The 144,179-nt window shown below is 42.4% G+C and overlaps 3 protein-coding genes across 9 annotated transcripts in view; all 3 read right to left on the bottom strand.

The window, feature by feature from the left end:
- Positions 1-3,284: 3,284 nt before the first annotated feature.
- FAM98B (family with sequence similarity 98 member B) lies at positions 3,285-59,172 on the bottom strand. Its single transcript, XM_033950868.1, has 8 exons — positions 58,892-59,172; positions 41,240-41,382; positions 37,695-37,829; positions 32,004-32,182; positions 13,677-13,757; positions 10,325-10,441; positions 5,522-5,689; positions 3,285-4,629 (listed from the first exon to the last, which is right to left on the bottom strand). Exons 1-8 carry the CDS (start codon positions 58,927-58,929, stop codon positions 4,285-4,287), a joined length of 1,206 nt encoding a protein of 401 aa, XP_033806759.1. The 5' UTR covers positions 58,930-59,172; the 3' UTR covers positions 3,285-4,284.
- Positions 59,173-74,211: 15,039 nt separating this feature from the next.
- Positions 74,212-93,334, bottom strand: ZNF770 (zinc finger protein 770). 2 transcript variants are annotated; one of them, XM_033952874.1, is made up of 2 exons: positions 92,944-93,334; positions 74,212-78,489 (listed from the first exon to the last, which is right to left on the bottom strand). In XM_033952874.1, exon 2 carries the CDS (start codon positions 78,319-78,321, stop codon positions 76,246-76,248), a length of 2,076 nt encoding a protein of 691 aa, XP_033808765.1. In that variant the 5' UTR covers positions 78,322-78,489; positions 92,944-93,334; the 3' UTR covers positions 74,212-76,245. The 2 variants fall into 2 exon arrangements, with proteins under 2 accessions (XP_033808765.1, XP_033808764.1); XM_033952873.1 differs by having other exon boundaries at positions 92,765-93,334.
- An 18,850-nt stretch (positions 93,335-112,184) lies between these two features.
- Positions 112,185-144,179, bottom strand: part of DPH6 (diphthamine biosynthesis 6) — a 370,732-nt gene continuing 338,737 nt past the window's right edge. For 5 of the 6 annotated variants that reach the window (XM_033952068.1, XM_033952065.1, XM_033952066.1 and 2 more), the window contains 2 exons: positions 122,189-122,594; positions 112,185-114,100 (listed from right to left, as the gene is read on the bottom strand). In XM_033952068.1, the coding sequence (XP_033807959.1) occupies positions 113,982-114,100; positions 122,189-122,594 (525 nt within the window). In that variant the 3' untranslated portion in view covers positions 112,185-113,981. Of the gene's footprint in view, positions 114,101-122,188; positions 122,595-142,958; positions 143,043-144,179 lie in introns of those variants that run through there. The other variant, XM_033952071.1, reaches the window with a different exon arrangement.

Here is a 144,179-nt window from a genome sequence, read left to right on the forward strand (position 1 = left end):
GACTCCATGTATAATCATTGTGCTGAGGAAGAAAAAGTATTGAAATGTTCAAAGGCAATGGAGATAAAAGAAGCCATCTGCACCTGTTCTGTGCCAGAGGAGTGTCTGCACCAATATGTATAGAACATTCTATCAAAATCAGCCAAAAAAACCAAACAAACAATCCGTGCACAAAAATAAGCCCAAGAGTCACTGAGTGATGAGATCTTCTGTGCTAAGAAAATGGCTCTTGGGTACCTTCTGGGAACTACCTGCTTTAGAGTAATATATCTGGTCAAACTGGTGTGGCAGTGCTGAGAACCATGCACTTTCAGTTGAAAAGTCTCAACGCAATGTTCCAAAGAGATTTGGTGTTTCCCTTTCTTCACAAAAGAACTCTTTGGCCACTGTGTACTGGGATAAAGCCAAGATCAAAGGAAGAGAATATGCTGGAATGTATAAAGCTGGTTACCCTTTGGTGCAAATATTTTCTCATTTTCTGGTGCTTCTCAACCTCATGTTTGCAGAGCCAAAAGGTACTGTTTCCTGAACCTAGGGGTCATTTTTTCACACTCATAGCAGTTAAATTGCTGAATTAACCCCAAGCAGATGACAGATCTTTTCATTATCACTGCTTGCCATTCTCCTATTGTAGGTGGGGCAGGGATGGAACGATAGTTTAGTCCCAGCCATGGCACTCCATGTTAAGAAAACCAGAATTAAACCCTAAATAATTGTATTTGGGGGGAAACGAAGACTAATAAAGAAAAAATGATTAAGATAGGAGTCATCGTTAAAAACTTTTAAAAAGCAATTTAAGGCTTTCTACTTTCAAAAGGCTTTCTTTTGAGAATTTAAAGGGACTGGACACTGCAGTCAATATTTAATGTAGTATATGTGTGAATGGTTCTATCTTCTTGTGTGAAATGTAAGGACCTTTCCTATTTTAATGGAGTTCTTTTACAATTTTCATTTTTATTGTTTAGATTTTGTGTGTAAACTGCTTTGATCTTTTAATTTTAGCTAAGTAGTATCTAAAATGTTTTAATAAACATTAACAAGAAAGAGAATTCTCTTTAAAAATTGCATCTATTTGGAAAAGTAGAAAACCAAAACAGATACAATTCAGGGAACTTGCTATATGCCAGAATGGCTGCATGCCAAAATGGCTGCACTTGCTCACAACTTTACATTAGTACTGAGCTTTGGGAGACCTGTTCCATCCCATCACTGCTGTTTCATATCGCCAATTTGTGTGGCAAATTCAATTCTGCTTGCAATAGAGAAAATCTGAGAAATCGGGACCTTTGTTCCTCCAGTTCTCTCATTCTGTCTGCAATTCAAACACAGTTCTACCAAGTCTGCCACAAAATGAAATCAATTGCATCGTGTGTGAATTCATCAGCACCCAAATGGATACCTTGCTGTCTCACTCAGAGATCTCTAAATGTAAAACCCCTCCTGAGCTGCTCCTTGTTACTCCTCAACCTTCATAAACCGCTTTGATCTGGGTTTCACTGTCTGCTCAGAGGAAATGTGATGGTGGGGACCTATGAACCTTGGTGGTGGAGACTGATAGAAAAAGCCAGAATCTGCATATATCTGTAGGAATGGGAAATTGGGTAAGAAAACAAGGCAGCTGGTCTACAAGATCCAACATAGAAAGAATACAAGCAGCAGACCATATGAAGAAGAAGAATTTTAATCAGTATACTCACAGGACGTGGTGCCCGACAGGGCTGCGTCTTACCAGACTTGGCTGAGAAAGTACATAATAACAACTTGCACCAGTATTGAAAGAAAGAACTGTGAAAGAAATGATCAGTACTCATGGAAGTAGTTGTTTGTCACCAGTGGTTATTATGCCCTTGACGCAGCCAAGTTTGGCGAAACACAGTCATGTCAGGCACCACTTTCTGGGAGTATACTGATGAAAGTTATTCTTCTTCATACAGACTGCTTCTTGTGTTCTTTCCTGGAAGGGGGAATGGGCAAACTAGATGAAACTTATGAACTTTGGAGACAATTCTGTAACTGTGCCCTAATTCTATAATGGTACCTAAAGAATACTAAGTCAGCATCCATATGGCTACATTTTGGTGTGCCCAAATGTGACATTTTAGTAAATAACTTGCAGTATTCTATAAGTTATGTGCGCAAATACTGAACATGCCCAGTGCTAGTCCCCATGTAAACAGCTCTTTGCATTTATGTGCTGGCAACTGTGAGTGTAGGGCTAACACTTATATGCGTAACTAACAGGCATGCAGACAACTGGTAGCATTCTAAACTAGTGCCTAACTGTGGGTGACCTGTTACAGAATGAAGGGGCTATTTTACTGTTATAGTCTGTCACGTATTATTGCTCACACACACGCTAACGTTTGGATTCCAATTGACCAGTTAATTTGTTTTACTCGTAGGACTAGATTCAGTAAATGGTGCTCAAAAAACAGTGCTGAAAAAAAAATCTGGGCAGAGTGCTATTCTATAGACAGTGCTGTGTTTTGCACCATTTATAGAATAGCACTTTAGAGACAATTTCTGCACCAAACTTTGGGCGCGAGGATTTACAACAGAAACCTGGTGTACCTCCTGGCGCAAATCTTAACATGTAAGTTAGGTGCAGATCCCTAATAATATGTAATAGAGAATGACACGGGGAAAAAATTTGTCCCCGTCATCGCCCCTTCCCTGCGACCACCATCCCTGTCGCTGCCCCATCACCGCGCCCACTGTGCCCGCCCCGTCCCCGCGACTACTGTCCACTCCCTCCTTCCTAGTGTGAGGGAACATGCGAGATCACAGATCATGCGGTCCAGAAGCCACCTCCCGCCCGATTGCCGTGTCCTGCCATCTCCCTCCCTCCACCTCACCTTAGGTGCCTGCCGAGTCCGACTTTAATTCATCTCCCAGTCGCAAGCTTTCGATAAGCCACACGTACGGCTGCTTGAGCTGTTGTATCTTCTCCTCTGACCCAATTCCTGTTTCCGGTTGTGTCAGAGGAGGAGATTCAACAATTCTAGCAGCTGCGCACGCGCGGCTTATTGAAAGTGTGTGGCTGGGAGAAGAATTAAAGTCGGACTCGGCAGGCACCTGAGGTGGAGGGAGGGAGATGGCAGGACGTGGGATGCGGCGATCGGGTGGGGATGCTGGTCTGCGAGATCCGTGCTGGCTTCACTGCAGAGACAAGACCATTTACCGCTCCACGGGGCGGTGAATGGCCTCGTCCCCGCAGCGACCATTAATTTTTCTCTCCCCGTTTTGGCGGGTTACCTGCGGGTAACAACCACTGTGTCATTCTCTGTTCAGTAATACTGCACATATCTTTAGTAAATTTACCTGACCCATCCATGTCCATGCCCTCTTCTGAGCTGCAATCTATAAGATCTGTGCGCAGATCTTTATAGAATACCACTTATTCTTTGTGACTCTGTGCAGCGCTGTGTGCATCTGGTAGCGCTATAGAAATAATTAATAATAGTAGCAGCAGCAGCAAGATGTGTGTGTAAATCCAAATTGATGTCAATTAACACCAATAGCTGATTATTAGTACCTAATTATTGGTGCTAATTGGCTCATTAACCCTTTAGCTGCGTGCACATCTCAGGATAACGCACAATTTTGCACATATAAATTTGGCACCATTTATAGAATCTGGGAGATAATGGGCAACTACTCAAGGATTAAAAACGTTGATCAGTTGGCAAAATTACTGAAGCCAATTCCAAATGTCCATTCACTTGTAGATATTTGGTATTAGTTACTACCATGACTGTTACTCCAAGAGTGAAACTATTGGTGGGGTTATTCATAGAGTTCTTACTAATGAGAATACCTAAATCAAATGTATATTCAGTACCATACTTACAGGTGTGTGAAAACAATAATGGCTCAATCTAGAAAAACTGGTTTTTTGTTGTGTTGTTTTTTAACATTGGCTGCGCTTCTTAAAATTAGGCATGTATATTCATCATTGCTGTCCTGACAGTGAGCTGTGCAACGAGTGCTGCCATACTATGGATGGTGGTGATTTTCAGTTTGCTATCTGTATAAGTTTAGAATTGCCTTTTTGCTACATCTATAACTACCCAGATATCACCACTATTTGTATATCTTCTTGGAACAACCATGCTCCTCCCCACACTAAGTAGATAGTGCCAGAGCCGTCTGTAAAGATTTTCAGCAGCATTATCTATACAGTGTTGCGGAAAATCCATGGATACCTAGGGCACTTCCAGATAGTGGCTGCAGAGGAGTGCCTTTGAAGATTGGGGCCTAAGATTTCAATATTAGAAAACCAATTTAATATCTCCTGTATCCTCCCCCACCTCCTCCTCCATATGGATCTCCATATCCACCTCTGCCACCAAATCCTCCTCTCCCCTGGAAGCCGCTACTCCCTTCTCGATTACCACCCCCTCTACCAAAACTACCACCTCTGCCTCCCCATCCACCTCTTCCACCTCCTGCCCCATCACCTCCCCACCCTCCTCTTCCTCCCCCTCCTCTTCCTCCTCTTCCTCCCCCACCACCCCAACCTCCCCTTCCACCCCCGTCTTGTCTCTTCTGCCATGGAGGCATTTCAGGAGGGGGAGGATCAATCTCAGATGGTCTTCCTCCTCTGTCTGGCACCCTGCCCATCAGAATCTGTGAAGAGAAGCATAAGAGGATACCAATATAGTTATGTTTAACACACCAATAATAATGGAAGCAAGAGGAAAAAAAAAATTTATAGCTAAGAGCTTCAGTTCACATCTCATGTCACAGAATTAATCTCCCAGGTCTCAAAGGGGAAAGAGACCCCCATCTTCATACAAATGACAAATATTTCAATATTGAAAACAACTTCTCTTTCCTTCCCTCAACTATCAATAAAATTGAATCACTCAATTATTTTGGAAAAGGTCCAATGTATGCGTCTGTGTAAGATGTAACCAAAACATAGGCTTAAGATAAATTACGACTATATATGTTCACAAGATGTGGCATTTGAGGAAGTGAAAAAATAGCTGTCCACAAGAGTTGTTGATAGTGATATATATTTCTCTGGACAGCAGACAAAAAGACAAAGAACTTGTCTGATTATACATTAGAGTTGGGTTTGGTTTTTTTAAAACCAGAAAAAGTTAACAGGGGTTGCTCTTCTAAGTTACTGTATGTCCCTTAAGTACGCTGGGTTCAATATTACATAGAAACATAGGGGCCACGGCCCAACAAGTCTGCCCACTCTAAAGACTCACCCCCCTAATTTCTTCCTTGAAGTGATCCCACATGCTTATCCCATTTTTTTCTTAAAATCTAGGAGCAGAAAATTGCGATTGGCATCCTTCTGCAACGGTTTGCAACCAGAGGATATTCATCTAGTACAGACTCCTATGTTTATTTAACAGAATTTCAAATATTCAATGAGAGATAGCCAGTTATCTCCCACTGAAGACATCTGCAGTTAGGCACTACAGTGCTATTTAAGCAGCCAGGAGCTGTTCCTGGCCAGTTCAATAGCTTTGAATATTGGCCTGTCTGACTGTTCTGACTTTACCTTATTGATGGCACACGCAGTCTTTTCTCGAATAGATCCACTGCTGGTTCGGGTAATTTTTGACAAGTCCTCACGAGCAGCCAGAAGTTGAGCCAATGTAATGGTGGATTTATGGGACAGTGCTCGCCGCCTGGGATAATAAACTCGGGCAATCTCATCTGTTTTCACCTAGGCAAAAATGTTAAAGTTACCCTCAGTGACACAAATGCATCAATATATATTGGTCTATTGGCTGCAGAGATTTTACCACTTCCTAAAAAAAGAAACCACACACAATTTTTTTTTAAAACTCAAATATGTTGCATGTCCTATACTTTAAATGAGACGAGGATTCCTATAAATTCCTTATATTTACAATGTGCTCTCTGAAGAGAGGCAAATCATTATTGCTCAACACAAACTGGACTTATTTTCCAGGGCTAGGAAATCTGCTTTGGCATATACAATACTTCCCACATTCATGGCACAGATATTATGAACTCCGCTATGTCCTCCAGTCTGAAACTATGGGCTCCTTTTACTAAGCTGCGTTAGGGCTTTAACACGCAGAATAGCGCGCGCTACATTGCCGCACGCTAGACCTTAACGCCAACATTGAGCTGGCGTTAGTCCTAGAAGCATAGCGCGCAGTAATTTCCTGCATGCACTAAAAACGCTAGAGCACCTTAGTAAAAGGAGCCCTAAGTGAAGATTATGCAATCCCAAGCTTGTTGGATATAAAGAAACCAAATGCTAAGTCACAATCTACAATATTTAATCTGCTCCAGACGATAGCTTGTTCACTTTTTTTTTTTTTAATTAATGTTGTCCTTGGAATAATATTGGAAAGAGGACTGACTACAATGGAACTTGGTTAGACTTTTGCAAAAAATTAGAATGTGTATATATAATGGGCCTTGACTTCATTAACTTTTAATAAGAAAGCATAATCAACCCAAAAAGCAGTTGGTTACTTTAACCCATCATAAGAGACCAGATGCTATATTAAGACCAGATTGACACTATTAGTGGTTTGATGGAAGACTTCAAATAAAGCAAGCCTTATAACTTATATAGATGGGTTTCTTCTACATAATGGTATGCAATAATATATTACAGAGTTGGTTTTGAGAGGACCCAAAGACCTCAAATACTGTCATTGCTCCAGTCCCCTCTGCTCGCAACCTTAGAGTGGTCTTTGATTCCGACCTCTCATTTTATATGCACATCCAACTTGTCGCTTCTATCTCTTCAATATCACCGAAATTCGCCCCTTCCTCTCTGAGCATACTACCCAGACCCTTGTCCATGCTCTCATAACCTCATGCTTAGATTACTACAATCTACTTCTAACTGCTCTCCTGCAGTATCACCTCTCCCCCTTGCAATCTGTGCAAAACTCTGCTGCATGACTCATCTTCTACCAACCTTGCAACGCTCATGTCACCCCTCTCCTTAAGTCACTTCACTGGCTCCCTATCCGGCATCGAATACAGTTTAAGATCTTATTGCTGACCTACAAGAGTCTTCATTCTGCTGCCCCTCAATATCTCTCTTTGCTTCTCTCTCTCCTTATACACTTCCCTGGGCAATTCACTTAATCATGATTAAAAAGCACCCCTTGCACAGTGCAATATAGAGAAAGCATCTCTCCCTTTTTCCTCCTCCCGCCACCCCCAGGTCCACCATCTCTTCCTTTCGCTTCCTAACTACCCTCCCATCCAGCATCTCTTCCTTCTTCCTCCCTCCCCACCACCCCTGGGTTCACTACTACTATTATTATTACTTATCACTTAAATAGCACTGAAAGGCATATGCAGTGCTGTACATTTTGAAGAGCTTCCAATCTAACTTGGACAGACAAGATATGACATAGAGGGTAGGGCAGCTCCCAAGATGCAGAACCCAAGGTGAGAGGAGTTAGGAATCAAAAGCACTCTTAAAGAGGTGGGCTTTTAAACGGGCCTCCCTCCCTTCCCAGTCCCCCGGCCTATCTTTCCCCTCTTTCTCCACCTCCCCCAGCCCATGCAGCTTCTCTCTTTCCTTCCCTTCCAATCCCAGCCAGTGCAGCATTTGTTTCTCTTTAGGTTGCCAGCAGTGATTCCCACATGCTGCCAACGGCCGACTCAGAAGCCCTCCCTCTGATGCACAAACACATCAGAGGGAAGACTTCTAGATCAGCTGCCAGCAGCATGTAGGAACCGCTGCCAGCAGCCTGTGGCTACTGGGTGGGCGGGCCTGAGTCCAAACTGGTTGGGCCAGACCTGCTCATGCCTGCCCCATGGCTATACCCCTGAAAAGCATCCCATCACATATCAGAAAGAATAGAGAAGGCATGGAAATGAAATTACTACATATTCTATATAACATTTCTAGCCCGTTCTAATATATATCTATATATCGATATAGATTAATTTTTACCCCTTTTCAATCTTTCTTTTTAATGCAATGGCATTCTTTTCCTTCTATTGTTTTTATGTAAACCACATTGATGTTAAAACAAAATGCGATCTATATATTCCAAATAAACATAAAAAATATCAACAATCAGACTCTAGGCAGATAACATCTCTCCAATTTTCTTCCCAACTGCTCTCCCATTCAGAATAAAACCCCTCCCCACCACCCCAGGGGTCCACTATCTCTCCCTTTCTCTTCCTAACTACCCTCCCCTATCCAGCATCTCTTCCTTCCTCCTCCTCCTCCTTCCCTCCCTCCCCCCAGTTCACTCTAACTCCCTTTCTCTAAGCCTCCCCTCCACCTCTGGGTCCACCATCTCTCCTATCTAGCATCTCTCCCTTCCTCCTCCCCACCTCCATTTCTGTTTAATGGGAGGTTATGCCAGTGGGGGTGGTGCTTCAGTAGTGTGCTTTTAGCTAGGGCTGAACAATTAACATGTTAATAATGTGATTAATACAAACTTACATTAAAAAAATGTAACAAGATAAATGTGGGCCTTGGGGAGGTCAAGATGGGCAGCTCCTGGGTGGCCCCCGCGAGTGGGAAGTCCTTTCTTTTAAAATCTTTTAAAATTTAAGGGCATCTCTGGAACGGCAGTGGTTCTCAAGCACTTCCAGGTTCTCCTCAGCGTTCTTCCTCCGTCACAGCCCACTGAACCGGAAACAGGAAATTGCTCCATAGAGCGGGCCATGACAGAGGAAGAACACCGAGGAGGTCCGAGCAGCATTTGATAACTGCTGCTGCATCAGGGATACCCTTAAATTTTAAAAGGTGAGGTAGAGCCCTTCGGATCAGGGGAAGGAGGAAGAAGGAAAGGACTTCCTGCCTGCAAGGGCCCCCAGGAGCTGCCCATCTTGACCTCCCCAAGGCCCACATTAATCTTGTTACATTTTTTAATGTAAGTTTATATTAATCACATTATTAACATGTTAATTGTTCAGCCCTAGCTAAAAGTACTCATATATTATTCACAATAGCTGACTTTGCCTTTTTTTCTTCACATACTATTTGTTTAGCTCTTATCCCTGTATGGTATCTGTTAGAAGTATTTAATATACTTTTTCATTTGTCTTTTGCAATATAGTTTTGGTAGAACTGATGTATTTGAAGAAGAGACAGAGATTGGGGGAGAGTATATATTCACAGCTCTTATTTTTGGTATTTTCTTCATAAACATTCAATTTATTTATTTAAAAATCTCTCTATAAACATCTCTCTATAAACATTCAAGGTGGATTACAATATACTGTACATACCTAACAGAATAACAGACTAGCATGTAGGCTTTGAATAAAATACTGGTTGCCTGGCAAAAATCTATATCAGTCTTCCAATTTCCTAAGGTCTTCCTGCAATTTTTCACTTGATGCTCCAATTTCCAGATCATTTATAAATATGTTAAATATCACTGGCCCCAGTACAGATTCTTGTGGGACTCCACTATTCACCCTCCTCCAGTGAGAAAAATGGCCATTTTACCCTACCCTCTGAATGAGTTAAGTTCTTGTAAGACTCCATGACTGATATCTGACATTCGTTTTACAAGGTTCATGTAGGGACTTGAAAATCTGCATCACTAATTTGACTGTCATTGTAGATAGTTCCTTATATAATGAATAGTGACCAAATAAAGTTTCCAATCAGAGCTTGCCCTTTACATTCAGTTTAACTCCTGCTCATCTTAGGCAAGAACCCCTTCCCTGACCCCTTTCCCCCCACCCAACCTTAAGAGCAGCACACCATCCCTCCTAACCCCTTTAAGCTGAACACGAGTCCTCCACCTACAGTCCTGCCAGCGGGAGGTGCTGTTTCACTGTCACATTTTCAATAGTGAGGGACAGACAAGCTCTGCAGGACTCCAGGGTACCCACCTGTCCCTAGCAATTGAAAGCACACTACTGAAGCACCACCCCCACTGGCAGCAAGTGAATTGGAGGATTCCTGCTCAGCTTAGAAAAACAGTGCTCCAAACCCACAGAAGTTTAGGATAAAGTAACTGTTTTCTCTAAAGTAAGAGGTGTCAGGGCAGAAGACTAGTCTACCTATCTACCTCTATCCTGGTGTGAAGTCTGGGCAGCAGTATTTTTCTTCCCTCAGGAAGATTGGGACAGTAGATCCTCTTTCTGTTCTGGGGTTTGTGTGGGGTGGGGGAGGAGAAAAGATTCATTTTAGGATAGTATCCTTGACTCTCAGCCTGCAAAAGGTGTAATTTGAAAATGATAGCCAAGTGCTTACTAAAATGGGGAACCTTGGGTAGCATTCAGTTAATTTTTCTCCTTTGGAATTTTATTTTGTGAGGTAGTTTCCAATAAACAGAAATGATAGAAAAGACCAGACCAACAGTATTCTATTTTATGTACCTACTTTTGCTCTGTCCGACCAGCCAAAGGACTGTACAGTCACATCCAAGCGCTTCATTAACATGCGCCTCCGACACTCATATTCTTTGGAAAGGGCAGCATTAACTTTGCTGAGTTTTTCCTACAAAGAAAGGGAAGTGGCCATCAGTGAACCTCAAGTATATGCCATGGAAATGGAAGGCAATCAGCAGGAATAATAATAATAATAATTTATTCTTATATACCACCAAACCATTAGTTCAAGGCAGTTTATAGCAAGAAAGAACTCAGAAAATACAAAATGGCAATTAAGTCACATATTTATCAAACAGGTAAGTTTTAAGAATTTTTCTAAATAAATAATAAGACTGAGCTTGGGGAATAAGCATATTCCAACATGAATTAATTGCACTAGCCTGAAATGCAAAAGTTTTTCCTAAGAATCTCTTTTAATGACATGCTTTTACCAACGGAAACATAAACCAGTAAGTTTTTCTTATTTGAATTTAAAAAATTCAAAGTGGGAAGAGTGGTAGGTTGGAAACTCTGCCACTCTCCTGTGTACGCCAGCCCAAGAACAGTCCGCTGCTTAAAAAGAACCACAAGATCCGTTTCCGGGAGCAGTGGGCTGTTCTTGGGCCGGTGTGCATGGGAGAGTGGCAGAGTTTCCAGCAGAACTATATTCTCTGAGGAAACCTTTGAGAGGTGAAACAAGGCACTTGTTGGATGGATTTGGGCATGGGTTCTGGACTTTTCATCTGGTAGCCGCCGTGGTGTTTCATCAGTCTAGCCAGACGTTTACAGCAATGGCGATTTCAGACCATGGTTCCCAGCTAAGTAAACTTTTTGTTTTCCTTGTGCACAGTGATAGGTATAGTACCTAACTGATAATTACATTTTGTGGCGGTGGAGTTTTTTTTGCCAATGATATGAAATTAAGCAGCTTTAAATCATTATTGATATGTGACTGCTGAATATTAATGCAAATTTGAAGCTTTTTCTCCACCTTTCTTGCATTAAATGTTTATCGTGGGACCACAGCCCATCTCTAGCGAGTAATATATATTATTTATTGAGTTTTATGAGTGTTACTCTTTATATTTTTCTTGAAAGGAGTCAGTTTGTCAGTGTAAGTTGAACAGAAAAGGAGAGTCTTCACTGCTCTTTGGAAGGCCATCAGTGAGTCTAGTCTCCTAGTTTGTGTAGGGAGCTGGTTCCATAGTCAAAGGATGAAGTGACTGTAAGAGCATTTGCACGCAGTTTCCAGTAGTTTGATAGCTGTTGGGGGGAGGCTAGTGCCAACAAGAATTTTATTCAAAGACATCTGGTGGAGGATCAAGTGGTTGCTAGTTTTTCAAGAAATTGGGATAAGGAGGATTGTTTTAGGAAAATAAATAAAGGGACTGCAGGAGCAACAGACAGAAGGACCTGCAAATTGCTGGGGTGGGGAGGCTATTTTGACTGTTCACTGGCCACTCTGAAAGCATTCCAGGAATGACCCTGCGAGAAGATAACACCTCTTGAAGGGGGAGTTAATATTCTATGAGTAATGCAGCTTGCCAAGATTAAGTACAAGCTGCATTATTTATTACACATAAAGAGATGCTCTGTCTGCATCTGTATGCTTCAAAGCCCCTTAATGTATTGAGGTGAAAACTTTTGTACTAAGCTGAATTACTGCCAATTAATGCAAGTTAATTGGCCAGTAATAGCTTTGTAAATAGGCCCTTTCGATTATAAATCTTGGAAATCCAAATCCAAATTCAAAAAATTATATATATATATATATCTCATCACATAAATTAATATAATACTTATGCTTAAGATGACCATATGTCCCGTTTTCAATGGGACAGTCTCATTTTCGGACTGGCCGTCCCGTTGTCCCGACCCACTGCTTCAGGACACCGAAATGTCCCAGGACACCAGGACGGGTGATCACTTTCCTTCCCTGCTGCGCCGATTCAAACCCTGGTCCACCGCCGCTGCTTCTTGCTTTCTTCCCGATGTCAATTTTGAAGTTGGAGAGGAAGTTCCGGGCCAGCCAATCACTGCCTGGCTGGCCCGGAACTTCCTCTCCGATGTCAAAATTAACATTGGGAAGAAGGCAAGAAGCAGAAGCGGTGGGCTGGGGTTTGAATCGGCACGGCAGGGAGGCAAGCTGGCAGGCAGCGGCAGTACATGGACGGACAGATGGGCGGGCGGGTTGAATCAGGCACTGGAGGGAAGGAGGTAGGCAGGCAGGCTGGCTTCGGGGGAGGGGGGTGGGACAAAGGCTGGAAGGCAAGAATAAGAAGGAGGCACTGGGGGTACTAAGGACACAAGACAGAGGCACTGGGGGCACTATGGACATGGGAAGGAGGCACTGGGGGCACTAAGGACACAGAACAGAGGCACTGGGGGCACTAAGGACACTGAACAGAGGCACTGGGGGCACTAAGGACACAGGACAGAGGCACTGGTGGCACTAAGGACATAGGACAGAGGCACTGGGGGCACTAAGGACATAGGACAGAGGCACTGGGGGCACTAAGGACACGGGAAGAAGGCACTGGGGGCACTAAGGACACGGGAAGAAGGCACTGGGGGCACTAAGGACACAGGACAGAGGAACTGGGGGCACTAAAGATACAGGACCGAGGCACTAGGGGCACTAAGGATATAGGAAGGGGCACTAAGGACATAGGAAGGAGGCACTAAAGACATAGGAAGGAAGGAGGGAGGGAATAGAAAGGGACAATTGTTGGGCCTGAGTGCAGAAAGAAAGGATACACAGACAGAAGGAAACGCAACCAGAGACTCATGAAATCACCAGACAGCAAAGATAGGAAAAATGATTTTATTTTCAATTTAGTGATCAAAACGTGTCAGTTTTGAGAATTTATATCCGCTGACTATATTTTGCACTATATTTGTCTATTTTTCTATAGTTACTGAGGTGACATTGCATATTTTAAAATCATTTGCCTTGACATCTTTCAAAACCCCCCAAATATAAATGATAATTAACATTTTCTCTGCGTATAGTGTGCTTTGTAGTTTTTTTTATTTTATGGTTACCATTATGAATAAGATATGTGTACATGAAAAATGAATGGATGAAATTGGGGGCGGGATTGAGGGGCGGGGCTAGGGTGGGGTTGGGGTAGGGCTAGGGCAAGATTGGGGCAGGGCTAGGGGGCAGGACTGACAATTAATAGATGTCACCTTTTGATGAAAAAAAATAAATAGTTACGTTAACTTATGCTTATCTATTTTTCCATAAATATAAAACAACAAATGCATATAACCAACATGTTGGCACTAAGGTTTTTGAGCCTTCTATGCCTCGTGATTGGGCAAGTTAGTCCTTGCATTATAGAACACTGTTCACTCACCATCTGCTCAGAGTTTAATTCCATTTTCAGCAGCGGCTTTCCCACATGGCTCTTCTGTACTTTATTAACAATATCTGTTACCTGAAATGGAATAAACTCATAAGCACAATCTGATGATTTACTGGGGACCCAGATCACAGCGTGACTTATCAAATAAGGTTCAATAACAATTGATGAAAACTGAATATGCAAGGAGCTATGGTGTAGTAGAAATACAGCCACAAAGAAACAGATAGTTTCCCAGCAAATTCATGAACAGTTGACTGAAGAATGGACAGCCTGACGTAGCTGGTTTCCCCTAACACAGAACCACAAGATGAAAGAAACAAAAATGAAATGTTAATGGATGGGAAAGAAAGAAGAACTGGGATTGGGATCAGAGAAAGTGGAAGCATATCCTAGATAGTAAGTGAGAGAGAAGGCTTATTTTATAATGAATTCTGCAATAGGCAGTATGCAATTGGTGAGGCTGAAAAGGTAACATGAGAAGTTCAAACCTGAAACAGCAAACACGCGGAAGCTGTAGTGAAAGTATTCTGAGAAGAGCAGATGGATAAGAGTTTATCTATGGTGGAATAGGTAATATTATTTAGGAAATATTAATTTTTTTCATCTTTTAGTGGCTAACTGTAAACATAACAAGAAATGGTCTAGACAATTTTCTCTCTTCTATGTCCAACATTTAATATTCATCTCATTGAACAATTGTCCATATGTATGTTTAGATTATTTGATTGATCGTATATAAAACCCAACATAAACAAAACAAACTTGTCAAGCTGCGTTGAAGGGATGTAGTTCTGATCCAGGGCATTCGAACACAGGCAAGGTCAGCACACAGGCAGTTCTGAATCAGGCCAGGACAGCACACTGATCTAGGCCCTGTGTAAGGCTTTGAGGCCCTATGTAGAAGTATGAATCCTTTCTCTTTCCCTCTTGAAAAAGCAAGGAAAAAGGTTTGCACCTTGAGACCGAATGCTGAGGCATTCCCCCCTACCTTTTTGACACATATTAACCTGACACAGGTTTACCCTTATCTTATCTCTTATCGTGTTTAAGCATCCCTTATATGGGCAACAATCAGACTTTGCCTACGTGCAAAAGCAGGCCCTGAGCTTAAGGCTAATCAAGAGAGCTTAAGGAGCATGCATTATAACCTTTGGACTGTCACATGCTAAAGTAAGATTTTAGACATATTAGAAATGTGTATTCAGATGTCACGTGAGATAGTAACTTTAAGAATCACATTAAATATGTAACAATGAGTTACCTTGGTATAATCCTCACTGTAAATGCATGATGAAATTATAACCTTGTAAAGCATTAGCTAAGTAATTAATGGAGCTAAGATTCTCAATAAAAGGGGGAGAGACCATCCATTAAGGTCGCCTCATCCCTCTCTGAGCTTTGTGTGTGCAGCATCATTCCTACACTGTGTCATATCTTATATTTTGGAAGCCTTTTATTGCTTCATTGTATCATTCTTTTGAAAATCTTAATAAGGAAGGATATCTGTAGCAGCTATTCTCTAAGGACAGCAGGCATATATCCTCACACGTGGGCGATATCATCCACGGAACCTGGTTTGGACACTGCCAAGTGCATTGTCTTTCTCTATCTCTACCTTTCCTATCTGAATATGATCTATGGAGTTCCTTTCTGGTTTTAATTGTTACATTGTAAATTGCCTAGGTCAGTAAAATGCAGGAGCGGTATATCAAATTTTCAATAAACAAACATATATTCTCACATGTGGGTGATATCATCCATGAAACCTGGTTTGAACACTGCCAAGTGCATTGTCGCTTTAAAATTTTTAGACAATGCTCATACCGCACACGTTAGTGCCTTCTCATCTGAAGTCAGCTCACAGGACCATCAATTCAGTAAAAGAACTAAGCTGACAACCAGGAAAGGTGGGCAGGTTGTGAGAATATACTGTATGCCTGCTGTCCTCAAACAACATCTGCTAAAGGTAAGTATCTTTGCTTTCTTTGGATGACAAGCTGGCACAATATCCTCACATATGGGACTCCCAAGCTACCAGGATCATGTCTCTGGAAGAAGTTAATTATTGAATATACATTAGCCTGGCGAAGCTCCACAGGGTTGGAGAGAAAGTTGGCTTTAAGTAGATAATAGATTCTTCAGAACTGCGTGTCCAAACCGACTATCTTTTCTGAAGTTGTGTTCTAAACAATTTGTGAAAGGTAAACATATGTATTTAATTAATTCGTTTCCTATCCCGTTCTCCCTAACGAGCTCAGAATGTTAGCCTACATAACACACAGTCAAAACTGGTAACAATTTGCCATACTTACAATACAATGTGTTCATCCTAACTCAACATATACAGAGGTCCAAGTTCTAATATACATTTTTAAAAATTAATCATATGGCAATAGGCAAGGGATTAGGTGAAGAGGTAAGTTTTTATTGCTTTTCTAAAGTTCATGAGTCCTTCGTGGGATCAAGATTAAGGACCAAGCAGCCACTTTGAAGTTGTCTTCAACAGATGTACAGCGAAAATGGGCTACTGAGGCAGCCATGGGCAATACATCGTTCAACGTGAACTCTCAGGTCTTGAGCATGCGCACATGCTCAAGGCCCGGCACAGGAAGCAGATTTTCGGACACCGGCACCAACGCACAGGACGTGCCGGTGCCCGTGCCGATGCGGAGGCTACACTGGAAGTAAGAAGAGGGTTTGGGTGGGTTGGGGGATCTCAGGTTGCGGCGGGGGGGGGGTGCTGGTTCTCGGGGGGGGGGGGGGAGCAGCGCTGCTGGCCTCGGGGGGGGAGGGAAGGTGGGAGGTGGGAACATATCAAAGCAAGTTTCCCTTACTTCCTATGGGGAAACTTGCTTTGATATACGAGCATTTTGGATTACGAGCATGCTCCTGGAATGGATTATGCTCGTAATCCAAGGTACCACTGTAGTTGAGGATAGATGAACTGGAAATGAGATGGAGTCCAGAGAATGCAATGAACACTAGAAGAAAATTGTGTCCACTTGAAGTTGTAACAGAGCCGAGAGGAAGATTTTCTAGATGTTTCAATGACAGCAGATACTGTTTCAGTGAAGAAAAAAAAATGCTGCTTGTGCTAACAAGCAGGGGTTGGGATGAAGTAGGGACTAGGACGGTCCAAAAAATCTAATTCATGGGACATTAACTCCACAAGTCTATTTTTGTTCTATGTCAAGTCATTGTTAATTGTGACAAATTATAAGCTTTTTGGTGAACATTTAGAGGTTGCTCAATGAGACAATTCACTGAAATTGTGAATTGTGGAAGCTGAAGGTTTGCCGCCATCTTGGACTTTACTTTATTGCTTAGTCTGTCATCAAAAAAGTCCAGACCAGTTAAAAAATTTCTGACAAGTACCACAGATGTCTGGTAAATGTTTTTGACACAGCCTTGGTTATGACCTTGTTCTGATATTTCTGGAGTTCTGAAAGTAGAAGCAAATCGTTGAGTAGTGCTTTTACAGAAAGAGGTGCTTCATGCCAAGCAGATGTAGATGAGGCTAACAAAGAAAACCAGTTCTTTGACACTCTGCCTTTCATTGGCAGCAAGAGAGAACTGCTGCTGGAATAGAAATATTTTAATAGTGTAGATGGCCTTCGCCATTCATTGTGCATGGTGGAAGGCACCAGGTACTCAAAATGATGGCTATGTTGTATCTGCATCTGGGCATCCACCAAGAAAAATTAAACAGAGCTCAAGAAGCTCCTTGTAGTCTTCCCTTGCATGTGATGCATTCAAGGGAAGTTGCAATTTCATTCCGAAGGAGTGATATGTCTGCATCATATATATCATCCGCAGCAACCTCATATTAATTCTGATTTACATATGTCCAATTTTGCTAAAATCCTTTGACCACCACAACATATGGTCCTCCACCAACTTCAAATAGTTGAGTGAGGATGCTTCCAAGCACCAGTTCCATCATATGATGTCGACAGGCAAGCCATGCTAACTCTTATCCTATTGATGATTCAATGAAGGTGTATACATCATTCTTCAGGCCTGTATTGCTCACAGTTGTTTTAAACACTATCCCTGCGGGTGGGAAGGCTTTAGGAGGGGGGTTCTATTAAGATATTATTGCTTTGTTCATATTGTATTTTGTAGTCTGGCTGAGCTTTATTGTACTTTTAGATGATCTGTTCTTTTGAGTGCACTGTTATTACTTTGTGTTGTGTCTTCTCAATAAAAACTGTTTGAACGTAAATACCAGTCCCTGAACTCATCTCTGAAGATGCCATTCATCCAGCACTGCGAGTCAGACTTCAGCTTGGAACTCCGAGTAACCTCTCTTCCCCATTGCCAGTGACAAGTACTGAAATTCTAGTCAACCATTTCTTCACTTCCAGTAATGTCCAGGAGGAGAGTTCCCATCTCAATGCAGCAGTAATGGAGTTTCTAATGTTTCATCAAGGAATTCAACCTTCAGAACGGCTGCCTCCTTCATGGTTCTTGCACTACAAATGTCATTTCATTTACATCATGGCCAAGTGCTTTGGCAACAGCACCAATGACAAACTTGGGATTCCTGTCTGGCAAATTAACACAATCTAACACTCCGGTAACTTCAGAATGTGCAAGGATGTTCACCTTTAGCTGTTTTGACCGAGAACTGAAACAAGGGGTTCTGCCTCTACTTTGGCTGCAAACTTACTAGATCTTTCTTCTCGTGCTCTCTTTCTATCCTCCTTCTTTGCAAGTACATGCCATGCTGTCTGACAAAACATCTTGCCTCTGTGTAATTGTCTTCTTTGATATTCATTAATGCATCATTAGAAGCAACATTGGTAGCAACATCAAAAAGATGGGCAAGACGTTCTTTGAAGGCTTCTTGATTCACTAGATCAAGTTCATTGCATCTGTGCCGGTTCTTTTTAAGCTTCTCATATTATCATAAAGCTTCATCAATATGCAAATTCCTGAGTCTATTCGCTGATGTGTTATTCTTGTATGCTGCCAAATTTTCAAGACCTTAAAAAACATGGCCAGATGAGCTGCCTTTTTCAAAGCAGCCTGTTTGTCAGTGTGTAAGTACATCATCAATCGAAGAACATCCCCATTGATTGGAAGATGTAAACTAGACAGTTCATTAATGCCCTCCCCAAGCAGCTATACTTCAGCACTGTTTCTAGTCTCTGACATTCTTACTTTTTAGGTTTTTTTTAATTTATATATTTATTCAGTTTTATAACTTTACAAGAAAGTACATTTTGCTTAAGATAATACAGCAGGAATAAATGTTCAAATGTTCAACATCACATTTTACAAAAAATAAAGAGGCAATACAGATATGCTTTCTTAGACCACAAAAACTATTGAGGAGGGTTAAGCAAGTAAATAAGTTAATTAATCATGTTGAAAAAAGGTACCATGAAAGGCTATAACATAACATTCTGCATTCTAATTCAAATTATCACCTATACAGCAGCAGCCATTTTCTTCAGCTCCAGAAAAGATCTTAACTGCTCTGGTTGAAAGAAGACATACTTAACTTGAGCATATTTAACAATACATTTACACGGATATGCAAGAAAAAAGAACGCCCTCAAAGCCCTAGTATCCTGTCGCATTGCTAAGAAAAGTTTCCTCCTTTCCTGAGTAACCTTAGTTACATCCAGGAATGCCCATATCTTTTTTCCATAGAACAGTTCTTTAGAAACAAGAAAGTAAAGTTTCATAAAGGAATCAATGTCCTGTTGGAAAATAAAAGAAGCCAAAAGTGTCATTCTCGGAGTCATATCTGTAATAGATTCCTCCAAGATGGTTGAAATATTATTTAGGTCCAACCCCCATTGTATCCCAATTTTTATGTGAAAAAGGCAAATAATAAACTTTATTCAAAGGAGAAATATTATCCAGGGAATACTTTAAGATTTCCACTAAGTATTTCTTAAACATATCATAGGCTAATATCCCGGGTACTTTGGGGAAATTCAAAATCCTAACATTCAGCCTTCGGTTAAAGTTTTTTATATTGTCAAGCTTACAATGTAGAATCGCTGAATCTTTAATTGCAGCATTTTTAAAATCTACAAGGGATTTAACTTCTGTTTTTACTTCCGTGAAGATTTTTTTTGTCTCAGAGTTTGAATGTTCCAGGGCCTTAGTTAAATAGTCCATCTTACTAGCCAGTGTTTTTACCTCTGTAGAAGTCTTCTTTGCCTCAGAGTCCATCTTCTGTAGCAGTCCCCAAATCGCTGCTAGCGTCACCTCACCGGAGGGGATAAGCTCCCCAATGTTGGTCACTGTTGGCAGAAGCTCATCTGCTCTGGGCGCTTCCCCCATAGGAGCTCCGTGTGCAACTTCAGCAACACTTTCCGTTCCTACTGCCAAAGCAGCAGAGTCAGCCGGACAGGGAGGAGGTTCGGTGAAAGGAGGCGAAAGTAAGATCTCATTTCCATGTGGGCTGGAGCCTTCTCTACTCTCCCCCACAGCCAGAGTTACTTCACTTCGCTGGATGCAGATACCAGGTAACAACTGCTCAATCATCTGCTGACGAGCTGGGGGCATCGGCGTCGAGGAAGCTGGCGCCTTAATGCTCCCTTTCCTCTTATGGGGCATTATTTTTTAGCGATTACACTTCCAAAGCAGAGAGAGCCCGATCTCAACGTCTGGTCGATGCCGCCATCTTGGCCCGCCCCCCTACTTTTTAGTTTTTATCCTAAAGTATGACATCAACTCGGTTTTCAACTGCCTATTTATCACTAAATTAACTTTCTGCTTTACAGCAGTACTAGTACTAAGTTGTTGTTATTGAAACAATAAAACTGTTGTCAATAACAACAGCTTCTAAGAATAGCTATTTAGTTATCTAACCAACTTAAAGTAACAGTTTCTAACCAAATTCCCACATTGTTAAGAATAGCTAGTCGCATTATCAGGTTATCCCAGGACAAGCAGGCAGGTATTCTCACTAGTGGGTGATGTCATCAGACAGAGCCCCGGTACGGACGTCTCACAAGCACGTGTTGCTTGTAGAAACTTAAAGTTTCTAGATGCCCGCACCGCGCATGCGCCGGTGCCTTCCTACCCGGAGATCCGGGCGTGTCTCCTCAGTTCTTTCTTTTCCGCGGAGCTGAGAAGTTCAACTTCTTCATGCGCTAGCTGAATTCAGTTAAATTTGCCTTCCTTGTCCGCGTTTTCGTTTTCTTTTAATTACAGTTAACAGTTCTTTTCTTTTCAAAAAAAAAAAAAAAAAAAAAGAAGATTATTTCCTCCGGCGGGTCGAACGGGCCGGCCACGTGGCTCAGGCCCACTGGCTTCGACCTCGCGGCGGAGATTTTCCGGCCTATGTCCCGGCCAATCACCGGGTTTAAGAAGTGCAGCAAGTGCCAACGCGCGATTTCACTCACGGACCCTCACTGGCGCTGTTTGCAGTGTTTGGGCCCTGACCACATCCCGAAATCGTGCGGGCCTTGCTCTACCCTTACGGCACGCTCATTCAAGCGGCGTTGCCTATTGTGGGAATCGATGTTCAAAATGGACGCAGCTAAGGATCCCACAGCCTCCACTTCATCTGATACCTCCCCGGTTCGGGCGAAACCGGCATCGACCACCCCTGCATCGAGTGTGGTGAAACCGGCATCGCTCACCCCGACACCATCCACGAGCTCGACGTCGGTGCCTGCCCCGGTCTCCTCGGTTCAGGTACCTCTTCCTTCCACAGTGCCACCAATGGTCATCAAAGTGCCGAAAGCTACTAAGCAGAAGCACTCGACCTCGAAGGAGCGCGATGTCCGTGCAGGAGGACCCCCTTTCGGTGCGGATCCCTCCCTATCGGCTTCGCTGCGGTCCGTGCTGGAAGCTCAATTCGTTGAGCTCATGCAGACCATCGGACCCGGGCTCATCGCTGCCATACAGGGTGACCTCCCGGCACCGATCCAAAGGGGCGGTCCGCCCCCTCCCCCTCACCGTTCGACCTCGACAACCGACGAGGACGAACGGGGGAGGGCGGCGATGCCCACGCGGCAAGCCTCGCTTACCGATATGCCGCCATTAGAACCCATTACGCCTCCGCGCCAACATGGGACCAGACCTCCGCTCGATACTCGAAGCCCTGGGCATAGTCAGGAAGAGTTCTTCCGTACTCCTTACCAGACTTGGGTAGCATCGCAAGAACCCGCATCGCAAACCCAGTTGCGATCCACCGCTTCCAGCCCTATCCACTTGGGGGCCTCGGGAGACCATGCGATGCACAGACGATCCCGATCCCCGTCCCGCCACCGAGACGGACACCGATCGAGACACTCATCCTGGCACTCCTCACGCCATTCGGAGGTGTCACCGCAGAAAAAACTGCAACGTAGGGGATACTCCTCATCAGAGGTGTCCCCTCCGAGGGGCCCGGAGTACGAGGAGACACCGGTACCCGATTCCCCTTGTCACTCCCCGATGTCCACGGACCTGGAGGCCTCATCCTCCTCCAGCCCGTCCCACAGACCGACGCTGGCGGAGCAATTGTCCTTCTCATCATTCCTCCGACAAATGGCGGATGATCTGGATGTGACCCTTGACACGGGCTCCAGATACTCCAAAGAGTATCTGGACACCATGCACTTACCTAACCCTCCAACGGAGTCGCTTCGGCTCCCCTTGCATAAATTACTGGACCAGACCTTCATGCAGTGCTTCGAAACGCCGTATTCCATACCGGCGATCCCCAGCAAACTCGATGCTCGATACCGCATCGTGCACCATAAAGGGTTCGAGGGCCCTCAACTCTCCCACCAATCCCTACTGGTCGAGTCCTCTCTTAAACGCTCTCATCCCTCCCAGGTCTACGCCTCTGTACCGCCGGGCCGAGAGGGGAGAACGATGGACAAATTTGGTAGAAAATTCTACCAAAACTCCATGATGGCGTCACGGGTGCTAAACTACAACTTCTTTTTCTCTTCCTATCTGGAGTTCTTCTTGCCGGTACTCCGCAAGTTCACTCCGTTCATAGACAACCAAGCTCGATTCGAGTTCGAGGAAGTGGTAGCCTCCCTCTCCCAATTACGACTCCAGCTGATGCAATCCTCCTTCGATGCATTCGAACTCTCGGCACGCGCCGCCGCAAGCGCGGTAGCTATGCGTCGCCTGGCATGGCTCCGTACTATCGATATGGATCCCAACCTACAGGACAGACTCGCCAACGTACCATGTGCTGGAGCTGACCTGTTCGATGAGTCTATCGAAACTGTTACCAAGAAGCTGTCGGATCATGAAAAATCCTTTCAATCCATCCTACGGCCCAAACCCAAACCTCAACAGTCTCGACCTTCCAGGCCACCCCTGATTTACCAGCGGCGTTACATGCCCAGACAAACGCCCGCTGCGAGACAGCCTGCGAAGAGACAACCCCCCCAGAAGCCTCAGCAAAAACTCCAGCCACCGGCTGTACCTAAGGCTCCCCAGCCCTTTTGACGCCCCTCCCGGGAGCATAACCTCGGCCTCTCCCATAGGGGGCCGCCTCCATCTTTTTTACCACCGATGGGAGGCCATAACCACGGACCTATGGGTCCTCTCCATCATAAGAGAAGGATACTCTGTGCAATTCCACCGGGCCCCCCCGGACCATCCTCCAAGAGAGTATCCTTCAAGCTCGACGCAGACCGCCCTTCTTCTTCAGGAAGTCCAAACCTTACTTCAGCTTCAGGCGGTCGAGACGGTCCCGTCAGACCAATTGAACCGAGGGTTTTACTCCCGGTACTTCCTCGTCCCGAAGAAAACGGGCGACCTGCGACCCATTTTAGACCTTCGGGCCCTCAACAAGTTCTTGGTCAAAGAGAAGTTTCGCATGTTGACTTTGGCTTCTCTATACCCCCTCCTCGAGCAGAACGACTGGTTATGCTCCCTGGATCTCAAGGAGGCCTACACTCACATCCCCATTCACCCGGCCTCCCGAAAGTTCCTCAGATTTCGGGTGGGAAATCTGCACCTACAGTATCGAGTGCTACCATTCGGCCTATCTTCGTCCCCCAGAGTCTTCACAAAGTGCCTGGTGGTAGTGGCCGCAGCACTCCGGGACAGGGGTCTACAGGTCTTTCCATACCTCGACGACTGGCTCATCAAGGCCCCGTCAGCCCCAGAGGTCACTTCGGCGACCTTGGCTACGACCTACTTCCTCCAGAATTTGGGCTTCGAGATCAACTTATCCAAGTCCCATCTACAACCCACCCAGTCCCTCCCCTTCATCGGAGCGGTCCTGGACACCACCCGACTCCGAGCATTCCTGCCCCGGCAACGCATGGAGTCTCTTCTTCATCTCTGCCAGTCGGTGGTCACTCACCAAACCATACCGGCGAGACAACTGATGGTGCTCCTGGGCCATATGGCCTCCACAGTACACGTGACACCCTTTGCCAGACTCCACCTCAGGATCCCCCAGTGGACCCTGGCATCACAGTGGAATCAGACATCCGATCCACTATCCAAACGCATCGTAGTCACACCTGCTCTTCGGCAGTCTCTACTTTGGTGGATGACCTCTTCGAATCTATCCAGAGGTTTGCTGATGCACTCTCCCCCCCATCAGAAAGTTCTCACAACCGATTCGTCGAATTACGCATGGGGGGCCCACCTGGAGGGTCTCCGCACCCAAGGATTCTGGACCAGTGCGGAAAGACTACACCAAATCAATCTACTGGAACTCAGAGCCATCTTCAATGCGCTCCAAGCTTTCCAACATCTACTTCACGACATGGTAATCCTCATTCGCACAGACAATCAGGCTGCCATGTATTACATCAACAAGCAAGGGGGCACGGGCTCGTCCCTCCTTTGCCAGGAAGCTCTACGAGTCTGGGACTGGGCGGTGCGCCACAACGCCCTACTCAGAGCAGTATACATCCAGGGGGAGAACAACGTCCTAGCAGACAAACTAAGCCGTCTGCTACAACCGCACGAATGGACTCTCCATTCCAACCCCCTTCACCAAATCTTCACGCAATGGGGGACGCCTCAGATAGACCTCTTTGCGGCTCCCCACAACGCCAAACTGCCTCAGTTCTGCTCCAGGATCTACACTCCTCATCGCCTCGAGGCAGATGCTTTTCTACTGAACTGGGGGAAACGATTTCTATATGCGTTCCCACCATTTCCGCTGATCCAGAAGACTCTGGTCAAGCTGAAACTCGAACGGGCCACCATGATTCTAATAGCTCCTCGGTGGCCCAGACAACCTTGGTTCTCCCTCCTACTTCAACTCAGCAGCAGGGAACCAGTACCACTTCCAGTGTTTCCTTCACTACTTACTCAACATCAAGGATCACTACTTCATCCCAACCTGCAGTCTCTCCACCTGACAGCTTGGTTCCTCTCAACGTAACCCCTCACCAATTCTCACAAGAAGTGAGGGAGGTCTTGGAAGCTTCCAGGAAGCCCGCCACTCGACAATGCTACTCCCAGAAATGGACCAGATTCTCCTCATGGTGCGTTTCTAAGTCAAAGGAACCTCAGCGAGCTTCCTTATCCTCCGTGCTGGACTATCTCCTGCACCTATCTCAATCTGGGCTCAAGTCCACATCCATACGAGTCCACCTGAGCGCTATTGCGGCGTTCCACCAGCCTCTACAAGGGAAACCCCTCTCGGCCCATCCGGTGGTCGCCAGATTTATGAAAGGACTCTTCCACGTTAACCCTCCTCTCAAACCACCCCCAGTGGTTTGGGACCTCAATGTAGTCCTTTCCCACCTCATGAAGCCCCCGTTTGAACCACTCAACAGGGCCCCTCTGAAGTATCTCACCTGGAAAGTGCTTTTCCTCGTAGCCCTTACGTCCGCTCGCAGAGTCAGCGAACTCCAGGCATTGATGGCGGACCCACCATTCACAGTATTCCACCATGATAAGGTGGTCCTCCGCACTCACCCGAAATTCCTGCCTAAGGTGGTCTCCGAATTTCATCTAAACCAATCCATCGTACTTCCAGTATTCTTCCCTAAGCCTCATTCTCACCACGGAGAATCGGCCCTTCACACTCTAGACTGTAAACGTGCCTTGGCTTTCTACCTGGATCGCACCAAGCCACACAGAACCACTCCTCAACTTTTTGTCTCCTTCGATCCTAACAAGTTGGGAAGACCCGTATCAAAGCGCACCATCTCTAACTGGATGGCGGCTTGTATCTCTTTCTGCTATGCCCAGGCTGGATTATCACTTCCTTGTAAGGTCACAGCCCATAAGGTCAGAGCAATGGCAGCCTCAGTAGCATTCCTCAGATCAACACCAATCGAGGAAATTTGCAAGGCTGCCACCTGGTCCTCGGTTCACACATTCACCTCACATTATTGTCTGGATACCCTCTCCAGACGGGATGGACAGTTTGGCCAAACAGTATTGAAAAATTTATTCTCTTAAGTCGCCAACTCCCCCTCCATCCCACTGAGGTTAGCTTGGAGGTCACCCACTAGTGAGAATACCTGCCTGCTTGTCCTGGGATAAAGCAATGTTACTTACCGTAACAGTTGTTATCCAGGGACAGCAGGCAGCTATTCTCACGTCCCACCCACCTCCCCTGGGTTGGCTTCTCAGGCTAGCTACCTGAACTGAGGAGACACGCCCGGATCTCCGGGTAGGAAGGCACCGGCGCATGCGCGGTGCGGGCATCTAGAAACTTTAAGTTTCTACAAGCAACACGTGCTTGTGAGACGTCCGTACCGGGGCTCTGTCTGATGACATCACCCACTAGTGAGAATAGCTGCCTGCTGTCCCTGGATAACAACTGTTACGGTAAGTAACATTGCTATATTGTAGGACCATGAGTAACTAAATTTGTCCTAAATAACAGTACTTGTCCCAATTTCTCTTCAGGAACTAATTCTATGGCGCAAATAGCTATGAGATGTTGCACTGTCACTGACTCTAGTCTCCATCTCTGGCCGTCCAGCAAGAAAGTCGAGGAACAGATCTGGAGGGGGCCAAGAAAACTTGAACCTGTGCCCCTTCCTGATAATACGCAGAGGCCAGACAAAATCTGTTCCCATCTTTTCCAGAATGGTGACTGCCCCCTCCCTCCCCCCCGCCCGATATAAGAACGAGTAGCTGTCATCCTGGCGTCATTGCTTCTTCTTGAAGGCTGAGCCATCGTGGGAACCCATGGGATGCTGGTGCCTGTAACTGCCAAATCTCTGTCTGGATCCCTGAAAGGGCCTCTGAGAGGAGTAACTGGAGAAAAATTGCCTCTACCGCCCCCAGCAGAACAACGACTCCTACTATCCAGGAGGGATTTGAGGCAGCAATCCGCCACACAGACCATGAGGTCGTCTAGCCCTTTGCCAAACAGCATCTGCCTCTTGAAAGGTAATCTGCTGAGAATTGTCTTGGAAGTTAAGTCACCTACCCAATGCCTGATCCAGAGCATCCGGCGGGCAGAAATGGAGAAGGCCACAACCTTACTGAGAACTCCAGTGTCATAAGGTAAAATTATGTCTTACCTGTTAATTTTCTTTCCTTTAGAAGCAGCAGATGAATCCAGAGACAAGTGGGTATAGCTCACATCGACCAGCAGGTGGAGATAGAGAAACTTGATTAACAGTTGTTCTTATAGCCTGGTGTTCCTCCTGTTGAATCAGTTATGCACTTTGCCCAAGCATCCCGAGAAATGACCATGAGCATCCCAAAAAAAAAAAACTTCATTCCAGTCTTAAACTTCCAATCAGAAATGCAAGAAAACCATCACCAGCGACCCCCTAAATGAACCTAAAAACCCAAAAGACCAACAGAGAGACCACCTGGGTGGGGCTCTGGATTCATCTGCTGCTTCTAAAGGAAAGAAAATTAACAGGTAAGACATAATTTTACCTTCCTTAGCAAAGCAGCAGATGAATCCAGAGACAAGTGGGATGTAGCAAAGCAAACTCAAACTGGGTGGGAAGCCAAGGTCGCCTCTGCAATCACCGAAGCGCCAAAACTTGCCTCCGCACAGGCCGCCACGTCCAGACGGTAATGCTTTGAAAAGGTATTCCCAGATGACCAAGTAGCCGCCCGGCAAATTTCCTCCAAAGACATACCACCAGACTCCGCCCAAGACGTCGCCAACGCACGAGTCGAATGAGCACGAAGTTGCTCCGGAACTAACTTCCCCGCCAACAAATAAGCCGAAGCAATAGTCTCTTTGACCCAACGAGCGATGGAAGCTTTAGACGCAGCCATACCCTTGTTTGTACCTGCAAATAATACGAAGAGATGATCCGACCGGCGAAAGTCGTTAGTCACCCCTAAGTAATGTAGAACCATGCGGCGTACATCCAGTAGACGCAACAACGAGAATCGCGTCCCCCAATCCTCTTTCCGAAAGGCCGGAAGGAATAAACTCTGGTTTATGTGGAACGAAGAAACAACCTTAGGAAGGAAGGAAGGAACCGTCCGCACAGATACTCCTGCATCCGAAATACGCAAAAAAGGTTCTCTGCAAGACAGGGCCTGTAGCTCCGACACTCGTCTTGCAGACGCCATAGCTACCAAAAACACTGTTTTCAACGTGACATCCTTCAAAGTTGCCGCAGACAGAGGCTCAAACGGAGCCACTTGCAACCTACTAAGGACAAGTTTAAGATTCCACGTTGGACAGGTGCGCTTTACCGGCGGGCGGATATGGTGAACCCCCTTAAGGAATTGAACCACGTCCGGGTGTGACGCGAGCGTCGAGCGAGACACCCGGCCCCTGTAACAGGCAATGGCCGCTACCTGAACTTTTAGAGAGTTATAGGCCAATCCTTTAGATACTCCCTCCTGCAGAAAAGAAAGAATGAAGAAAAAAACAAAAAACACCACAGAGAGCCAGGAAACCCCTCAATCAATCGGAGGGGAGAGTGGAGAAGGGTCCTGGGAGGGCCCAGGTGTAGCTCCTAAAGCCGGCACCACTCAGCCAGGCACCCCGGTCCTACTGAAGAGCCGTAGGCTCAACAGAGGAGTAGAAATGAACACCAGGCACAGTCAGAATCCAGGAGCTAGAAAGATAGCTCCACCCCTGCTGGGAGATAGAGCAAAACTGATTCAACAGGAGGAACACCAGGCTATAAGAACAACTGTTAATCAAGTTTCTCTATCTCCACCTGCTGGTCGATGTGAGCTATACCCACTTGTCTCTGGATTCATCTGCTGCTTTGCTAAGGAAAGAGCATTGGCCACATATTCCACACCCTCCTTAAACAAGTGTGGGGACAGGAATCTCCTAGCTCTAAGGGACTAGTCCGTAGCCTGGTATGGCAGGCCCGGGCCACAAAGGAGACAACTTCTGCAGCTTTGCTACCCAAAGCCAGCACTTCAAACTGTCAGGCTCACATCCACCTTATAGTCCTGTGCATACTTCATCGTCACTCCATCCTCGCTAGGAAGGGAGGTGCGCTTGGTCACTTGCACCACTGCATAAGTTACCTTCGACTATACAAACAGCTGCTGGAAGTCTGGTGCATTAGGACAGAGCCTAGACATAGCTTTGGCCACCTAAGGGAGCCCTCAGGTACCTCACATTGGTCAGTGACTAAGGCAGTAAGATTTGGATGAGCAGGAAAAAAGAAAATGACAGAGCACTGCGAAGTGGAGGGCTACTGGGCATCGAGCTTCAAGATAGATAGGGTGCCAGAAATGACATGGATTTCGGGGGTTCCAAGGTCTTGAAGGACAGACTGGGAGCCGAGCCTGAAGCTCCCATCCGTCCTCCTGTGACACATGAAATACAGCTGCTCCTCAACCAGTAACTGCACAAAAAACGCAGGATCCAAACTAGAAAGGCCAGGGGCATCCATTAGAGGCAGGCTCCAGCAATAACAAGTGGATATAAGGAAGAAAAAATGAAGTTAAAAATAGATCACTAAAAGTCCAAGATGGCCACTGTCAAGAAAATCATACCAAAATCAGGCAGTTGGAGCCAGAACAAAAAAAAAATAGTGATTTTAGGGTTTTGGAGGAGAGGGAAACTAATCCTGGCCTCAGAAACTCTTAAAAACCAAAATTTACAGATCCCCCCTCCCCCCCCCCCCCGTATTTTCCTCTCCACCCCACCTTTACTCCCTTTCTCCCTCCCTGCCCCTTACCTTCGTGGCGCTTTCTTCCCCACCCCACCCCCGGACAACAGGCCCGGTCCAACAAAAGTCCCTGCCCTGTGGCCGGTGACATCTAAATTGCCTTCGTACAGCAGCCGGCTGTATGGCTGCCGTAAAGGTTGCGTCTGATGCAACTTCCGGTTGCGTCAGAGATGACCTTTACGGCAGCCACACGCAACTCCAGCTGCTGTAAGAAGGTAATTTAGACTCGCGGCCACGAAGGTAAGGGGCAGGGAGGCAGAAAGGGAGGTGTTTCAAATTCACCGCTGAATTTTCCGGCCCTGGCCGGCTGTGCACCCCCCCTAAGCCTGCACCCGGGGCGGACACTCCCCCCCAACTTGGTATGCCACACGTACTCACAGATTGGCCTGGGAGCAGCAGTCCACCCAAAAAGGTGTCCTTTGAGCAACAAAGTCACAAAGAATTAAAAAAATACAACAGAAAAATAACCGAAAATAACAAAAAGAAGCAGTGCAGATCAGAACACACCTTCTGAGTTTGCTTCCAGAAGGAAAAACTGAGGATGGAGCTGTTCTCCACTGCAGAAGAGAAGGAGTTCAAGTTCTTAAAGTGATACCCTTCTGTAATTTTGCAGGAAGTGGAAATAAACAGCTAAAGTATGGACTCCCATGTATCCACAACAGAAACAGAGATTACACATTACCAACTTATACAGGTCAACTGAATAAAGATAAGAATGAAGTTTATTTATTTTTTAAATTTTATATTATGTAGAAAATGTCAGTTTCCCTTCACTTAAAGATTAATTGAAACATACCATTTTACTAGTGATGCCTAACCTTTGGACATAGTTGAATGTAGACACAGCTCACTGATTTAACACTGTAAATTAGCCATTTCCTCTAAGGGCAACAGTATGCTTATGCAGACATTGAGAAATTAAAACAACTCCAGAAAATCAAGAGGCAAAACTGGTGCCAGTGTCCTTGAGATTCCTGTCTCTTCTGTACTCTAGATACAGTAGGCAATTTGCTGATGCCACCATGGATTTGGAACTGCACTTCTGCTTCTTCCTGGGGGCTTTATTTCATCAATGAAATGTATGTACTCTCAGATTTAGAGGACATCAGTACTCCTAGAGAATTCTTCGCAACTGTGCTGTACAAAGAATTTGCACTGTTCTGCAAAATGCGCAGAATTCAGCAATTATACAGAATCCTGCTCAGTGCCAGCACTCTATCTCTCCCACCTTTCCCCTGCAGAGATCGTACAACAGGAGGTGGAGGTGAACCACTGCACACTGGGTCACTTCCTCCTCCTCTGCCAGCTTAGACCAGATTGTTTATGTGAATTCTAAGGATGCTTGGTTCATATAAAAGTAGCCGAGTCTAAGCTGGCAGAGGAGAAGGAAGTGACAATGTACAGTGTTCACTTCCTCTTCCTCCTGCTGTGTGATCTCTGCCCTTCCAACTATTGCCCCATCTCTCTCCTTCCCTTCTTATCCAAGCTACTTGAACATGCTGTTCACCATACTCTCATCACCTCTCGCCTAGCCTACTGCAACTTGCTTTTCACTGACCTTCCGCTAAACTTTCTCTTTTCGCCTTCAATCTGTTCAAACTCCTCTAACTGACCTACAAGTGTATTCACTCCGAAGCTCCTCAGTATCTCTCCTCTCACCTTATACTCCTCCCCAGAACTCAACTCATTGGGTTAGTCTCTCTTATCAGTACCCTTCTCCTCTATGGCCAGCTCCAGATGCCATCCCTTCTACTTTGCTGTACTGTATCTATGGAACAAATTGCCTGACTTGGTACATCAAGCTCTGTCTCTTGAAGTATTCAAATCCAGGCTTAAATCCCACTTCTTTGAAGCTGTTTTCAATTTCTAACCTCAACCCACCTGCAAGCACCCTTATCTGGATTAGCAATCCCTCTGTAATTCCCTCATCTAAGCACTGTGTATAGATGTACCTTTTGGTCCAGTTTGTCTGTCATAACTAGACTATAAGCTCTTTCAAGCAGGGACTGTCTCTTCCATATTTTGGTGTACAGTGCTGTGCATGCCTGGTAGCACTATAGAAATAAGTAGTAGTAGCAGTAGTAGGAAGGGTGGACAACTAATACAATGAAGGGAGGAACAGAGAAATGTAAATATGCCATTAGGGAGGGTGGGGGAGGCCAAAGCTAGAAGGAAATAGGAGGAAATTTCAGGCCTTAGAATGGGGAAATTCTGTGCAAAAACAAACAGTGCAGAATATTCAAATATTTTGCATAGAATTCCACTAGAAATAGACATAAGAAAAAAAAACTTGTACCTTTTTTTGCAAGTTATTTAGCAACACCAAGATTGAAGAATCTTCCACTTTTGGAAGGCCCAGTGAGTCACAGATAGCCTGCACTTCTTTGTATACTGCATTGTTGTCTGCCAAAGGCAAGTCTTTAGGTTTCTTGTTCTTAATGATCTGCAAGGCTTGGAGTTCAGTGCTTAAAAATACTAGAAGAAAAAAAAAGTAGAAAAAATAATGTGTAAGAATCAGTAATAAACAGAACTAGCCTACCAGTAGAAATGCAGGAAACCTGCACTGTAATAGGATTAAAATATAGTGGTAGAGGAGGATTCAGAAGTTAGGAAAAAAAAAGACATGGGTGGAGCTTGTGTGAGTGGAAGCATGTGAACTTCTATGCTTTTGCTATGGGGCTAAAGTCCCTCCTATTGGAGTGTCTGCAACCAGTGTTAATTTCCCTCATTATCTTTTTTTAAGGTAGGGTAGAAGACTGAAACCTGAGGCACTGCATAGTCCTCAATAATCAACACCAAATAACTCAAACTTGTTTTCACTCTCTTTATTTTTCCTTTGCTTCTACTCTTCTCCTATCCTTACCTGCTTTTTCCAATTCCCTTTCCCAAGACACAATTGTTTCTACTCTACTAACCCACTCCAGAGGATACTTCCATTCCTCTCCTTCAACTTACTTTACTGGAAGACCATGCAAAACCCTCAACAAGGCTTTTGGTTATTGCTCCCAATTTTTTTCATTTTAATTTCATATTATAGGAGTAGCCTAATAGAGCAGTGGACGGAGAACTCGAAGTGAGGGGTCCAACCTCACTGCCATTCTTTGGGATCCTGGATAAGCCACTTAACCTTCCACTGCCACAGGTAGAAGCTCAGATTGTAAGCCTTCTAGAGACAGGAAAATATCTACTCTACATGAATGAACCTCACCTGAGTGATGCTGCTTTGTGGGTACAACTTGATCTAAGTGCCATCTTCAATACAGTTTCTCACTCAAAACTACTCATCAACTAATGCTGGCATTAGTTCTGCTGTACTAGAATGGTTTACTTCCTACTTTTTGAACCGTACATACAGTCAATTGGAATCAAGAAGTATCTCCTCAAAAAAATATTTCTAGAAGGGTCCCTTAAGAGTCTCTTCTTTCTCCTCTGCTTTTCAAAAAAAAAAGTTTAATTTATCACTTTTACAGTTTTCAAATCAAATAATTACAAATATCCATCACCAATATAGGACATCTTCACTCAAGTCTACTCTTCTTGGATCCAAGACCTCAATGTAAGGGATATAACATAATAACTAAGGAACAAATCTCTTATTATGGGAAAATGTTATTAATCATTACAAAAATCTGCTAATGGTCTCCAAATCTTCAGAAATTTACCAAAATAACCTTTCTGTGTTGCTATTGTGCGCTCCATTTTATATATATGGCATACCGAATTCCACCAAAAGTTATAACTTAATCTGTCATAATTTTTCCAGTTACATGTTATTTGTTGAATGGGGATGTGGGTGGGTATTATTTTATTTACCTCACAATATGTATGAATGTATGAATTAATTAATGCATTTTGAAGTATTAGGTTAGATTTTCTGAAATAGGAAGGGAGGGCTTGGGGGAGCTTTTTTTATTTTATTTATATTTGTCATACATATTAAATGATTTATATATTATCTAAAGCATTATAAAAATATGAATATAAATATGATATATTGTACTTAAAGTATTCATGAAGGAAAATCAAGTGTGTGTTTATAAGATTATATGTATTTTTCTGATACACTTGTTGTAATATGAAAAAATGAATAAAGAAATTTAAATTAAAAAAAAAAAAAATAACTAAGGAAATTCTGTTACACAGCAAGAGTACAAAACTACATTAACGTAACAGCTATCAATTAAGGGTGTCCTGATTGGTCTCCCAAAATACATTTAGTTACCAGAAATGTTAAAAGATGTGACGGTTCAAATAAGATATATATAATTGACTGATATCTAATAACACATTTACAGCTTTTTCCCTCTAAGCGGAGCATGTTCATACATTCTAGGAGCATCACTTGCAGATTTTACATGGTCACTCACAAAAATTCTTACAAATCTGGAAAATTGTTGGTTTTTAAAACTTGTTCATATTAAAAGAATATTGAATGTGCCCGGCCATTCCTTAGAGGGAGCATTGAAGTGATGTCTAAGAAAAAAGTTGCACCAGTCTTAAGAACTCCTGGTTTCATCACTAGGAACTGGCTAAATTGTTTCTGGGTTTCCCTTGAAACATCTGGGAAATTTTGTACCTTTAAGTCCCATTCTCAACAACCAGCTTTTAGCCAGTTTTAATACCACTGTGGCAACTTAAAGTAGCTGGAGCAGCATACTCCGAATCTGATGACTCCAACATTTATGACACATCCAAAGGGGCTACAATCTGGTCCAAGATCTGTGACCTTCTATAGGTTTCCTAGGCAAACAACATATTAGAGAAAAAGGTAGAATTTTCTCATCCTCAATTCCCAGAATCTCCTTCCAATATCTTTTTCAACATGTCTCTGAGAAAGATAAACACCCAGTTTAAAGTTAAAAAAAAACCAGAGATGGCTGCTTCTAGCAAAATTCTCAAATGATTTAGTCTTTAGTCTTAAATTTGAAATATCTTTTATAATAGTATTTTGTATACTCTTGAGTTTCAGACAAGACCTTTTCAGTTTGTCAACTTTGCTGGATAAAGTTTAAGTCAGAGGCATTTTTGTTAATATTAACTTCAATTTTATAACTTTTTGCTCTATAAATTGAATTTGCACTGGGTTCTTATTCAACAACTAGAGATTTGGAATGCTACTACTAACAGATTTTTTTGCTTAGCTACAGCTATCTCATTATACTTGGGCTTTTTTTTTTAAGGAGAGGTTAACTTTGGGCATTAGGGAGAGATTGGGTACTTTGTTTGGAGAACAAGAAGATTGTGTTGCCTCAATTTCCATTTTTCATAAAGCACTTTTTACTATGATTTCAACACAGAACTATTCATAGCTTGCTTCCCGGTGGACAATAGATTTGGGGACTTCTATACTAGCTGCACTAATTACCCGGGCCCTTTGCAAAGGAATAACAACTACTTACAGTAGTTTATTTCGTGTGGTAACTAGGGCTTATACTTCCCAAATCCAAGCTTTTCGTATAGGTTTGGTTGCTAATGGTTATCTCCATTATGCCAGAAATGCCATAATGGAGATAACACAACACCACCAGAAAAAAAGGAAGAGTGGCTGATGTGTATGAAAATTGTAAGCTGAAGCTCCTTGAATACTTGTCAGTGTGCAATGATGTGAGAAATGCATATTATAGAGAGATTAAGAATGTATTAAATAATCAAAAGAGTTGCTTCAGACTGTGACACATTTCAATAACAGGGATATATGGGAGGGAGATTATGTAGGGCTAGGAGCAGAGGATTTTGCACAATATTTAGTAAATAAAATGGATGCTTTGGAGTTGGGTACTGAGTTGAGGTCGTAGGATGATATGGTTGTACAGTCATTTGAAGCTTATTTGACAGAGTTTCAAATAGCTCAGGATATGGAAGTAGACATGATTTAGTCGGTGTTAGTGCCTGCACAATCGGTGGTGGATCCTTGCTCTTCTCATTAGAAAACTTGCAGTCTATTGCTCCACCCTCGATATTTATTGTTAATGTGTCCTTATCCTAAGGGATTTCCTACAATATTAAAAATAGTGAGTGAAAGCTTTGTTGAAAAGTGATACATTGGATCCATTGGTAGCAAGTAGTTATAGACCAATTTCAGTATTACCAATGGTTGGAAAAGTGATTAAGAAAGTAGTTTCTACAATCTGTAGAAACGCTAGAATCACCAGGACAGGAGCCTTTTCAGATTCCACCAGTGCCTTGGTGCACCACAACGGAAAGACTTCAGGACATCGCATAAGCCACAGGCATATTCACTCTACGGAGAGTTGTTAACCACCTCCAAGTAGCCTTTCTGAATCAGGGGCCATGCACTCAAGAGCCATGCTGCAAGTCCAAAGTGCTCTGGATTCTCCATAGGAACTGTGCTTTGACTGAGGAGCCCTGGAAGCACCAGTTGTTTGAGATACCTGTCCCTTTGCAGACATACCAGAGTCGCATACCAAGGCCAGTGGGACCAGTCTGGAGATACCAGAAACACCAGCCCATGATTGTTGCTATTCTGTGGACGATCCAGTACACCAGGGCCCACGGTGGAAAAACAAAGAGCAGAAGTTCAGTGGACCAGGGTTGAATGAGGACATCAAGTCCTGCTCTTCTCGGTTCAGTACCTCAACTGTAGAAGTGATATTTCGCATTCTTGGCAGTGGCCATTAGATCCATGTCCAGTCTTCCCCAGCGCTACACAATGAAGGCAAACGCCTGCTGAGACAGAGACAACTCTCCCAGATCCAGAGTTGTCTCGGATGTTCTCTATTCCTGCCACGTGTGCAGCCGAGAAGACTGGTAGAGCTTCTACCCACAGGAACAACATCTGTGCCTCCAGGCGTACGGGAGTGCTGCTCGTGCCTCCTTGACTGTCTACATAAGCTACCACTGTAGCATTGTCCGAAAATACTCCGACTGCCTTCCCTGTCAAGAAACAAAACACTTCTTCAGCGTCAAATGAATGGCTCTCAGTTACAGATAATCCATGGACCACTTGCTTTCTGATGGGGTACACTTTCCCTGGAGTGGGTGACCACTCAAACTGGCATCACACGTGGAGGTCACTCATGAGTTGAATTTAAGAGCAATGTCCCTCAATAAGGCATCCCCTTGGAGCCACCAAATGCCAGGGGAGCTATATCTGCAGGGAGTGGCATGGCGGTGACCACCTGGAAAGAAGAGAGGCCTGGTGCGGCTGCATATGTGCTCCTGCCCAGGGGGCAACTTCAAGAGAAGCATCGAGCCCAGCACCTGAAGGTAATGCAAGGCCGTCATGATTCGGTAGATCCTGGATCTCTAAGATTTGCTTCTTGAGCTTTTGGGCTCGGGAAGAAAAAACACAGCCCTGCACCTTGTTGAAGCGGACTCCCAGATATTCCAAGCATTGACTCAACTGAAAGTGGACTTTTTCGGAATTTGATTATCTCACCAAGGCTCTGGAGAAGATCCACTACCTGTTGCACCACGTGCTCACCTTCCCATTGAGAGGGGGCTTTAATAAGCCAATCATCCAGGAAAGGGATACACTTGGATGCCCATTCAGTGTAGGTGAGCTGCTACAACCACCATCACCTTGGTAAAGGAGCATAGAGCTGTGGACAACCCAAAAGGAAGCGCTACGATCTGGAAGTTTCGCTGAAGAATGTGGAATCTCAGCTATCTCCTGCACTTTTCGGTTGGTGACTGAGCACTTTAATAGCACTTGTTGCACTTTATATATACACCTTTAATTGTTTGTTTTAAAAGTATTACACAATTTTATTTTAACACAAGTATTATATCAAATAACTCCTTAGTGTACTGAGTCACTTTTATCCTTAACAGAACACTTATCAAATGGAGTTTGCTGTACGGTACCTTGAAGATACTAATGTACTGATCTATTCATCCTATCTATATCCAGCTTTTTAGTGGTCACTCTGGCCTTAAGGGAATAGATTTTCTCTTAAGGCTAGAACCTGCATGTACATGTTACCTCCCCACTACAATAGGTGCTGCCATTAGCAGTAGAACTTACAGAGAAGTTTTAGACAATCTTCCTTCTTCTTCAACCTATCGTTAATGTCTCCAGATATGAGTGCCGAATACGGGCAGGACAGTTCCTTCAGGAAGCCGCTGATTTCCAGCTGTAAGCTCTCAATGTCATCATCACCTTACAAAAGTAACAAGAACAGAAACACTTAAAATCATTACTTAGTTTCCATCCCCACCACTGCATCTGCTCCTATCACAAATTAGTCTGTCTCCAGAACATGGAGATTCATTTTTTTGCCAGAAGCATGAACAAGGTTAAGAGTACATTTCTCTTAAAATATGTGTACCATATTTCCTCAATTCTAACACATACAATTTTACTCATTTTAGCTTAAGAGTGTACATTTCTCTTAAAATGTGTTTACCATGTTTCCTCAATTCATATTTTTACTTATTTTAACGCACGTAAAAGGTAGATATGTTTTACATTCAATGGCAACAAACTTGAGGACAAAAATTACAAGTCATGCAACCTTGGGGTGCCTAATGGAAATCAATTTGCCCCCATAGAGTACTGGTACATGCACACAGTTATACCCTTTTCAAAGCACATATAAACATACACATCAACATTTGGAAACCAAGTGCCTGAAAAGAGTAGTCAGGAGACTGAGCAAAAATGAAGGCAAGTAGAGTCAATAAAATTAATCTACTCTGCCCTGTGTACCTCATGTTACAGTGCCATAAACCTCACTTCTTCATACTCATACGGTAAACATCTTCTATATCTGCCCTGTTCTTTCTGAAGCCCTTCACTCACTAGGAACCACTTCCAAACATACATCAACTTTGAGAGAAAAATACTAGTACTTTCTTCTGGTACTGCTAAGTCCTTATTCTCAAAAACTAGAACACTCATGTAGCCACTGGGGAGGGGGGGTGCTTGGTGGCCTAGGCCCCCCAGTTTGGGCTCAGGTCCCTTCCACAACCAAAGTATAGTACCTGCCGAAAGGCTGGCAGGTATGCCCAACCCCTGCCAGCCGATGAAATCTGTTGCCCGGAACTGTTTTGGTGAAGCCTCAGCAGCAAAGAAGAAATCGGTGGACTCTTTTGCAGCCACTTATGCTGGTCCTCCTTGTGCATGCTCAGTTCATGCATGAAATGAGCATGGACAAGGAGTGCCAGCGTTATGTAAGAATAGCTATACTGGATCAGACCAATGGTCCATCTAACCCAGCATCCTGTTTCTACAGTGGCCAATCCAAGTCACAAGTACCTGGCAGAAACCAAATAGTAGAAACATTACATGCTACCAATCCCAGGGCAAGCAGTGGCTTCCTCCCTATCTATCTCAACAGCAGACTATGGACTTTTACTCCAAGAATTGTCCAAACCTTTTCTGAACCCAGACATGCTAACTGCTGTTACCACATCCTCCAGCAACAAGTTCCAGAACTTAATATTTGTTGAGTGAAAAAAATATTTCCTCCCATTTGTTATAAAAGTATTTTCAGGTAACTTCATCGAGAGTCCCCTAGTCTTTGTACTTGAAAGAGTGGGGAAAAAAATCAATTCACTTTTACCTGTTCTACACAATTCAGGATTTTGTAGATCTCGGTCATCTCTCTCCTCAGCATTTCTTTTACAAGCTGAAGAACCCTAACCACTTTAGCTTTTCTTCACATGAGGAGGTACATCTCCTTTACCATTTTGCAGGGTAGATAAAATCAATGATTTATAAAATAAATTAAAAGAAAATTAGATTTTTTAAAAATAAAATGCTTTGAGGAAAAATCTTCTAAAGAGTTTTCTGTTAAAGATACACTATAGTTCAAAAGTTATTCATCATGAAAAAGAGATAAGGGTTCTTATCTTGATAATATCTTTTCCTGTAGATAGGAATGGTATGCTGAACCTTATGGTACTCTGTCCATTCTCGCCAGCATACTACAGAAAGATGTCAATCACAGCTTTTGAAACCTCCTCCTTCTCCCAGGAGTCTGCTGCCTCCTTCAGTTCATTCCAAAGCATGCAAGAGCTCTAGAATAAAAGACAGAAGACAGGAAATGGAGAGCTACCTAAAACAAAGGTTATGATCTGCTCATATAATGTTATAACAATCAACAATGAAACTGTAATGTATAAACGAACAAACATTACCATTCAACAGTAAAACAGACCAAATAAAAGCAACAACTTGAATGTTAGTGGAGTTCAATTATTTATTGAGATTCTACGAGTATTTACAAACTGATACTGAATCCATAGTTCAACTGGCAGAGATGTTTTAGCTAAGGAGAGGACCATAAAGCATAAGGCAGCAACACGTGCATCAGAAATTATCAGGCGGGAGGGGGGGGTTCAGTATATCATGCCTATCTACTGGAAAACATATTATCAACATTGGAACCTAATCACTTTTTCCAGTTCAATAGGAATGGTATGCTGAACCTTAAGGACGTACCTAAGCAATCCCGAATGGGAGAAGTAGCCTGCTTTCAATACTGAGGATCCAAAAGTGGAATCCTTGTGCACTGCCACATCCACCTTATAGAATTTAGCGAAAGTGTGTAGGGAAGACCATGTCACAGATCTACATCTCCTTTAGAGGTATTGTCCTTGATTCTGCCCAGGAGGAGACTACTTCTCTGGTTGAATGTGCTTTCAACAATACCAACATAAACATAAAAATCGCCATACTGGGACAGACCGAAGGTCCATCAAGCCCAGTATCCTGTTTCCAACAGTGGCCAACCCAGGTTCCAAGTAGCAAAACAGATTCTATGCTGCTTACCTAGGAATAAGCAATAGATTTCCCCAAGCCATCTCAATAATGACTTCTCTTTTTAGTAAATTCTGCAAACCTTTTTTAAACCCTGCTAAGCTAACTGATTTCACCACATTCTCTGGCAATGAATTCCAGAGTTTAATTACACTTTGTGTGAAGAAATATTTTCTCTGGTTTGTTTTAAATCTACTTAGTAGCTTCACTGCATGTCCCCTAGTCCTAGCAATTTTGGAAAGCGTGAACAAGCGATTCACATCTACCCTGTCCATTCCATTCATTATTTTATATACCTCTACCATATCAGCCCTGAGCTGTCTCTTCTCCAAGCTGAAGAGCCCTAGCTGCTTTAGCCTTTCCTCAAAGGAAGTCGTTCCATCCCTTTTATCATTTTTGTTGCCCTTCTCTTTACCTTTTCTAATTCCTCTATATCTTTCAGATATGACGACCAGAACTGCACACAGTATTCAGGGTGTGGCTCTAGCATAGAGCCTCGTCCCTCCTGCCGCCACCCCCCCCCAATGCCCAATGCCCCCTTTCTGAAGTAAGGCCTGCAGGAGGGATGTCTACTCCCTCCAGCTAGCAAGCCCGCCTCTTCAAAATGGTGGATCTTCCCCTTCCCAGTGCATCCAGCTCATTTTCAAACTTGATTTGTCTTTTTACCAAGCTTCATCCCATTCTGTTGAATGTTGTAAAGTAATTTTGCCTCCCAAATGAACAGACATACAGAACCAAAGACATTCTCAACCCTTTTTGTACAATTCTTTCCATCTTTTATTGTGCTGGAAGGATTAAAAAGATACCTGATGCGATACATTCTTCCATATTGCCCAGTGTTTTGATTTGATCACTCAACCAGGTGCAGACTTCTGAGAACTCAGGTGAAGAGAGGCCACTTTCTGCTGCCTTTAGGAGTGCCTCCTCATCCAACAGGGGGCCAGTGTATCTGTGGGGGGAAAAAACAAAACAAAGAGATTAAGTTACACAAAATATTCTGGAGAATACTCTTTCTCATCCATAGTAGCAGATGTTTTCCTTAGACAGCAGGACTGATCAAGCAAACAAGTGACAGTTGTTATCTGTCAATGCTAGGATGGAACAGTTTTCCCACAGTTCAGAATTAAGGGCAAAGTTCTAAGCATGCGAGAACCTGCCTAGAAAAAGTCAATGCGTATTCCTGAGATTAAGTAACATGTAATATTGCTACTTTATGAGACTCTGCCAGATACTTATGACCTGGACTGATCACTGTTAGAACAGGATACTGGGCTAGAAAGACCTTTGGTCCGATTCAGTTGAGCAATTCATAGTCTTCTCAATTAGTTCCATAGCTTAGAAAGAAATGTGAAATTCAGGGTGGTAGGAGGGTTTGTGGGCTTTATTTATCACTTCTGTCATCCACAGCAAACACTTGTTCCAGGTGAGAAAATACTTTTTTCACCAAAAAAAGGAGGCAAAACAGCTGCATTGACTTTTATGATCAATTCAGTTATTTTAAGTACATAACTACACAAGCATTGTCGTTCTGGGACAAACCAAAAGGTCCATCAAGCCCAATATCCTGTTTCCAACAGTGGCCAATCCAGTTCACAAGTACCTGTCAGGATTCCAAAAGAGTAAACAGATTCCATGCTGATTATTCCAGGAATAAGAAGTAGATTTTCCCCAAGCCTATCTTAATACTGGTTTACGGAATTTTCTTCCAAGAAATTGTCCAAGGGTTGTTTTTTTTTAATCCTGCAATGCTAACAGCTTTTACCACATTCTCTGGCAACAAATTCCAGAGCTTAATTGTACATTGAGAGAAGAAATAAATATTTTCTTCAATTTGGTTTACAAATACTACTTAGTAATTCTAATGCATGTCCCCTAGTCCCTGTACTTTCCGAAAGAGTGAACAAACAATTCACATCCACTCGTCCCATTACACACATTATTTATATCTTCACTAAGCCATCTACTCTTTAAACTGAAAAACTATTTTTGTCCACTAAATTTGAAAATTTACTATATAAAATGGACAACCTAGTGTTCAAAGTAAGACTCTCTAATTTAGAGGGATAGCCAAGGTGAGGGAACCAGGACAACATCCTCTCTTAGTACACTCTCTTTGTATGCAACTTATTACCGGTAGATGTGAGACTGAATACCCACCCAACAAAATGTTAAAAGTACATTAGGCATCACAATGTTTTGGGACTTATGTTACATAAATGCAAAGTGCTGACACATGCCTTGGGTATTCTCTACAACAGGGGTGTCAAAGTCCCTCCTTGAGGGCCACAATCCAGTCGGGTTTTCAGGATTTCCCCAATGACTATGCATGAGATCTATTAGCATACAATGAAAGCAGTGGATGCAAATGGATCTCATGCATATTCATTGGGGAAATCCTGAAAACCCGACTAGATTGTGGCCCTCGAGGAGGGACTCTGACATCCCTGCTCTACAAGGAGAGGCTTCCATTTGCCTTGTGTGCTTTGCAGTTGCAGGAAAAATGCAGAGGGACAGAACCCTGGATAAGCTATGGAAGTTATATAAAGGGTGGGCCCAAATGTGACACTTCAGATTCAGGAAAGCCAAAGAAACACAATGTTACAGCAAGAAAGACTGTGATGTCTTTACCTAGATCTCTCCTATTGCATTTGTCATACAACTACATGTAAACTACTTAACCTATAGCAGCTCCATGTGTAAGAAATTTTTGTGTGGACCTTAAGAATGCAGATGGGCACTGAATACTTCCAACAGCTGAAATCTTCATCAGTCCAACTTTTATTGAAATTGTCTATAAATTAATTTCTTCATCTTTGTATTTAAAAATTTTTCATTGTAGAACTACTAATAAAAAATCAATTTGAATCACTAAGCTTCCTACCAAGGAAATAAGTACATTTTTTTTTAATCCACCTAATTGGATTTCTTCTTGGAAGGTAAAGGTGTATCTATCGTGGCCCAGGGTGAACTACTGTAATGTGTGGCTGGGAATAATTAGAAATGATGTATATTTGTTTGTCTTTCTTTTGAAATTTAACCAGTAATTTAACCTCGTTTCCCCAAAGGTTGTTTCTTAAAAACTTTTTCTCTCCCCCCCCAGTAGACTATGTAAAAAAATTGATTTCCTTTTTTCTTTTGTTAGTATTCAATTGGCAATGGACTAATTGATATTTGTATTTCAGTATTTCCTGTACAGCGGTGTATTAAAATAATTGAAATGATAAATTTAAAAATTTAAAAAAAAGACTTCAAACACCTTTAAAAGCCACAATGCTGCTTAGCAAGTAAAGCAGGTCATGTCAATCACTGGTCAAAACCCCCAAGTATTTAAAGCGTAAAGTGCAATAGTGAAAAAACCATTTAAATAAACACTTAATGCAAAAAAAGATAGCACTTAATATTTTAGAAAACAGCACTTATCTTATAGACGCAACAAAGAAACAGCAACACTGCTCATTTAAGGAGAACTGTCTTGCAGTCTCTTGGGATGGCAACTCTGATAGTCTAGCAAAGCATTTCTATCCATAGGTTTAGTGAATACATCTGTAATGAATTGATTGGTCTCTTGTATGATCCTCACATCTAAATAACTGATGTCTGTATGAGAGTAAAACATAGTAAACCTAAGATGTTCATCACAGGAATTTAACCAATTTTTAAAAACCATAAGTTGTTCTGACGATCCTTTCAATAGAAGAAGATTATCATCTACTGTATTTTCACGTAGATAACGCACACCCGTGTAAAACGCGCACACGGGTAAAGCACGCGAAAAACACAAATTTATGTACAGAAATTTTTATATACTGCGCACACCCGTATACCGAGCATGCTGCCCGACTCTCCTTTCGTCCGCCCCGACTCTCCTCTGGCCACTCCGACTCTCCTTTCGCCCGCCCCGACTCTCCTCTCCCCCTTGAAACCTGTACCCACCCTGAAAGCCTGATGCCCCCCCGACGTCCGATTCACCCCCCCCCCGCAGGACCACTCGCACGCATCCGCACCCCCACCCCGAAAGACCGCTCGCACGCACTCCCACCCGCACCCCCACCCTGAAGGACCGCTCGTACCCCCACAGCCTCCCGACCCTCCCATCATGTAGAAGCTCCTACCGGTGTCCTGCTGCTTCCTCTTGGCGGTCCCGACTCCCCGACACGATCGGGGCAAGAGGGAGCTCATGGTCGGGTTGGGCCCATGTGCCTCAGGCCCCGCCCCCAGGTGGGACCTAAGGCTCCCTGGCCTATTCTGATTGGCCCAGGCGCCTTAGGCCCCACCAGTAGGTGGAGCTTTGGGACGGATGGGCCAATCCGGCCTCATTCCGTCGTTGGCTGCCTGCCGGACAGGCGAGTTTGACTCCCGTCTGTCCGGCCAACTACACAAAGGTACGGGGAAGGGGGGTGGGGGTATCGTGGGGGTCGGCCAGGGGGGTCGTGGATCGGCTGGGGGAGCGGTCGGAGGTTCTTGGGGGGGGCGGTCGTTGGGGGGAAGGGGTTTGCGTCGAGGGCAGGAGGGCCTGGGATCCCTCCTGCCCGTAATGTAGTACTGGGGTGGGGGTAGGGGGTCGCCGTGGCCAGGAGGGTTTGGGCTCCCTCCTGGCCCGAACAACTAGCGGGGGGGGGGGGAGTCGCCAGGGCCAGGAGGACTTGGGCTCCCTCCTGGCCCGATATTGTCGGGGAGTTGGGGAGTCGGCGGGGCAAGAGGGCTTGGGCTCCCTTTTGCCCCGATTGTGTCGGGGAGTCGGGGGGGCAAGAGGGCTTGAGCTCCCTCTTTCCCCGATCGTTTCGGGAGTGCCGCAGTTGGCTGGGGCAAGAGGGCTTGAGCTCCCTCTTTCCCCGATCGTGTCGGGGGTGCCGCGGTTGGCTGGGGCAAGAGGGCTTGAGCTCCCTCTTGCCCCGATCATGTCGGGTGTCGGGACCGCCAAGAGGAAGCAGCAGGACACCGGTAGGAGCTTTTACATGATGGGGGGGGGTCGGGAGGCTGTGGGGGTGCGAGCGGTCCTTCAGGGTGGGGGTGCGGGTGGGAGTGCGTGCGAGCGGTCCTTCGGGGTGGGGTTGCAGGTGCGTGCGAGCGGTCCTTCGGGGTGGGGGTGCAAGCGGTCCTGCGGGGGGGGGGGGGTGAATCGGACGTCGGGGGGGGAACTATGTAAAAAAAAATTTGTACAATGCGCTCATGCGTATAACACGCAAGGGTATGCGCGGTACGTAAAAACCACATATAACGCGCGCGTTATATGCGAGAAAATACGGTATATACCTTAATCATTTGTAAATGAATGAGATAAAAGGAGAAGAATACAACCAAGTCACTTCAAAATTCACCATATAAAGATTGGCCACCGACAGGGCAAAAGTTGCCTCCATAGCCACCCCAGAAATCTGATGATAAAATTCATTATCGAATGCAAAAACATTTTCTTTTGTGGCTATCTTTGCCAATTCCATCAAAAATTCATATGTGGTGCAGACCTGTTATTTAATGTATTCTTTGATATCAAGGGCATCATCCTGAGGGATGGAGGTATAGAGAGATGCTACATCCAAGGTGGCTAATATAAATGGAAAATCTTCCTGTGGAATTTTGTCAACAAATTTATCAAATGTCCTGAGTCTCATCATATATGAATCAGATTTTATCACCTCGGGCCTCAAACACTGATCAACAAACCTTGAAAGAGGCTCCAAGAGGGAATTCTGTGATGACATAATTGGGCGTCCAGGGGGATTGGTCAAATCTTTATGAATTTTTGGAAGTATATACAACACCAGAATAATGGGATGCGAGTTGTTAAAAAAATAATAATCCCTATATGTTAAAACCCCAGAATCTAAGCCCATTTTGGTGAGTGTTAAAATCTTCTTCTGTAAATGTCAAATGATATTTGGTCACATTGAGTCAGCTTCAATTTAATTGATGACCTATTGTGATTAGGATGATAATTAGAATGAACAATCATAAGAACAGCCTCACTGGGTCAGACCAATGGTCCATCAAGCCCAGTAGCCTGTTCCCACGGTAGCCAATAGAGGTCACCAGTACCTGGCCAAAACCCAAGATGTAGCAATATTCCATGCTATCGATACAGGGCAAGCAGTGGCTTCTCCCGTGTCTTTCTCAATAATAGACTATGGACTGTGGGGGTTTTAACTTTTATGAACATTACTCACGATGTATGTAAATGTCTCTTATTATTGTGTATTTTGACATTGATGATTCCGGAACTTGGAGCCGAGTAGATGGCAGGCTAATGGCTGAGCTCCCTCCCATGAGCAATTTTTATTTGAATTAATTAACAGATATTTCTTCTAATTTAACTCAAACAAGAGAAAATGTCTTCAAGTAAACAGAAGATACCAGAATCTCATTCTAAGTCAACAGGAAAAACAAAAAGACTAAAAGAAGATCTACTGTCCAGTGAGATACCTCTGCCTATGGATGCCTTGGATATAATTGAGGTACTGGAAGAAATGAGGAAGATAAATTTGAATATGATAGAAATGAAACAAGAAATGAACATTATGAACAGCAAATTTGATATATTAACTAATAAAATGGATAAGATAGAAAATAGAATAGAAAAAATTGAGCACATACAACAAAGTAATAAAGAAGATCATAATATCTTAATGGACTTAAATAAAAAAAATGATTGATATGGAGAACAGATCTAGAAATCAAAATTTAAGAATACTTGGATTAAAGGAAGGTGCTGAAGGGAAGGATATGATTGCCTTTTTGGAAGAAGTAATTCCAAAAATTCTACCACTTAAAATAAAAGTTCCATTAGAAATAGAAAAAGCACATAGGATTGGAATGAGAAGAAGTCAAAATAATGATAAGCCAAGAATTGTGATTTTTAAGGTATTAAGATTCCAACATGTACTGGAAATTTTAAGAGCATCAAAAGAAGTTAAAGAAGTAAAATATAAAGATTCCAAAATTATCATTCTACAGGACTTTGCAAAAGAGACTGTTCAAATTAGGAAAACGTTCTTACAATATAGACAACCTTTGAAGGATATGGGAGCTAAATGTGGACTGTATTACCCTGCAGTAATGAGAGTTACTTACAAGGAGAAATTTTATCAATTTGATGACCCAGAGAAGCTTAAGGAATTTTTATCATCACAAGAAACACCTATGATTTAGAGTTTAATTTATTTATGGAAGTAAATATTTAGGAAATTGATAGGGTTTTTTTTTTTTTTTAGTTGTTTATACGAGAGTGAAAAGTTTGGATTTAAAGGAAATATAGGAAATTTCTTTTCTTCATATACTTTAGTGGATACTAAGATGGCTATTGTAATTGAGGGAATAACTGTATTGGAATGATTAGAATAGTTTAAAATTAAACTGATATGGATTCTAATACAGAATGGTGAAGGAAAATAAATAAAAATAATTTTGCTGGCATTCAAGTTTCCCTGACGCCAAAAGGATTCTAAGAAGTAAGGGGAGGAGTTTCAAATGAGGCCTTGAGAAGGTTCTAAGACTTTATCATCCAGGAAGTTTCCTAGTGCTGAAGAGGAGAGACATTGTGACATTATATGGAGTGAAACTAGAGATTGGCACTTGGAATAAACATCGGAACACTAGAGCAGTGCTCCGCCTCCTCCCTCCCCCCGAACCTTGTGCTCTGCTCCGTTAAAATTTACTGTCTTTTGAGTCGGTGAGGGGGTGTTTCCGTTTGTTGAGCACGTCCCGATCCTGTCTTGGTCTGAGAGCTATGGCGCCGCTGGAAAGGAGTGCACATTTTTGACATAACTAGATGGAAATTACCAATTACATTAGTTGTGGAAGCTCTGATATAGTATTGTTTTACCGTGCAGGAGGAGAACAGGCTGTGTGCTTAACCCGGACATTTTTGGGTCCTTCATGTGATTGCCTGTGTGTAATTGACCCCGGAAGAACTTGTTGAAGTGCCTGGAGCGCGCTGCACTTTCAGACTTTTGGCGCGGGTCCGGGCTGCTGAGTAGGTGAGGAGGGGCTCAAGTGGTGTATAATCAGCCTGTGATGCATTCTGGTATATTTGTTTGTACACGGGGCAGGGTGGATGCACGTGATTCTATGCCTGGTTTTAGCGATGTGGGTTGAGAATGCAGGAGTAATGAATGAATGTCAGCAACCCTTACAGATATGGAAGCAGCTGAAAGGACATGAAGAACAATGACTTTTAGTGAGAGCCCTTAAAGGTTTTTATGCTGCTTGCTGTGAAAATAATGCCATGATTTGTGCAGTTTCACTAGGTTTCAATATTGGTAAGGGAACTGGGAGACAGTTTCACCTGCACATGCCTAATGGGTTTCATGGGATTAAACTGTGGGAAGAAAATGGACTAATAAACCAATAATCCAGGACTAAAGGGTGGTTACTGATTTAATTTGAATCACACCTGAATAAGTTACTGTCGTCTTGACTGTGTGGGTTTAAGTGTGAGATTATCATCTATGAATATGCCTGGAACCCATGCTTTAATACCAAGATTTTGATTAATGAATATAATTTTCTTTGTTTAATGGGCTGCAGTGGCAAGAAAATGAGATGTCAAAAACAGAAACATTCTTTGTATCTAGCAGTAGAGTGTTTTTAGTGTTTCAATTAATAGACATATATCTGCCTGCTTCCTGAATTAATAGTGGGTACTGCTGTGAATAATCAGTGTTCACTGAAATTGGAGTTAAGCACTGATATTGATCCTGCGGGAGTCATGGTGGTACAGAATTTGGTGTGGACTGATATATATGACTAATAAAACTATTGGGCCATATATTGGAGCACTTGCATGAAATGGCACGCCCCCTATATTAGATTGGGTTTTTGGTAAAAAGTACTGGGGTCTGAATCCTTATGTATTAGCTGGGGATATTGTTTAAAGAATTGAAATGTTTTGATTGATGGAGGGAAGAAGAAAAAGATATGAAAGGAAGAAAAGGGGAAAAAAAAAATTAATATGCTTTTGTCAATAGATTCTAAATATTTAACAAAATTATAAACAAACAAAAACAGAAAACATAAGATTGTTTCTTATAATGTAATCCCTTGTTTATTATTATGGTTTTTACTTTAAAATGGTTTTATTACAGATAAAGATGTGGTAAATTTCTTAATATGTTTTGTCAATGGGTTCTAAATATTTAACAAAATTAAATATTAATGGAATGGAGTTAGGCAGAAGAATATGATATATGTTTGAGATGTATTAAAATTATGAATGGTTTAATATGCATTTTTTAGAGGAAATAGTACTATATAATACTTATGAGGGAGGTGAGAGGGTTTGTTGGGCTGTTCCTATGACTTCAAGTTATCGCAAAATAAGTAAGGGTGGGATTTGGGAGGGGTTTGTGGGGTATTATGATTATATTATATAAAACAATAAGGGGGGAGAGGGATTTGATGCATAATAAATTAAGGGAAATGCTTGATACAAAGGAATATTATAATAGTTCGGAATATTTGTTAGAAAACATATATGAAAGTGATGCATATATAAATGGAACTTAAAATACTTTCACTAAATGTTAATGGTTTAAACCATCCAATTAAAAAGAAGAAAGCACTTTTATTTTTGAAAGATCAAAATATAGATATATGTTTCATTCAAGAGACTCATTTGTCAGCCTTAGAATCTCAAAAGCTAAAGGGAAGTTGGATTAAACATGTTTTTTTATGCTCCAGCTGATAAGAAAAAAGCAGGCGTTGCAATACTGGTAAATAAAAGATGTAATGCAAATTTTAAATTAATTGCTGCTGATCCTTTAGGGAGGTGGTTGCATGTAGATATGGTTCTGGGAAATACTTCCATGGCGCTTTTCAATGTATATGCACCTAATTTGAACCAAATTGAATTTTTTAAATCTTTACAACAATTGTTGTTACCACTGGCTGCTTCGAATTTAGTAGTGGCTGGGGATTTCAATGCTGTTATTGATCCTATTATGGATAAAAAACATAGTTATGAAATCATTAGGCTTAGATAATTTGGTACAAAATTGTGATCTGAAAGATATATGGAGAATTTTTCATTTTAATGATTAGGAATTTTCCTTTTGTTCCCATGTGCATAAATCTTTTTCAAGAATAGATTATATATTTGTCTCAGATTCATTAGTTCAACAAGTAACACAAGCCTCCATAGATCCAATTATTTTGTCTGATCATGGGGGAGTGTGGATTAAAATTAAAATACGTGACCAAGAGGATAGTAGACCTGTATGGAGATTTGATAATACATTGCTGGTGGAACCAAATTTCATAGAGGAAATGCAAGGGAAAATGAATGAGTATTTTCATATTAATAATACGGAAGATGTCTCTATGGAAACGTTATGGGATGCTTTTAAGGCAACCATGAGAGGTCAAATTATTTCATTTTTGGCTTATATTAAAAAACAAATTAAAAAACAATTTTCTAATTTGGAACAAAAAAATAAAGATATTAGAATCAAAATTAGTAGATAAATGGGAATATTCAACATTACAAGACCTCTTAAAAATGAAAGGAAAGTATAATGAGATCTCTTCCAAACTGATTAGAAAAGATCTATTTTCTCAACAAGCATTGTATTATGGAAATTCAAATAAGGCGGGAAGATTATTGGCAAATTATTTGAAAGCAAAAAAAAGGAAAACTAAGATAATTGCAATTAAAGATGATAAAGGGAATTCTTATTCTCAAATTGATTCTATTTTAAAACAATTTTTGAAGTTTTATAAAGATCTATATTCTTCTGAGCCTTATTTAGATAAAGAAAAGGAAGGAGTCGAATTTTTAAATTTAATTGAAGGACCGAAGGTTCCTGATCATATAAAAGAAAAGTTAGTAAAACCAATTTCGATAAATGAATTGCAGATAGCATTGAAGTCCCTTAGAGCTGGATCCGCTCCAGGTGGTGATGGTTTTACAGTTGAGTTTTATAAATCATTCCAAATTACCCTGTTGCCATATCTGCTAAATTTATTTCAGTCTCAACTAAATAAAGGTACCATGGCAGAATCGTTAACCATAGTTTTGCCTAAGCCAAATAAAGATCCTACAGTGGTTTCAAACTACAGGCCTATTTCTTTAATTCATGTTGATGGAAAACTATTAGCTAAAATTTTGGCTATACGTTTGGCTAAAGCTCTCCCTTTTATTATTGGTTTGCACCAAACAGGATTCGTTGCTCAAAGGCATTCTTCTAACAACACTAGGCTTGCATGTCATATGCTGAATTTGTCAAAAGCCTTAAATGATCCGTTTTTTTCTGTATCTCTTGATGCAGAGAAGGCCTTTGATCGTGTTGAATGGACCTTTATGTACCAAACGTTGGCATGGTTTGGTATTGGTCCAGGATTTATACAAATGGTTCAAGCATTGTATATAGTTCCCCTGTTGCTAAATTGTATATTAATAATAATTTTTCAGAAGGATTTAGGTTGCAACGGGGGGTTAGACAAGCTTGTCCCTTATCTCCTTTGCTTTTTGATATTGTTTTGGAACCCTTGTTATTAGCTATTCAGCAAGCGGAGGAGATTCAGGGTATTCCTCATAAGGATCGAGAATATAAGATCTCGGCTTATGCGGATGATATTTTGCTCTATTTAAGGAATCCTGAGACAACCATTCCATGTTTACTTAAAATGATTGAGAATTTTGGGAAATGTTCAGGCTATAAGATAAATTGGTCTAAATCAGAAATTCTTCCACTCAATGTACACTGTACAAAAGGTTTGTTTGATTCATTTCCTTTTCTTTGGAAGAAAGATGGAATAAAATATTTAGGCATATGGATTAAAAATACATTGGAAGAAACAATGAAAATAAATGAAAAATCGTTGTTGCAGAAGGTTACGGAAATGTGTGAGTAATGGAATCCTTTATACCTTTCTTGGTGGGAGGGAGTCCAAACTATTAAGATGATGATCTTGCCTGTGGTTTGTTACCAGATGGGTATGTTACCGGTATATTTTCAAGGGTCCTTTTATAAAAAATTAAATAGCATTCTGTTAAAATTTATTTGGCTGGGTAAAACTCCTAGAGTGGCTTTGGTATCCTTACAAAGATCAATTTCAGAGGGAGGGGTAAATTTTCCAAATTTTTATAGGTATCATCAAGCCTATATTTTACACCATGGTATGTATTGGATCCTCCCAGAACTCATAGGAAAACTCCCAGACTGGTTATGGATAGAATTGCAACTCATGTCTCCATTGCGTCTGTGCCATGTGCTCAGTATCAAAATGCCTAGCTACAGTAAGGACAACAGAATACTAGCCGATACATGGAAAACTTTATGGTATGTAAGCAATTTAACAACTATTCCAATTTACAAATCTACAAGTCAATCTATATGGGTAAACTCCAAGATTCAAATTGGCGGAGAAAGGCTAGTCTGGAAGCATTGGATAATAATACGTATATTGGATGATGTTGTTTCTAATGGTACTATGCTTGAATTTTCACAGTTGCAGCATAAGTTTGGACTTAATAAATCAGAAAATTTTAGATGGTTGCAACTGAAGCATGCCATTCAGACGGGGTTCCCTGATTGGAAAAACCTTAATAATCATTATAGTATGGAGTTTCTTTGTTTTCAGACAGACTTCTTGGGTCACCAGGCCGCCCAGTGGTATAAAATATTAAGTAGATTTACTAAAAAAAAATTAAAAACTGGTTTAAGAGATATTTGGAGCATTGAGATTAAGCATGAAATTATTGCATCTCAATGGCTACAAATTTTGTCTTGGAGGATGAAATGTACGGTGTCTGCATCTATGAGACAAACTTGTTTTTTTCTGTTACATAGAGCGTTATGGACCCCTGTTAGGTTGCAAAAATTAGATAGTTCTTTGTCTAATAGATGCTGGCATTGTCATCTAGAAGTAGGAACTTTAGATCATTTATTGTTTCATTGCCCATATATTATGAATTTTTGGAAATCAATTTGGGACCAAATTAATAATTTATTAGATAACCGAGTGGCATTATCTTATGATACTGTGATATTTGGTATGGAAATGAGAGCAAAAGTCAGATTTCTGCTAACAATAATAAATTACTAATAATGACTGGGGTTACCATTCAGCAAATTACATATAATTGGAAGGATTGGAGGAGATTAAATTATAACTTTTGGTGGAATTCTTTATGCCATATCTATAAAATGGAAAGATTTATTGCTTTACAAAGGGGATACTTTAAGAAGTTTCAGGATGTGTGGAAACCATTAACCAAATATTGTAAGGATTAAGTAAAATTATTTCCCTTTTAATTATCAGTTCAGGATATAGGGAGGGGGGTATTTTTATTATTACATATATTATATAATAATGGAAGATATGGATGGGAGGGATGGGAAAGGGGAAGGGATAAAAGTTTATATAATGTACCAATGATTGTTTATAAGTGATATATTTATTGTTATTGTGAATGAATATATTTTACACTTAATGTAATTTTGAAAATGAATAAAGAATATTAAAAAAAAATATTTTGACATTGATATATTTAAGTTTAGTTTGGCAGAATTGCCTCCATTTGTTCACATATACACATACATGAGAGGTTTTTTAAAGGACCTATGATTGAAATCTGGAACCTCAAGTCTCAGATTTATTTTTTGCACAAATTAATACTGAGCAGGTTTCTGAGATCCTTTTGCCATAGGGACACATTTTACTAAGATTAGAATCCATTGGTATTTGAGCTATAAGCTATTGATGGGTTTCTTACCATCTCATTTTCATATAGTGTGTCCTTTTTAGATCTCAAAAAGTTAACTGTTGGCGCTACATGAAATAGAATTTTTAGAATAAACCGAGGGTATTCTGTTAATGCTAATTTATTTGTAATGATACTTATTTGAATATCTCCTTTTTTTCTATTCCTCCTCCCCTATTTTTATAGTGGTCTGAGAAAGAGCTTGCATTTCATTGACTATCTTTTGTCTAATATTCCTAATGGACAATAACCTGTAAATTTCTCTATAAGAAATGTTTAATTTTATACAACAATTTTAATTTGAACCAGACTTTCCTAATCAGAGTTTTCATTGTTAAGGCCAACATCTAACCAAATCCCCAGTAATTTAATTTACATAAGAATAGGCTTACTGGGTCAGATCACTGGTCCATCAAGCACAGTAGCCCATTCTCACGGTGGCCATTCCAGGTCACTAGTACCTGGCCAAAACCCAAGGAGTAGCAATATTCCATGCTACTGATACAGGGCAAGCAGTGGCTTCCCCCATGTCTCTCTCAATAACAGACTATGGACTTTTCCTCCAGGGACTTGTCCAAAACTTTCTTAAAACCAGATACGCTATCCACTCTTACCACATCCTCTGGCAACGCGTTCCAGAGCTTAACTATTCTTTGAATGAAAAAAAATTTCCTCCTATTGGTTTTAAAAGTATTTCCCTGTAACTTCATCGAGTGTCCCCTCAGCCGTCTTTTTTCAAGCTGAAGAGCCTTAATCGTTTTAGTCTTTACCATCTTGATCGCTCTTCTTTGAACCTTTTCTGGCGTCACTATATCTTTCTTGAGATAAGGAGACCAGAATTGAACGCAATACTCCAGATGAGGTCGCACCATGGAGCGATACAGGGGCATTATAACATTTTTAGTCTTGTTAACCATCCCTTTTTTAATAATTCCTAGCATCCTGTTTGCTTTTTTGGCCACCGCCGCACATTGATTGTCTAAGATGATACCCAGATCATTTTCTTGGGTGCTAATCCCCAAGGTGAACCTAGCATCCAGTAACTGTGACTCAGGTTATTCTTCCCAATGTGCATCACTTTGCATTTGTCAACATTAAATTTCATCTGCCATCTGGACGCCCAGTCTTCCAATTTCCTAAGGTCCGCCTGCAATTTTTCACAATCCGCCTGCGTCTTAACAACTTTGAACAGTTTAGTTTCATCTGCAAATTTAATCACCTCACTCGTCATTCCAATTTCAAAATCATTTATAAATAACTTAAAATAGCACAGGTCCCAGTACAGACCCTGCGGGTACTCCACTGTTTACTCTCCTCCATTGAGAAAAATGACCATTTAACCCTACCCTCTGTTTTCTATCTGATAACCAATTGCTAATCCACAACTGAACTTTGCCACCTATCCCATAACACTTTAGTTTTCTCAGGAACCTCTCATGAGGAACTTTTATCAAAAAGCTTTCTGAAAATCTAGATACACTATATCAACTGGCTCACCTATATCCATGTTTATTCACACCTTCAAAGAAGTAAAACAAATTGGTGAGGCAAGATCTCCCTCAGCTGAACCCATGTTGACTCCGTCTCATTAAATCATGTTTGTCTATGGGCTCCTTTTACTAAGCTGCGTTAGGGCATTAACACATGGAATCGTGCGTGCTGAATTGCCGCACACGCTAGACCAGGGGTGTCCAACCTTTTGGCTTCCCTGGGCCGCACTGGCCAAAAAAAATGTTTCTGGTGCCGCACAAATGCTGCAGCAAGAAAGAGGAGGGAGCCAGCAAGACAGTAAACACCCGGGGGAAGAGGAAAACACTGCATTGCCCTCGACCAGGGCTGCACAATATATTTCATGGGGCCACATGTGGCCCTCGGGCTGCAGGTTGGACACCCCTGCGCAAGACCTTAATGCTAGCATTGAGCTGGCGTTAGTTCTAGCCGCGTATTGCGTGGTAATATCCTGCGTGCGCTAAAAACCTTAGTAAACCTTAGTAAAAGGAGCCCTATGTGTTCCACAATTTTATTTTTTATAGTTGTTTCTACCATTTTGCCCAACACTGAAGTGAGGCTTACCGGTCTGTAATTTCCCGGATCTCCCCTGGAGCCCTTTTAAAAAATCGTCCTAACATTGGCCACCCTCCAATCTTCAGTACTACAGACGAATTTAGCGACAGGTTACAGATCACTAACAGCAGGTCAGCAACTTAAAAACTTAAGAACTAAATAGTTCACATGAGTTAAAACAAACAATAATTATGACAAACTAAAATCTTAAAATCAACAGGGGAGAACTCTCTTTTCTTTTCCAAAAAAAACTATTTTACTGTTTTTAGACTCCTGAAGTAGGCCTTCTGGCCGAAACACATACGTGACGAGTCTTAAATATAATAAAGAAATTGAGCACCCAAGGTCACCTTCACTGTTTTCATTACCTTTCTACCCTGGGAAGATAGTATCTCCAGTTTTCTTGTGGTGTAAAGTTTAAGATACACCAGTGGAATACTTGTGGAGATACAGCTCTTTGTTTAATACCATACCATGACCATGTACGGTATCCCTGCAACATTTTCACAACTTTGAGTCAAAATATTACCTTGGTTATATAACCAAAACAAATTAAACTTGGTGATGTTCTCAGCCTCGGTAGCCAATTCCATTAGAGCAACGGTATGGGGCAGAAACTAGAGAGGTTCGTTCCTGCTCCCAAAGAGGCCACTAGACCACCAGGGCTTCCTAAGGTAGGCCCATAGAGGGCTTACTGGTGTCAGGCTCGGGGGGGAGGGATGGGGGTCAGTTTCAGCCAAAATTGCACCACCATTTTCGGCCAAATCTGAATCCGGATTTCAGGTCAGTTTCAGTGTCAATTCCAAAATTCAGTTGGCCTCTAGTCACAATAAAAAAAAGAAGAAGTTACAGCTAATAAGATTAATCATGCTGCGCCATCTGCCACACAATCTCCTGTGTGTCTCCATCCAACATCTTTCACTTTCTCTTCCACTCTCAATGCCTTCCCTCAATCCACAGTGCATCTTTCTCTCCACCTGAAGTTAAGTTTCTCCCCCACTACACCTGCACTACCCCCATGTGTTTTCTAGAGGTCTGCATACAATGGAAGCAGTACATGCAAGTAGATCTCATGCAAATTCACTGGGGAAATCCTGAAAACCCAAATGGATTGCAGCCCTTTCCCTCTGACCCGTCCTGGAAATGGAAAGTTAGGTTGGAGGGGATGGGATGGGTCACAGGGAAAGCACCAGAGCAGGTCACAGGCAGCATAAAGTCCATCACTGATGAGGCCAGGGAACTCTAGAAGACAAGTTTTAAAGTATTAGTTTGGGGGTGGAGAAAAGATGTTAGGCTGTAAAGGTGCAGGAAGGTAAATACCTGTACTGACAATGGTGGCACCATGTGGAATGTGTTAGTTGATGGGAGATACCCACTTTTGATATTAGTCCTTTAATTGCAAGATTAATCATAATTAAAATTTTGCAATTTAGAGCTCCTTTTACGAAGGTGCGCTAGCATTTTTAGCGCATGCACTGAATTAGTATGCGCTAGCCGAAAAACTACCGCCTGCTCAAGAGGAGGCGGTAGCAGCTGGCGCGCTATTCCAGTGTTAAAGCCCTAATGCACCTTTGTAAAAGGAGCCCTTCGTTCAAACATTTTAATTAATGAAAAAAATTTTCATCAACTCACTTTTTGTGAGCATATCTTGCCTGAAGAGTGGATTCCTAAGATATTTCAAAACACGTTCAAAAAATTGTTGTGATCACCTTTGAATCATCCTCCTTACTACTCTGCCCCTTTAGTCTATTTAAATTAGTCTCCTTACTAACTAGTAAGGACAAGATACGTTCATTGATCATGCCAATAAAACACAAGTTTCCTTTTGGGAGAAAGCATCATGGACTTAAACCAAATCTTTATGCCTCTCATCTGAAAATTATATCTATGTGCTCAAGTTTATGAAAATGTAATCTAAATGAAAACAAACAAACATGGGCAAAACGTATTCATACAGTATTCAAAAATTGCACACATCACATAATTTCAAAAGGCATGCAACAATACATTCTGTAGTTCATAATAAATACTATACATAGAAATACAATAGTAAATATACCCGATTTATTATTTATATACCACTTATATCCTAAGTGGTTTTACATTCAGGTACTTTATCAAATTTCCCTATCTGTTCCGGCAGGCTTAAACTCTATCTAGTGTACCTGGGACAATGCGGGGATTAAGTGACTTGCCCAGGGTCACAAGGAGCAGGGAGGGATTTGAACCCACAACCTCAGAGTGCTGAGGCGGTAGCTCCAACCACAGCATCACACGCTCCCAATCTGCGGCAAAAACTAGACAATCTTCTTAGAATCATTCAGCCCTTTACCAAAAGTAATTCACGAATTTATTTTTTAAAAAAAGAAAGAAAAATTTTACAACCTAAGGGTTTACAAAAGCTTAGTCGATTTGTCTAAGACTCCAGGAGTTTGAAGGTGAGCAGCAAGAACATACATGCAAATCTAGAGAACTCCTTCCTCGCCATTCTTCCCTACAAGCATCGGGGAAAGACAGCGCAGCCGAAGAATTCAAAAGGTGACAAATTAGGGGGGGGGGGAGAACATCGTATCGCGCTGGGTCGAGAATGTGGGGGGAAGAGGGGCCAAGATTTTAAAACCCTCGAGGCCCGGGTCACGATGAGTGACGACAGCAAGGAATCGGCAAGAAAAGGCGGCTCCCATTTCGCACTCACCCGAGCGCCTCCAACGAATCCAGCACATCCAATTCCATCCTGTCCTGAGAGCTCCCGCGCTCCAGCTGCCCCTCAGAATATTTTTTTATTTACAAACCCTGCCGCTTTCTTTGTCAGAGCTTCTTCCGCCGGAAGTTACCAGCGCTTAAAGCAGCCCGGGCTGACACTGACACTCAAAAAGAGCGACGGTAGCCATTTTCAGAGTCGGAAGAAATAGTGTATAGGATTTGAGTGAACTTTTTTTGGGCGCATTTGTGTAGTTAGGAAGGAGACGTTCTTTGTACCACCACCACCACCACATGTTGAGGCAGCATTTTAAAACTTTATCATTCAAGGGTTAAGACTGGATAAGGCAGCCAGGTTAGATGGACTGAGCTCAGATTTTTTATAAACTCCTAAAATGTAAGCTTCTGGAGCCCTTGAAAGAGGTGTACGCTCGAGTAGAGAATGACACGGGGACAAATTTGTCCCCGTTCACGCAGGATCTAATTTTACCGACGAATTCTTTTTCTCTCCCTGCCCCATTCCTGCAAGCTCTGCCCTCATCTGCACAAGCCTCACTTTAACCCTCAACAGGGCATGTTAAGAAAGTTACGTTAAAGGGCACATGGTGTCCACGTAGACCCCCAACACCATAAAGTCATATTACACCTTAAATAAATTGAATGTAAATAATTGTTGAGGTTAAATGCCATAAGATTTTGAAGCAGACAAGGAACAAGCAGTTTATAAATTTGAAAAATTTATTAAATCATACTTTTCTGACTGAATTTAACTTTAAAACGTCAACATAATATTCAGCTTCAATGTTTATATTTCAGTTTCAGATGTAATTGTCACACAATACTGATGGTTTTCTGTGCTCATTGCAAACATTGTGATTGCATGCTATGCATATCTGTTTCACTTTTCTGTCCTGCGTTCTACTGCAGATAACATCGCTTTTTCTTTGGCGGCTCCAACTGGCTTTTTTCGGCATGATTTGACTGACAGTAACCAAGCCTGATCAGAGACTGCTTTGCTCCCTTCTGCAGCAACTGTGGACATTGAAGCCTTTCCTGTATATGATCAACAGTTAACTGGCATCCTAATTGCGCCAGAAATGACCTTATTATTCAGGTCTTCTTAGCCTCATTTTGCAGTTGACAGCATATCCAGGTTATGAAGGCTGCAATGGCACCAACATCTAGCATATTGAAGAACAATGCCATTGGCCAACAATTGTTCTTATGTCGACAAGTATATGTAGTTGCCATCTTGTCCATATTGTCAACACCACCTTTGCAAGAGTTTTAGTGCAGGATTACTTGTGGTTTGTGATCTTCCCCCTTCAATTGCTTTGTCATATTGTATTGATGACAACATTGTAACCACCTTTCCCTTCTTTGGGACCTACAACACAAGTGGATGACTTTTCTTCTTTTCCTCTTGTTTCAGTCATCTCCTAGTTCCAACCAGTGTTATGTCCATTTGCAGCAAATCTTCTGCCAATGGAACTGATGTGAAGTATCTGTCACAATATTACGACCACTTTTCACCCAGCACTTTGTCAATTGCTTTACAACTGTTGCTCCTTGGCCCTTATTTTTATCATGACCAGGTTGGCATCCAAGGTAGACTTCACCTGTCAGGAAAACATGTAGCCGAATCGCAAGCCCACCAAATTTTGATTCCATATTTTGCTGGCTTGCTTGGGATGTATTGTCTGAATGGGCATTTGCCACAATAAGCCACAAGTTGCTCATCTACTGTGATATCTGTACCAGGAATGTAGTACGTTTGCAGCTGTGCTATGAACATTTCCCAGAATCAAATGAAAGTTATTTAGCAGTAACTTTATAACATTATCAGTTCGCATCTATCGTTACAATCATTTGCTGCCACATGGTTTCAGTTTCTATAGTATTGATACAGCAGCTATTGTGATAGATGATAATTATCCAAAATATCTACACAATTACTCAATTATCACATCTCTCATTATTCATGAAATCTTATACTGTTTGGAATTCAATCTAATGAAGATATTTATAAAATATAAGTTGTCCAAAGGTAAACATAAATATAAGCCAAAGAATATTTATACATAGAAGAAATTGACAAAAAAGCAATAGGTAAACAATGCTACTTACCCAACAGTTCAATCTGGGGGTTTCCTTCTTATTGTACATTGATCCTGACTGCCAAAAGTATTAGTTTTTAATATTCAGTTATTGAAAATTGTTGGGGTCCCTTTGGACCCCAAACGAAAAAAAAACATTTTTCTTAAAGAAATGACAGTCGTATGTCAAGTTGGTTTACATCAATCTATGCAGGAATTCCAGCGTGACAAATACATCAAATATTTCCTTTCAGTCTTGAATGGTGTTTATGCAAATAACATGCATACATGGCTGGGGTCCACATAGACCCCAGGTGCCCTGTTGAGGGTTAAAATCATAGGTGTTTGATGTTTGTGCGATTAAGGCAGAGCTTACAGGAATGGGACAGAGACAAAACTCGCCGAGATGGGACGGGGAAATTGAATTCCTGCAGGGACAAAATTGTCCCCGTGTCATTCTCTACATTTGGGTTCTCTACCTGTTCATTGCTTGCCTGCAATGAACAGGTATTAATAGTATTGCTTCTTTTAAAATAAAAAAAAGGAGGTGGGGGAACCAAGTGAAGTAGGATCCTATTACTTGGTCTCATTATAAAATGTTTGCAGCCATTTTGTCTTATAGATGTAGCCCTGGCATCCTGCCTGCATGATGAACTCCGGCCAGCTCGGGGATCGCTTGCCTTGCACCAGGGCAAAACAGTTTTTATTCACAGTCTGCTCACAATATTCACACGAGCTTAGGCATAGGCAACTCTGAGGTTTCATGTGCCCCACTCAAACTCCTCAATCTCCCTTCTGAAGAAATGACAGCTCAGTCTGAATTTGAGCGTAGAAACAGCCTTTAACTATTTACAATGATCTCAGCCTTTAACTATTTACAATGAACACTTTGGTTCCATCAACAGATTTCTCCCTATCACAGAGAAGGGTGACAAAATTGATAAAAGGGATGTGATGACTTCCCTATGAGGAAAGATTAAAGCAACTAGGGCTCTTCAGCTTGGAGAAAAGACAGCTCAGGGGTGATATGATAGAGGTCTATAAAATAATGAGTGGAGTGGCAAGGGTAGATGTGAATCGCTTGTTCACTGTTTCCAAAAATACTAGGACTAGGGGACATGCAAATTCTTATGTTCTTATGACTACTCCGGTTTACTCTTCAGTTCCCTCCCAAATTTCTCTGGGAGTCTCTCAGTCTCGGGATTTTGGCTGGAGAAAGGAACAACTAAAAAGCCAGGAGTGTGCTCTCCTCACCCCTTTTATATATTTCCTCCTACCTCTAGGAAAAAGGGAACCTCCTACTCCTCCCACAGGTCTTTTCTAGCCATAGTCAAAAATTCAGTGACCACCTGAAAAATCTACCACCACTGCTTATACAAAAGAAGCATTTTTCAAGGGGGGAGGGGTTTCCACATTCACCTCCCTCTAAAGTAGAACATAAGAACATAAGCGTTGCCTCTGCCGGGTCAGACCAGGGGTCCATCGTGCCCGGCAGTCCGCTCCCGCGGCGGCCCCCCAGGTCCATGACCTGAAAGTGTTCCCTACCTAACCTAAAATATCCATACCCTATTCGCTCAATGTCCTGTAGGTAAAAATCTATCTGTACCCTGTTATCCCCTTTGCTTCCAGGAAATCATCCAGTCCCTTTTTGAACCCCAGAATTGTACTCTGTCCTATCACCTCTCCGGGAAGCGCGTTCCAGGTGTCCACCACCCTCTGAGTGAAGAAGAACCTCCTTGCAATCGTTATGAATCTGTCTCCTCTCAGTTTTTCTGAATGACCTCTTGTTTTAGTTGTCCCTGCTAGTCTAAAGAATCTGTCCCTCTCCACCTTTTCTATGCCTTTCATGATTTTATGCGTTTCTATCATGTCCCCTCTCAGTCTCCGCTTCTCCAGGGTAAAGAGCCCCAGCCTGTCCAACCGTTCGGCATATGAAAGGTTCTCCATACCCTTTATCATCCTCGTTGCCCTCCTCTGGACCCTCTCGAGTATTGCCATGTCCTTCTTGAGGTATGGCGACCAGTAATGGACGCAGTATTCCAGATGTGGGCGCACCATTGCTCGATACAGTGGCAGGATAACTTCTTTTGTTCTGGTAGTGATACCTTTTTTGATAATGCCCAACATTCTGTTCGCTTTTTTTGAGGCTGCTGCACATTGTGCCGCCTGCTTCATTGTGTTATCCACCAATACGCCCAGATCTTTTTCTTGGCTGCTTTCCCCGAGTACCCTCCCTCCCATCGTATAGCTGTACATGGAGTTCCCCTTCCCTATGTGCAAGACCTTACATTTCTCCACATTGAAGCTCATCTGCCATTTTTTTGCCCACTCACTCAGTTTGTTCAGGTCGCTCTGCAGTTCTTTGCATTCCTCAACAGTTCTGGCCCTGCTGGAGAGTTTTGTGTCATCCGCGAACTTGATAACTTCGCACTTTGTCCCCGTTTCTAGATCATTAATAAATATATTGAACAGCAATGGTCCCAGCACTGACCCTTGCGGAACACCACTTGTGACCCCTATCCAGTCAGAGTAATGCCCCTTTACTCCTACCCTCTGTTTCCTGTCCGCCAGCCAATTTTTGATCCATCTGTACACGTTCCCTTCCACCCCGTGACTCCACAGTTTCTTCAGTAAGCGTTCATGGGGCACCTTGTCCTTTTTGGAAATCTAGATATATAATGTCTACTGGGTCACCTTGGTCCAATTGCTTACTTATCCCCTCAAAGAAATGCAGTAGATTTGTCTGGCATGATCGGCCTTTACAGAAACCATGCTGGCTTGATCTCATCAGATTATTTTTTTCTATATGCTCATTGATACCTTCCCTGATCATTGATTCGACCATCTTCCCCGGAACAGAGGTTAAGCTCACCGGTCTGTAGTTTCCCGGGTCGCCTCTCGATCCTTTTTTGAAGATCGGTGTAACATTCGCTATCTTCCAGTCCTCCGGGATTACCCCTGTTCTCAAGGACAGGTTGCAAATATGCTGCAGTAACTCTGCTGTTTCATCTCTGAGCTCTTTCAGTATTCTCGGGTGGATCCCGTCTGGGCCCGCAGCTTTGTCCGTTCTTAATCTATCTATCTGCCTGAGAACGTCTTCGAGGCTTACCTCCATGCATGATAATTTCCCCTCTTGGTCTCCCCTGAAGATTTTTTCCGGTTCTGGCACACTGGATGTGTCCTCTATTGTAAAGACCGACGAGAAGAACTTGTTTAGCCTACCAGCCACCTCTTTTTCCTCTTTCACCACTCCCTTCCGGTCACCCTCATCCAGGGGCCCCACCTCCTCCCTCGCTGGCTGTTTCCCTTTCACATATTGGAAAAATGGTTTGAAATTTCTTGCTTCCTTTGCTAGTCTCTCCTCATACTCTTTCTTGGCTTTCCTAACTACTCGGTGACATTCTTTTTGTTGCTTCCTGTGCTCTCTCCAGTTTCCTTCAGTTTTGTCCTTTTTCCACTTCAGAAATGATTTTTTCTTGTCTCCTATCACTTTCTTTACTTCACTGGTTATCCATGCAGGGTCCTTTGTCTGATTCTTCTTGGAACCTTTCCTAAATCTTGGTATATATAGGTTTTGTGCCTTGTTTACTGTGTCCTTGAATAGGGACCAGGCTTGCTCCACAGTCCGAGTTTCCTTGGAGCTGTTTTTGAGCTTCTTTCTCACCATTTGTCTCATGGCATCATAGTTCCCTTTCTTGAAGTTAAATGATGTTGCCTTGGTTCTCTTTCCCATAGGTAGTCCTACTTGCACTTTGAACTGAATCATGTTGTGGTCACTGGTTCCTAGTGGTCCTATGATCTCCACATCCTTCGCGGGGCCTTTCAGCCCATTGAGGATCAGATCCAGAGTCGCTGATCCTCTCGTTGGTGCCTCGACTAGTTGTTCCATGAAGCAGTCCTGGACTGCTTCCAGGAACTCCGTTTCCCTTGCACATTTTGAATTTCCAAGACACCAGTCTATCCCAGGATAGTTGAAATCTCCCATAACTATGGTGTTTGGGTTCTTGCATTCCCTTCTCAGCTCGGCTACCATTTCTGTATCTTCAGCATCAGTTTGCCCAGGTGGACGGTAGAACAGTCCCATCTTTATCTCGGATCCGTTGCTTCCTGGTACTTTGATCCACAATGACTCCAGTTGGGCATTTGTCTCTGCTGTGTCCACAGTGGTTGAGTGGATGGTATCCCTTATGTATAGTGCTATTCCTCCCCCCTTCTGGTACGTCCTGTCTTTTCGGTAGAGTTTGTATCCTGGCAGTACTATGTTCCATTTGTTTTCCTCGTTCCACCATGTTTCCGTGATCCCTATGATGTCTAGTTTCTCCTTATTGGCCATGACTTCTAGTTCCCCCATTTTGTTCTTTAGGCTCCTTGCATTTGTATACATGCAGTTCAAGTCTTGGCATTTTCCCTTCCTTTCTATTTTACCTTGCATTTCATGCTTCATTCTGTCCCCTTCCTGGCCTGTCAACTCCTGAGTATTGTCTCTTTTGTCCTCTCTTTGTGGTAGATTCCTATTGCCTTCCCCTTGTGGCGTGTTCCTATTGTCCTCCTCTTGTTCTTTCTCATCATCCAATCCCGTTTTGACTTCCCCTTCCAGTATGTTCATCCTTTCCCCCTCTCGCTTCATCTGACTCCCTTGTTTGCTCATAGTCTGTTGCTTGCCACTTGTGTCTTCCCCAAAATCTTTCCCCTCAGTACCCTCACTGGGTACTGTTTCCCGAACCATCGATACCAGGTCGACTGTCGGCTTTCCCCTTCTACTTAGTTTAAAGCTTGCTCTATCGCTCTTCTGACGTTATTTGCTAGTTGTCTAGTTCCCGCCTTGCTCAGGTGTAGACCATCCTTCTTGAAAAGCTTGTTCTTTCCCCAGAACGTTGTCCAGTTTCTCACGAAGAGAAATCCCTCTTCCTCACACCATTTTCTCATCCATGCGTTAATTGATTGTAGCTCCGTCTGCCTCTTCGTTTCTGCCCTCGGTACTGGCAGGATCTCTGAGAAAGCTATCCTCTGGGTCCTCATCTTCAGTTTCCTTCCTAAGATCTTGAATTGTTCAGTCAGTGCATTCCTGCTGTATTCCCTCCTGGTGACATCGTTCGTCCCGACGTGGACTATCACTGCTGTCTCTTCCGTCTCTGCTCCTTCCAGGATTCTCTCAATCTTGTCAACGATGTCCTTTGTTCTTGCTCCTGGGAGACAGGTCACTAGCCGATCCTCTCTCCCTCCTGCTATGTGACTGTCAACGTGCCTCAGGATTGAGTCTCCCACCAGGATTGCAGATTTCCCTTCTTTCAGCCTCCGTGTCGGTCGCAGGTCTGTGTCCTTGGTATTCTTTGTTTTTTCCAGCAAGGTTCCTCCGTGGGTATCCTCTACCTTGGTGTCAGATGTTTCTTGTCCTCTGCTCTGTGTGTCTTCCTCATTTCCGTGCTCCTGTTCTTCCACTCTCCTGTAGGCATCCTCGATGAACCTCTCGAGCTCCCTGACTTGTTCCTCGATGCACTCCTCTCGCATTGGGTCTTCAGCTGTCTGGAAGGGGGCTTCGGAGATGTAGAGTCCCTCCAGCTCCTGGATCCTGAGCTTCAGTCGACTGACTTCGCTCTTCAAGCTTTCCAGTTCCTGGCATCGTCCGCACACATATGACTGCTGCCCGGAGGGGAGGTAGTCATACATGTGGCAGTCCGTGCAGTACACTGGGAAGCTCATCCTTCGGGTTCCTTCCGCTTCCATATTTGTTCGCTCTCTAGGAGTCCTGTTGCTCTTTGCTAGTGTGTTCACTCCTGTGCCTGGCTCTTCCTTACCTTCTTCGTCTTTCGCTTCCTTTTACTTATGCGCTTGTGCTATTTGCCCCTTGCTTACCCTCTGTGGCTGCCTTTTCCTTTAGCTCGTGTTCTCTTTTTTCTTGTCCTGCTGAGCTTGTTACTGCTGTCTCTGTGTATGTGTTTGCGCTACCTTCTTAGCCTGCTTCTACCCTGTCTTCAGTGCCTTCTTGCCTGTCGTTCCTTTGATGTGTGGTCCTTCCTGGGCCTATTCCTTCCTTCTTTTCTGTGTTTGCTTCCCTCTTACTTGTGTGTGTGCGTGTATGTGTATACTTCCTTACCTTGCTGTCTTCCTTTCTTGGAGTCCTTAGATGTAGTGACCTGGCCTGCCCTTCTTGAGGCCCTTCGCCTTCGCCGCGCGCCGAACGGCTGGGCGCCGTTGGCTCCCCTCCTCTTAAGAGTGAGTCCGGCCTCTGGCTCCGCTGGTGATGCGGTGAGGGTGGGCGGAGCTTACTCTCGCCGCTGCCCGCCCTCGCCGCCGCTACCTTCTCTGTCTCAGCCCTCCTGGCTAACTCTCTCTGCCGCTGCAACAAGCCTCCACGCGGCTTGTGCTGCCTTCGCGCCGCAGCTCCCCTCCTCTTAAGAGTGAGTCCGGCCTCTGGCTCCGCTGGTGACGCGATGCGGGTGGGCGGAGCTTACTCTCGCCGCTGCCCGCCCTCGCCGCCACCTTCTCTGTCTCAGCCCTCCTGGCTAACTCTCTCCGCCGCTGCAACAAGCCTCCACGCGGCTTGTGCTGCCTTCGCACCGCAGCTCCCCTTCTCTGACGGCAGAAAAGGGCTATAGCCCACCAAGTCTGCCCATTCCAATTATCCGCCCCCCAGAGTTCACTCCCCTAGAGATCCCACGTGAATATCCCATTTCCTCTTAAAATCCGTCACGCTGCTGGCCTAAATCACCTGCAGTGGGAGTCTATTCCAATGATCCACCACTCTTTCGGTGAAGAAGTACTTCCTGGAGTCGCTCTGAAATTTCCCTCCCCTGATTTTCAGCGGATGCCCTCTGGTGGTTGAGGGTCCCATGAGACAGAAGAGATCATCTTCCGACTCGATACGTCCCGTGATGTACTTATACGTTTCAATCATGTCTCCCCGTTCTCTTCTTTCCTCAAGTGAATACAGCCGCAATTTTTTTTGTCTTCTTCATACGTGAGATCCTTGAGCCCCCAGACCATCCTTGTCGCCATTCGTTGAACCGACTCGATCCTCAGTATGTCCTTACGGTAGTGTGGTCTCCAGAACTGAACACAGTACTCCAAGTGAGGCCTCACCATGGATCTGTATAACGGCATCATTACTTCAGGTCTCCTGCTGACAAAACCTCTGCGGATACAACCCATCATCTGTCTTGCCCTGGAGGAAGCCTTCTCCACTTGATTGGCAGCCTTCATGTCCTCACTGATAATCACCCCTAGATCGCGTTCTGCCATGGTCTTAACCAATGTTTCACCATTCAGTACATAAGTTCTATGCGGATTTCTCTTGCCCAGGTGCATTATCTTGCATTTTTTAGCATTGAAACCTAGCTGCCAAGTAGTTGACCATCTTTCCAGCAGCAGTAGATCATGTGTCATATTGTCAGGTAATACGCTTTTGTCTACTATGTTGCAAAGTTTGGCGTCGTCAGCGAACAGTGCTACCCTTCCTTTAAGTCCTTGCGTCATATCTCTTATGAATAAATTGAATAAAATTGGGCCCAGGACTGAGCCCTGCGGCACCCCACTGATCACGTCCGATGCCTTGGATGGGGTACCGTTCACCACCACCCTCTGAAGTCTACCGCTCAGCCAGTCCCCAACCCATATAGTTAGAGTGTCTCCCAATCCCATTGTTTTCAATTTGTTCAATAGCCTTCGGTGTGGGACGCTATCAAATGCCTTACTGAAATCCAAATATACCACATCCAGTAGGGTTACCATATTTGAAGATGGAGAAACCCAGATGCATAGCACCAATCCGTTCTGCTCCCAGCCCCACCCTGTTCCACCTCTAGCTCTGCCCCCAAAATCCACATCTCTTTTTTTTCTAACTTCTGGCCATGTCTGGAGGGCCTCCAGCATGCACGGATGCATGTGACATCAACCGTGCATGCTTGCTAAAGGCTTTCCAGATGTGGCTTGCGCTCGGAGCTTTCCAAAACCTGGACAAACTGACTGGTTTTGGAAAGTCCATCTGGAAACCCAGGCGGTTCTCTAAAAAGAGGACATGTCCAGGTTTTCCCAGACATCTGGTAACCCTACTCTAAAAGACCTCTGAGAGCACCATCTTATACCCTTTTTTCTACACAACAGGGGTATAACATGTAACATGTTATATCAACACTTTTTTTTACTACATATCTCCATTAACACCTCTATTAGCCATAATCAGACATTATCCAGATTTCATTGTCACTTCCCTTATTTCACCTCTCCCAGGTTCCCTTCCCTTTAAGATATAAATTAATCAATGGGAACTCCACTAACTTGAAACATGAGGACATTACTGACCAGACTTTACAATAGATATCCTGCAAACAACAAGATGGTTGGATAGGCTGGAGTGAGCGTAGATGGCAACTTCAGCAGTTGGAACCTATGACAATATAGGTGGACATTATCTATGGCACAGAAATATCAAAGAAGAGACAAGTTAATTTAATCATGTATTTTTAATAAGAATAACTAATGAGCAGACTGGATAGACCATTCAGGTCTTTAGCTGCTGTCATTTACTATGTTACTATGAACTTAGACCTTACTCCTATTCTGTCACATCATCCTTCTTTTTTATCCTTCCTCCAGAGGATCACCAATTTTAGGCAAGACATGGCACCCTAATTCCAGGATCCATGCTTCCCTTAGAGGGTATCAAATTACCTTCGCCACATCCCTTTTTGTAGGGCCCAGGCCACTCTCAGTGGATTCTAACTCAACATAATTAATCTTCAATTTCCAATGTACCATAGTATGACAGGGTGAAATGCCTGTCACAAGCCAGCAGAGGGAGCCTGAGCATTGGTGTGTGAAGCTCATTTGCATAGTGAACTTGCAAAGGCTGCTGGGAGCTGTCCACCCTGAAGTAGGGTACTGAAAAGGACAGATCCAGAGCAGTGAACTGAGAAAAGCAGAAGTTCCTTTGGAAGCCAGGCGACCCTCAAGGGAAGAAATGCTGGCTTTGGCAAGCCTGATAGACTGGCCTGCCCAGTAGAGCTTGGAGTCCAAGGGGGGCTCAAACTTGATGACCAGTAGGGGGGCCTGTTGGAGTTGTGTGGGTGACAACGGGAGGGAGTGATGGGGAGATTCTTCAGAGACTGAGCAATTGGAAGAAGTCCTCAAAAGGAGAGCCCTCACAGAGAGAGCTGAGCAGCTGGGATGGGTCTGAAAGAAGGAGCAGCCAGAGGACCCACTAATGGGACGGGGAAATTGCGTTCCTGCAGGGGGTGGGAAAATATTTATCCCCTTGTCATTCTCTATCCCATAGTTCAAATAAACATTCAGGTCTGGACCAGCAGAAGAGAAGGAGTGGCCTGTTCCACAGCCACTGGTAGAGTTTTGTATACAACTGGAAATCATAAGCCGAGGTTTTCATGCTATGTTTATTTAAAAAAAAAAAAAAAATCTGATTTGTAACTTACAATTAGGGATCAAAACATTTTTCTTATGTTCTCTCAATCTCAGGGAAGTCTTTAAAAAACAAGGGTTTTAATAGTTCCTCTTCTCATGCAACATTTAGGAATTGACACATCTGGTCTGTAAGACAGTACAGTACATCTCACTATTCCAACTCATTCACAACTTAAGGCTGATAAGACCCCTACCATCATAGGCAAATGGTCCAAGTATGAGAGGAAATACTGTGCAACTTAGGAAAAAGAAGAAGTTTAAAGGCTAGATACAGAAAATACTGGCTGATGACACAAAAACATTTTGCAAATATGGCCAATTTGAAGGCATACAGCTTAACTGAGAAGCACCAACGCAATGCTGCACCTTTTTCAAACATGAGGAATCTTTTTGATGTTGGAAGTCACAGCAGCACAAAAGATCCCAATACAACATTGAAAGTTGCTGAGCTAAAATTGGTTGTACACATATCTTGTCATTCCAATTAATTGCACATCTTTGATTAAATATGTTCTTAGTTCTTCAATGCATGAAGACTTATTGATGGACATAAACAGGGAACTTCTATAACCAGCGCCTAAACTTAGGCGACAATAGGGGCCCTGCCAATGCCTAAGTTAATTGAAAAACGCAGTCAGAAACGGCATAAAACGGCAGTATCGAAGAGCCTACTGACGCCTAAATAAAAGGTGGCTGGCATCGTGGCTAGGTAGATGCTTTTGGCTGCAGAATGCCGAAGTAGGAGTGGCCAATGCTAGAAGTGGAGTTAGGTGAGCTAAAGCAGCTACCTAGCCACAATTCACAGCAAGATAGGTGGCTGAAATGTAGGCATTCTGGACCAGTGTGATGAACTAAAGTTTAATTTTCAGGTAGCAAAAGATGAAGAAAGGAATTACACTGCAGAGGTGTTGTTTCAGATGTACAGTGATCATGAATACAAGCTGTACCTTTTATTTCTGCAGTCTGTACTGTTTGAACTGTCCAGAATGAATAGACTGTTTGAGCTTGATAAAGCAAACCCAGTAAAACTGCTCAAAGAACTTATATGTATCATAATATTATGGATCAGATTATGCGACCAGTTGCGATCAAGACATGGACAGCAATATTTGCATGTGATATCAACAATGAAGCAAATTACCTTCCTATTGATGCATTGAACTTTGGAATTGATTTCCATATTCTGTTAACAAACATGAACTTGGAATGGTCATTGATGGCAGAAGATGTGAAGCGACAATGTCAGGCTTACCTGGTTGAATTATTAAAGCAGCTACATCAACGACTTCCGGCTAATATCCAGCAGTGGGAATCATTTGCAGAACCGAGTCTTGGAACAAAAAAAGCCCATGTTGTCTCAGCTCTCCTTTTTGCCACTGTATACAGGAAAAGGAAACCTTGGAGTTCTTGAGCAACAATGGAACAAACAATGTTGTTTCCTGACCAAACACGGAAGATGTCGATGTTGAAGAATTCTGGGGGGATGTTATCAATTATACAGATTTAGCTGGTAAGAAGAGTTCAATGAACTAGGGAAGTTTGCCTTATCCTTGTGGGCTCTCCCATTCAATAATGCAGCATTCTCTCAAATGAACCTCATAAGACTAAACTCAGGAACAGAATGCAGCAACAGCTATTAGAATCAATATTAAACATCCGTGTATTCATGTCTCAACACAATTTGTGCTGCAACAGTTTTGATCTATCTGCATCAATGTTGTGCCATTTTTCATCGGATATCTACAGTACCTCAGATAATGATCTTGCAAATGTTGATTTTTAGCCTCAGAACAAAAGCAAAAACTGCAGTGATGGTGTACAGGACGCCAAGTCTGTATTAGACAAACATAAAAATATAATCAAAAAAACAGTTTGCATCCAAAAGGACAGATAGCACCAGTCCCAGTACAGACCCCTGCGGCATGCTACTGTTTACTCTCCTCCATTGAGAAAAATTACCATTTAACCTTACCCTCTGTTTTCTATCCGATAACCACTTCCTTATCCACAACTTAACTTTGCCACCTATCCCACGACTCTAATTTTCTCAGGAGCCTCTTGTGAGGAACTTTATCAAAAGCTTTCCGAAAATCTAGATACACTATATTAACCAGCTCACCTTTATCCACATGTTTATTCACACCTTCAAAGAAGTCAAAGAAATTTGTGAGGCAAGATCTCCCTCAGCCGAACCCATGCTGACTCCATCTCATTAAATCATGTTTGTCTACATGTTTCACAATTGCCTGGTACTTAAACTGTACTCTAGCTTCCAGCTGGCTCCTATTTCCCTTTCTTTGAAAGAGCCAAGCAAAGCCAGCGCTGCCCTATTGCTAAGGTGCTATGGATGGTGCTTGGTAAACAGCAAATTATTCTTAGGCAGGCTGCCTCTTATATTTTGGGAAAGCAGTAAAGGGCCAATTCAGGTGAGAAAAGCACCCATTTTGCTGCCAGATTGTATGGCTCCTGTGTTTTTCTCTCCCAGGCCAGTTGTTTCTAACCTATCCTCCTCTTGTGTCCTGTAGTCCCTTAGTTTTAACAATTGTGCAGTTTTTGTTGTTTTTTTCTTATCCTGATTTTCTTACTATTTGTAAATTGCATTGGATTATGATATTGCGATAAAATGAAATTTTTCAATAAACTTGAAACTTGAGTTTGGCTCTGCTTTGTTCAAGCCCGGTCCAAGGGCATACAAACAGCCTTAACTAGGCTACTACAGGAGTCCTGATCTTGTCAGTACCCCCTTCCAAAGCTTAGGGATCTAACTGGTCCAGGTCTCAGGGGCCTAAACAGCTTAGATGCTGTAATAATGGAGTAGCAGGGGAAGGAGTGGGCCTCATTTTGCTTGTTTTGTTGTGGTGTTATTTTGGTCCTGGGTCGCATTGGAAGTTGAGAACCCCTACCCTTTATACAGATATACAGGCTTTGAAACAGAGCAATCAAAGTAGTTTACAATATACTAAAATTGGATCAGAGAGGGGAAAAAACTACAAAAACTGATAGGATATAAAAGGCAAGGAACAGCTTACAAAACTAAACTATAGCCATCTGAATCTTCCCATCTACCTTAGTGACTGGTAGCACCAGGGAAGGCTAGAGAGAAGAGATCATAAGTTCTACTCTGAACTTCATGTAAAATGACTCACAACATTGGTGCTTCGCCATGTAGCTTTTCTCTGTGCAAGACAGAAGTTAAGGAAAGATGAGGTTCAGACATGGACTTTAACACCAGGGACATAGCAAGCTATAACTGTGCCCCATGCGACTTACCTACTAGGGCACCCCATCCTTCCAGCCAGTGTTGCCCCTTTCTCCCTACCCTTCAATCCAGCTGTTCCCCAATGGCCTGTGTTGAGTCGTTATCTGCTCCTTACTAGGTTAATTTTTTCTACTTCTGAGGCTGATCCTCATAACTGCCAGCAACAGACGCTACCTTAGAACTGCAGCCTTTAGCCTGTGGTCTATGGAATCAAGCCTATCTTCTCATCCTGAATCACTAGTTTGCCCTGCACCTTCTGCCTGAGGCCCAGAAATACTATAGTGTTTCAAGCTGCACAACTCCTTACAGTAGTGATGAAACTAGAATACTAAAATTTCTCTGCCTCCCATTTGCTGGTAAGCATGTTTGTTTATTCTAGCCAAACTGTGCAATACCTGCCTATACTGTGATTTAGAGATATTTGGCAGGTAGATATTTTGGAGCTAAGTTACCTCAGCTCATCTGCTATTCAACATAAGAATTTGGTACTAAATTTATTTTCAGACAAAACATACTACCGTACTAGCAAAAGAAATGCAGTCATGCTGGAACAGAAATGAAGAAGCATTTATTTAATGTACCAGCATATACATAACAATAGGAGATGGGGCAGAAACAGTAAAGAAAGTAGTGCAGGGAATTTCAGTAACTTACCCATACTGAATAAATTACAGTGATAGGATTCCATAGTATTCTAAGTTTTTGCTGGACTAACCATTTATTTTACACCCATGTTGACAATAATGAAACACTATTGCAAATGAGACTAATTTTTATTTGTACTTTGCAGTGTTAGAGGAACAAGGATTGCATAAGCATAAAGACCAACTTCTCATTCTCCCTCAAATAGGCATATTGAACACTTGTACCTAAGCACCATCAAAAGGTCTGGTTTTTTAGCATTTGACAATGAATGATATATTTGCATATAATTTATATAATAAGATTAATTTGCATAATTTGGCAACACTGAAAAGCAGACCTGTTGGTAGCACTTAAGGGACTAGTTTTCAGCATCCAAAGTAGATCTTATAAACACTGGGAGAGAAACTTGCACTACTACATGTGTTATACAAACAGTATGGGTGATTTCCCATTACTGTTTTCTATAACTCAATACAAATGCTTTTCTTTATATTTACCATACATAAAAGATAACCATTTTTCCCTCTAATATTGTTATTTTCACTTACTATATTTATATAGTCCCCAGTGCTTTTTTGAGGGGGTACCAAGTACCAACACTTTTTCTATTGCTTGATAAAAATGGCCCATGGTCCCCCAAGTATTAATAAAAGGTTCTGTATGCTCTGTGCTGCCTTTTCATAAATTCTGTGGCTGGTTGCAGGGGGCCTGGCTACGGCCCCACTCCTGAAAAATAGCATGATATTTGAGTACTGGCACCTTTTTGCTAGAAAACAAAACAAAACTGATAATTCCTATATTGTTCCTGAATCCCAGTCTCTTGCTACTAATGAAATCTAAGGGGCGGTGAGTGGAGTCCACAGGTCATCTTTTCTGTAAATAGGGCTCCTCAATTTCCAATGCTACTCAATAAACATTTTTCACAATCACTAAACTTCAACATTAGAAATTTTAAAAAGTGTATATGCAATTCAGTTTTCTATATGTCCTTTGATTCCAGATCAAGCAATTCTAGGATGTCAAAGCGCATGATCTGTACTTAAAAGAGCTGCTGGTGTGTTTAACAGTGAGGGAACACAAAATTCAAGCTTTTAGTAAAATCTGTATTTGCAGGATACTACTTCAATTTCACGTTGCAAATGCTAACATCCACCATCTATCTATCACAAATGTTATGTCAAGTTCCTAGTCAGTACTAGCTTTGATAGGTCCATTAATTTACGAGTGTGCCATGGTAGCAAATCATGTGTTTTTCCATTAAAAAATCCTACAGCTTTAAGCTATTTGTGATGCTACAATCAGATAGATATTCTGGATCCAGTGAATAAGATAATCTGATAATTACTAACATATCTGCTCCCAGAGCTTTGGGAGTTACAAGTAAAGAAACCCAAAAGAACTTTAAACACAGCATAAATATAACATTTGCAATCAACAGATGGTGGGTACAATTGCTGATCATAGTACTTTGACGTGCTGCCCTGTACAACGCAGACAGAATTCTTCTTAGTGCCTTCCTGTTTGCAATGCAAGAAATACCTCAATCCTAGCTTCTGTTGTCTAACAGTATTAGTAAATCCATGTCCATTAAAATGATTGGTGGTAGTGTCAATGTAAAATCACCAGTGAATGTATACCTATTACTTTTACTTTGCATGGAAATATGCTCGAAACATGATTCCAGGTGCTGCCTCTGATATATCCTATGTTAGTAAAAGCCAAAACTTATAACATGACTGATATTTGTCTCAATTTTAGTGGCCATCTGGTTAATTACAGATAAATTAAAAGCCAAGTTAAATAGGAACGGCAATTGTTCATAAAACTTGACCATCATGATAGGAGGAAAAACAAGTGCTCTTAATGGCAATAGAACAGTTTTACTCAGTCAAGATACCGTTACTAGCAAGCAATCCCCCCAACACACCCCTCCCTCTAAGCCATTTGCTTTGAGTGGGTAAGCATGTGTCTCTTCAAATGAGGTGTCTGCCTAAAGGTTTTAAAACACACAGGACATTCAAAGGGTTTCTGCCCAGCATGCATCAGATAATGTCTTTCCAGCTTGGAAGGAGACTTGAAACTCTTTAGACAGACACTGCACTGATACATCTTCTTGGGGGTTTTGCTTTTTTCTGCATCTCTGGAATATTGAGGGCCACAGTGGGTTGTATAAGCCTCGATAGATCCATGGTTAGACAAATATGCTTGTGCATTACTGCAGCTCATGTCAGGAGAGAAATCTGAAGGCCCTAGCTCAACTTTGATTTCAGGGACAGGGTCTGATGGAAGCAGAAGCTGCAAGGGTCTTGGGGAATATCCATGATGCTGAGATGCTTTCAGTTCCAACTGGTCTCTCTGTTGGCTAAAAAACATATTCAAGTCTTGGAACTCCATCTGGCATACAGGGATTTGATATGTAATTTTTTCAGAGTGGGTGATTTGGTGCCTCTTCAAATGCGCAGATTGCCTAAACATCTTGCCACACAAATCACAACTAAAGGGCCTCTGCCCTGTGTGGGTCAGATAATGACGCTTAAGTTTGGATAAAGATGGAAATGCTTTCTCACATCGGTCACAATTAAATGTTTTGTGCTGACTATATATGTTTCTAGGGAGAGCCGAGTAATTGCTCTGAACAAGCTTGGGGAAAGCAAAAACTTCATCTGCGTTTTGAACAAAATAAAATTCTCTATCTATAGAATCATGCTCTCCTAACAAGCTTTCTGTTCTCAGTAAACCTTGCATATTATTAATACCCTGTTCTTGATTGTGTAACTGCTTTGACCAGCATCGTGTCCAGCAACCTTGCCTTCGTCTTGCTTCCAATTTATAGGTTTTGGAGGTACCTGGTGGCTTTGTATTTTCAGGTGTTTTTTGCAAAGTGTCATAATTGCAAAAGGCTTGCTCCTCAAAGCTTGGCTGCTCTTCACCCCTAAAGTGATGGTTCTTCAACCTGCTCCTGCCAGTCAAGTTTGTTTTTGAGACCCTGCCTGCTAGACACTTAAGCTTTTTTGGGGCTCTGTTTCTTCTGCGGCTGGAATCCCTTTTAAGTGTGCTAGAAGCTCTTCCATTCCTCTCAACAAAACATGTGTGAGTATGTAAGATGTGCTCACTTTCAAAACACCTCTCACACACAGGGCACTGAAAAGGGACAACATAGATGGAGCAAGCATCCTCTGAATCCTGTTTATGAGTGGAATTTGCCTCCACTGCCTCATTTTTCTCTTCCAACAGATTCTGTGATGCATCAAGATCTACTCTACCACTTTCAGATCTGTTCAGTCTGCTAGCATAAGCCAGGCCATGGACCTCCCTGTGCTTCAAAAGTTTGCTCTGTAGCTTAAAGCTCTTATGACATAAGCTGCACTGGAAAGGCTTCTCCTTTATGTGAGTTAGTTGGTGAATTGCCAAGTGTGTTTTCTGTCGAAAGGATTTGACACATAAGGAGCAGGCAAAGGGTCTCTGGTCAGTATGGATTAGTATGTGTCTCTCTAGCTTAGAACGAGATGGAAAGGGTTTGTTGCAAGTTTCACACTTAAGTGATTTTGGTCTCTTGCTCACACTCTGTGTATGGTCTGATGGGAAGCACTGATGAAGCACCCATTTCTCCTGTGTGGAAAAGGACTGTTGGCATTCTGAACAATGAACTGGTTTGAAATACATAGATCTCTCTAGCTGGGCTTCTGATTTGTGCATCGGCTTTGAGTCAATGGGACAATTTTCATTGTGCAGCTGCTGGTGCTTTAAAAATGTCACCATATTTTTGAAGCTCCGGAAGCATATATCACACTGGAATGGAAGTGTATGAGTTAGTTGGTGCCGCTCAAGGTGTACCAGCTGCCTGAATGTTTTATGGCATACTTGACAGCCATATGGCTTTTGGCCAGTGTGGATGAGGTAATGTCTTGCAAGCTTGGATGGAGTTTCAAACTGTTTGAAGCACATATCACACATATATGGTCTTTTCCTGGGTACTTTATTAGTGGCTTTACACTGCTGAATTTTTGACATTTTCTCTGGTGGTTGTAGACTGCAGAAACCACCGATATTTTCTTATCAGTGTGGAAAGAATATAATTGGAGTTAAATCCATTGAAAGGATAATGAATGCGATATCAAATGACAGGAAAGAAACCCACTGGTACTATCGTCCAGACCACAATTTGATTTCTGCACATTCCTGAAATAACAAAAACATGATTTAGTGCTACATGCATGGATTAGTCTATTTTAAAATGATACAACCTATTAAAATGATACAACCTATTAAAATGATACAACCTAGTAAAGATTTTAACAAGACTGCTTCAAACACAAACTGGAAGGGAAACAAACTAATACAATGATGGCAACAACAAAAAAAAACCCCAAACCACTAGAGCAGTGGTCTCAAACTCAAACCCATTTTGGATTTGTCGGTACTTGGAGGGCCTCAGAAAAAAATAGTTCATATCTTATTAAAAAAATGACAATTTTACATGAGGTAAAACTCTTTATAGTTTATAAATCTTTCCTTTTGGCTAAGTCTTTAAAAATAATATTGCAAATTTATAGCTAAAGAGACATATGATGATCAAGAAACTCTTTTATTTGACTTTTCTAATTATGATAAACATACCGAGGGCCTCAAAATAGGACCTGGCGGGCCGCATGTGGCCCCCGGGCCGCGAGTTTGAGACCACTGCACTAGAGGAAGCAAGGCTCTTTCTAGCACCATCAGACAAGATTTCAAAGGTGTCAATGGCACATAAAGCCCATGATGTCTTAGTATTGTGAAAATGTCTAAGTCAGATTGCTGTTCAACAAATGTATTAGATCTGCCCACTAGGAAAACAAGCATGGATGCTGTAAAATTAAGAGGATAATTTTACAAAAGACCACCAATGCTTGAAGGTTAATTAAGTGCCTATTTTTAATTTTATAAAGGCACTGACACCTGTGACTTTATATACCCCCTCCTTTACAAAGTCACGCTAGTGTTTTTAGCGCCAGCCACCGCGGTAACAGCTCTGACGCTCATAGAATTCCTATGAGAGTCTGAACTGTTACTGCCATGGCTGATGCTAAAAATGCTAGCGCGGCTTTGTAATGGAGGGGGAGAATTACCCCACCAAACATATAGACATTGCAGCTAAAAGAAGGTATAATAAACACACCTGCTCAGAAGCAGGTATAAATGTCCACACATATTTTATAAAGAATATGATTCTGCTTTTGTAAATAATTGTTCAAGGACTTAAAAGCTGTTGCTAAACCATTGAGATGAATCTCCAGTGCCACAAACATCTATAATATAAGAGCTGTCATACTGGGACAGACCAAAGGTCCATCATTCTGTTTCCAACAAGTGGCTACTTGGCAAAATTCCCAAATAGTAAAACAGATTTTATGCTGCTTATCTTAGAAACAAGTTCATCTTAGTAATGGTTTATGGACTTTTCTTTTAAGAAATTATCCAAACCTTTTTAAAACCCTACTAAGCAAACCAGTACAGTTCTAACAGTATAGGCAAAATATGGCTTTAAACATCCATCTGAGCTAACAATTGTGCTGTTGCATTTTTGATTCAGCTGGAGACAACACAAACTCTATTTGGATTTTGCTCATGGCAATACATTCAGGTGCATTAGGCATTTCCTTGTCCCCAGTGGGCTTATAATCTAATTTTGTACTGAAACTATGGAGGATTAAGAGATTTTCCCAAGATTGTACAGTGCTGCAGTGGGATTTGAATCTGGCTTTCCAGGTTCTCAGTCCACTACTCTAACTGGTACATTATTCATCCACTCTGGACAAATAAACTCATATAAAGCAAAATTATTCACTTGTAGCAGATGATCTCCAAGGACAGCAGGTATATATTCTCACTTTTGGGTGATGTCATCCACGGAATCCGGCACAGCCAAAAAATGTACTGTCACTTTAAATCTTTTAGGACTGCCTATTGCATAAATTTATTGTTTAACATAAAAAATTTTGAGCCCATAAATATACTCAAAATGGAACAAGAAATAACTCGTTTCCTAAATTTTGTAAATTTTTGTAAATTTTGAAAGTTTTAGGTGTATTGGTTCAGGACAACAATGTGCAACTATACTCCATCTATGCAACCACAAAAGCTAGGGACACGCAGTGCTTTCATTTTTTCTGTCATAGCTCTTACTATTTGGAATTCCCTTCCATTACACATTAGAGCAGAACAAAATTTAGATAAATCTTCAGGGCAATTTAAAATGCTTTCAAGTAATTCACCATTTGGATATTTTATTATTTTTAACTTACCCACCTCCCCTCCTTGATGTTATTTCCTTTTTTTTGTTCTCTTTTCTTTAATAGAGTTCTCCCCCCTTTCCTCTTGTTTTATATCCCATCCTATGTTATGTTAGTAGATTTGTACTAAGTCATGTTTGTTTTAATATTAATTCCCCCATTTATTTTAATGTACAATGCTTTGAATTCTATGTTTAGCATTTAATCAAAATTTTAATAAACTATGAAACTTTAAGGTAAAGCATAGAAAGATATCACATTTCTCACACTTGACTTTTGGGATGCCCTTACAGCACAATGTGAACCTGTTGAGTGGTCACTCAGGCACTTCCGGTCACCTGGGGTATTTCTAGTACCTTGGTCCCCACAGACTCTTTTGTCACTGGTTAACTTAGGTATTCCGGGGTACCTTGGTCCTGCGGATGGCAAATGAGGTTGTTTTGCTTGTCCTTCTGGCAAGAGCTTACACCCAGCAAGTCTTAATATATAGCTTCTTAGTGCTGGCCTCCTTCTGGGTTGATAGCAATTCTACCCTATCACAGAACCTCAAGCAACATACCTAATTTCAACAAGCGTGGTACAAAAAAAAAAAAAAAAAAAAAAGATATGCAGATAAAGTTGCTGTCAGGTTATTGAGGCCAGCAGCGTGCCTGATTTTAAGGCCAAATGGGATAGACACGTGGGATCTATTCACAGAGAAAGGTAGGGGAGGGTCATTGGGGTGGGCAGACTAGATGGGCTGTGGCCCTTATCTGCCGTCTATTTCTGCTTCTATGTTTCTAATTTCATACAAACCTTTTTGAATGAGTTTTGTCAAAAAATGAGAGAAATATAATAACAACAACTTTATTATTTTATGCCACTAACACCAGCAGTTCTATGTGGTTTACATAAAAAGAGGACTGGACAATCAGTGAATGGTAACAACTGCATAAAAAGTACAGAAATACAATAATGTAATCATAAGTCAGGTAATATATTTGTCAAACAGATAGGTCTTAACTAATTTCCTAAATGAACAATAGGTTGAGGCTTGAGACATAGGGCTCCTTTTATCAAGCTGCGCTTGCGGGGTTAACGCGTGCGACTTTTAATCAAGAGGAGGCGATAGCGGCTAGCGCGGCCGGTGGTTTAAAGCACGCTATTACACGTGTTAAACCGCTAGCGCAGCTTGATAAAAGGAGCCCACAATTTCACCTAACCAAGATTGTACTTTACCTGCTTGAAAAGCAAGTGTTCTATCGAAGAATGTTTTATATCGACAGTTTTTTAGATAAGCAAATAACCGAGAGCTCCGAGTACACTTTGCAGATCTATACAATTCAAAATGAGAGGAAAAGTAAATTGGAGACAGTCCGAATACCAATTTAAAGCAGATAGAGGCAAATTTAAATAGGACTCTCGCTTCGACAGGTAACCAATGTAATTGCCGATAGTAAGGGATAACATGGTCTTGTTTTTTTAAGCCAAAAATTAATCGGACGGCAGTATTTTGTATTAACCTCAGTCTTCAAGACTTTCTTATAAGATCCCAAATAGATTATGTTACAATAATCCAGAATAGACAGAATCAATGCTTCAACCAACAGTCTAAAAGAAGTAGGGTTAAAATATTATTTAATATTCCGCAACTTCCATAATGCAAAGAAACATTTTTTAACCAATATAGTAACATAACATAGTAGATGACGGCAGATAAAGACCTGAATGGCCCATCCAGTCTGCCCAACCTGATTCAATTTAAATTTTTTATTCTTAGCTATTTCTGGGCAAGAATCCAAAGCTCTACCCAGTCCTGTGCTTGGGTTCCAACTGCCGAAATCTCCGTCAAAACCTACTCCAGCCCATCTACACCCTCCTAGCCATTTAGGCCTTCCCCAGCCCATCCTCCCCCAAACGGCCATATACAGACACAGACTAAGCAAGTCTGCCCAGTACTGGTCTTAGTTCAATATTATTTTCATCCCACGCTTCTTTGAACTCCGTCACCATTTTCCTCTCCACCACCTCTCTCGGGGGCGCATTCCAGGCATCCACCACCCTAACATTAGTGGATGCATAATATGAACCTCAAGCAACATACCTAATTTTAACCAGTGTGATGCAAAAACAAAACATATGCACATAAACTTAGGGTTCCTTTTACTAAGGTGCGCTAGTGTTTTTAATGCGTGCTGCATTGCTGCGCGTGCTAACCCCGCACTACGTGCCAAAAACTAATGCCAGCTCAATGCTGGCATTAGCGTGTAGCACGCATGGCAATGCAGCGCATGCTAAAACCGCTAGCACAGCTTAGTAAAAGCAGACCTTACTCTCTACATTAATTATGACAATAATGTATATTCATACAAACCTTTTTGAATGAAAGAGTTTTGTCAAATAATAAGAGAAATAACTTCAAACGAGACCAGAAAAATTATTGCCGATTTGCAAATGGCCCAAACTTTCAACTAGCAAACAGCAAGTTTCTACTTAACTCAATGGCTCCTACCAATTATATAATAATCGATACATATTTGCAAGATGGCAGGCCTTTTTATTGATTTGTTGCTTTCAGTTAATTGTGTCCAATATCCAGAGAAAATGATGTGTTGCCCCAAAGCAACACACCATATAGGAAGCCATATAGAGTTAACTAATGAAAAACAAAAGAATATGCGACGATTACAACCAGTGCAAAATGCAGCAGTCAAACTGATTTTCGGGCTGAAGAAGTTTGATCATGTGACACCTTACTACCGACAGCTGCATTGGCTGTTTTTGCTTTAAGGTACTATTCGGTCTAGCCCCTAAATATATAACTGACCTTTTCTCCTTCTCAGCCAACAGACATATTAGAGAAGCTCACATTTGAACTTTGTTTCCCCTCCAGTTATTGGATGTAAACTTAAAAGACATCATCAACAACTTTTCTCACCTCAGGCAGCATTATGGGGTAAAGATCTAGAACAATTGCTTACGCCTACTTCTTATGGAGAATTTAGGGAACGCCTATCTAGGCAGCTGACCCATACAATTCTTTCTCCACAATAACTGATTCCTAGAGCTGTTAATCACTAGCTTTTACCTCTGTTAAGTTCAATCAATTTGTACCATCTTTTAATCTTTGTAAATCGCATTGAACTTCACGGTCCTGCGGTATATAAACTGTTATTATTATTATTATTATAATGACCATTTGTGAATCTTATTCCTTGAAACTGTTGCAATTACAATGGTGGATTAAACTGAAAAATCAAGGTTTTTAGGTCTCAAACAGACTGAATGGAGTATCTTTTTTTTTTTACACAAACTGAAGGATGAAGTCAGATGAATTTGGAAATGCAACTGAAATGACTGTGGATCTACGATTTGTATGTGAAGGTAATGAAGTGGTTGGTAAATAATGTTTTGATAAGGCTTTATAACATTTTTTTGTTGTAGTAATAAAAATAATGCAGTTTGAATGCCAGTATCTATTACACACTTTAACTGATGGAAAGATAAATAATGCATGCGAGTGTCTGGAATTTTTATTGTTAGTAAAAGTGAATGAATCTAAAAGATACCGTATTTATCGTCCATAAGACGCACCCTAGATTTAGAGGAAAAACCAAGAAAAAAATATTCTGAACCAAATTGTGCCTCTGAACCCAGACCCCTAGAAAAAGACAAATAATAATAATAATTTTATTTCTTATATACCGCTATACCCTAAGTTCGAAGCGGTTTACAATGAGAGTCGTGTCTAGAGAGAGTACAGTGTTAACAATAGGATACAGGATAATACAAAGTGAGCAGGTACTGGGGTGTTTACAATAAGGTACAGGATATTAACACGTGAACAGTTACAGGATGTTACAATAAGATACAGGATGTTATACTAAGATATAGGATGATACAATATGAACAGTATACAAGAGATCAATGCTGTTTACAGCTAGATATATACAATGTGTGTAAGAGAGGTGTACAGCATTAAGCGTTGGGGGAAGGGAAAAGGAAGGGGAAGGACTTTTGAGGGGGATTATAACTGGTAGGGGGGAGAGCTTAGGTGGTGTTGAAGAGACGGGTCTTCAGAGATTTTCTGAAGTCAGCGTATGATGTGGCTTTGAGTATTGGTTTTGCTAGCCATGTGTTCAGTTGGGCTGCCTGGAAAGAAAGCATTCTGTTTAGGTACTTCTTGTAGTGACATGATTTCAAGGATGGGTAAGTAAAGAGGTTTGTTCTGCGGGAGGTCTTTTTTGGGCAGTAGGTGAGGAATTGGGAAGCTAGGTAAGTTGGTAGCATCCCGAAGATCGCTTTGAAGCTGATGCAGGCAAACTTGAAAAGTATTCTGGATTCTACTGGCAACCAGTGGAGTATTTGGAGATATGGAGAGATATGTTCCCATTTCTTGAGTCCGATGATGAGACGGACGGCAGTGTTTTGGATTAATCTTAGCTTGTGGAGGGACTTTTTGTATGCTCCCAAAAATATGATGTTGCAGTAGTCCAGAATACTCAAGATGGAGGTTTGTACTAGTAGACGAAAGGATGATTCGTCGAAGAATTTTTTGATGGTGCGAAGTTTCCAAAGGGTAGAGAGACATTTTTTGAACATTAGATCAGTGTGTTTTTCTAGGGTTAGGTGTCTGTCAAGGGTAACCCCTAGTATTTTAATAGATTGATCAATTTCGTAATCTTTGCCATTCACGTGAATCTTGTTGTCTTTTATCTGCTCGTTGGGAGAGGCTATGAAAAATTTTTTCTGTGTTCAGTTTGAGTTTGTAGGCCTTCATCCAAAGTTCTATTTGGTTTAGGATATTGGATAGGTGAATGATGAAATTCGGCGAAATATCGGATAATGGAAGTACGACGGTGATATCGTCAGCGTAAATGTGGAAGGTGAGCAGATAGATTTTGATCATTAAACTTAAATTCTACCTTTGTTGTCTGGTGATTTCTGGTTGCACTAGCTAGAAAAAGAAAACTTTCTTTCCTTCCTTACTTCCTCAGGCCCAACAATTGTCTCTTTCTATTCCCTCCCTCCCTCCTTCCTATGTCCTGAATTCTTGCCCCCTCTCCGCCTTTGTCCTTCCTCCCTCCCACACTGAAACCTGCCTGCCTTCCTCCCTCCCTCACCAAAGCCTGCCTGCCTGCCTCCCTGGTCTGCCGCTTACCCACTGCTGCTGCAACTCCACAAAGCCTGACTTTCTCCCTGCTGTGCCGATTCCTCCCCCCTGGTCCGCCAACAGGCACTGCCACCGTTGCAAAGCGACCCCTCCCTCCCCTAGAAACAGACTTTTTAGCAGGTGCCATAAGGAGCACAAAAAAAACCCTTCATCAAACCCTGGTAAACCCCAACCTACCAACACCTCACTATCCCAAATAAACAGAGGCTCACCTCCCAGGCTGTGCCCAACCAGTGCCACTAGCACACCCGCACCAAGCTACACCCCCACACCCCACTGAACACACTCACACACACAACTGAACTTGTCACAGGAACGGGCTGTCACGATCCTCAAGGCCACATTGCAGGAACTGGAGCACTACCAATGTCTCTGGAGACCAAAGATCCATCGACAAAAGTCCAAACAGCTGGCTCCTGCACTCAATGCGCACACCCGACACTGCTGCTAACACTGCAAAGTGGCTGACTTCTGCTACCGCAACTCCACAAAGGCCAGTGGCATGCAATCGGGCCCACAAGCCTTCCCCCGACGTCAATTCTGGACCTTTTCTCCGATGTCAGAATTGACGTCGGGGCAAGACTTGTGGGCCCGATTGCACACTACCGGTCCTTCGCTTCCTTTCCTGCGGCGGCAAGCGGGTAAGAGGGTAGGAGGTTTTTTTAAAAAAAACGTGCATCCCGATTGGCTGATTAGACAGCTGTAGGACGTCTACAGCTGCCTAAAATCGGGACGCACTTTTGGAGAATCAGGGCCTAATAGTCCGCAATTTCCATAATGTGTAAAATCCTTTTCAAACCAAAGAATCCACTTGGTTCTTCATAGTTAATGTCTGATCCAAAATTACACCCAAAATCTTAATGCTCTGTTGGACAAGATAGGTTATGGAATTCAGAATTAATGATGTTTCAGTGCTATTTGGCTACAAAATAGAGAGATAACTATCTTTGTAATCCGTGACGTTATTGACGATATATTCATATATTCACAGCTATATTCCTATTAGAAATTATTCCATTTATAATTGTGCAAAATACAATATTTAAATTATTTGTGAAGTGCTCAGTCCAAGAAACCCATATAATAGTGATGTCACTACAATGAGGTTTTCAAGGGGACCATCATCGCCTTCACAAGTCCCCGGCCCTCCCTATGTATATATATATTTTAAAGCGTATCTAACACCTATCTGGTAAGTATATCCAGCTTGATGTACTTATCTTAATTAGGGGGTATTGTTGATCTTAACTCTCATTGGTGACTTGCGAAAATAAAAATATAAGTGCTTCAGTAAAATCCTAAATATTTTTTCTTATCTGATTAAGTTCCCGTCCCTCCGACCCGGATTTCGTCTCTTCGTCAGGGAGGGACACTGAGAAGAAATCAAACAAACAAACAATGTGTGTGAACTCAGCTATACACGTTTAATAATTGTTACTTAAAATCTAAACACTATTAAGTTCATAAAAAGTCCTTAGGTCAAGATCTTATAGGCCTCTTAAATTCAAATATTACCTGGTAAAGGCTCACTGAATACAGGAACAGGCAAAGTGGACGGGCCGAATGAACCTCTCTGGTAGAAACGCGGTTTATATAATGGCTGACCGGAACTGTTAATGAACTCAACAACCGGAAGTAAGCACAACATCAGGTGGCCATTGTTAAAGACTATATTGCTAACCATTCAATATCTAAATTTAAACCCATTGGTTCCAAAGTGTGCCAATTGTATATCAGACGCTGTTCTTTTTGAATTAAAGATCTTGATATATCACCCTCGTTTTTGCGTGTTTGTATTAAAACTGTATATTTCAGGTCTTTTAGTGTATGTGACTGATCGACCCAATGTGAGACCAAGGGGGCGGTAATCCGATTTGTTCTTATGTTACTTAGATGTTCGGTGATTCGTGTTTTAATTTTGCGGATTGTTTGGCCGATGTATACTTTTTTACATGGGCATTGTATATAATATATTACTCCCCTTGAATCACAGTTGGTCCCGGTATGAAGAAAAAAATTTTTTGTTCCAGAGGGAGGTATATCTACATGATTAGCGTCTAAGATATAACTGCACATACGGCATTTCCCGCAGGGTTTATGCGGTAATTTGACCTCCGTTGTTAGATTTTGTGGATTGTGTTTAAGCAGTTCTCCTAGATTAGAAGCTCGTGAATAAGCAAATTTGGGTAAACTGAGCAATGACGGATGGTATTGTAATATTGCCCAATGTTTTAATATGATGTGTTTTATGGCCGTACTGTTGTGTGTGTGAGGCATCACACACACTATATCGTGTTGTTTTTGTTTGGTTTGTTCGTTGAGCATTAACCATGGGCGATAGCAATTTTTAGCTCTTTTCCATGCTCTTTTGACGATTTTCCCAGGATACCCTCTGTGTATAAATTTATTGTACATATCATTGGCTTCTTTGTCGAAATCAGATTCCTCCGAACAGATCCTGCGGATCCGTAGGAACTGTCCGGTTGGAATACTGTTTCTTAAAGGTTTTGGGTGAAAACTCTGATATTGTAACAGAGTATTACGGTCTGATTTCTTCTTGTAAAGAGTGGTAGAGAAATTTTGTTCATTTTTGTTAATCATTATATCTAAAAAAGAAATGTAATGCTTATTATATGTATAAGCATTATTATATGTATATATATTATATATATGTATATATATTATATATACATATATGTATAATATATATATATGTATATATATTATATATATGTATAAGCTTATTATATGTATATGTATTAGGGTCTTTATGATTTAACTCGTCCATGAAAATTTTTAAATCTGTTTCTCTGCCACTCCAAACAAAGAATATATCATCTATAAAACGTTTCTAACAGGAAACTAAATGAAAAAGGGGAGATGTGTAAACATGTGATTCCTCATACTGAGTCATGTATAGACAAGCTAGTGTGGGAGCAACCGTGGCTCCTATTGCTACTCCCTTGATTTGGAGATAGGTGTCATTCTCAAATTTGAAATAATTGTTATGGATTACTAATTGTGCTAATTCTATCAACAGATTCCTCTTGGAGGTAGAATAGTTCAGCTTAAGCAGTTGAGATTCTACTAACTGAACTGCCTCAAGTTGTGGAACGTTAGTATATAACGCAACCACGTCAGCAGTGACTAGTATTTTGTCTCCAGGAAGAGTCTGTTCAGAAAATTGTTGTATAAATTGTAAAAAATGTGTTGTGTCTTTAATATATGACTCAGCTTGAGGAACCAGATGCTTTAATTGGCTGTCCAGATATTGGGATACAGGTTCAAGCACTGAGCCTGTTCCAACAACTATGGGGCGCCCAGGTGGTGTTCTGTCAGATTTGTGTATTACAAAATTTGAAAAATGATAGCTCTATTTATATCTCTAGAGCCGACAAGGGAGGGGGAATTGTAATCCAGAATTATTCGGATTACAGAAACGAAGCATTACGCCAATTATCAGATAGGACATATTACATGTCATTGCAACAGGACCCCACAGCCGAAATTAAGCACAACATCGATAGTTTATTGCTTAAAGCCAGTACAGAACAAAGTATGACCCCCAAGGAGATCAGATTTCTAACCAGCGAATTTCCCAGGATACCCAAAATTCACTTTATCCCCAAAATACACAAATCTGACAGAACACCACCTGGGCGCCCCATAGTTGTTGGAACAGGCTCAGTGCTTGAACCTGTATCCCAATATCTGGACAGCCAATTAAAGCATCTGGTTCCTCAAGCTGAGTCATATATTAAAGACACAACACATTTTTTACAATTTATACAACAATTTTCTGAACAGACTCTTCCTGGAGACAAAATACTAGTCACTGCTGACGTGGTTGCGTTATATACTAACGTTCCACAACTTGAGGCAGTTCAGTTAGTAGAATCTCAACTGCTTAAGCTGAACTATTCTACCTCCAAGAGGAATCTGTTGATAGAATTAGTAATCCATAACAATTATTTCAAATTTGAGAATGACACCTATCTCCAAATCAAGGGAGTAGCAATGGGAGCCACGGTTGCTCCCACACTAGCTTGTCTATACATGACTCAGTATGAGGAATCACATGTTTACACATCTCCCCTTTTTCATTTAGTTTCCTGTTGGAAACGTTTTATAGATGATATATTCTTTGTTTGGAGTGGCAGAGAAACAGATTAAAAAATTTTCATGGACGAGTTAAATCATAAAGACCCTAATATAGCATTTACTTATACATATAATAAGCATTACATTTCTTTTTTAGATATAATGATTAACAAAAATGAACAAAATTTCTCTACCACTCTTTACAAGAAGAAATCAGACCGTAATACTCTGTTACAATATCAGAGTTTTCACCCAAAACCTTTAAGAAACAGTATTCCAACCGGACAGTTCCTACGGATCCGCAGGATCTGTTCGGAGGAATCTGATTTCGACAAAGAAGCCAATGATATGTACAATAAATTTATACACAGAGGGTATCCTGGGAAAATCGTCAAAAGAGCATGGAAAAGAGCTAAAAATTGCTATCGCCCATGGTTAATGCTCAACGAACAAACCAAACAAAAACAACACGATATAGTGTGTGTGATGCCTCACACACACAACAGTACGGCCATAAAACACATCATATTAAAACATTGGGCAATATTACAATACCATCCGTCATTGCTCAGTTTACCCAAATTTGCTTATTCACGAGCTTCTAATCTAGGAGAACTGCTTAAACACAATCCACAAAATCTAACAACGGAGGTCAAATTACCGCATAAACCCTGCGGGAAATGCCGTATGTGCAGTTATATCTTAGACGCTAATCATGTAGATATACCACCCTCTGGAACAAAAAAATTTTTTCTTCATACCGGGACCAACTGTGATTCAAGGGGAGTAATATATTATATACAATGCCCATGTAAAAAAGTATACATCGGCCAAACAATCCGCAAAATTAAAACACGAATCACCGAACATCTAAGTAACATAAGAACAAATCGGATTACCGCCCCCTTGGTCTCACATTGGGTCGATCAGTCACATACACTAAAAAACCTGAAATATACAGTTTTAATACAAACACGCAAAAACGAGGGTGATATATCAAGATCTTTAATTCAAAAAGAACAGCGTCTGATATACAATTGGCACACTTTGGAACCAATGGGTTTAAATTTAGATATTGAATGGTTAGCAATATAGTCTTTAACAATGGCCACCTGATGTTGTGCTTACTTCCGGTTGTTGAGTTCATTAACAGTTCCGGTCAGCCATTATATAAACCGCGTTTCTACCAGAGAGGTTCATTCGGCCCGTCCACTTTGCCTGTTCCTGTATTCAGTGAGCCTTTACCAGGTAATATTTGAATTTAAGAGGCCTATAAGATCTTGACCTAAGGACATTTTATGAACTTAATAGTGTTTAGATTTTAAGTAACAATTATTAAACGTGTATAGCTGAGTTCACACACATTGTTTGTTTGTTTGATTTCTTCTCAGTGTCCCTCCCTGACGAAGAGACGAAATCCGGGTCGGAGGGACGGGAACTTAATCAGATAAGAAAAAATATTTAGGATTTTACTGAAGCACTTATATTTTTATTTTCGCAAGTCACCAATGAGAGTTAAGATCAACAATACCCCCTAATTAAGATAAGTACATCAAGCTGGATATACGCTTTAAAATATATATATACGCTTTAAAATATATATATACATAGGGAGGGCCGGGGACTTGTGAAGGCGATGATGGTCCCCTTGAAAACCTCATTGTAGTGACATCACTATTATATGGGTTTCTTGGTCTGAGCACTTCACAAATAATTTAAATATTGTATTTTGCACAATTATAAATGGAATAATTTCTAATAGGAATATAGCTGTGAATATATGAATATATATTCAGTGCTATTTGGGCCATTAATTTAGGTATTTTTCAATTAATTCTTGCCAGTGCAGTCTGTATAATTTGCACTTTAATATAAGAGCTCTACACTACTTAACAACACAGAACCATGCCTCAGCATGTGCTAAACTCACAGGGCCCTTTGCATAAAACAGGTCTTACAGTTAAATAAAGTGCATTAACTAATAGTTAATGACCTCCTTAATTTTTAACAATGTAGTGAAGCAATAATCCAAAGGTAATGTAGAGAAGGTCAGTTCACATCCTGTATCTCTATGGGCAAGTCACTTAGCCCTCAAGTACAAATAGATTGTGAGCCCTCCAGGGAGGAGGAAATAACTGCTATATCTGAATATAACTCACCTTGAGAGACAACTGGAAAAGGAAGTGATCTACACCCAAATCAAATAATCTTCTCTAAAGACTTATGATCCAGAATTACTAAACACAATGCTGGAAATTTTGCCAAAGAAAAATGTCCCAGAATACTAGTCATTCTGCTATAGTGGGAGTTTGTTTACAAGTTACTAGCAAAATAAAATAAATAAATCAATCAGCTAGGGCTTGTGTACCCTTGGTTCACTTTTGTTTATACTTTTTTTTTTTTTTTTGACAACCTGTGCCAAGTAAGTATAAATACAGTCTACTTTGCTCTGTCTCTCTCTGTGATTTCGTTTTCTATTTGTCATCTCTTAGGGGCTCCAACTTTCTTTTATTCAATTCAACTCTGTCTCAGATTAGATAAGTGGCAATGTGGCATACTACTCCACAAGCAATCTGTATTCATTTCATGAGCCCGGCTTCATTCTCTTTGGGGTTTTTTTTTTTTTTTTTTTGGGGGGGGGGTATAGATGAGAGATGCTGCTGAAGCAACCCCCTCCCCCAGGTTGGGGGTAAGAGTTGGAAGTCACCTATCGGGTTTTAGCAGATGAAGTGGGATCTGTGCCCTAGCAAGAGTGTCACTTCAATAACTAATTATAAATGGAGAATATGATAATAATAAAATGAAGCTGGGGGGGGGGGGGGGAGAATAGCAAGTTAGGGTTGTGTGAGTTGAAACCCCAAAGCAAAACAACAACAACAAAAACCCCCACACATCAAGAATACTAGTCTTGTGAACAGTCAACACCTCTCACCTCGCCAGAGATACAAAATGACACGCGTTAAGCTCCCCTCACATAATCACACACATTCGGGAGACGGGTCCTCCTTCCCGCTGCTTCCGCGCTCTCCAGTCCAGCATGTCTCCTCCTCTTCTCCTGCCTGTCCGCGATCCGACACCTCTCCCTCAACACCCGCTCCAGCGAGCTCATACCTGATGCTGCCCCCCCATCAGTCCCGCAGCTGTCCGTCTCCGGTGTCCCGTCCTCACCGACACAACTTCCCTTCCTCTGAGGCGAGCCGTTTTGCCGGAAACAGGAAGTTGCCACGGAGAAGGGCAGGACGCTGCGAACGGGGTTTGCGGGAATCCCGCGTGGATTGAAGTAGGTCTTGCGGGGGTTCCCGTGAGAACACACAAGCTCGTGACTAGCAAGCTACCCAGGGTCCTCCAAGACGTCCAAGAACCGCCGCTTCCTCCTCCCGGCAATAATTCAGCGCAGCCGCACTTGCTCTGCGCCCAGGCTGATGCAGCAAAGCTCGCGCTGGCACGCGGCATCACCGCTCACCTGACGTGCTGGCGAGCTCCAAATGTAGTCGTCGCTGCGTGTGGAGGTCGCCACACCCACGCGCCAGTAGATCAGGTGATGACCTCGGCTGTTGCGGGCTCGTGCATGCCTCTCTCTCTGACTCTCTATCTGCCTTAGATCATTAGCCAGGGCAGAGAGCTGCATGGATGCACTGATTTGTTGAGGCGAGGACTCAAGAGGATTTGCTCTATAGTGTTAGTTAATTCATGGTTTTTTGCCACCATAGCGACTTATGATCAGCACCGATACTGATCGGATACCTTTTTTTCTCTCTTTTTCATAATTCGTGCCGGCTCCACCTTCAAATTGTTTTATACATAAAACGTATACAGAGAATGGCAGCTTGGGGGCCAGCATAGGTTATAGGTAGAGAATTAAAATTAAGGGCTCCTTTTGAAAGGTCACTTTGGGAAGCCACAAAACTTAGAGACTTGAAGACTCCTGAGCTCCAAGCTGGCTTCAGAACTAAGTCCCGAAAACAGGACGTTACAGAGATATTTATACATTCTTCTGGCTATACAACTGAATTCTAGAAAAAACTGTTCACATGTTACTTTTCTTAACAATCATTGGTGCTAAGCTCACACTAGCAGGTCACTTATCTAGGCCCTGCAGTCTTTCTGTTACATGTCGTTTATGCTGAGATAGCCATAAGAAGTTAGAATGTCCAAGCTAACACCCAAGGCAGACAGGCTAGAACATGAGATAAGTTAGGTCTGCAATTAAACATAATTCAGCATTTTATTAAAGAGAAAACTTAGTTCAACACTTAGGAAAACCAGTCCCAGACTCCTTCAGTCCCCCCTTTCAGGCTAGTAGGAGGAAGGAGATGAGCCTGATAAAGTACAAGAAGGAGGAAGGTCAGGATCAGTTGTAGGGACTGGTCGATACTGGGGAAGAGCAAGGGCCATAGCAGCAGTGGAACAGTCAACAGTTCAGTGGAGCAGCTTTATGGCTATGGGGACCACACAGGGCAGACAGCAAAGGAGCAGAGAAGACAGGGTGGCAACCAGCAAGATGGTCTTCATTGCTGAACCAGAGGGCAAACAGGAGCCGAAGGTGCCAGAGAGCCAGTCTGAAGTGAGGCCACGCCAGGTCTGGACAGGAACATGAGCCATTTTGGTGATGCGATCCACAATTTCCTCAATCACTTTACCATCGTCATCAAGTTCAAGACAGCAGTTGGAGAGGTTGAATTTACCACAGGCACCACCTTCTATCTAGAGTTAGGCAGTTCTGATAGATAGCAGTGCGCATTTTAGCATTTGCTCTGCCAATGGTACTCAAAGCTTGGGAGGTCTCATTAGTTATCAGTTCGAGTGCAGCTTGTAGACGAAGGTTCAGCATATAGATTGGGGTCCGATAGCCCCAGGTGTCATCCTCGGCCCATGTGGCAGGTCCGTAAACAGCAATGATCCGTTCTGCAGGACAGTCATCTCCCCATTCACCTATTTTAAGGGAATTAGTGGCAGTAGACCGCTTTTGGCGACCCCTGTTGTCGAATACAGGGGCTCCCAGGTGTTCACCATCGGCCAGCGGTAACAGGAAGAAGCTGGGACAGATCATGCCAAGTACACATGTACCAGTCCAGTTAGCAGGCAACCAAGAGTAGGCAAACAGATCACAGAGCCAATATCAATTATCAAGAGCTGGCCATCATTTATAGGAAATTCCATTAAGCAGTGTCTGAAGGGCGCTGAAGACAGTGGGAAGCAACAAGACCCATCGTGAAGGTCATGGACCTGATGTAAAAGTGAGGTTCTGTGAAGTCAGGTTTAACATGTCCAGCTTCTTTGCCTCCCATGACCACTGTTCTCCCATACCAGTCCCTCCTCATACAAAACAATTGCTAACATTAAGAGTCTGACCTTTAGTTTCAGCAAACTGTATAAACAGATTTCTAGTGATTACAGGAATATCAGTATCTACTTTCATAATTTCATAAAACTGGGGAAACACCACAGAGTGATGGACAGGAGCACTTGAGCGGGATACAATACGGACATATATATCAGTACCTGGGTCTCACCTTTTAACATCAATACATAATGCCATGCAGTCTCTGGCCTTCTGGACTTAGACATTGGCATTCCAGTTATGTGGGTCAGTGATAGTGAAAACCATGGGATTACAGTGGCCTGTAGTACACAAGGGGCCGGAGCTAGGACCTAAAATAAGGGAGGCAGAGGGGGTATTGACTGGGTATTTATGAGGGTTCTTGTAGGTGGCCCATGAGACACATTTCTATAAAGGACAGGCTCTACCATTAGTGAAGGTTTCCTCATAGGGGCAGTTCTTAAAGGCATCAGGTTATTCAGACAAATATACTTAGCACATTTGGTATAATAACACTGTCAATCTAGGGAGCCACACAAAACTGTATTAGGGGCAAAACCATGACCCTGGGCAACATCAAATAACATACATGTATCAAAATACAAAGACACCGGGCGAGTGAGGTCTACAATAAGAGTCTGGTTGATAAGTGGACCTTCAACATTATCAATGCAGATTTCCACCCACTTTTAAACTTCATCACCAGTAGGTTGGAAACAGATAATACCCTCTGATGTTTGATACTTTCTGTACTTAACTCCATCATGCAAACAAACATCAGGCAAAGGGGCTAGGGGCCCTTATTAAATACAATAGGAAAGAAATACAGAAGAAAGAAACATAAGGCAGTGAGGGCAACATAAATATCAGATATATATAAGACAAAAGGTGCCTACATAGGAATGCTAACATAGGAAGCTCATTTTTCTTTCAGGCACAACTTAGAAAACTTCAAACAGTTATACTCAAGACACTTGCTAAAGGCAGTGGTGAACCACAGGCAGTCAATTAAACTCAAACACTTGTAAATAATTATATTCAGAACACCTGCTAAGTACAGTGGTAAATATTCAGAACTTTTGAGGTCTTAGAAAGCTTCAGCTGAAGATCCGTGTTGTAGTGGAACCAAATTTTGTGTCCGGATACCTTGACAACTGTAAGAGAAGAAATTAGGACAGTAAAAGGACCTATTCATCTAGGTTTCAGGGGGTCTGACTTCCAAGTTTTAGCCATACCGTATTTCCAGGGACATACCCATGAACTTGTGTAGCTATCAGTAGTGGAGCCCTTTCCAGAACTCATTTGTGGAGCTCTTGAAGGGCTTTAGCTAAAGATTGGACCTGACTCTGGAAGATATCTGATCCCAGAGTAGCAAAAGAACCACGGTCTGGATTCATAATGGGTGGTGGCTGGCCGAACATGAGCTGAAACGGGGACTGTCCAGTGAGTTTTGACAGGGTACACCTGATCTGAAAAGAACAGAAGGCAACAAGATAGGCCAGGGCAGATTAGTTTCTTCAATTCGTTTGGTGAGAAGGGTCTTAAGATTCTGTTCATCCTTTCAGCTCTGGGGATGGTAAGCAGCATATACTTTCCATTCAATTTGGAGGGCCTGAGCAGTTTGTTGTACGACATCAGCAATGAAGGCGGGGCCGTTGTCGCTGCCTATGGAAACAAGGAGACCGAAGCACGGAATTATATCATTCAGGAGGTGTTTGGTTACGTCCCTGGCGCGTTCAGTGCAAGTAAGGAAGGCTTCGACCCATCTAGTCAGGGTGTCTGTGAAGACTAGGAGGTGACTGAGGGAACAGGAAATGGGCATGTGGGTAAAATCTACAGACAGAACCTGCATCAAATGTGTTCCAATGGGTTGGTGTCCAAGAGGTGGCAGTCGTCTGATTGGGGAATTTATTCTAGAACCGACAACACACTGTCGGACCATATTCCGGACTAGCTGATCATGGTGATTGATAAAGATATGTCTCTTGAGGGTCATTTTCATAGCGGGTTCTCCAGAGTGCACCAGATCATAGCATCTTTTGACAATCGTGAGGGCCAGGTGTTGAGGAATGACTATGAGGGTACCCGCTGTGCTTGCGTTTGAAGTATGAGTGTGTGGGTCTGGATTGACACTTGAATTGGCCCATATTTGTATCCTGTGTATCCACCCCCCTTTCAGGACAGACTGGCCCAAGAATGCGGCCCAAGTCAGGACAGGACAGACTGGCCCAAGAATGCGGACCCAAGTCTGTTCCTGAGAAGTGTACTGGGGTGTAAGGGTGTCCAGAAAAGGAATGATGGTGTGCAGAGGAGCCGAAGGAGGGGGCAGAGGTTGGCAGCTCAGGCTGTGTGGTCAGCAAGGGCATTGCCGCATGAGACGAGATCAGTGACACAATGGTGGGCTCGACAGTGCATAACCGCAATATGGGAGGGCAATTTGATGGCCTCGAGGAGGTCAAGAATGAGGGGAGCATGATGGATCAGGCGGCCAGAGGCTGTAATGAAACCTCAATATTTCCAAATGGCCCTATGGGAATGCAAGGTAAAGAAAGTATATTTGAAGTCAGTGTAGATGTTGCAAGACTAAAGAGGCAGAATATCGCAGGGCAGAAGTGAGGGCATACAGCTCAGCTGCTTGGACGGAAGGGCCAGAGGGCAAGGGCCTGAGTCAGAAGTTTTTGGAGGCATCATACAGAGGGCAATAGTAGAGGCATCATACAGAGGGCAATAGTAGAGAAAACAGGGATCCAGATACGACAGTATCCGACAATACCAAGGAAGGTGCGCAGGGCTTTGTGATTGTCAGGAATAGGGAGACTACAGACAGCCTGGACATGGGTATAGGAAGGGACCGAGTACCCTGGGAGATTTGAAAGCCAAGGTAGGTGACACAAGGAAGGCATACTTGAAATCAGTGTAAATATGGCCACAGGAACATTTAAAAGGCAGACCCACTATCTTTGTTTCACCCTGCCCCCTTCTTTCTTTCTCTCTCCATGCCCCCTTTCTTTCTCTATGTCTGCCTTTCTCTCTCTCCGTGCCCCATTTTTTTTATTTCTTTCTTTCTTTCTCCCTGCCCTCCTCAATGCCACTCTCTGGGTGAAGAAGAACTTCCTTATGTTCGTACGGAATCTATCCCCTTTCAACTTTAGAGAGTGTCCTCTCATTCTCCCTACCTTGGAGAGGGTGAACAACCTGTCCTTATCTATTAAGTCTATTCCCTTCATTACCTTGAATATTACAATCATCTCCTCTCTCAATCTCCTCTGCTCGAGGGAGAAGAGGCCCAGTTTCTCTAATCTTTCGCTTACGGCAAGTCTTCCAGCCCCTTAACCATCTTAGTCGCTCTTCTCTGGACCCTTTCGTGTCCTTCTTCATGTACGGCGACTAGTGCTGGACGCAGTACTCCAGGTGAGGGCACACCCCTGGCCCGGTACAGCGGCATGATAACCCTCTCCGATCTGTTCATGATCCCCTTCTTTATCATTCCTAGCATTCTGTTGTTGGGACAGCGATTTTCACACATGTGCAATCCACTTGATGCAGGCACAAATGTTCGCATGCGCCAAGGAAAGCTACGTAGGCACACATGAGCATCAGTGGTGCATCGTAGGCACATCGATGCCATTGTCAGTGGGGAGGGGGCAGAGAAGTAGCAGCAGCCCGTGCAAATGCAAATACCAAGGATCTGTGGAACATAAACGAAGCGGTGCTGAAAAGTTCTTGGGCCAGGGCTCATTCATTTTTCATACATGATGAAAGAAAATGTTCAAGTTCTCTGGTTCGGGTGCATCTTTTTGACACCCCCTCATATGCTTTCCCCTTGTAACTTTATGCTTTTAACAGGCACACTTAAAACGCATGTATAACACACAAGTATATGACCTTCCCCCAGTATGATGATAAATTATAATAATTTTATATTTTGATTTCATGGCAGACCTGTGGGTAACTCATGACTGGTCTAGACCTGTCGTTTTTTGGGGTCATTAGAAGTAATTGCTACATTTTGTGCATTGTGAAGTGATGTTAGGGCATCAATCAGAGTACTTGTTTTAATATTAAAGACCTCGTTTTAATACTAAAGAGGTTGTTTGCATAGCAGAGTCTGAGGCTGCAATGGACACACGGAAAAACACATGGTGAGCCATTGTGCACATCGGTTGGTTAAATTACATTGACACTAAACCGGTTGATCTGGTTGAGCGACAATCGGATGCACGGTGAGTTTAGTGCATCCGGGTCTCCCTTCCTAAACTTTCGTCATCTTCAGTTCCTTGTATTGCAACTGAGTTTAGGTTCAAAAAGAGTGCTCAATGTAAAAGCACTTTGTTCAGAATTGTGTAAAAAACATGGGAGCAAACCCTAAGTAAAAACAAAATTAAAAGTGCTCTGTCTAGTTTAAATGCTGGAAGAGGTGCATGTATCCACATAAACGTAGAACTGATGGTACAAGTTAAACATACCATAGTTAACAGAAACACTAGATTTTTTTTGCACCAGATTTATGTTAAAGCAATTTTTAGTGAACTTTCCCAACAAGGAAGAACAGAAGTCATAAAAGATTACATGAGAAAAACTAGTGTACAGTTTGTATCCAGTCTCATGCTTCTTGTACAATTACACTTTATTCCGGGACCAATGGGTTATTTCCCTCCTCCCATCAGTGATCTGTAGGAAGCCTCAAAACTTTTGAAGCTTTTACACCCTCCCCCTCACTCCTTACCACTGAGCATGCTCCTGTGTCCTCCAGTCTTAATTCTATGGAGGCGCAACCGGGATTAGAGCCAGACTACGTTTCAATGCCATCCATTTGCATAATGTACCCACAGGTGGCAGAGGTTTCTGGCCGTGGTGGTGAGGCCAGTGAGGCAGTGCATGCAGTTTCTCAGCAACAGTGAGTAAATGTTACAATTTCCTGTCAGAACCACTTAACAGCTTCAATCAAAGATTTTGGAGGATCTTTAAAAAGGGGTTGTTAGGTGGTTTCCATGCATGCCCTACGCCCCCCCCCCCCCAAAAATCCTAAAATCACTGTTATTTATTTTTTTTTTTAATTTATTTATTTATTGAAATTTTCAATATATTACAAGAAACAAACATTCTTGCTAAGGAAATACAGCCGAAATAAATGGTAACACATCATATCAGATTATTTGAAAATGAAAATAAAATTCTCGCTTCCTTAGACCACTAAATAATGGGGAGTAATGGCAATTATTATTAAGAAGTTAAACAAAAAGGAAAAAGAATCAATCAATGAAAGGCTATAACATACTCCGCATTATAATAATAGTTACCCACTAAACAACAGCAATTTTATTAAGCTCCAGAAATGATTTTAGCTGCTCCGGCTGAAAAAAAAAATATTTAACCTGAGCAAATTTTACTACACATTTACAAGGGTACGCCAGTAAAAAAGACGCCCCAAGTGCCCTGGTCTCCTGTCGCAAAGACAGAAATTGTTTCCTCTTTTCCTGGGTAACCTTAGTTACATCCAAGAATATCCATATCTTTTTACCATGAAACAGTTCTTTTGATAAGCGGAAATAAAGTTTCATAAAAAATCTTGTTGAAAAATAAATGAAATCAGAAGTGTCACTCTCAATGAAGAGTCAGATATTGACTCTTCCAAAATATCTGATATATTATTAACATCCAATTGCGGTGTAACTGGTTTAATTCCCTCCATTGATTCCCGAGCTCTAGTGGTTTGTGGAAGATAATATATTTTATTTAATGGAGAAATATGGTCCGGTGAATATTTTAGAACTTCCAACAGACGAACTTGTGCCGATGGAAGTCAACATTGGGGAGAAGAACCCCTCTAATGAGGTGACTCTAGCAGCAATTTGGCAAATGCTCCAGAAATTGGATAAAGCTGCATTCAAAACATCAGAGGCTGCTTCAAAGACATCAGAAGAGGTAAAAACTTTGGCTGGTAAAATCGATGATATATCAAGAACCTTGGAACATTCTAATATAGAAATGAAAAATTTCATAACAAAAGTACAATCAGAAGTTCAAGTTTTGCAAACTTTCAAAGTAGCTGCGATTAAAGACAATATCATGCTTCAAAGGAAAATAGAAAACATTGAGAATTTTAATCGCAGACTTAATGCTAGAATTTTGAATTTCCCCAAAGTACCCGGGATTTCAGCATACGAGATGTTTAAAAGATATTTGTTGGAAATCTCTGTTATTTTAAGGTTCTCTGTGGTTTACCCTGGCTGTTTTTAGTCAAAACATAACATCTTAAGCTTTCCTATATATTTTTTATATTACTTCTCTATACCCTCTGAGTGATGGCTTAAATGAAATGTTTTCTATAATTTACAATATACGTTATAATTTGTTATATTAGGCTAGAAGATATTGCCTCTCTTTTTTCTAAATGGCTTCATCACATTGTTTAGCAAATCTATCCATTCATTCATATTATCCTTTTACAAATATCAGCATCTGAACAGCTGCAAAAAACCTAATGTATGTTCATTAAGTACACATATCGTCTAAAGATCCATACTGGTAACTTGATCCCTAGTTTCTTTCTAACATGAACATGCATACTAGTCACATGACCATTGGTTTCCCGCCAATAGAGGGTTTTTAGAGTGCTTTCACTTTCACTTTTGATCGAGTGCAGACAAGGGATTGTTTTTATGCACAGCTGTTTGGGTAAGTCAACATAAATCTTTTGAAAACAGCACTTTTGTGATTAGAAGGTTCTCTGACTCTGGATTTAAATATGAGAAGGTAGTAGCAATAAAGTGTCATCCCAATTTTCCTTTTAACTCGTGTAATTCCAGCCAGTCTTTAAAGAGTGGTTGTTTCAGTCCTTTCACTCTGAATGTATTTTTGTCTGGCAAAGTAAGAGCCTCTCTTTTATCGTTAGATATGAGCAATAGTAACCCCTATTAATATGTTCAAGATGAGGATTACAGTATTGTACAAATGAATGGCGTTTAGAGCCATGGCATTATTTGTTCTTTCATCTGTTTGTTTATTCATATCTTACTGGTCCTTTAACTTACGAGCAGGCATGAGTCCGTTTCTATCAGTCTGCTTGAGCTTATAAAATCAATGTGGTGGTTATGCATTCATTTTGATTTTCATCCATGTTTGAACTTTTTGTTAGCATAGTTCTAAAATGCAGGGACGGGATAATAATGCACGCGGAGTTTTGTATTTTCATGGCTGTTCTAAGCTTTTATATTGGCATGCTTTTGAATTACGTTCTAACGACTTCATTACTTTTTAGTCTTATTTTCAGCTTTTTTAAAGTCATCCCATTGAATTACTCATCAATTATTTAGATTTTGGTTTTACATTATAAGGTATGTTGTAATTTTGGTTTTCAGTTCTGTGATCCTTTCTTATGTTCACCTTTTAAATTACCAGATATAAGCTCTTTATGTATGTATTTTTTCATGTATAGAGAACATTTGTAAAATAGTGCTCCACACTGAGGAAAAGGTATGCATGCAAAGTTTTTCTTTTAAACATTTGGTAAATCGGTGCTGGCTTTCACTAACATCTGGAACTGGAAGGTCCCAATCGCCCGTCCCATCCCCCCACCCCCACCCCTCTCTTGAATTCCCCACCACACCACCGCTTACACCAATTTGTTGGAAAAATTAGGCCGCAGCCCTGTTTATTGGACTAGACAAGAAATAACAAACCACAATTGTTATAACATCCGAGCTACCATGTAAACAATTTTATACCTAAATCCCCAATTCCCCGCCATTCTCAGCTCGGGCCTGGGGGTGGCATGACCCTGATGCCCCTTAGTATGCCATTCTCTGATGCTCGCTCCCCCTGAGCTCGCGTCCTTTTACGGCTCATCGCCTGATGAGTCCACCCCCCAAAACTTTTGGTAGCTCGGGACACCGCAGCTGTGACATCCCACACTCTAGCACCAACCGAACCACCCACGGAAGGGAGAGAGGGAGGAAGGCTGCCCGCAGGAGCCAGGAACCCCCTGACCCCGGAAGGTCCCAGCCTTTTATACCCCCTCTCTCGAACCTTCCATGCCCCAACCAATCAGAGGCTCTGACAGGTTGGGGCGGGAACTCTACACTAACTTCTTCCTGCCGAGACTACTCCCGACAGGCGATAACTGGGCCCTCCAGCCCAGTATTAAATTTCACCCGAGACTGGCTCTCGGGCTTTCACTTCCCTGCACTTAAAAATGCTATTCACTTTAATATGTTTCAATGAATTAAACATTTAATTATTATTCATCATAAGGTGTTTTTGTGATTATAATGCCATAAAATAAGTTTGGGTACTTTACAGTATGCACAATAATGTTGCTTTGATTTGTTTCATATGTCCATTTTTCAAAAATATCTGTGGTTTTATTAATGCTTTTTCATATGTCACAATGTATTTAGCCATGTAACCATTACTCATTACAATATTGCAACATGAACTTTTGGCTTATTTTATTATGTTATGCTCAAAATTATTGCATTTATATTTTTAATGTATCCATTTCTAAAAAGTGGTTTTGCTAATGGTTTCCATGTAGTAACATCTGTCTTTTATATATATATTTTTTACAATTATTTTAAACTGTTTATAGTTTATGACATTTACCATGGATGTGTGCTCCTCTTGTGTTTTTTTTTCCTGTTCTCCCCCTTTTTCCCCTCCCCTTTCCAATTTTCCCTCCCACCTTCTATCTCTTCTTCCTTTTACCTCCCTCCTCCCTTCTTTTCCTTTCATCTCTTTTTTTTTTTTTTACCTCTCTTTCTTTCCTTTACATGTTTTCAGTATCTTCCCTAAGATGTACTATTTTGTTTATAAACATTTTAATCCTCTGTATGGAGGTTTTTAAGTTTGGCTATGTATATGTTCAATATAATGGTATTATGTTTTCCTTTTTTATATAAATGATGTCTCATTGGTTTATTATATATTCTTATTATATTTACTAGTCTTTAAGCCCGTTACATTAACGGATGCTAGAGTAGATGTCTGTCTGGGTATTTTTTTTTCTTTGTGCACGCTGCATGTCTGTCTGTGTCTTTCCGTAAGTCCTTAGTGCCCCTTCTTATGTCCATAGTGCCCCCAGTGCCTCCTTCCTATGTCCTCATCATTATCTTCCAGACTTTGTCCCACCCCCAACCCTGATGCCAGCCTGCCTGCCTCCCATCCCCCTGAGCAGCATGTTTCCATGGAAACACCCCCCCGATGCCAGCCTGCCTTCCATTGAAACCCCCACTCCCTCATGCCAGCCTGCCTGCCTTCCATTGAACCCCCCCCCCCCGATGCCTGCCTGCCTGCCTCTCAGCCAGGCCAGTGCTGGATAAGGCGGGTGATGGCCAAGGCCTTGGGGAAGTCCTTCTCTAGTGATCCAGCCAGTCCTTCTGCTCAGGCATGTTTGATCATTATGCATAAAGAAAACAAATTTTGATTCTCCAGGCTGTCTTGTCGCCCCCAGCCTATATTCTTTCATATACCCTCTCCCAAGCAATCTTAACTGTCAGCTATTCTGTTTTGCTTCCAGCATCGTATGGCTCCAGCAGCATCCCAGGCACAGTAAACACCGCTCCTTCGCGGATTTCTACTGGCCTAATTTCCTCTGCCTCGTCCCTGATGATGTCATATATATATATATATATACACACACAGTATATATAGTGTTTATGTTTTACATCATTTTATTGCAGTATATATAGTTTTTATGTTTTGCATCATTTTATTGTAGACCCCTGAGGCAGGCCTTATGGCTGAAACATGTACGGGTTGGGTCTTGAGTGAATAAAAAGATTGAGCACCACAGGTCTCCTCTTTTGTTTTCCTTTGGGCTTATGCTTAACACCATAGAGGTGCAAATCATTTGCATGCAAACTCCCTGACAGCCCTGACAGGAGAAGCAGCCTCCTGTTACTGCTGTCAGTGGCTTTTTAAAAAAAAAATGGGCCAGATATTTTGCGTGTATTACATGACAGATGACAAAGTGTGATGGTGAATGGAAATCACTCAGAGGAAAGATAAGTAGAAAAGGATTGGTATAGGGGCCAATTCTATTTAATATATTTTGCGATCTTAGAATTACATGGTTCTAACTGTACCGAAAGTCATTCTCAGGAATTTGAAGTAGAGGTTTGTGGGGCAATTTGGTGTTCAATGACATGTGTGGATTTACCATGTAATATCTTATGAAATGAAGGAATGGTAAGTTGCAATAAATCCTCATGAGTGTTGTAATATCTATATGTCAGATAGAACCCGGAAGTCATCGGATTAAAAAATACTGAAAATTGTCACTTAGAACCCTGTAATTCTAAGGTCGCGATTTGTAAGCGACATAACTGAAGGGTTAGAAGGAAAGATTTGCAACAATTTAGCCACCGGAAGTGGGGAGTGGGCAACATGAAAAATTATCTAAAAAGATCATAAGAATGGTCTAATATTTGCAATTAAAATTTAATGCAAAGAAGTGTAGAGTGGTACATATGGGGTGTAGAAACCCAAAAGAGCTGTACTTGCTAGGGAATCAGAGATTGATAAGCACAGACTGGGAGAAAGATCTTGGGGTGATAGTGTTGAAGGATCTTAAGAAAACAAAACAGTGTGGGGCAAGGCAGTGACCATAACTAGAAGGATGCTAGGCTACACAGAGAGAAGCATATCAAGTAGAAGAATGGAGGCGTTAATGCTTCTGTATAAGTTGCTGCTATGGCCACATTTGGAGTATTAGTGATATATGGCCTCCAAAACTGAACACAAAGGGTTTCAAAAGACTTGAGGCAGTTCAGAGGACGGTGACAAAAATGATATGGAGCTTGTACCAAAAGATGAATCAGAAGAGACTTGAAAACTTGAATATATATATCCTAGAGCAAGGATGGACGATCTCTGTTCTCAATCCAGTTGGGTTTTCAAGATTTACACAATGAATATGCATGAGATATATTTGCATACAATTGAAGCAGTTCATACAAACCAATCTCATGCATGTTCACTGTGGAAATCTTAAAAAGCCAAATGGATTGTGGCCTCGAGGACCCCGGTTGCCCACCCCTGCCCTAGAGGAAAGGAGGAATGGAGTATATGATACAGATGTATAAGCACTTAAAAGGTATTGGTATGCAAACACATTTTTTTCAGAGACAGGGAAGTGGTAGAACTAGATGTCATGAGTTGAAGTTGCAGAGTGGTAGACATAAAAGCAATGTCAGATAATACTTTTCCCAAAAAAGTGTGGTGGATGCCTAGAATGTCTTCCCAAGTGACTTGCTGAAGAGAAATGATGGAGTTCAAGAATGCTTGGGATCAAAACAGAGGATCTCTTTCTAGAAAAAGGATGGAATCCAATTAAAACAAAATTTGAATCACTTCATAGCTGGAGTGAGCTTTGATGGGAGCTTCAGAGGTTGAAAAATAAGTCCAATGCTAGGTAGACTTCTATGGACTGGGTCCCATAAATGGCAAAGACGGATTAAGGTAGGCTTGGGCTTCGACAGCAACTCCAGTAGTTAAGAAGTAGGACCATAGAAATGATAAATAGTAGTAATAGTAGGGCCAGTGCTGGGAAAATTTCTACGATCTGTGTCCCAAAATTGGTAGGAAGAAAGAAAGATTAAGTATGTCAGCGTTTAGTCATGAAGAAGTGGAACTTGTGTAGAATGACAGGTACAGCTCTAGCCATCTTGGACAGCCTGGATGGACAGTGCAGGTCTTTACATGCTGACATTATGTTACATAATGAAACATAATTAAAGCAGTGAGAGATGGGGGAAAAGATAAAAAAAAAAAAAAAGATTTGTGTGGTTAACTCCTCAGGTGAAGAAGGGGGTTTTGGCCTTTGAAAGATGGTCATAAATGATTAAGCTAGTCCAGGGGTAGGTAATTCCGGTCCTTGAGAGCCAGAGCCAGGTAAGGTTTTCAGGATATCCACAATGAATATGTACGAGATGGATTTGCATGCACTGCCTCCTTGAGATGCAAATCTATCTCATGCATATTTATTGTGAATATCCTGAAAACCTGACCTGGCTCCGGCTCTCGAGGACCGGAATTGCCTACCCCTGAGCTAGTCCAATAAAAGGTACCACCTTATTTTATTTCTATGTATTTAACATTTTTATATTAAAATTCCCTGCAGAATGAGGTTTACTACAATCCCTTTTGTGAAATGTATTCTCACATAACCACTGGAGGGCAGCATTTACCACCAAATGCCACAGCCTTAAATGGACTTTCTTGGTGCTGGCAATTAATTGTAGAGACCTTTTGTTAGGTGTCTTAAGGAATTTATTTATTTATTTTTACATTGTGCTACTAAATGTGTAGCAGGATTATTTTAGTACTGCATTGTTCTCTTTGGCACTAAGCCTAACCACTTTCAGTATTACAGCATTTGCATTTAGTTTGTGTGTTTTAAGGTTATGTATTCTGAATATGACACAGAAATTTTAGTGCAGATCCAAGATGCGCACACAAATTGGTTAACGAGCTGTTAACTATCAATTGATTGACCTTAATAATGAACTGTTGAACTTAATTGGCATTAATTTGGTTTTGTATACACATCTGCCTGCATTTTATTCTATAATACCAGATTCGTAAATCCCAATGCATAAACCTCACAAGGTGGCATGAGCAGGTCAGGGGCATGTCAAAGTTGCATGCAGTTTAGAATAGCTTACGTGCTGAAATGCCATGAGTTTGGCTCTGGCATTTACACTAGGTTTCAGCTGGCATAAATACTAGCACTCAACATTTTGTGCAGGAACTCGCTCGAAGTACTAGAAAGGGTTCTCATCCCAGGGTACCCTCTATAGAAATGTGCTTCGTGCTGATTTTATCTGGCCTTGATTTTTGAGCAAAACAATCATATGGGTAATAGGAAAAATCACCATCAAACAAAAATGGCTCACCTATTATATTTGTAAATCAATAACAGGTTTATCACTTAATTAATAGGTTTATCACTTCATCATAGACATTAAATAAGAGCAAAACTAGAGGACAGGAAAAGCATGATTTACAACAGGAGTCATGTGGAGAAAAATTCTCCAAACTCCCTTTTCTCATCATTGGCATAAAAAATTACCCTCCGGCACTCCAAATTTTCAGAATAGATTAAAAAAATGTTGGTATTCTGTTCGTAAATTGAATTTTTGAGCACCATTTAAAACAGTGATCTCAACTAACAAGTGACAATCGCATCCATTCCTTCAAGTTTACTTTTAAACTTTTCTTTGAGAGTATCCTCAAGGAGGTAGGCATTTCCATTTACCCTCTTCTTCTATTGAGAAATGCTTTGTCCTTCAAGCATGCAGTCTGTCCCCCAATCTACCTCCTGCTTTCTGTCATGAGCTTAGGAGGAGAGGCAGACAGTAGTGAAGAAAAACAGAGTGATAATGGGGCCACCTCAGGGGTCTTCAGAGGCCACCTCAACTTGTTACACTGACTGTAATTTTCATCATATTAGTAAATACTTGGCTAGTTGAGTTTTGTTTGACAATTGAGAAAAATGTAACCTTGTATGTGGTGAGCGTGTTGTTGGGGGAGCGGCTGCCTTAGGAGAGAAGTCGCGCGCATGCTCATTCAGGATGGCCAGTTTAGATGAGAGCCGGGAGAGCGCTGACGGACGGCAGAGGCATTGCAGAAGCAGGAGGGCAGCCGCATGGGGACCCCGAGGAAGGAAGGCAACACTTTGGAATTGCTGTGCAGCACCCGCAGGCAAGTTCTCACCCCTGGGCCACCATTGAAAACTTCAGTTGTGGAACGAATCTTCTGAGTTTGCATTAAAGCCTATGGGGAACTTTGCTTTGAAAAATGAGCATTTTGGATTACGAGCATGATCCTGGAACGGATTATGTTCGTAAACCAAGGTACCACTGTACTTCATGGTTATTTCATAATGGGAGAGTATTGCATAAGAAATTAAGATCACTAAATTATTTAAAAATATATAAAAATCACCTAAGAAGAGAGTGTATGGGACTGATGATAGCTCACTTTGTGGTTATTAGCCTTGAAAAGAATGTCGGGCTTATAGCTGTGAGCGCTTGAGACCCCCAGTACCTCTTTACAGTACCTAGTTTGGGTTAATACAGATTTGTGTTTTAGCCAAGTCTCAAAGATTTTAGTGTGTTTCACAAGAGTTTGAAGAATTACTTGTACTATATTATATGTACCAAATAACTTAGCCTATTGCATGGATTGTTACACTGCATTGCATCATACAAGAACTGTGGCACTGCTGTCCTGAACCAGGAACTATATGTTCAGTGATTCAGCGGCCAGCATGGGAGATTGAAGACATCCTTGAGGAAGGGTTATTGCATCCTATTTCAAGAGATCTGAAGCCAATATAGAAAACAATCGTAAAACTGGATTCATATCATCAACAATTTCACTTTAGCCAATAATCTTCTCCTGTTGTCACGGTTTGAAAGGCTTGACAGATAGCAGACAGTATATATGAATACTGAGGTACCCAGTTCAAAAGATCACCACTTCCTGATACAAGATCTGCTTACTCTTCATTGACTACCAGCCTCTACTGAACACCACTGTAGAATAAGAAGACTGCACTGCCACCTACAGGTTATATGGTTTTAATTTCTGTGATCACATTTATATCATGGTGTAGATAGTGTTATTACCAGAAAGTGACCTATGTTTTAAACCAAGTGTACAGTGATTGCTTTCATTAGCCATATGTATTGGGAATTATATGACTTGTTTCTAAATCTTTAATGCTGCTTATTATTTGTCTGGCCTGTTCTGCTAAATAAACCATTATTATGGAATTCTGTTGTCAGTAGATAATGAGGTAATGGACCTTGGACCATATAGTTGGTGTGACTAATACCAAGATACCTGATTGATTATCTACACACTATCTAGAAACACTCCTACAAACTATTTGTGAGAATTCAGAGGGCTAGATGCACAAAACACGGTCATTTAACTGGAGGAGTGATGCCCAGTTCCTCCTGCTCCACAGGCTGCCACTGCATAATGGTGGGCCTTCCCCTTCCCGGTGCATCCTGGGATGCACAGGTAGGGGCCTAAGGCCCCAACTGGCTCAGATGCTTAAGGCCCCTCCAAAGAGTGAACAAGGAAGGAAAAAAATGACAGCATGAATATGTTAGAACAATTGTCATAAAATGTTTTATTTTCTAAAAAAATATGTTGTCACAAATTATTGTCAAGCATCCAAGTTTGCATTTTTCTTATATTAGAAACATAGAAGTTGATGGCAGAAAAGGGCCATAGCCCAACAAGTCTGCCCACTCTAATGACCTACCCCCCTTGATTTTACCTCCCTAGAGAACCCACGTGTGTATCCCATTTCCTTTTAAAATCTGGCACGCTGCTGGCCTCAATCACCTGAAGCGGAAGTTCATTCTAATGATCAACCACCCTTTCGGTGAAGAAATACTTCCTGGTATCGCCATGAAATTTCCCACCCCTGATTTTCAGCAATGCCCTTTCAAGGAAAGAAATGAAGAATGTTGGCAATTATATTTAAACGTGAAAAGCAAATATTGTACAAGGTTGTATAGGTTTAGCTATCTTCACAGTAGTTGCCATCCAGTGGCATCCCAAAGCAAAGGCCCCACAATGCTCTACTCTCTGTGTAGTGCTCCATATAAAGTACAGACTGCAAGAACAAACACCCTTTAAAGGGGATGGGACTTGAATACAGCTTTTTCTGTATGGTTTATACAATAAAAGTGGTTTACATATTTTACTTATTTTGTACCAGGGGAAAAAAGAAGTGTTAAGTGACTTGCCCAGAGTCACAAGGAGCTGCAGTGGGAATCAAACTGACAAACTCAGGGTGCTGAAGCAGCTGCTCTAACCACTAGACCACTTCCTCACCAAGTTGTTAAACAATTTCAGTTGTACTACAAATCCCCAGAACAGCTATTTTTGGAACAGTATCATAAATTACTTACGGACAGAATCTGATTGGTTCATGCAGCATGTATCGCCATTAGAATCAATATAGACCAATCAGATCCATTGTATGTGAGACAAGATGGCTATTCTAAGGGGTTCAGGGAAATGTAGGGGCAGATGTTTTAAAAAAGCTCGTTGTATACACTTATTCAGCTGGTACCACCTTATAAAAAAATAATTAAATCAAGATAATGGAACAAGTATTATTTTTAACATCAAGCACAGTTGAGGGGTTGCTAGGTGTTGGAGCAACCTGAATTACAAGAATGAGATATTACACTATAACACTATTCGCCGATGACGCCAAACTATGTAATATAGTAAGTGAATGCAGTTTACAGAATTATATGGCGCAGGACCTGCTTACATTGGAAAGTTGGTCCTCAACCTGGCAGCTAGGCTTCAATGCTAAGAAATGTAAGGTCATGCACCTCGGAAGCGGAAATCCATGCAGGACGTACTTCTTGAACGGAGAAACTTTAACTAGGACTTCAGCAGAACGAGATTTAGGAGTAATCATCAGTGCAGACATGAAAACTGCCAATCAAGTGGAGAAGGCTTCATCTAAGGCAAGGCAGATATTGGGTTGTATCAATAGAAGTTTCGTCAGCCGAAAGCCTGAAGTCATAATGCCGTTGTACAGGGCCATGGTGAGACCTCATCTGGAGTACTGTGTGCAATTCTGGAGGCCACATTACAGTAAAGATGTGCGCAGAATTGAATTGGTTCAACGGACGGCCACCAGGATGATCTCGGGGCTCAAGGGTCTCTCGTACGAAGAGAGACTGAACAAATTGCAGCTCTACACTCTTGAGGAACGTAGGAAGAGGGGAGACATGATCGAAACATTTAAGTACCTCACGGGACGTGTCGAAGTGGAAGATGATATTTTGTTTCTCAAGGGACCCTTGGCCATAAGAGGGCACCCGCTCAAACTCAGGGGCGGAAAATTTCATGGCGACACCAGAAAGTATTTCTTCACAGAGAGAGTGGTTGATCATTGGAACAAGCTTCCAGTGCAGGTGATCGAGGCAGACAGCGTGCCAGACTTTAAGAATAAATGGGATACCCATGTGGGATCCCTACGAGGGTCAAGATAAGGAAATTGGGTCATTAGGGCATAGACAGGGGGTGGGTAAGCAGAGTGGGCAGACTTGATGGGCTGTAGCCCTTTTCTGCCGTCATCTTCTATGTTTCTATGTTTACATGAGCAACATGGGGTCCTATTTGTCTTGGAAAGAAAAAGGGAACCTGTTTCCAAATAGATTTTAGACCAGGCAGCATAAAGAACTTAGAGTCAAACCTCAGTTTGTGAGTAACACGGTTTGCGAGTGTTTTGCAAGACAAGCAAAACACTCGAGAAAACTTTAACTTGCAAACCAAGCGTTGACTCAATAAGTGAGCTGCTACCATACCACCCTGGGAACCAGCTTCGCTTTCCCCCCGAGGCCACCGATGCTGCTCCCTCCCTTCATGACCATCAGTACTGCTGTCCACCTCTTCTCCCCACTGACCGGCCCTGTGCTTACCCATGCGCCGGTGCTGAAAGTGCCTGCCCCTGGTTCCATGCTGGGCCTTGAGCATCTGTGCATGCTCAAGGCCTTCTGGCAGGCACTTTCAGCATCGGTGCATGGGGAAGCACAGGGCAGGTAAGTGGGGGGAGGAGGTGGACAGTATTGATGGTTGCGAAGGGAGGGAGTAGCGCTGGCGGCCTCGGGGGAGAAGTGAAGCTGGTTCTCGGGGTGGCCTCAGGGGAAGGGGGTGTCAAAGTGGAGGACAGCAGTGTTGGAAGGGATATGGGTTGGGTCGGAGGGTTGGGGGAGGGAGGGAGGAGGAGAGATGTACTGTATTGTCAGTGGAACGAATCATCTGGGGAGGGAGGAGGAGAGATGTAATGTCAGTGGAACAAACTATCCAAGTTGCCATTATTTTTTATGGGGAACTTTGCTTTGATATACGAGCACGTTGGATTACGAGCATGCTTCTGGAACAAATTATGCTCGCAAACCAAGGTACCACTGTATTTATTTTTACACAATGGTCTTTCCATGTTTGTCTTTTTGACTTGTGATACAGAGGGCTCTAATGTTTTATTCAGTGGTTGATAATCCTTATGAAATGTCAAGCACATGAAAATGCGCAGTTATAAGAGAACAAGAAACAAAGGGAATGAGCATCACATCAAAGAATCCAACAAGAACAATATTGTCAGCCAAAAGTGGGACAAAGGAAGCACTTTATTGGAGCTACTTAAATGGCCCGATGGGCTGTGTTTCGGCAAACTTGCCTGCGTTTGGGGTGATTTTGAGCATAGAACCAAGATCAATTAAAAATCATTGCACCTCATCAAAATCAGTGTACAGCAGTAATGGAACCAATAAAAAAAAAAAAAAAAAATCAGCCATTTATAAGACCAACAATTTACTATTTGCTATCATTTGTTCCCCAACATTGGGATTGAGATACACATGGAGTTTAGCTGTTTGCTTTTTAGTTTGTTCACTCATGGGGGGTGGGGTAAGGGATGGTTAAGAACTGGGAGGGAGGGGGGATTTAGAAAAAAAACAACAACTGATGACAGCACTTACTATTACTCTTTGGTTATATGAAGTTTTGGAACATGTTTACCGTAATGCAACTTTGTTGGAAGAGATAGGTTTGTAGAAGCTATTACAATCACTTAGAATTACATTGCGCAAATTCCTTTTACTTGAACTGATAGTGCTGGTTAAGTTGTGCTTACAGATCCAGTTATTTTTTAGAAGTCACATCCAGAGCTACTCTTTGCTCTGAAGGTGGTCATGCAGGAACAAGTCTTTGTTGAGCAGGATGAAATAAAAACAAAATATAGTCAGTATTATAGCATAAGTCTGAATGCATCATTTTCAAACTAGTGTGCCAGCCAGCATACCACGTGCACTACTTCTTTGTTGGGCAAATCCACCACAGGTACCAGGACTAAAGCAGGGGCTTGATTACCTAGGGCTTCCTCCAGGCATTTTCCAAAACCTAGAAAAGGAAGAAAAGATATTAACAAAAGATTTCCTAGTCTGCTCCTCCAGCCTTTTTAGGAATGCTCAACTTCCTTTGTTAAGGGTTGAAAAGAAGTTGGGCGCTACAAAATATAATCAACTATTTGCGACAATTAGCTGGTTCAAGCTATTTGTATAAGAGGGTGCACTCAGACTTTCCCATATCTAGATATACCCCAATTAGGTATAATTCTATGTTTAAATCTGGTGTGACTTCAAGAGTATATAAACAGTGGGAGGCTAAGGGACTGGTAAGATTGGGGCAATTAGTGGATGATGATGTGTGTCCACTTTTTGAGGCTCTTGTAAACGACTATCAACTTCCCAGGGAACATCATTACCTTTATTGCCAAATGATGCACTTCTTGCAGGGGAAATCAGTTAAACCATATTGAATTGGAGGGAGGACTTTAGATTCACCAGGCATTTGCTGGCTGCTTTATATCGCTACTTAAAGGACTTGCTGTAGATTGATTTGCATCATTGACAGATGTGGGAATGTGAGTTGGGAATCTCTTATGAGCCATCAGAATGGGAATCAATGGAGACTGCTTTGGTGACGGTAGCAATTGCTGCCAATGTGCAAGAAAAAAACGATAAACTTATATATCATTGATACTAGACACCTGATAAGATTCAGCATTGGTACCCGCAAGCTGCCTCAGATTGCTGGAGACACAGTGGTCACAAGGGTCCACCTGATCATGTGTAGTGGTCTTGTTCTAAGGCCAAAGCATTTTGAAAAATATGCAATATCAGATCTGTATGTGTATGGGTTCACTGGGTGCTCTGGGATCTGGGAATGTTTTAAGTCCAACAGAGCTATATCTGGATTGGAAATGGACTCAATTTATACTTGTGAGGCACTTCTTCAATTAGGTAAACTGACACTAGCAGCCAGCTGGAAAAGGACGGCAGCACCCTCCATATTTATCTGGAAAGTTAGACTAAGGGCTTCTTTTACTAAGCTGCGATAGAGGTTTTAGTGCGCGCTGAATTGCCGTGCATGCTAGACCTTAATGCCAGCATTGAGCTGGCGTTAGTTCTAGCCGCACAGCGCGGATTTAGTGCGCTAAAATCCTGCGTGCGCTAAAAACGCTATCGCAGCTTAGTAAAAGGAGCCCTAAGTAATATTTACAGAATGGAGAAACTCAGTGCCTTGCAACAGAAGTGGCCTGTTGGGAGAAAATCTGGGGATTCATTAAGAACTTTTAGTTAATGCAAATCTGGGGAAGGAGGTTTTGATTTGATTATAGGAATTGTTTTGATGTGAGAGAGGGATTAGACTGGGGTCAAACCCCCCCCCCAAAAAAAAAAAAAGTCTAGTATAATGGTTATGTGAATTTTTAGTTGCCTATATTTATCGTTAATAAAACCTGTTAAAAAATGCTATTTTTCAGAGAAAGTCACAAATCAAAACAAAAAACAAACAAACTACTCAGGGATCCCTTTTACTGAACTGCAGTAAAATTTGTATTACTGCTTTTGAACATGGGCCTTATACATATATATATATATTCAGTATCTGCAAGTTCAATGTGGCAACTATTGGGGGCGTCCAGCATTTGCCTTTACAGGTGTCGTGTTACATTATTCTATACCGTCATAGTCAGACTCCTAGAAGTCCTCTGACTATGGCGGTATAGAAGAATAAAGTTATTATTATTATTACACCATGTGGTACTGTGCTTGAAGTTAACATGGAAGCACTTATAATAATAATAACTTTATTTTTCTATACTGCCAAAGAGTTCTGGGCGGTTCACAAAGTAAGAGGACTGAACAATTCTGTGATAAAACAGAACACATAAGACGCCACAGTACAATATACCATTTTATAAAACTATAGTATGAATACTATGAGATAATCATCGATCAAGTAACAAATTTTTTGAACAAATAAGTCTTAACTAATTTCCTGAAAGTGCAATAAGATGCAGTCTGTCGAATCATATCATCTAACCAGACTTGAACTTTACCTGCTTGACAGGCCAAGGTTCTATCAAAAAACTTTTTAACACGGCAATTTTGGGGATTAGGAAAAGTAAATAAACCAGAGCACCGAGTAGACTTAATCGGACTGTACAATTCAAAATGAGAAAAAAGGTAAGATGGAGATAATCCAGAAAGCAATTTATAACAAATGCAAGCAAATTTGAAAAGTATTCTAGCGTCTTTTGGCAACCAGTACAGTTGGTGGTAATAAGGGCTGACATGTTCCTATTTTTTCAACCCGAAGATTAAACGGACAGCTGGTTCTATAATTGGTGCCTAAATCGGTAAGCGCCTAGAAAAATTGTGCCTATCGCATGTCAATCAAATTTAGACAGTCAACAGTACACTTCTCCTTCCAAATCCGCGGTTTCAGTATCCGCGGATTCGGTTATTTGCAATTTTTATTTTTTTAGAAACATTTTCCTTTTTAGGCTATTTTTTAGCCGTCTGTGCCTCCCCGGAACCTTACTTGGTGGTCTAGCGGTGAAGCGGGGGCAGGAGCAATCTTCCTATGCTCCTGCCCCGTGCAGAGCAGTCACCAAAATGGCTGCTGTGAGTTCCCACTGTAGTCTGACTGTCAATTGTAGGATGACTGTCAATTGTAGGCTGCCTGTCAATTTTTTTTACCTCCCTCCCACCTCCCCCTGCATACTTTTTTGAATCCCTGGTAGTCCAGCGGTATACCAGGCAGGAACAAACTTTCTGAGCTCCTACCCCGTGCTGAGCTCCTCCCTGAATGGCCGCCTCGAGTTCTAACAGCCCAGCAGCATGAGCGAGCTATCCTTTCTCCTGCCTGGCGCTGAGCCGCTTGCTGAACAGCTGCTGTGAGTTTTGCAACAAGTCCGGAAGGGGGGCGGATGGGTGATGACCCGAATATCAGCAGCAACCCCCATTTTTTGGCCCAAAATCTCGATTTATATTCGAGTATACTGTATATGGTACTCCCTTCCTGATACCCTTTTCCTCTTCAATGAATACACCATCTAGTTAATTTCCCTCCCAGCCTCTACACAGACCCCCCTAGAATCTCCCATGTCCCCTTCCCCAGCCCAGGTGGGAGGAGAAGAGGGTACAAGTAGCATTGATAGCATACTAGCAATTAATATTAATTTATTCAGTGCACTCAGCAAAGAAGCCAGTCCCACTCATAACTCAGAGATATCCCCATTCTGAACTTTCACGGATGCAATGTTAACTGCCGGTAGCTGTAAATGCTAACAGCACTCAGCATTTATTTAATAGGAGTGAGACAGACCTTGTCCTCTTTCCGCTTGCACTGGAGGTGGGGGGATAGTGGGGGTTGAAAAAAAATGGTGGCCATTTAGTATTCAATGTACTCTATATAAAAGAATCAGGGGGTGTGGGGGTAAGTTTTGCTTGTGATTGTCATCTCAATGTAAAAAAATTGGGGCATGGAGGGGATGATAAGAGAGAGCAGCTCACTTTTTATTTTTTTTAATGTATTTATTTGTGCTTTTAGGCCCGGATTTTGTAACCGATGCTGTCGATTGCATGTCAATCATGCAACAGCACCAGGTACAGAATCGCACCTCCATCAAAGGTAGGTGCTGGAAATGTAAGCTAGGGTTTTGCAGACCTCCATTTCTGGCGCCTACCTTTACACTAGCGAAATGCAACATATGTACTTGTACATGCCTATTGGATAGTTCATCCACACACAGCCTTTAATCGTGTGGCAGCCTCGAGGATTGCAGAAGGCATCATCTACATTTTTAAACTCTGCCTCCTTGGGTCACTGGGCAGTGCCTCAGTTCGTACCAAAGCAATGAATAACCCCTAAGTAGGAGAAAACATAAGGAGGGCACGGGGAACTCCCCAACAATTCAAATCTTTTCTGCTCTGAAACAAGAACCAATAATGAAACCACCTCCATAAATATGAGGAAGGCTTCCTGCATGAAAGAGCCTGGAGCTCCTAAACTCTTCTTGCCAAGGTGATAGTTACTAGGAAAACTGTCCAGACTGTAATATCCAACAGTGATGCCATAGTGTAAGGATTAATAGGGGGCCTTACAGAGGGCTTATAAAACAATATTAAGATTTAAAGTAGGGGATGGTTGTCACACAGGAGGATGCCACCGCAACGCTCCCTTCAGTAATCTGGTTATGTCAGGATGGGAAGCTAAAGACCCTTTCTTCACTAAAGCTCTAAAGCACGAGAGGCTTGCCACCTGTACCTTGTAAGAACTAACCGCCAGGCCCTTTTCAAGACCATTCTGAAGGAATGCAGGATTATGGATATGGGAGCAAAGTATAGCTCCACCTTCTGATCTATACATCAGTGCTGAAAAGTCTTCCAATACTTAACATAAATCGCAATAGTCGCTAGCTTTATTGGTCATAAAAGGATAGCTATGACTACCTCTGAAGATCCTTTCTGTGCTAAGGTTGTGCACTCAAGAGCCATGTTGTAAGACCACAGTTTTCCAGATCTTCCAAAGCAAATGGTCCCTGTGACAGAAGTGTTGGAAGTAAGGCTGACATTTGTCCCATTGTTACCGCACTAGATCCATGTACCCCTGGTGCCACTAGAATCACCAACCCATGATGGGTCGCTATTTTTCAAATGACCTGGGCTACTATAGGCCATGGGGGAGACATGTCCCAACAGCTCTTCTGTTGGCCAAGACTGGACTAGATCGTCCATGCCTGCACTTCCCACTTCAAATTACTGGCTGGAGTATCAAGAAACTCTTTTTGTCTGTTGATGCCATCAGGTTGATTGTCAGCCTTCCCTAATTCTTCATAATTTTATCGAAAGCACTCTGGAACATATTCCATTCCCCCAGATCCAGGGTCTTGTGACAGAGAGCATTGGCTTGCGCATTGTTCACTTCTGCTGAGCTGCTGATACAAGTTCTAGGTGGGCTTCCATCCAACAAAACAACTGGGCCTCCAGTTTTAGCTGAGCACTCATGGTGTCTCTTGGTCTGTTGACATATCCCTTCACTGTGGCATTGTCTGAGAAAATCTTGACCGCTTTGCTTTCCAGAGACTCACCCAGGCCTCCTTGTACTCAAAGTTTACCTCCTATTTGTGGAATCTCAGGCTCTTGCCTGGCATCATTAGAACTTCTTGGTAATAGTTGCTCAGGCGTTGAAGCCTCAGGTGGTCTGGAGCCCCCAAACCTCTGTCTAGCTCTTTGAGTAAAGGAGTCCATTGCTGCAAGGTGAGACCACCTGTAGCCACAAAATTAACAACAATTTGACCTCCTGGGGCAAGTAGTCTACTGCCTGGCAATGACTTAGGACGAAGATCTGCCACTCTAGCCATAAAATCGTCTAATCCCTTGCCAAAGAGCATTTGACCCTTTAAAAGGGAACCTGCTCAGAGTAGATTAAGAAGCAGAATGTCTCCCCCACTGTCTGATCCAGAGTATTCTTCAGGTGGAGATAGAATAAGCAGACACCTTGTTTATGACCCTAAAAACGTCAAATAGGGCATCTGCTACATAATCTACCCCAGACAGTAACACCTGGGGGTATGTGCTCTCCTCTGTGGATGGATTCCCCACAGCATCTTATGGCAAGCATACACACCACAAAGGAAGCCATAGCCGCTGCTTTCAGACCCAGAGCTAAAGTCTCAAACTGTGAGGACCAAGTCCATCCTGCAATCCTTTAAATTCACTCCTCCCTCACTAGGGAGTGAAGTAAACTTAGTTACTTGCACCACTAACGAATCCCTAGAGGGACCAGAGGGGTCTATGCCCAGTGCTCCTGCCCCCCCCCCCCTCAGGTGCCCCACAGCATGTGGCACATGGACTCTCCTCAGCCATCCATCCATTCCAAAACTGGCAAGATACAGGGGTAGAAAGGCCTGGGAAGCCCATAAAAATCATTTATTAGCAAAAACAAGGTGTTTTGAGCAGATCGAAGCTTTCAAAATAAAATCAGGAAATCCAAGATGGACACTTCAGTAGTGTCTTGGCACCAGAAAATGGCCCGAGAGACCCTTATAAAACTTCTAAAAATTAAGGGGCTCTGGAGGAGGATGCCCCTAGAGGAAGCTCCAGAGACCCTCAAAAGTCCAGTAATAGGCTGTCTTCATAGAACAGCTTGTTACTGTGCCTGCATTAGTTCACACTGCAACTGAACAATGAAGATTTCTGCCTCAGGCAAACCTCTAGGATTCTTCAGCCGCTTGTCCCTAAAGGCTACCTTTTAGACAGGTTCTAAGAGCTTGAAACTCTTGATCCCACTAGCTCCTCACATGTCTTCAGTGGGGGAGATGCAGCCAATACCCCCTACAGTTCTCTGAACCAACATGGGGCCACTCAGCCTGCACTCAGGTGCTTGAAAAATCAGGGATGTGTCGAGTTCCAAGGGGAATGCACCTTGAGCCATCTATGAATTAGTGTAGGCCATCTAGGTAGATGTTCTGTGAAAGGATTGCCCCTCCAGCTACAGCCCTCTGATCCAGAGACTGTATCTTCTCCCAGGCAAAGCTGTCCAAGAAATCCTGGGAACTTCTGTAGCACCGGGAAGCCTCAAATGTTGGATAAAAACCCAAAAATAATAAAACAGACGCAGAAGAAAAAAGAAGATACCTTCTCTTCTCATTTGCATAAATTAAAACTGAGGAACTGAAGTGACCAGTGACACAAGTTTAAAAATGCAGATGATGCCTTTGGCAATCCTTTCGTGTGAAGGGAAGAAACCCACTTGTTAAGCCTACTGTGCACTAGAATTAATTCATATGGTCTATCCAGTTTGTTGGGCAAACTGGATGGACCATACATGTCTTTATTTTATCATTTACCATGTTACTATAAAATCTCTTGCTGAAGGATATAGTTAAGGTGATATAGTGGGATTCAAAAGAGGATTGGTCAAATTCTTGGAGAAAAAGACCACAAACAATTATTAGCAGATGACGGCAGATAAAGACCTGTATGCATATGTATCACATCATACATTTACAGGGATGAACAAAGACTATCCAGTCTATGCCTTGATCATGGCTGGACAGGTTCAGTAATCGGAGAACAAGGCCAGTGCCAGGCAGCCTTGTACAGTCTGTGACCCGATCATGGCTGGAGAGATTTCGAAGGGCTAGAGTGGGGCTTTAATGATTGCTTCAGTAGTTGGAGAACAAGACTAGAGCCTGGTCCATCCAGTCTGATACCATATTCTCCATTTAGAACACTTAGATCAACAGAACAGCATTTGATGACTATCCCTTCTTTAAAAGTAATAGGTACTAGGAGATCTACTATTTTTTTGGTTATAGCACCCCAGCTCTGGAACAGCTTACCAATTTATTTACGTGATGAATCCTCATTAGAAAAATTCAAAAGCTCTTTAAAAAGTTTCTTGTATAAGGATGCATTTAAGATATAGATAGGATAATTCGTCTATCATTAATGCTTATGCTGTAATACCTAATTTTAATAAGACCTTATATATAGGTCAGAATCTTCTTTACCTTCTCTTCTAGGCTTATCCATGCTTTCATGATTATTCTTTGTTACCCTCCAGATGTATTTTCTTTAAAGATTGTAGTTCATCCTCCTCTCCTTTTGTATCGGTAATTATTTGTACGTATATACTGTATGTTTATTTGTATAAAATTGTTTTATTTTTGTCTCCTATTTTTAAATTGTCATACACATTGAAGTATTTGATATTGCGTGTACAACAAATTTTTAATAAACTTGATACTACAAATGCATACTTGATCTTAATTTGTCCCAGCCAAGATCAGGGCACAGACCATAGAAGTCTGCCTGGCACTGGCCTTGTTCTCCAACTACTGAAGCTGAATCTGTCCAGCCATGATTAAGTCATAGACCATAGATTGGGAAGAGTCTTTGTTCGTCCCTGTAAATGAACTGTGGGAAATGGATGTACTGTACTTTTGGGGGTCTGCTGGATACTTGTTGTATGGACTGGCTACTTCTGAAAAAGATCCTTGATTTGATGGACCTCAGTCTGACTCAGTAAGGGCTTTCTTATATTCTGATCCAAAATTGCTCTTATAACAATTTCACCACATTATTGTACATATGCTCTTTTTTTCTAATAAAATTTACTCTCCCAAGGTGTTACCTGTTTGAAGGTCTTCAGTATCCACACTATCTGTTTTATAGAAAGTCCTGAAACATAGGGGGATCAAACTGTCATCCACAAGCCATTCCAGGGCTTTCAGAAACAAAGTAAACAGTTCTTTCAGTGCTTGCTCCAGACCTATAGGAGGAAGTGATGGACAATGCCAGGAGAGGGCCAGAGAGATGGATGCACTTGAGTTACAGCTCAGTTCTACAGCCTCACACTCTATCTGGCAGCCTGGCAGTCTTCTTGATAGCTTGAAATTTTTCCTTTGCCATGGGTTGTCTGTAGCTGCAATGACGTGCCACTCAATAGCAGAGCCTCTGGGTAGGTGTGGAACCACAACAACTACCAGAATTCCAGACACAGCCCGTGGACCCCCACCATCTTCTCCTTCTTTTTCCTCCTGTAGGTGACAAATAATATTATGGAAAATTTACTCTCAGGAATTTAAATACTTAAACTGAGTACTGTCGCTTTCTGAAACTGATAAGGCAGAATTTGGGCTTTCTCAAAATGCCATATTAGTGATGTCATAGCGTAAGTTATTTTAAGCAAGATACTTTCATGTTTAACTAAATCATTCTCCTCCCTACACTTCAGTGACATAAACCTTCTCACTGGCTTTTGATCTGCTCTACAAGAAAATATATGCAATTTACAAGTGCAACAAGCATGAACAAGATGAAGTGAAAAAACAAAAACCACCTACTTGTGTGCAACCAGCACTAACACTTATACCTCTCTGAAACCACCAGCCAGACTCCCGAGTAAATATAATGTGATCCCATATCTTCTCACTAGTAGCTTATCGGATACCTGCTATAAGACAAGCCTGTACTGTATACAGTATAGTCTGACAAGGTTGAGACCAAAAGCAGGCTGAACTGAAAATGGATAGGACACGGCATCTGGACTCATATGCTGTTCTACTGGAAAGAAGCGTACCAAGTTAAGAACCTAATCTTCCCTTCCAGTTGCCGCTAAAGAAACTAGCCCGGCGTGTCCCCTGTAACTTGGAGAACCCTCAGGTCTATTTTCATCAGTTTCAGCGTGGCTTTCCAGATGACACAAGTATGTAAACTTTCTTTCTTGATAATAAAGCAAATACGTCAGAATGGCTTCAGTTTCAAGGCTTTTATTGGTAGCTCCAGTTATACCATGTTGATGACACAGCAAGCAACAGAACACAAACTTCCTCTGTACAACAGTGTATGAAACCAAGCACTCAAAACAGAACGTGATATAGTAGAGCACCACACTATTGCTTGGGTGTCAAAGTCGGTCCTTGAGGGCCGCAATCCAGTTGGGTTTTCAGGATTTCCTCAATGAATATGCATGAGATCTATTTGCATGCACTGGTTTCAATGCATATTCATTGGGGAAATCCTGAAAACCCGACTGTATTGCGGCACTCGAGGACTGACTTTGACACCTGTGGAAGGAATTTGTAGAAGAGTAAAAGAACTTCAGAGCTTCAAAATGGCCACTCAGAAATTTCCTTGTTCAGCAGGATGCTTAAACTAAACAGTCTGTCTGGTAGTACAGCTCTTTAATACACTGGTATTCAAAATCAGCTCTTCCACTGCTCAGCAAGATAGCTAGGTTCAAGCAAAACTCAAAAGTAATAAGTAACAAAAGATTAGCATTCACCTTCAGTTTCAGCGTTCCCTGCTGCTGCTCTTCCGTTTGTAGAGCAACTCATGTGCACAGCTGTTATCAAATGCTTTAATCAGCTCCAGCAGCCTGCACAGGCTCTGGTCAGCAAACATTCCCCAACAGTGTAAGGCAAGTGAAAACATAAAGTTTGCAAAAACTCATACAGTCCTTTCTCAAAGGGTCCCACAAGAAATATCCATAACGTTCTCCAGGTAAGTGTACATCAGAAATGAGATGAAAACCAAAAGAAAACTAATTCTTTCCTGGCTTAAAGACACACAAGTCCTTCAGTTCTTAGCACAGTCCCAGCCACAGCAATTCAAGGAAAACTCTCAGATTCATGTTTACACCAATTTATCTCCATGGCTTCTTCACCCCCAATGGGGCTAAATCCAGCTTCCTGGAAATCCATACCCTCAACCTTTCCAGGCTGAGCTTTTGCTGGAACAAAAATGTCTACTTCCATTTCCCATTCATCTTGCCTTGTCTCCTGTCAGACGCCTTCTTTCTCTGACCATACTTCCTCTCTCAGGAGCAGGCTGTTTTTTACCAAGCCCCAAACTCCGCCCCCTCATTTGGGTTAGGGGGCAGGGCGACAGCTCTCTGGCAAATTGTCTAAGAAAACTCTGACCATCCTTCTAGGTTCCCCTGGAACCCTTGAAAAACTAACTGAATGCCTCTCAACTCCAACCTGTTTATTGACCACTGCCTCTGAGAGGGAGACCAGCGACCCTGGACCAGATGACCCTTGCAATGGCCATAAAGGCTGGCCATCTGTTGTTAGGATCACCCACAATGTGATGCAAAACGGTAATCCTTTGGCTAGGAACTCTGGTCATAGCCACCACCACTAGCTGCGATGGGCCTCCAATGTCCAGACCAGAAGTGCCTGTAAGACCTGCCTGTAAGAAGTGCCTGTGGAGACCAATGAGACAAAAGCAAGCTCTGTAAAGAGTGAAGATAAGCCTTAGCCCATGGTATCACCTCTATGGTAATCATCATGGAACCCAAAAGTTGCAGATAATGCCAAGCTGTGGGATCCAGTATCTCCAGGCTCTCCAAAATCTGGCATTGCAATTTGCATGCCCCTCCACCATGTTGAACACTATTCCTAGGTACTCCAGAGACTGGGACCGATCTAGAAGGCTTTTGTGGAAGTTGATAATCCAGCCCAAGTTCTGTACCAGCTGAACTACCTGTCACAGCTTTGAGTCCCTCCTCCCTGGACACCACCAGTTGTCCAGGTAAGGTGTACCTGAAAATCAACTTTGCACAAGTGCACCACTGCTGCTACCACCATTACCTTGGTAAAGGTACAAGGTGCAGTTGCAAACCCAAAGGGGAGTGCCAAGAATTGGAAATGTCTCTTTAAGACACGGAAGTGGAGAAACCTTCTGTGCTCTGGAAAGATAGGAATGTGCAAGTATGCCTCTTGAAGGGGCACATATATTCTTTGTAAGTTTTTCTATTCCTGCTTGTGTAAAAGGAACTGCTGAAACATCATTTTGCCAAGGTCTTTTCTTTTTGTGTTCTGAGCTCTGTGTCCCCATTTTGTTCTGAGTTAACGTGTTTTGATAAGAAACATTTGTTACAAAAGAAACATTGCTAGACCTTAGACAAGACAGTATTATATGCTGTAATGGAAACTTCCCACTATTCCCCCCCCCCTTATGTTTGCTACCTTTTTCTAGTTGCTTTTATGTATCCTGTTACCATATATGGTCTTTCCTACAGTCATATGCTAAAAAAACTGACCCATGTGAAATGCTATAAAAGGTGTATGCAGTACTCTGAATAAAGAAGAGAGAGACATCTTTTTGCCTACTTGCATGTGCATGTGTGTGTGTGTGTGTGTGTGTGTGTGATTTTTTTTTCTAAAGAGGTGTCCCCGGATGCATCTGTAGTCAGGACAGCAGAACGAGGCTAATACAAATTGGGACCTGATCGTTTCACCTCTGTCAGATCCAGGGAGACCAGATATTCCCCAGGAGCTACCAAGGCAATGACTGAGTGCATGATCTCCATCCCAAAATTTGGGTACTCTCAAGTATGTATTGATGGATTTCAGATCCAGAATGGGTCTCCAGTTGTCAAGAGTCTTTCTTGGGTATGATAAAGTACACAGAGTATCTGCCCAAGCCCGGTTCATCCTCTGGAACTTCTATCATCTGTATTTGCAATAGGTGCTGTTCTGTATCTCACATTCTGGTTTTTCCAGCCTTCCAGCCAGTGAATCTATATAGAAATCCCAAAAAGGATGAAGGAACTCGAGCTTGTAACCCTCTTGAATGATGTCCAGCACCCAGTTGTCTGTACAAATGCATTTACAGGCTTCCCTGAATTCTGCAAGTCTCCTACCTATCTGGAGCAGATTGGAGAGGGGCCTGGCGTTATTGAGACTTCCTAGAGGCAGCTGCAGTATGGCCACCTGAACTTGAGGGTCGGCTGGTAGCTAGATCCTGCCTAGATTTTGATCCCCTCGGGGCCCGAGGTCTACTATCTGGCAAGGACTTAGGACACTGATCCATTTACAATGGTGATCAGATCGTCCAATCACTTGCCAAAAAGCATTTGACCCTTAAAGGGAAGCTTGCTCAAAGTGGCTTTAGAGGCTGAATCTCCCGCTCACTGCCGGATCCAAAGCATCCTGCAAGTGGCAATAGAATATGCAGACACCTTACTCATAGTTTTATAGTTTATTTATTTGTATCCAGCCTTTTCCAAAGTGGGTCACAACGAATACATACACAATCAATGGCAAACAAATACAAACAGTAAACTAGTTTAGCGACCAGCGCTCTTTCATATAATATAAAAGACATAATTTAGAATCCATACTTCATTTTGCAAAAAAGGTGCTTCTTCAACAGTGTTTAAAAATTCTGTAAATTGCTCTGCTGACTAATATACAAGGGAAGCCTATTCCATTCCCTGGGACCCAGGCTTCAACTCTTTAACAGTTGGAATATATAATTCCACACAATTGACAGAGTGCAACTCCTGAGGCACATGTGGTAAAATGCTCTCCATCAAAAACTTTGGTGCAAAATTGTGAACACAGAGGTAGACCAGTAACAACACTTTATAACAGTGTTTTTCAACCTTTTTTGGGCAAAGGCACACTTGTTTCATGAAAAAAATCACGAGGCACACCACCATTAGAAAATGTTAAAAAATTTAACTCTGTGCCTATATTGACTATATATAAAGTAATTCTCTTGAATAGGAATCAAATAAACACAAAGAAAGTATTTTATAATTACTTTATTATGAAATATTAAGTAAACAGAATAGTGAAAAATTATAAAATACTTTATTCAGTGCGAAACCTGGGCCTGTTTGGCTGAACACAAAGCTGATATTCTGGCTGGAATCGAAGAAAGACACACACGTAGCTCTTCGTCAACAGCTCTCAGTCTCTCTCTGTATTTGGTTTTTATAGCATACAAAAATAGACAAATATACCCTCCATCCTTTTTATTAAACCACAATAGCAGTTTTTAGCACAAGAAGCTGCGCTGAATGCCCAGCGCTGCTCTTGACGCTCATGGGCTCCCTGCGCTAAAAACCACTATTGCGGTTTAGTAAAAGGTGACCATATTGTAAAATATAGACAGCAGATATAAATTCAGAACTGTGTATAGTAAGTGAAGGGAAGTTTTCATCTCTGGGAATTTACCCAGTTAACTATTAAGTTATTTGGGCAAATTCCTTTGAAAACTGTGGTAATACTGCCTCCACTTTGCTAAATTTAAAATAAAATCATTTTTCCTACCTTGTCTGGTGATTTCTGGTTGCACTTTCTTCTTCTGACTGTGCATCCAATCTTTCTTCCCTTCTATCAGCCTGTATGCTTTCTCTCCTCCACACCTCATTCCCTCCCCCAACTTTTTCTTCCTCTCTCCCTGACCTTTCTTTCTTTTTTTCTGTTTCTCTTCTTTCCTTCTGTTTCCCTGCCTGCTCCCTTTCTTTCTTTCTCCCTGCCGTTCCCCAAGCCACTGCCACTGCCGCTGCCATCGGGGAACAGGACCCACCAATGGATAACAGGCCCCAAAGCCGACGCCGACGCATGCTCTCCCTGACGTCAATTCTGCAATCGGAGAGGAAGTTCCGCCCAGCCAGGCAGCGATTGGCTGGCCCGAACTTCCTCTCCGACTGCAGAATTGACGTCGGGGAGAAGAAGACTTATCGGCTCGATAGATTAGATCGCCAAGACAAAGTGAGTCCTGGGTGATCGACTCACTTTGCCTTGGCGAGCTACTGGCGCCCCTGCCTCGGGCCCCCTGTCAGCTCCGGGCCCCTGAATGCAGGACTGGTAGTACTGCCCTGATGGCGGCCCTGCGGCACACCAGGCAACATCTCGCGGCACACTAGTGTGCCGCGGAACAGCGGTTGAAAAACACTGCTTTATAACATATCATATATTTCATTTTAAGCCAATATAGTGTAACATACCAATCGGATACATGTTTACGCTTCCCCAATTGGAACAATGTCCTGACGATCAAATTTTGTGCCATTTGCAGCGCACATAAGGCCGAAGCAGGTATACCTAAAAGTACCAGATTACAGTAATCCAAACTGAATAACACAACTGTTTGCAAGACGACTTTAAATGTACTACCAGACAGATACGGTTTCAAGTTACTCAACATTCGCCGCTTAAAAAACACTTTATGAACCATTACCTGAATATGTCCACAAAAAGTCAGGCCTGAATCCACTAGAACTCATAAGTACTTTGCAACCACTGTCACCTTAGTACCCAGAAGTTTCAAGTGCAGTCGGCACATCATCTCCTAAAGCTCTCCCAACACACATCACTTTTGTTTTCTGAACGCTGAGCTTTAATTTGTTATAATCCATCCAACCCTTTATCTTTATTAACACCATCTGCAGTCACTGCACTGCCCTTTCAAAATCTCCATCCACAGGAAAAAATAATTGAATGTCGTCCGCATAGAGTCTGTAAGAGATCCCAAGACTCATCAGCAGCCTGCAGAGTGGAACAAGATAAATGTTGAACAGAACTGCCGAAAGGGCGGAACCCTGTGGGCCACCCGTCATGATTCCCTGATAAAGGGACAGTATCCCATACACCATGACCTCTTGTTGACGATCATATAGATATGATGAAAACCATTTCAGCACTATACCTCCCACACCACAAGATTTCAATCTATCTAGCAAAATTATGTGTTCTAGCATATCAAGTTCAGAGGAAACATCCAGAAAGACCACCAAATATACCAGAATCGACAGACATCAGACATTCTGTCTGCAACATAATCTACCCCTGAAATTACCACTGGGGGTATCATGCCTTCCTCTGAAGCCTGATGTAACATTTTATGGCGAGTGCTTACCACAAAGGAGGTTGCTGCTGCCAAGGTTTCAAATTGCCTTTTCATAAGGAGATCTAAGAACATAAGAAAAGCCACTGCTAGATCAGACCAGTGGTCCCTCACGCCCAGCAGTCTGCTCACGTGGCGGCCCCCAGGTCAAAGACCAGTGCCCTACTTGCGTTTGTTCTGATACAGCAGGAACTTGTCCAACCTTGTCTTGAATCCCTGGAGGGTGTTTTCCCTTATAACAGACTCCGGAAGAGCATTCCAGTTCTCTACCATTCTCTGGGTGAAGAAGAACTTCCTTACGCTTGTACGGAATCTATCCCCTTTTAACTTTAGAGAGTGCCCTCTCGTTTTCTCCACTTTGGAGAGGGAGAAACAACCTGTCTCTATCTACTAAGTCTATTCCCTTCATTATCTTGAACGTTTTGATCATGTCCTCTCTCAGTCTCCTCTTTCAAGGGAGATGATCACTGTCCCGGACCTTATCTCCGACATCAGAATTGACATTGGGGGAAGGCTTGTGTGCCCGATTGTACGCTGCCAGCCCTTCCCTTCATGGAATTGCGGCAGCAGTGGGCGAGCGGTGGTCCAGGGAGGAGGAATCAGCGTGGCAGGGAGGAAGGCAGACTTTGGAGCAGCAGGGAGGAAGGCAGACATCGGTGCAGGAGGGAAGTAGGAAAAAGGCTGGAAGGCAGTGAGGGGGAAGGAACTCGGGATTTAGGAAGGAAGGAGGGAAGGAATAAAAAGAGACAATTGTTGGGCCTGAGGAAGGAAGGAAAGAAAGAACTATCTAGTGCAACCAGAAATCACTAGACAACAAAGATAGGATTTCAATTTAGTGATCAAGATCTATCTGTTGCAGTATATTTGTCTATTTTTCTAGGAAGCTGGGTTCAGAGGCACAATTTGGTTCAGAATATTTTTTTCTTGGTTTTCCTCCTCTAAATCTAGGGTGCGTCTTATGGTCAGGTGCATCTTATGGAATGAAAAATACAGTAGTTTGGACCTCTTTTTTTTGCCTATGGATGGGATAAGCAGTTGGTACTACAGCAGGATAAACTGGAGCAAACTGATCAGATAAGATGTGGCTAATGATTCTTATAGGCTATTAATCTCTGTTTTTCAGAATGTTCTTTACATGCAGATTCACCAACATTTAACACAGTTCATAGAACTTGCACCCTTTTGTTATAGAGCAATTTACATCTGAGTTCTTTTGTTTTACATAAAAGTCTGAATATTATTTTTAAAATCTCTTTTGCTGGGGGATAGAGCCTATGAATTACATTTGCTATTAGCAATTCCCTAGTAAGGGTTGCTGTTGATTCTATTTTTAAATTAAGTTCCTATCCTGCTAACACATCAGTTGGCGGCTGTAAAGCTGTTGATCGCCTGATCTCTAAATGGAGAAATAATAAGCAAGTTAAAACAGTCATTTTATCTTGCATCAATAAGGCCGTAACACTCACCCAGGCTTTCAATTTACAGGCTCAATTGTCAGCTGTTTGCTGATGACTAGGAGAAGAGGGGAAGATAATGACAGGCTGCAGGCACTTTATTTCGGAGAAGGGGGTAGAGAAAGAAAAACCATTGCTTGCAAAGGTATTGACAAGTTGCATTCAGAGAAAAGGCTATGGGCTTGACTTGGGCAAGTTGTTTACACATACAATGCACTTACACTCAAATGACACATTTGTGCTACCCTAGTTCCAAACAGAACACGCAGCAGTCTTTTTAGAATCTGTTTTAGATATGGAAACAAAAATAGTGGATAATTTGCCCCAAATTATAGTCACTTGAGTTCTAATAAAATCGTGAGTAGTACTGTTTGCTTTCAGTGCTTTCATTAAGTAAAGCTGGGCCTGTTATTAAGGTACTAACACATACATTTTATATTAGCATTTAGCAGTGTTCTTACTCAGATGGTTTCTTGTCATTGTAAAGCTGCTTGGAAGGTTATGAGAGACTTTGAAAACCATGGTTCTGAAATTAGGCACGGAAGAAAAAAAAAATGGAAACACTATGCTCACTCAGACTTAAAGGCCACTTTAATGCCCTAAAGTGATAAGATTTTTTTTTAGAAACTAAGTCTAAAAGAACCATCTTGGATTAAGTCATGCACTGAGAAACTACTGGCCTCTTTATTATTATTATTTTTTTTTAACTTGTTGCAGGTTGTTAAATCAATAGCTTTGCTAAATGGCAGCTAACAGAATGTAGAAGCACAGCCAGTAGAAATGTAAGGAAAGTAATATAACGTAACATAATTTTTTATTTATGTACTACATAAGCCTTACAGTTCAAAGCGGTTTACAGGATAAAACAAAACAACAGAAATATTGTAAATAATAACATCAAGTGTGATGAATTAAAACTTATAACAAGGATGGAGAAAGAATGGGAGAGTTTTCTCGATAATGGGGGAAAAGGATGTTATTAAATTAGGACAATTTAATTTGAGAAGAGAAATGTTTTTAAGAGTTTCCTAAAATGCATATAAGAGGTTGAGGAGCGGACTAGTTGACTCCAATTTGGATCTTTTGAAGCTGCTTGGTAGGCTAGGAGCTTCGATAAGAATCTCTTGCGGGTAGAACCTTTAACTGATGGAAAAGTAAAAAACGATTGAGGTTTAGTGGTTTGCCCAGGCCTGGAGAAGGAAAATCGATCGATAAGATTGGAGGGTAATAATCCATTAAATGAAAATTGATCAGTAAGGTAGGAGGGTAATAATCCATTAAATACTTTGTAAAAGAAACAGCCCAGTTTGAATAATACTCAGTTTTCCATTTTCAGCCAGTAAAGTTTGTGATAATGAATAATGTGGTCAGACTTTTTCAAATTTAATTATTAGCCTAATAGTGGTGTTTTGGATTATGCTAAGCTTCTGGAAGTATTTGTGAAGTCTGGACAAATAGATAATGTTGCAATAGTTCAAGATACTTATAACTAAAGATTGGATTAGGAGGATGAAAGATGCTTGGTCAAAATATTTCCTTATTGATTTGAGCTTCTAGAGTGCGCAGAAACCTTTTTGAGTGACTAGGCTGATGTAGAGAATGACACGGTGGCGGTTTACCCGCGGCTACCGCGTTTAGCCGCGGGTAACCCGCCAAAAACGGGGAATGAAAATTAGCAGCCTCTGCGGGGACGGGGACAAGGCCATCACCGCCCCGTGGAGCGGTGAATGGTTTTGTCACCGCAGTGAGGCATAAAGGATCGTGCGGTCCCCGTAGCCCCCACCCGCACGCCGGCTCGATCGTTTAACCAGCTTCCTCTCTCCACCTCACCTTAGTTTGCCGGCTTTCTTTTTCGGCGACCGGAACGCTTTCAAAAGAGCCGCGCGGCTGCTCAGTATTCAATCTTCTGCTCTGACCCAACCGGAAACAGGAAGTTGCAGCAGAGCAGAAGATTGAACTTTGAGCAGTCGCGCATGCGCGGCTCTTTGAAAGCGTGCCGGTCGCCGAAAAAGAAAACCGGCAAACTAAGGAGAGCTGGAGAGCAGTAGCGTACCAAGGGGGGGGGGGGGGGCGGGAGGGGCGAAAAAGGTAATGACGCCAGGCCTTGGAGCACCGAGGCAGACCGCTTCTCCCTCCTCCCAGCCGAACCCCTGCTGACCCTCCTATCTCTCCCCCCCCAAGTGAACCTTTCCGACCCTCCCAGCGAAAGCAGCAAACCTCCCTCCAGTAGTGTCGGCTTTCTCCTCCCTCTGCCGCATCACTGATGACGTCATCAGTGACGCGGCAGAGGAAGGAGAAAGCCGCGAAGGAGGTTTGCTGCTCTCGCTGGGAGGGTCGGAAAGGTTCGCAGGGGGAGGAGATAGGAGGCTCAGCAGGGGTTCGGCTGGGAGGGGGGAGAAGCGGACTGCCTCAGTGCTCCATTACCTTCTTCGGGCAGCAACAGCGTTTACAATTCGCTGCTGTTGCCGGCTTCAGGCCTTGTTCTCTGCCGGGTCCTGCCTACTTCCTGTTTTCATGAAGACAGGACCCGACAGAGAGGAAGGCCTGAAGCCGGCAACAGCAGTGAATTGTGAATGCTGCTGCTGCCCGATGAAGTTCAGGACATCGGGGAAGGAGCAGGGAGAAATCGGCTGCTGGTTTGGGGGTGAGGGTAGGGAAAGAATCGTGGAAGTGGAGAAATTGGCACGGTGGCTTTGTGGGGGCTAGAGGGAGAGAGAAAGAAAGGAAAAAATAAAGAGGGGGGGCCAGGAGGAGAGAAAGAAAGGCAGAAATAAAGAGGGGTCAGGGGGAGAGAGAAAGAAAGGCAGAAAGATAGAGGAGGGCCAGGGGGAGAGAGAAATAAAGAGGGAGGCCAGGGGGAGAGAGAAAGAAAGGCAGAAATAAAGAGGGGAGCCAGGGGGAGAGAGAAAGAAAGAGGGGGGGGGCAGGAGAAGAAAGAAGAAGGACCAGAAGAAGGACCAGAGACTCATGAAATCACCAGACAAAAAGGTAGGAAAAATGATTTTATTTTCAACTTAGTGATCAAAATGTGTCCGTTTTGAGAATTTATATCTGCTGTCTATATTTTGCACTATGGCCCCCTTTTACTAAAACGCAATAGCGGTTTTTAGCGCAGGGAGCCTATGAGCGTCGAGAGCAGCGTGGGGCATTCAGCGCAGCTCCCTGCGCTAAAAACCGCTATCGCAGTTTAATAAAAAGAGAGGGGGAATATTTGTCTATTTTTGTATAGTTGTTACTGAGGTGACATTGCATAAAGTCATCTGCCTTGACCTCTTTGAAAACCCGCAGAATATAAATGATAATTAACATTTTCTCTGCGTACAGCGTGCTTTGTGTTTTTAAAATTTTATTGTTGGTAGATCATTTTGACTTGGCCACAAAGGTAAGGGAGAGGGAGGGAGGGGAGCTGCTGAAAGACATCTAGTAATCCTTGCAGGCTTGACTGTGCAGGGAATTATTTTTGTAAAATCATGTTTTGTTATGTGACTGGCATTATCTAGACTTTAATTTCTATGAATGAATAGAATGAAAATGATATAAAATTACTTGCTTGCGGGGACCGTGTGTTCCGGCTCACACAAGGAAGGAGGGGGTGAAAGGGAAAAAGTTTCTCTTGCTTGGAAATAGATTCTGAAGTGACCTCATCAAAGAAGACCAGCACCAAATGTACAAGAAATCCCTTAAACAATGTCAAAAGAGACCAAAATAGAAAACTGCTACTGCCTTGAGACTCCATTATTGAAGGAATCAACTTGAAATCACAGAAGAGACAGGAAAAGGTTAAATGCCTCATGGAATCCTCAGGTACAAAACACAAACCAAATTGTGAATGAAATCAGAGCAGACAGTAAGAATTATAAAATTGATGTCATTATCCATCTGGAAAAAAAGGCATACTAGAAATAATGCCTCAGCAATACAATTTTCAGAAGTTCTATTTGCTCATGGTAAGGGAGAAGAGAGACTGCTAGTGATGGTGAAGGGACTGATAGAAGATATGAAAGAAGGGTGGTAGAAAGGAACAGATGGTAAAGGAGGGAGGGAAGGGTGGTGGTGGAAAGGAATAGAACATACATTGAAAGAGGGTAGAGAGGAACAGACCCTGAAAGGAAATGTGGAAAGCAGAGTGGGGAGAAGACGCTGGAAGGGAAGAAAACAGATGCCAGACTATGGGGGAGCAGAGGGAAGAAGATGGGAGCTAGACGGGGACGGTGACGGGGCGGTGAATGGGATGGCAGTGGCAGTGACGGGGCGGTGAAAGGGATGGCGGTGACGGTGACGGGGCGGTGAAGGGAACGGCGGTGACGGGGCGGTGCAGAGGATGGTGGGCCGGGGACGGTGCAGTGACAGGGACAGATTTTTTCCCCGTGTCATTCTCTAGGCTGATGTGAACGGACATGGACATTTGCCTGTCTAGGTGTACTCCTAGGATTCTGATGGTTGTGGAGAAGGGATAATTGACACCTCTTAAGGTTATGGAATTAATCGGAGAATGGGAGGCCGTAGCTAAGAAGAATGTAGTTTTTCTCCGTGTTTATTTTATTTTAAAAATTTCTATACCCTTTAAAACTAAACGGTTTACATAATTTACATACACAATTCTAAAACAGAAACATGATAAAATAAGCATACAAACAATCCTCAGAAATCGTGACTACAGAATAATACCATCGCTTGCATAATAAAGATCATGAATAGTTCATCAACTCTGCCAGAGAGGAAAATTATTGGCTAGAGAAAGGCATCTACAAATAACTACATCTTAAGTAATTTTCTAAACATGCCCTTTTCACAGCAATTTCGTATCTGACACACCAGGGAGATCCTTAACAACTCGGGCACAACAAAAAGTCATTTTACCAGTCTCAACAAGCCTTGAATTCACAGTCATCTTCAATAAAGCTAAATTCTCAGAACGCAATGATCTTTTTGGTGTATAACTAGCGAACAGAATGCTAGGAATGATTAAGAAAGGGATCACGAACAGATCGGAGAAGGTTATCATGCCGCTGTATCGGGCCTTGGTGCGCCTCACCTGGAGTACTGCATCCAGCACTGGTTGCCATACATGAAGAAGGACATGGTACTACTCGAAAGGGTTCAAAGACCAACTAAAATGGTTAAGGGGCTGGAGGAGTTGCCGTACAGTAAGAGATTGGAGAAACTGGGCCTCTTCTCCCTTGAAAAGAGGAGACTGAGAGGGGACATGATCGAAACATTCAAAAATACTGAAGGGAATAGACTTAGCAGATAAAGACAGATTGTTCACCCTCTCCAAGGTAGGGAGAACGAGAGGACACTCTCTAAAGTTGAAAGGGGATAGATTCCATACAAACGTAAGGAAGTTCTTCTTAACTCAGAGAGTGGTAGAAAACTGGAACGCTCTTCCGGAGTCTGTTATAGGGGAAAACACCCTCCAGGGTTTCAAGACAAAGTTGGACAAGTTCCTGTTAAACTGGAACATACGCAGGTGAGGCTGGACTCATTTAGAGCACTGGTCTTTGACCTGGGGGCCGCCGAGTGAGCGGACTGCTGGGCAAGATAGACCACTGGTCTGACCCAGCAGCAGCAATTCTTATGTTCTTATATTATTTTTTAACAATTCTGGAATGTTTACATACAAGAATTGATGACAATTCATTACTGCTTTATACTGTACAGCTTGTAGCTGGACATCCAGTTTTCTATTGCATTGAGGATGGTATCCAGTAAATGCAGTTCAGGAGGAGTCAAACTGGTGACAGGAATGATCATGGTGATGTCGTCAGCACAGTTGTAATGAGAGATATTAAGATTGCTGAGCTGGATCCCTAAAGATGAAAGATAAACATTGAAGAGCAAGGGAGATAGTGGAGAGCCTTGAGGGACACTACATTCACTATGCCATGAGGTGGATAATGTGTCATCAATCTTAACTTGGTAGCTACGGGACTTTAAGAAGCCTTTAAATCAGTTTAGTACTTTTCCTGTTAGACCAAAAACTTCCAAACGTTGTAACAATAAGTCATGATCCACAAGATCAAAAGGGCTGCTGAGGTCGAACTGAAGGATAAAAGCATTCTGACCTTTGCTGAGTATCTTGTACCAGTCATTGAGAAGAGATGCGATAACCGTCTTCGTACTGAAAGAAATGTCTAAAGCCAGATTATGAGTTGTGAAGAAGTTGAAAATGATCTAAATGGTTCTTTAATTGGATTGGTAAGGTCAGAACAGAGAGACATGGAGAAACTAGGTTCTTACCTGCTAATTTTCTTTTAAACTCTCCAGACCAGTACAGCTTCACTGATGGGTAATAGCTCATCATGACCAGCAGGTGGAGACAGACAAAATCTTTTGATTGTAGTAGAAATAGCTATGCTTTCCTATTAAACCTCAGTCTGCTGAATAGCCAAGCAGAACTAAACAGTGCTAAATATAACAGTAACAATGCCCCGAACAGGAGCAACAACGAACATAGAGTAATACTGCTGGAAGATGCATAGATAAAGCCCCTTCAGTAAAGGTCCCCACAGCTCGCCAGCCACGCAAACTGAGCCAAAGACGCTGTTCTTTTGATCTCCCTGGGCCTAGAAAAATACTAGAACCCGCAGAACAAATCCAACTCTTCATGCGAAAACCCGTAAGAACAACAGACAGACAGATCTGTACTGGTCTGGAGAGTCTAAAAGAAAGAAAATTAGCAGGTAAGAATCTAATTTCTCCTTCTTTAGCACCTCTCCAGACCGGTACAGCTTCACTGATGGGATGTACCAAAGCAGTAGCCATCATGGGTGGGATACCTGGAGGGCCGCCACCAAAACATGCTCACCGAACACTGCGCCCCAACGTGCCTGAATGTTCACACGGTGGTGGCACACAAAGGAATGCAAAGAAGACCAAACCACAGCTTTACAGATATCCACTGGAGGTACCAGAGAAGACTCAACCCAAGAAGCTGCCTGACCATGAATGGAATGAGCCTGGAGAAATTCCGGAACATGCTTCTTTTGAAGAAGGTATGCGGAAGCAATAGTCTCCATGATCCAGCATGCAATGGTAGCCTTGGAAGCACCATCCCCCTTACGAGGACCCGCTAAGAGGACAAAAAGATGATCCAACTTCTGGAACTCCTGGGTCTGCTGAACATAAGCACGAAGGACCCAACAGACATCCAACTTGTGCATCTTCTATACTCACTTTTTTTCTTCTCTCTCTACTTCTCCATCTAGCTACACGTCGGGCACACTCCAGCTCACCAACTTTAGATCACATGGAAGGAATTATGGAGGCAGCAGAAGGCAAGCGAAGCTTTCCAGTATACTGCATTGACTGTCACATGTATGACTACCTCCCTTCCGGGAGGCAGGCCTACATATGCAGTCGATGTCAGGAACTGGCTAGCCTAAAGAAGGAGATCGGGAGACTACAGGTCAAAGTACAGGAGCTAGAGGGACTCCGCTCCATAGAGGAACCAAGGGAATTTGAACCAACCGAGGACACCAGCAGAGATAACCACATCCACGAACAGGTCAGAGAGCTCGAAAGATTCATCAAGGAGGCCTGCAAGATGGTAGAAATACAGGATCACCCGCTCTTCAGAAGGGAACAAACGGATGGAGGACAGGACCCGCCAGGAGCCACCAGGACCCACCAGGACCCACCAGGAGCCGAGGGAGAGGAACCTTGCGGAGGAATCAACCAGGAGAAGGAAGGATTGGAGGATCCAATCATCGACACAGACCTGAGACCCAGGAGGAAGCTGAGGAGAGGAAAATCTGCTATCGTGGTGGGAGATTCAATCCTGAGAGAGGTGGACAGTCACATAGCAGGAGGCAGAGCTGATCGCCTAGTGACATGTCTCCCAGGGGCGAGGACAAAGGACATCTCCGACAGAATCGAGAGTATCATGGAGGGAGCTGAGACAGAGGACACAGCAGTGATAATCCACGTCGGAACAAATGACGTCAGCAGAAGGAATTTCAACATGACTACACTGACCGAGCAGTTTAAGATCCTGGGGAGGAAGCTGAAGCTGAGAACAGGGAAGATAGCCTTTTCAGAGATCCTGCCAGTACCAAGAGCAGATGCGAAGAGGCAGACCGAGCTGCAAGCAACAAATGGATGGCTGAGGCGATGGTGTGACGAGGAGGGTTTCCTCTTTGTACGGAACTGGTCAACCTTCCTGGGGAAAAACAAGCTCTATAGGAGAGACGGACTGCATTTGAGCACGGCTGGGACGAGGATGCTGGCACGTAACATCCAGACCTGCATAGACATGAATTTAAACTGATAACAAGGGGAAAGCCGATAGTCGATCTGACCTCGACACATCGGACCACAGTATCAAGCAAGGATACTGAAAAAGAAAATGGCGATAGTGGACTAGAGACAAAATGGACACTTTATGGACATAAACCCAAAGATGCAGCACAGGGACCCGAGAGGCAACTAGAAATAAAGAGTAAGACAAGGAGGAAACAGCAGGACCCAGAGGGCTATCAAAGAACAAAAAAGCGGGCAGAGGACGGGATAGACACACCACAGGAGGCAACATGTGAGGAGACCAGCAGGAGCAACAAATCAAGAGTAGATCCAAAAGAAAAGGTAACAAACTGGGACTTAAATTGCCTATATACAAATGCTAGGAGCCTAAGGACTAAAATGGGGGAGCTAGAAGTTATAGCCGTAAATAAGGACATAGACATAATAGGAATCACAGAGACATGGTGGACAGAGGACAACAAATGGGATGTGGCCCTTCCAGGGTATAAACTCTACAGGAAGGACAGAGCACACAAAAAGGGGGGAGGAATAGCACTGTATATAAAGGACTCCATTCCCTCATCCAGAACAGAAACAACAATAAGGGCGGACAGTCTGGAGTCACTATGGGTTAAGCTGACAGGAGGGGAAGGAGCTGACATCAAATTGGGATTGTACTATCGCCCGCCAGGACAGTCAGAAGCAAACGACCTGGAACTGGAGGCCAAACTGAGGCAGGAGTGCAAAAGTGGAAGGGTGGTGGTTATGGGGGATTTCAACTATCCGGGAATAGACTGGGACATTGGGCACTCAAATTGCATGAGAGAAACTAAATTCCTAGAGGCGATAAGGGACTGTTTCATGGAGCAGCTGGTCACGGAACCAACGCGAGGGGATGCCACGCTAGACCTAATCCTCAACGGGCTAGAAGGACCCGCAAAGGAAGTGGTGGTAATAGCACCATTAGGGAACAGTGATCACAACATGATCCAGTACAAATTAAACATGGGAACATCAAAGGTGAAAAGAACCAAAACGACAGCACTCAACCTCAGAAAGGGAAACTACAAGGACATGAGGAAAATGGTAGGAAAAAAGCTCAACAGCAACTCAGGGAAGGTGAAGACCGTAAAGGAAGCCTGGACACTGCTTAAAGGCACAGTGCTCGAGGCACAAGACCTGTGCGTCCCAAGGTTTAGGAAAGGGTGCAAAAAAAATCGAACTAGAAACCCAGCATGGATAACATCTGCAGTTAAAAAGGCGATAAGTGACAAGAAATCATCCTTCAAGAAATGGAAAAAGGATCCAACAAAAGAAAACCAGGAAGAGCACAAAAGACACCAGAAAGAATGTCATTGAGAGGTCAGGAAGGCAAAGAGAGAATATGAGGAAAGACTGGCAGGAGAAGCAAGAAACTTCAAACCCTTCTTCAGGTATGTGAAAGGGAAACAACCAGCCAGAGAGGAAGTGGGACCACTGGACGACGGAGACAGGAAAGGAGCGATAAAGGAGGAAAAAGAGATAGCTGAAAGGTTAAACAAATTCTTCTCGTCAGTCTTCACCAGAGAGGACACATCCAATATCCCAGAACCCGAGGTGATTATAAACGGAGAACACGACGAAAGGCTGGTACAACTAGAGGTAAGCAAAGAGGATGTCCTCAGACAGATAGACAGACTAAAGAGCGATAAATCACCAGGCCCGGACGGCATCCACCCAAGGGTACTAAAAGAACTGAGAAACGAAATAGCAGAGACACTTCGCCAAATATGTAACCTCTCCCTAAAAACTGGGGAGATCCCAGAGGACTGGAAAATAGCAAATGTCACGCCCATCTTTAAGAAGGGATCAAGGGGTGACCCGGGAAACTACAGGCCTGTGAGCTTGACCTCGGTTCCTGGAAAGATGCTGGAAGCAATGGTAAAGGACACAATCTGCGAACACATAGAAAACAATGGACAACTGAAGGCGAGCCAGCATGGCTTCTGCAAGGGAAGGTCATGCCTCACGAACTTGCTGTACTTCTTTGAGGGAATAAACAGTCAGATGGATAAGGGTGAATCCATAGACATCATTTACCTTGACTTCCAAAAAGCCTTCGACAAGGTACCACATGAACGGCTACTTAAAAAACTGTGGAACCACGGGGTGCAAGGGGATATCTACCGATGGATCAAACACTGGCTAGCGGGCAGGAAACAGAGGGTTGGAGTCAAGGGCCAATACTCAGATTGGCAATGGGTCACGAGCGGAGTTCCGCAGGGGTCGGTGCTGGGACCTCTACTATTCAATATATTTATTAACGATCTGGAAACGGGGACAAAATGTGAGGTTATCAAATTTGCTGATGACACCAAACTCTGCAGCAGGGTTAGAAACACGGAAGACTGTGAAGACCTACAAAAGGACCTAACGAGACTGGAAGACTGGGCAAAAAAGTGGCAAATGAGTTTTAACGTGGAGAAATGCAAGGTCATGCATGTAGGGAAAAAGAACCCGATGTTCAACTACAAAATGGGGGGAACACTGCTAGGGGTGAGTAACCTGGAAAGGGACTTGGGGGTGATGGTCGACTCATCACTGAAACCATCGGCGCAATGTGCGACAGCCTCAAAGAAAGCAAACAGAATGCTGGGCATCATCAAAAAGGGTATCACAACCCGGACGAAGGAAGTCATCATGCCGCTGTATCGCGCAATGGTGCGCCCGCACCTGGAGTACTGTGTTCAATACTGGTCGCCGTACCTCAAGAAGGACATGGCGGTACTCGAGGGAGTGCAGAGGAGGGCGACTAAGCTGATAAAAGGTATGGAAAATTTTCCATACGCTGACAGGTTAAAAATGCTGGGGCTGTTCTCCCTGGAGAAGAGGAGACTTAGAGGGGACATGATAGAAACCTTCAAAATCCTTAAGGGCATAGAGAGAGTAAATAAGGACAGATTCTTCAAACTGAGGGGAGCCACAAGCACTAGGGGTCACTCAGAGAAATTGAAAGGGGACAGGTTTAGAACAAATGCTAGAAAGTTCTTTTTTACGCAGAGGGTGGTGGACACATGGAACGCGCTTCCGGAGGAAGTGATAGGCCAGAACTCTGTACAGGGGTTCAAGAAGGGTTTGGATAGGTTCCTGGAGGATAAAGGGATAGAGGGGTACAGATAGAACTTGAGGTAGGTTATAAAAGTGGTCAGAAACCACTTCATAGGTCGCAGACCTGATGGGCCGCCGCGGGAGCGGACCGCTGGGCGAGATGGACCTCGGTCTGACCCAGTGGAGGCAACTTCTTATGTTCTTAACTGCCTCTGCTTCAAAGAGCCCTCCCGACTACCCAGGACTGGGAGGACCACAGATTGATTGACATGAAAAGGCGAGACCACCTTCGGCAAAAAGGAAGGAACAGGCCACAGTACAACCCGCTCCCTAGGGAGGGAGGCCTACAAGAGAAAGCATGCAGCTAAGAAACGCGTCTCGCAGAAGAAATGGCCACCAAAAAGACCACTTTAAGGATAAGATCCTTCAACAAGCAGGAACCCAGGAACACAAAAGATGGGCGCACAAGTGTGGACATTTTTACTTTTATTCCATGCTTGGTCTCTGTGTCTTACCCAAATTTATCCTTATATTTTACCAGCAGCTTTCATCCTTATGTTTTCCCATCAGCTAATGGCTATAAATATAAAAAATATCATGAGCATTTGCTCTCTTTTCAAGCTGCTATGCATGATAGTGATCTCAGGTACTTGTTTTCTATGTCCCACTCTTATCTTCATTTCAGAAGGCGATTAAAAACTCACCCTTTTAATAAGTTTATAGGTAACTAATTCTGTCATACCTGTTCACTTCCATGTACTTATACTAATCTTTTGTAAACTGCATTGAACTACCTGGTTATGCGGTCTAGAAACTGGTTTTATTGTATTGTATTGAATCCTGAGTTTGGAATAACTGAAAATGTTTGCAACTGGTTTAAGGGATTTTTATCTGGAAGATCACACAGGGTGAAAATATTAGGGGTAATATCATAAGCATGGAATAGTTTATCATAGGGATTACTCTCTCACTTATCTTATTCAATGTAATGATGCAATCACTGGGTTGGGACCTGGAGAAAGTTGCTTAGATTTGATAGACAACTGGGTTACGTTGCATCTGTTAAAATTAAAGAGAGAAAACAAAATTTTTGCTACTGCACACATCAGATAATACCTGGAATGATCATATATGCTCAAGAAATGACACACAACATATGTTCAATTTGTGTTTGAGGATCATAGGGGGTTGAAGTTGACAGTTTGCCATCAATGGAAATATAAGTAAATATAGTGATCAAAAGATCTTTTATGTTACTGAGGAAAATTAGGAAATATCTTGAATTACCTCTAGGCTGGTAGTACAGACTTTATTGTTATTCCAGCTAGATTACTGAAATATTGTATTACTCAGCATGTTTGAATTATTTAAGATACCAAACAATACAAAATACCGTAGTTTGGCTGATGCATTGAGCTAATAAGTATAATAAAATTGTCATTTATAGTCACATCGAGCTAGAGTTAAATTTAAAGTGTATGATCATTTTCAAAATCTTAGTTAGAAATGCTCTACCATATATGATAGATTTGCTACAATTATCAAAGAGTGGTGGTATATGTTTTCTTCGAAATCAGAGGTTCTTACGTAACGGCAAAAAAGATTTGTTTTCAAGAATTATCATCATCATCATTTTCCTATCAGGTGGCTATGGTTTGGAATTCCTTGCTGTATTAGACTATTAAAACTCATTTTTTTTGTTTAGAAACATTATAAAGGAAGAAGCGACTTCAGAGATTGACATGGCTGCTTGAACAGGGAGCTCTGGGTTCGTTTTTCAATATTATAGTCACATCAGAATAGAGCGATAAGAAGTGATCATAATACATAGATCTGCATTGGCAATCAACTGTGCATAGTATCCTATGTCTCTTAGGAGAAACAATCAGATATTAAGGACTTCTCTCTTATTTCAGGCAGGACCATGTGAGGGATTGAATGCAGAAGCGAGCAGGCCGGGCAGGGTAGAAGTCAGTAACCACATATGCTGGATCTTCAAGATTCACAGGAGAGTGCTGGTGACCTCTCTCTCAGAAAATATTTGCAGAAATAGTTTTCAGAGTTAAAAGCAGAGATGTGAGTGGTAACATATAGAACTGCAGGAGGTGTTGGGAGAGTTATGCCAAGACAACCGAGATGCATCAGAGGTTAGATCACCTAGACAGACAATTTGAAGAGCAAAATGGGGTGACCGAG

The sequence above is a fragment of the Geotrypetes seraphini genome, chromosome 7, assembly GCF_902459505.1.
Source record: "Geotrypetes seraphini chromosome 7, aGeoSer1.1, whole genome shotgun sequence".
NCBI classification, from domain to species: Eukaryota; Metazoa; Chordata; class Amphibia; order Gymnophiona; family Dermophiidae; genus Geotrypetes; species Geotrypetes seraphini.

Excerpts from the sequence above, each read along its gene's own strand:
- FAM98B (XM_033950868.1), bottom strand. The coding sequence starts at position 58,929 with ATGGAATTGGATGTGCTGGATTCGTTGGAGGCGCTCGG. Across the intron at positions 41,383-58,891 it reads GATTCGTTGGAGGCGCTCGG|ATACACTGGCCCCCTGTTGG; the intron begins GTGAGTGCGAAA and ends TTCCCCCCACAG. Across the intron at positions 32,183-37,694 it reads AGATTGTCTAAAACTTCTCT|TATTTTTAAGCACTGAACTC; the intron begins GTAAGTTCTACT and ends TTTTTCTTCTAG.
- ZNF770 (XM_033952874.1), bottom strand. The coding sequence starts at position 78,321 with ATGTCAAAAATTCAGCAGTGTAAAGCCACTAATAAAGTACCCAGGAAA.